The sequence below is a fragment of the Haemaphysalis longicornis genome, unplaced genomic scaffold (genome assembly GCF_048455015.1).
Source record: "Haemaphysalis longicornis isolate Haplotype H1 unplaced genomic scaffold, Haemaphysalis longicornis Haplotype H1 scaffold_6, whole genome shotgun sequence".
Classification (NCBI taxonomy): Eukaryota; Metazoa; Arthropoda; class Arachnida; order Ixodida; family Ixodidae; genus Haemaphysalis; species Haemaphysalis longicornis.
Genome location: NW_027526407.1, coordinates 21,058,472 through 21,202,650, shown reverse-complemented (window position 1 = coordinate 21,202,650; position 144,179 = coordinate 21,058,472). Strand labels below are relative to the sequence as shown.

General features: G+C 46.0%; 2 protein-coding genes across 2 annotated transcripts in view; both read right to left on the bottom strand.

The window, feature by feature from the left end:
- Nucleotides 1–22,301, bottom strand: part of LOC144142293 (venom metalloproteinase BumaMPs1-like) — a 49,453-nt gene extending 27,152 nt beyond the window's left edge. Inside the window, exons 1-4 of the mRNA XM_077673690.1 lie at nucleotides 22,196–22,301; nucleotides 18,549–18,727; nucleotides 9,009–9,101; nucleotides 5,815–5,953 (exon numbers count right to left, since the gene is read on the bottom strand). Coding sequence (XP_077529816.1) covers nucleotides 5,815–5,953; nucleotides 9,009–9,101; nucleotides 18,549–18,727; nucleotides 22,196–22,238 — 454 coding nt within the window. The 5' untranslated portion in view covers nucleotides 22,239–22,301. The remainder of the gene's footprint in view (nucleotides 1–5,814; nucleotides 5,954–9,008; nucleotides 9,102–18,548; nucleotides 18,728–22,195) is intronic.
- A 36,435-nt stretch (nucleotides 22,302–58,736) lies between these two features.
- On the bottom strand, nucleotides 58,737–126,022 carry LOC144141427 (metalloproteinase-like). Its single transcript, XM_077672989.1, has 13 exons — nucleotides 125,969–126,022; nucleotides 118,197–118,375; nucleotides 116,599–116,691; nucleotides 113,706–113,844; nucleotides 100,387–100,544; nucleotides 93,927–93,998; nucleotides 90,757–90,887; nucleotides 90,616–90,665; nucleotides 78,155–78,263; nucleotides 77,824–77,991; nucleotides 67,989–68,124; nucleotides 67,736–67,876; nucleotides 58,737–59,025 (listed from the first exon to the last, which is right to left on the bottom strand). The coding sequence occupies exons 1-13, from the start codon at nucleotides 126,012–126,014 to the stop codon at nucleotides 58,771–58,773; spliced, it is 1,677 nt and encodes a 558-aa protein (XP_077529115.1). The 5' UTR covers nucleotides 126,015–126,022; the 3' UTR covers nucleotides 58,737–58,770.
- Between the last annotated feature and the right edge of the window lie 18,157 nt (nucleotides 126,023–144,179).

The following is a 144,179-nucleotide window of genomic DNA, read 5'->3' as shown; positions in this document are numbered from 1 at the left end:
CGCCGGACGAACAAGCCTCGGTATTAACATGCTTCGCCCCTAAACATTGACCGTGGCTTAACTCAGCTACGCCTGGGTGTGCGTAACGAGAGGTACGGTTAATGTTGTTTAGCTTGGTTTTCTGTAGGGTTACAACGCTTCTCAAGGCATGCGGATCGTTCTTCCTTCGTCTCCTCGGCTCGCTGAATCCTCGTGGTTTCGTTCCGACGACGAAGCCTGGCTTCTTTCAGTCTCTCCGACTCACTTTCCATATCTGACGACCAATCGCACCGAACCGCGCCTTCTGTATACACGATGCTACGCCTGCTCCTCCTATGTTGCTGCAACGCGGTTTCACCGGCTCCTCCTTGGACGCATTGCCAGATGGCGAGGTGAACGGCACTGCCAGCTGCGGCCGTTGCTAGGCAACCGCTCAGTTCCTGGGGTGGCCACCGGCCCCAGCAGAACGGCGAAACTACGGCCATTGTAGCTCTCGCTACAACAACAACGCAGTGGGCCGAAGCTTGTAGGCCTAGCTGCACAGGGTGTGCACGGCCTTGTAGCTACGGCGACCGCAGACGCCTATGAAAGTAATGAGTCGGCGCCCGTTTGGTTGTTCTTCCGCCGTGACCTCTTGTTTTGTACAACCATAAACACCAAAACTAGCAGAATGCTTAAGCATTCCTTTAATAGTGGAACGCAAGAGCCAAGCCGGAGCAGACGTGGATACGCCATGAGCACTCTAGGAGAAGCCATCTCGGAAGAACACCTGGCACAGGTGGTGTGCACCGCATTCATCGCACACGTGTTTTCTACAGGAAGCTACTGCGTGATGGCATGCGTGTAGTACGCGGGCTGTGCTTGGAGGTTAACGCGCTTGATTTCCTCACTTTCGCGGCACGTTTCTATTTCATTTAGCGTATTGAAAGGGAAAAAATGTGCTGGACGACTCATATTGTAGGCCACGCGAGAAAAGTGGGATAACCCGTAGGGGCCTTCGATTATTATTCCCGGAACCAGCAGGAGTAGTACTAGGGTAATCCGAGGACTATCCGTGCCATAGGAATATATGTAAAAAGCGAAAGCCGGATTGCGGCTCGGACAGACTGTGGTGCGTTCAGGACTGCCTGTAGTCTTGCCAATCTAATGCAAATTACCTAGAAGATGACCTGAGCAGAGTAGTTTAAAAAAATCGCTACCGCGTCCAGTTACTATGAAGCAATCGAGACATCTAGGGTGTGATGACATAAAATGAAATGAGTTTTAAAGGTCCGGATGTCGTCCACTGTTATGTAGACACTTCGAAGGAAAGCGAGGGCTCGGTGTGCTTAGGAGTTCAACATAAGGACCAAGCTATCAGGGATTCCAGACAGCCTTGTGTGGGACCAGGCGGCCATCCACATAAAGGCTGAGCTGACTGCAGTGACCGAAGCAGCCAGCGCAGATTTCGCCACATCGTCTGCGTCCAGAGATTTCTTTTTGTTGGGGCACGGAACTTTTCCAGCCGCTGCACAGGATGAGCTGTCGCGGCACCTGTTGCTGCGAATTTACTACCCGAGTTGAAGAACATCGAGGGACTGAACTAACTTTTTCTCAAGTACTTCACGGCACTACCCTCAAGCGCTTCGTGGGGACGGCTATTCAACATTGGCAATGAAGAGTTGCACAAGAACAGGTTCGTCTGTCGGACGGCAACATCGCGATGCAGGTCTTGCTGAGTTCATACAAGGGACTCTACTACTATGTTGCGAGTATGTATTGTGGACATTTTTCCCCACTCATACTGTAATATAGAGTAAGCATTCATTAAACACCTATGCATTCTTCCTTTTGATGAGGTTTATTGTGGAATAAATTCAATTATGTTAGTGTATGTGAGCAACTTTCTATTAGCACATCTGAAGGGACTATCCTGATTCCGCATTTGAAGAACAAAGTGGAAGGTGGCAAACTTGTTGCACTTATAATAGACCACCACCAAAGGTGCATTAGGCTTGTCTGGAATATGTCCTGTGCTCCCTAAAAAAGTCGTCTAGGAACATTTTTTGCGGATTATTTATATGCACAGATAATATTTTCAGGCGGTGTTTATATCCGTGTAGTACACGTAGATCGATTTGAATTTTAAATGTCTCCCTTTATTTAGCCTTTGAATTATCTGACACATTATATTTTAGAAATCGTGAACGGGAATGTAACGAAGTAAACGTTCTGATGTTGCAATTGTAACTAGAACGCGATCCTTTCGTATTCAAAAAATCGTAACAGGAAGTCGTTTCAGAACTGGAAAAGAACGAGCAACAAGATTTCATTCCTGTTTTAGAGGAACGTGTACAACACTGGTTGTTGGATGTCGTGAGGGAGAGGTTCAGTGGATGTATGCTTAAGAATGGTGATACGAATATCTTTGTTAAAAGCAAGCCCCGTGTACGTTTGCTTGATTCGGCAACCCTGGCTCAGTGGACCTCCTTCGACCACCTACCCCCGGTACTGCCAGCCCAAAAATAACAATGCGCTCAGTTATTGTGGACCTGGAGACATACAGCATTTGCTTGGCGCTTGATGGATGAGTCGGTACATGCAGATCCTCTTAAGCCACGGTACTCGAGGGGGTAACTTAAGCGATTCTTTAGATGAGCGGGAATAAATTATTGGAACAATAGCCTTTTTTACATTCCGGTATTGTTTGGAGACGTCACGGAGCATAACGAAAACTTGTTTAACTGCTCTGGTAAGATCAGCGATGGTTTGTCCATCGGGGGATTGGCCTAGACAGTCACGCAAAGAATACGTATTAAAGGGTTGACGCCACGAGGAGTCCGTCGAGGGACGCCATTACATTTCTGTCAACAAAAGCTGGATGATGGTTCCGAACAATGAGGAGATCAGACCTTAGGAGAAACACTTAAGTCAAGCCTAGAAGGCTCATCAGTTTACAAAATTTGCGGCAGTTTCAAAGCTCTGCTTTATATATCAACGGACCAACGGCATACCGGGAGCGGTGAATGTGGGAAGGTTTTAAACAGGTCGAGGCAGGTGGTGATGAAAAGAAGGACGATGATGCAGCTTTTTGAGGTGCTTAATTGTCATCGACTAATTGCGTAGGGTTGATATTCCTACGCGAGAATCGCTTGTAGTTGGTTGGTGAAGTCGTAGATGTAGCTGGACACCTCTAGGCTGCATCCCTTTTTTTCAGTCGGAAGAAACAGGCTGAGCTTGAGAAATGGCCAAGAGCTCCTGTGTTGTCATGGTTGAGCATATTTCTGAACGAGTGGCAATATCAACAGGGAAAACCTCTTCTCAAGTCCCAAAAGTATGTCCAGAGTAAACAGAAGTTGCTGGAGCAGGTGCATTATGTCAGGACTAAGATGCTTCTGTTCCAACAATGCTTGGAGCCAGCGAAGTATGAAGTTTTCGAGGATTTTGATGGTAGAATGCATGAGAATCATTTCTCTTTGAATTTAACAAGCATATGTAAGTGGGTACACTGCCATCGCTACCGAAGAGAATTTGCGGATCCGTCAGGACGCTGTGATTGCCACTGTCTACGTCACTGACCAACCACAAATATTGTGTTTGTGAGAAGTACGGTTACTCGGTTCACGTTGCCATAACATTGGGAGTAGTGAATTGGTCGTGATCTGCGCACGGCAACTGACATAGTCATTGGCCTGGCGCGTTCATTTGGTTGGTGTGAATTGTGTGTTGGGTATGTTGACCTCGCAGTGAAAGAAAAAGTGGCATTGGACTTCATCTTCTGACGCGTGCTAATATCAATGACGAATCCTTCTCAAAAGTGTGTTGGGAATGACAAAAAATGATGTGAATAAGAAAGAGACGGGGCTGTTCCCTGCCGGCGGCGAGGCTTGCTACGCCAGATGAGGATGACTGCGGTGAGATTGTGTGAATATTGCACATTGTAGAGACAACCACGAAGGTGCAAATAAAAAAACGCTGGAAATTATAAACAACATAATGCTGCAAGCAGAGCTGGAGCACGAAAAAACTTGAAAAGGAAATCGCAAAGGTAAACGCTCACTGTAAACGGCACTAAAAGGGAAGAACACCAAAGCAAGACAGAAATAACATCAAGCGAAATAGGCAGGAATGTCGGGGAGCTAGGTGCGAAGGTAATGTCGGCCACGATTCGGCGCTTACAACAAACAACAACGAAGCGGAAGTGAAGGATGGCGAGAGAGACGGAGAACCCTTCTAAACCTAACCCTTTCTGACTGTTCGTAGTGTCCCTATTCTTTCATGAACAGTTGACACTCCCCCACCGCAGCAGGGGTAGTGGAATCTATCTTGAGCTTCTGACGCCTTGCTCATCGTAACTGGCCAATATGATGAATGGGCATGTGCTTAGACCACTGAAGAAGTAACATTTCTTTTCCAAGTCACCGCAGCCCAGACACTTCCTGTTGCACCTAGCGTCATCTAGTTGTCGGCATTGAACATTGCCGCAGCCTACTCGATAAGCTGCTTAAACCAGCCGGCTGTCCGGGTATGTGCTTAGAGGGTAACGTTGCGGCTTCTAACGCGGAAAGTTTCGGAGATAGTCAATAAATAGAAGAATGTATGCTAATATCATATTGTTTACGGAATAAAACGTCAAAATACGTTTGAATGAAAACATCTAATTCAGAAAACTGCCTAGCGCAAGCTAAAATATTGCCCTTCTTTGTGCAAACAACGGGTCCGCCTTCGCACATTGTTTCTTGTACAAATATTTGAGCACGTATAGTATTCAGTCTAGGCATGAGATATGAACTCTTAAACAGCCGAGACATACGCACGCGGAAGAAAGCACTTCTGGTGGGGATGGGCCAGTACTGCTTTCCCCGTTTATTTGTGAGTACTGAAAAAACGCCATAAAATCCTAATTAAAACTTTCTGCTTTTACACAAAACAAAGATATATTCTACAACTGCAGCACAATATCAGCCCATACGACCAAAATGCTCTTCATTGCGCGTAGTCCTGTCTTGTATTCTAAAATATGATGGTAAATTGAACGTCCATAACAAAACATCAGCCCTTCACCGTCGTAACCACCATGTTTGTTGCCTAGCTTTGTAGCCGATCTAGTGGCCAGGTGCCTAGAACTGATGGCTATATGCAGCTTTGCAGATGTAATAAAAAAGTGCATAAAAATACTTTCTCAAGGAGGCATCTGGAATAAACTTAATTGTTTTTAACCCCCTCTAGACAATTCCTAGCGAACGTGTTGATGAGGACACCAAGAGTTACGTACGCGATGCCGCGCATAAGCGAGGAGGACTTCAAAACAACGAACGAAAGCAACAAAAATTACTGGACTTTTCTTTAAAGCGATTGTTTGAGGAAACAGCTTTTAGTATGCGCCCATTTATCTTATTGCTTTTCGTTGGAGTAAAAATACTAGCAGTAGGTGAGCTTCGATCTTCTCTACTTAGGGCGTCATCTATTCTCATCGGCTTTTTATTCCTTTGAAGTAAGCCAACATTTACAAAACGAATTAGGCACCGTCGCTTAGCTTCGTAATAAAACCAAAAATGTAAATACCAGACGATCTGTCTCGAATAGGGATACCAACATGTAATTCTTGTTTACGTTCAACAGCTCATTCATCATGTATTAATGTTCTGGACATTTTTCACCCCCGTCAGCCCATATAAAATTAGAAGCCCTGTCATTGGGCAAAATGCACGCCATGGTGTATTTCTGCCTTTCTGATGGCTTGAATTACGCACTGATAAGCAACCACCACATCAGAACTAGTTGGGTCTGAAGAATGTACTAGCACTTTCTAAATCCTAATGTTCATGGTGAGGCAACGTTTAAAAGAGTTCTCACCTTTACTCTCTAAATTCACAGATTTGTCAAACATTTCTTCCTCCTCTATTTCGTGAATGATGTGGGGAACAACGCCGCCTTCACTCCTTTCAGAAGTGAGCATCGGTGCAATCCTGTGGCGAGGTCCAACCACGCCTCTCTACAACAAATCGTTCGTGAGAGTTAGTTCAAATAAGCCGAGCATAATTACACGAATAATAGCTTATTTTTAAACATTATTTTCGGGTACAACTAGCCTAAAAGTACGTAGCAGAAACCAGAGTTAAAACGAAATTTGCACTGTTGGTAGGTTGGCATGTTGAATATAACTCGCAGAACCCCTTCCGCCACCGTTGTTTTTAACGCCGCAAATAAATTTTTAAAACTGTTTTCGGCACGCCATATATTTCTCAACGATAGGCATCATAACTTTCTGGAAGGATGGTGCCGTGATAGGATTGGTGCATTGGTGGGTTAAAGCATTGGAGAACAGAAGCGGGCGCGGGATTGCTTTTAAGTATGCTACCTAAAAAGTATGCTTCAAGGCGCACAGGCTAATTATTGACTAATAATTTTTTGCTTTAGGATTTTGTATCTTTCTTACTGGCACGTGTGTGGCCAGTAGTCTATAGTTGCTTTTCAAGGTATACATTAAAATCTTCTCGCCTGTATGTTTGTGCAAGGTGATTTGGTGAAAAGCTAAAAGAGGAGCTAGAGCTCGCCCCTTGTCACAAAAAAGGTGGCTTTCTTCCAGGTCGGCCTTAAGCACACACACTACGCGTACGTTCCGGTGACACATACTCCCACATTCCGGATACAGCGTTATTTACTGGTGTTGTGTTGTGCATGATAGAGACTTGAAAATCATTATTAACATGAGACACGACATCAAGGGTCCTAGCATTTGTTTAGGAATCCATGGACCGGAAATACGTGGGGTTTCTTTGGTTTGCTTACTTTCTTTGGAGGGGAAAGCCTGCGATACATATTAAGAGATGTTGCGCAGCTACATTGTGACCACATCACTTTTTTTTTCTTCGTTCCTTTATTTTTTGGCTCGTATTGTTCCATTCAACTTCCTTGTTGCTATACGATGTATTTGCATCTTTCTTCGCTGTCGTTTTTTGCATTGTGCAATTTACGTCATCAAGTAGACTGGCACAAGCCACAGCTTCACTAGAATTCAGGGTCTCCACCCACGTGTGTGCACCGATTCTACTCACGTGCCATCACAAATTTGTGTCACGCGGCACGCACAATTCCACAATGTTAATAATGCCAATTCTTATTTTTTCGAATTTAGGGGATCAGAGGGGATCAGACCCCTTATAATCTCGGAGCTACCAATCCCTGGCAATCCCTCAAGTGAGCTATGTGCCACTAAAAAGCAAGAGAAACGACCATAACATGTGATCTAACGCTGGCAACGTGCGGCGATAGCCCATCGGTAGGACATTGTGCAGCTACTGTGAAGACTGCGGTTAAAATCGGGTTGAATCAGATACGCGTTTTAAGGCAAAAGCATTAGGTATCCTATCTGCACGAAGTCGTCCTCGTAGTTAGTGTTGTACGGTCAGAAAATAGCAACCACTGTAAAGAGCCTATAACAAACTTTTGTTATACGGCTGGATTGGAACCCGGATGTCAAGAGAGCCCGCCCCAAGCCTTACCACTGAGCTACTGTGAAGTAGAAGCTTCTATTTCTCTGTAACCGAGCGGCCACCGCAAGTTGCCAGCTGTTGAACATATGTGACGGTCGTTGTTCCTTTCATTGTTCCATACGCCTACTGAGGGCCAAAAATGGGGATATTTTATTGTGTATTTCACAATAGTGAGAAAATTGTGAATTGGAAAAGTACAAGTTTTAGGATGATGTGTGCCTCGCTGTGCAAGGAGAACAAGCACCTGACACTGGAAGGAGAACATACGAAAGGCTAAAAAGAAGCCAACATGCTTAGGAGAAAAAAAAGGAGGTCAAGTCAATTTGCACCAAACTACTAAACAGAAATCGCAGAAGGTGGCGCAAATACTGCGTAGAAATAAAGGCGTTCTCAAATAAGTACCGCATGGCTTTCGCTTTCAAAGCATTTAAACTGACTTCTGTGCACAGAATAATTCTAATTACTCTTTACAAAGAAACCCGTTATCTTCACAGAATAACAGCCACACGTTTCCGCAAATGGGGCACTCGAGGCTGTCCCTTCTATAATGACGAGGATCAGTGCCAAACACGTGCATCGGAAGTGGGTAGGCTGAGCGACGGTCTTTGGGAAATAAATTTGAACAGAGATTCGTTTCAATCTTTTCAATATTGTCCCTGTCATTATTGAATGAAAACGGGAACGCGCAAAATGAACAAATGAACCCGCAAAATGAACAAAGCAAGAATCTCGTTGATCGCCACTCCCCCCGTTTCTTTGGATACGGCGTTTTTTACGACATCATAGAAAGAGTAACCCTAACTAAACTTCTCCAAAAGTGGCATTCCGTGTTACGATTCTTTTGATCTTAGGCCGCGTCTTTTACCAACAGACACGTTTTCGGTAATGAGTTAAAGTGTCCTAATCCGACAAAACGGCAGTGTATCTGGAATCGACGGCGAGTTTTTCCAATTATTTCGGTGTCCCGTGGCATTGGTTGTTTTCTTTTTGAACCCCATATTTCGGAATACGCCATTTTATAAATTTTTGTACCAATGTTTTAGTAGGTTGTAAGCAACCATGTGTTGAGTTTTTTATCAAGTTGCCAAAACCTCTACTTTATTTTGATCTCAGCCAACCTGTACAAACTAGGGCATTCAAGGGGGTTATTCGCCGTATTTTGAATCTCGCTTTGTCATTGATAGGGTCTTTTTCTTCTTCGTGGGGCATATGTACCCCCAAAAAAACCCTACCCAGTCAAAGGTCTGTGCTGACTAGTCTATTTTAAGTTGTATTTTTGAGTTTTGGCTTCATCGCCTTCGGCGAATGTACTCCTACCATGTTCAATGAGTGGCTTTCTGTATCAACAAAGAGAGATGCCTACATAGCATACTAGCCTTTTTCATTAGAACACCTGCTCGGCTGAAAGTGTATGCTAATTTTCATACATTTGGACTTTTTATATATTGTATTGATATATTGTATCTAATTTTTATATGCGACATTTTCATATATTTCAGGAACAAGCTGACGAAGGCTTGAGTGAGGTCTACACCGACTACACAGAATACTTACCATTTCCAGACCGTGTTCGCTGCTGGTGACATGAACTGTTGCGATTTTTTCTTCATCCTCATAAAGATATTTTTCAATGTCCGCACCATCGTACTGTGAAGAAACAATATTTTACCGCTTTCATACGCACGCTAGTAAATAAACGGAAATACACGGAAAGCCTACAAAGTGCGGGAGGGAGGTGCACAGCAGCGTTATGTTCTGTCGAAATAAATTACTACCAACGCATGTCCTTTCGCAGCGCGGGATAGTTTAACTGACTATCAAGTATGCTACACAAATACTGCATTTATTTAAAACCAATGATTGCAATATCACACAGTCCGCAAAACAATACGACCATGTAAAGAATGCGAACTAAGCCAAACTGAGTCTTTGGCATTTTCTTTCAGGAACACCAGAACTATTATCAAGACCGGCTTCGTATTTTCAATTCAATTCAATCCAATTTTTTTATTTTTTCCGTGGTTCCTGATTTGGCATAAATAAAACATTAATGAGCAGAAACTGTAGAGATGTCTTGGCCTATTCTGCAATTAGTATAGAAAAGAAACTACTTCACTCTTGTACCCGAAAATTTCATTTCTAAGAAACCTTGAGTAGCGATCCATAAATGTGACAACTAAAAAAACGAGAATTCCAATTTAGGGGTTAACTACTCAAATAACCTACGATAATCGTGCGTGTGCTGAATTTGTAGTAATAAATCAAAAACCGTTTTGTGGTTTGTCACAACGCTTCTAAGTTAGCAATGTTTAGTTTGCCTTGGTCATCTTTTGTCCATTGGTTATATGAGAGATAAGAAAAAGACTACAGTGTTTTACGGAATGCTTCTAAGCTCTTTTAAACAGCAGTAAAACCAAATTTTTATGCCTATTGTGGACTCAGGCACACTTGGGCAAAGCGACCTTCAAGTGCAGACGAAAGAGTTATTTTTGTCATTGGAGGATATTTTTGATCTGCCATCTCTTGACGCCAACCCACAAATTCGTATTTTGCCGCAATACTCTTCTGCTAAGACTCCTTAAGAATCAAGTGTCCCAACAATTACGTTGTATTACTTCCTCACGAAAGCAGATAGCGAACACTCCATTTCACCTATACCCCACCCTCTTCTATTAAAATTCTGTATCACTGCCCCCTTTCTACCTGTATTGAGGGACGTTTAGGCACCTGATTTACTCGTTCTTGTGTCGCATTGCGCTACGCATCAACTACAGATAGTGTGCTCTGCGCAGCATTTATTGATGGTAAAATAATGGGGACTGGGAACACGAAGAATCGCTTGGTGTTAAAGCGAAGCTTTTCATTTGCACCCCCCCCCCCTCAAAGGGTTCTGTCGCTAGCGTTGGTGTCAACAAAAAACTCCCGCAAACAAATAAAAGAAGTTTCTGCCACCGCCACCAATGGAACCGGGGACGTATAGAGAAATGGAGCAAGAGCCCCTTGTCTTACCGATTGAGCTATAAGCCCATGCGGAGACGGGGGAGATAGACCATGCACTCACCGAGCACATCTGCGTGTTTACCCCTATGTGTTCTCGCTGAATGCAATGTGACAGCGCCACGCGACCTCTCAGGCCACGTGTAGCGGCCGTGTGGGCGCCTTGCGCATGTGCTAGGAGTTATAAATATTAAAAAGGTCACATCAATGCATGGCATCTCAGTCCTCCTTCGTCTCTGAAGCCGATCTCGTCGCCTCCGTTTGCGGCTTCAGAGAAGGAGGAGAAGTGAAATCATCTAACACCGGGTTTGAACTCCCTTTTACTTTATAAAAATACAGTTTCCCCTCATGTGCTTCCCCAATACATCCCAACCAACCACGGTTCATTAATCATACAATAATTGAACATTAGCAAAGACTATCTGTTTGAAATAATAAAGGGTGTGGTTCAGTGCTTTTTTCTGTGGTTTTACTCTTTATAGAGACACGTGTGTGAATTCAAGTGACGTCGCATGGTAATCCTTGTTTGTGCTATTTACAGCTTCGCTTTCCAACCACCTTTACATTGTGGATTGGCGCGCATTTTTTTTATAGGTAGCCTCCCGTAAGGAGCGATTTGTACTCTCTCCACATCCACTAATGAGAGTGTGTATATAGTTTCGTTCCGTGCGAACAGCGTATCCAGAGAGGTGGGCGATGCAGGATCATGACGCAACTTGCGCCTCGAAAGAGTTAACGCACCCTATCCTAAAAGAGTGACGCGGCTATTTGTTACCGGACCCAACCGGCGGCAAAGGACAGGCCAAGTTCTTCTAAAGATTGGCATCAGCATTCACTTTGATACTCTACCCCTCCTGAGCAGGCGACCGGGAAGTTGTTTTCAATTTCCGTCAAAGCCGGGAAGCAACTCGCTGCATGAGGCCAAGTCTCTTCACTCCGGGCCTCTCACAAGTTTCAAACAGCGGTGTGAAGTCGCGGTGACAAGGGTAATTAAAGCTTAATTCAGACAAACTTGTTTCACGCTGTAGTGTGTCCCAAATTTTTAAAAATTCTTTCGCTTGGTTGGGAAGCTTGTGGATCACGAGCGCATGCCATCAATAAAAAAAAATGGGCCGATTTTTCATCTGAAAGATATGCGTCAGCGGCATATGTCGCGGGCTTGAATTAAATTGTCCTTTTACAAGGACGTCCTGTAGCAGCAAGAAGCCCCCTCGACTTAAAAAATCGAAAGAATAGCGACCGAGCCCGAAAACGGTTTGCTACTCAACACTCAGGGTAGCCGGTGTGTGCGGTTTAATGTAGATGAGAACATTCGAAACGCGTCGGCTGTTGCTGCGCATTGTAAGCCCCTGCTCCACAGGCGGAGCGCCTCACTCACATGATTCTTAGGATAACGATTTACTAGTTTACTTGTGAGAAATTCTGCTGTAACCTTAAAGCATTACGCCCCGGGTGAATGACCCTCGGAAATAAAAGGTGAAGCAGCGCTAAAAATGAGGTAAACGGCACAGCTGTCACTGCGGTGTAATGTACTCGGTTTCGCTGTCTTGAAAAAAAAAGACGAATGAGATACACAATGAATAAAAGAAAAGCTCGGAGGACACTTAAGCACTTCAGTTATGCTGTGAATCGAACTCAATATTTTCCCTCTGAACGCCGCACAGTGCCCAATTCAACACTGCAGGTTACTCTGAATCACGAAACCCGGGATTTGAGGTTACAGCCGTGCTGGTGGACGAACGAAGTAGAAGTGGCTGGAGTGGAAAGCACGGCCCTGGCCGTTCGCAAAATTATCTGGCTTAAATCCAACCCAGCGACCTTCAATGTGAACCTTGGCATACCCGTGCGCTTTATTTTCCGTTTTATTCCGCGGCAGCGCTATAAAGACACAAGGCGGCCCGCAGAGGGTTGCCGCTACAGACAACTATGTAAAGCAACAACGCCGACTGTTTTGACTAAAGCTCACTTTAAAGCTTTTTCCACACGAACGGGCTAATAGAGGAAACAAAACTAAAAAATTCATCGCAAATAAGCAAAGAAAAATGCAGGTTCACTTCAAGGAACTTTCTGGGCCAAATGCGGTATTGATCCTAATACTCCAGGCTTTAAGCTCTTCATCTGTCGTTCCTTTGCGGAAAGCCCTTTATAAATGCTTTAATTGCCCTCCTTATTGGCAAGGTCTTTGAAACGCTCAGAGGCACGAAAGAAAATTTACGTGGGCGACTGTGTCACCATTATACCTTATCGATAGTTGGAAAACCCTTTGTGTGTTGTGGTAGTTGTCTTTGTTTTAATTAAGACCTGCCCAGCGGTGGCCGTATTTTAGTCACGGCAGAGATATATGCGTGGAGCGTCGTCTTCGCGCAATGAAGGTGGCGGGGGTGTTAGCTGGAAGAAATGATACTGCAGCGAGCAGCAGCTTTCTAGATCACCTTGTTGCAATTTGTGTTCTATTGCATCTTCTTCTGTGGCAAACTTCCTTGTGCGACCAGGTATCACATGTGACTCTAAGCGACATGCTTCAGAGTTCATCGCTGTAGAGACGGCGCAGATGCTGTTGTTGCAACTTTTATTAGAGCGAAGTTGTAGTGTTCTTACTTATGACGTATGTAACGCGACTACGAATGAAGTAAAAGAAAACAACGCTTCCTGTGGTGGGAATCGAGCTTGGGTTTATAGCGTTAGAAAGCAGGCGTGTATCCGTTTACTCAATATCGACATGGTCGAAGCGGTTTAAATTTTAGGGTGAGGATTATGGACGTGCAAAATCGCACAGAAAAATCCTGCACCCCACCGTGTCAAGACGACGAAGGTCAGTTCCGAGGAAGCTTCGCGTTCAACATTCGTTTCTGTCAGTCAGAGCTGTGCCCGATTGTTTTTTACCCGGGACGGCTATAGGCGATGGATACGAGGGTGGGTTGTATGGAGCGTTGCGCCCTTGGAGGGAAGAGTATGCTATCTCTCAGACTTGAAAAAAAGGCTGGATTAGCCAAAGAAGGTGACGTTGACGGTCGGACCTGCTGCCGGAAGATCTACTATATACAAATCGTGCAAGATAACTTCATATAAACGTATTTGCAATGAGGAAGGTGCGTTCGAGTCTTAAGTAACACGGTTGATAGGATAGTTGGACAAACAGAAACGTGTCGGGTAATGGGGTTGTGTTTTTATTACGAGCGTCTTTATCCTTTTCACATTGGTCGTTTTTTTTTTCTCTCAGTTAGTACTACTGAGATGTCAGGCCAATCGCCCTGTGAGCCACAAATATACGCAGTTAGGATAAATGCTTTTCGCTATTTATGTAATTAGCATACCCTTTACACGTGTAGTCCAACGTAACAGGCATTGCGTCCTCCTAGTATAATCCTAACGATCATTTGGTTTGCGTTTTTTTCGCTCTTCACTGCTACTGAGCTGTAAATACGTTGCCAATCGCCATGTTTAGCTATACATATCCGCTCGTATGGCAAAGTGGATTTGCTACATTCGTAATTAGCATGCTAAGAATAAGCCTGAGGCCCCTCGGAGAGCAAACATGGCCTCTAATTAACATCATCATGATTCTTTTCCATTTGCGTTGTTTCGTATGGTTTTTAGATTTCGTCTTCTCCTTCGATTTTAGGATGCTGCCGCGTATGCACAAAGTGCAATTGCTTATATGGTTAATTTTTTGTTTCCTTCTTCTTTGCTCCTGTACGCCTGATGTATTCGCTCTTAGTCTAAACATGCTCTACTACCACTGCCAGTAGTTTGCTGTAAGTGCTTGCGTAGCCCTCACTACCCATCTCTAACACAAGTTTTAATGGCAAAGGCCGCAGCGCCTTTATTGGGTTCCCGTTTGTTTGTTAGTGCCAATTCTCTATGATGCTGCATAGTATTTCCATGATAGTTTATAGCTAGGGGCGTTAGAACGTTGCACACACTGAACAGCGCTAAGACGGGATCTGAGTGAAGAATAACAATCACGGGCACTGCAGGAGATGCGTGTTGGAATGGCCTTGTGCACGAAGCGTGATTTTATCGCAGAATAAATAATCCTTTTTCCTTTGCGTTTATTCAGTTTGCGTTTAGGGGACGTATTTCCTACCGTTTCAAGATCATGCCGAAGCAGAACTCTGCATGTCCGCATTGTAGGCATATAGTTCTTCCACATTAGAATTTTGAACGTTCTGTAAGGAAGTCAGCATGCAATATATTGTATGCCTAAAAGTTGAGTTTGAATGGCACTAGTATAGCAGTGAAATTTAGCTTATGTTTAGCGCAGCTCAATATATTCACGTTAAGAAAAAGTTTATCTCGGCGAGTTGGAATAGATACTTCGTGGTAAAAGTGGGTATTACGTGAGCACCGATGGTAGAAGAGTTCTATTCTATTCCACATGCTGTTTTGTTGCAAATTTTCAGTGTATGGAATGTTTGACTCCACGAAGACGTTTTATTGATAGCGCAAGCCTGAAGATCCATATGGTGACATCGAACTATCTCATGTTGTCCGGTGTTTTCAGGTTTTGCTTTCTGTTTTGTCAATTCACCGCGAAATTACTGTCAAAGAATCCATCGTCCATTATAATGGCGGAGTTGCGTTTCGCAATGCTGCTGAGGTATCCCTCGGAGGCTTCTTGAAATTGCTTGCGCGATACGTGAGGTTGACACACGCAGCGGGGTGTGATAAAGCTTGCGTACAAAAGCGGAAACTCTGACTCGGCCGCACGTTGCCCATTTAATTTGCAGTATATTTTCCAAAGGAAAGTCGGAGGTTCTTTTGAAAACGAGCGGCATGGCGTGAATCTGATGTCGTTTAGATATGTTAATCACTACCTTATCTTGGTTCAAAGCATTTCACGCAGCAGTAAACTTATAGGTGTCACGGACAAGTTCAAGAAAGAAATGTTCGGGCATTGACTAGAGGTTTCAGGTACCAATGCGACGTTAACTAGAGACTTTGTGGATCTAAATCAAGTTTATATCGTCACGCCACGGCTTTATCACTAAGCGAAGTCCATAAAAAAATAGCTCAGCTATCAATCGGTTCAATGAAAGGTAGCAAAGAATGGTGTCGCCATATCCTGCGCAAGCTGCGCGTTAATAAAAACATCGGAAAATTTTAAAGAACGATGTGTCGCTGCTCCGATGTACCGGTCACAAAACGCTGCATTTTCAAATGAGTGTGTTCTTTTGACTTTCGAAAAAAGTCACTCAGACATAAAGAAGGCTGGAAGGACAGAAGAAACAAAATAGAAAAAAGCAGGATTTCCGGACACAAAGGCAGCGGCCATTCGTTACCGACATTCTACTTCACATTACCTGAAGAAAATGGCGTCAAGATATGGGGTGCGCACGATCTTTCAGGCCTAACACAAATTGGTGACCGTTTCGCCAGCTGTCCAAAGTATGGCAGAAAAGAATGCAGTAAATAAGAAAAACATGGCGGATAAAATAAAGAACAAATTTTAAATGCAAAATGGCGTTGTTTGCAGTTTATTTATCATGTACGGAATGAAATAAGTAGGTCAAACTTTTCCTTGCCTGAATGTTGTACTTCGTGAATATCGGAGCTCCCTAGAAGTGTCACAAAATGTTCGCATTGAGCTGGACATTGCCACGAGTGCACCTACCCCATCAGGACTGGCCGACACGCTAGCAGACACAGAAACGCTCAACAGAAGATTTAATACAATTAAACCTCGAATAACGAAGTTTGCAAAAAATGCAGCTTTTCGTTACATGCAAGTTTCGAGTTAAGGCTTGCGTGAATGAAGCAGTAACAAAACCAGTCTGCTAGACATCAGGGACGGTGAGTTCACCAATAAAGGTTTTATTTCAAAGTGAAAAACTTGGTGATTTGCGCCCGCTTTCCCGCGAGCTCAATCACTACACCGCACCCCAAACAGGCAAAGTCACGTACCACCTTATGCGCAAACGCAACTCACGTAAGCCTTTCTCCTTCTGAAAGTATTCAGTGCGTTAACACGTTTCGAAGACCAAAGCTATGCTGAAAAGTCGCCGTTCTGCGAATTTAAAGGAGCCATGAAGAGAAAATGCAAGTTGATTCTATTCGAAAGATTTCGTGTTTTATAGTGCCCCCAGCGCTTGTCCGGATACAAACGGTGCTTTATTCACTGAGAAATCAAACAATTTAGGTTAAAAGTTTGATTTTCCCGCTCAATCGTGCGTTTTCGTGGTCCCAAATGACATCACAGGAACCGACCGCTCTGCAGCCTAGAGTACCTTCATTCACGCATCCGCCGTACAGGGTAGAGACACGTATACGCTGGCGCCGCCATTTTCGGTTGCTCGCTCGCCGCCGAAGCAAGTCATTGTGTCAAAACCGCGCTAAAATTATCGCCGCAACGCGGTTTACTGAAGAAGTTTGAATCATATTGTCTGTTTCGCGTTGCTAGGTCTCGTCGGAAACGAAAAGAATAACGCGTTGAGCCCGTTGGCCCAATTGCGGCGGCACGGGACCGTTCAAAGGTTGTCTCCACCCTGTAGAGCGGTGTTTGTTTGTTCCCACGTTTCTTTACGTTCCGTAACCTAGATGGCGCCACCATACCGTGGCAAGCGTTTGGTTTGTTTTTGCCCGCATTTAAACCTGGCTTGTTTTTGTTCTGGGAGAAAATATTCGTTCCCTGAAACAGTGCTCGCTCGACAAATGGGGTCACGTAAGACATCGTTGCTTGCGTCAATCGGCCAGTGTCGTCTGAGACAACCCCAAGCCCCGTAGTGCTGTGCAGCTAAACCAAGCATGCTGTGCGCAGTACGAACAGCAGAACGCATCAGTACTTCTATGTCTACATGTGCTTTCGTAACTTCCACTGTTGGTCCCATCATTCTTATTGCTTTGTAAAGAATGTGCCCTAAATTCAAGCGCAAATCGCTCGTTCGTCTAGTTTGTAAGCTCTACCTAATTTGCGTCTGCTTCTGCCAGCCTCCGCCAATCGCAGAGCTTAGCTCATGTGACGTCATAGGTTCTGTTGCGGGAAATGAGCTGGTGGGTCGCATGACTATTCCCGTTTTTCCTAATTATGTAGCTTATTTGAGCGAAGTTTACGTTAAAAGTGGTGTCAGTATGATTCTAACGAGACAATCTTTTGAATGAACCAAACTTGTGTTTTCTCTTCATGGCTCCTTTAATGCCTTTTCCGCACTCAACATTGGTGAGTGGTTGCTAGCCAGGATACTTTACCGGGCCGCGACGTGCGTCTTTCTCGTCGACGGAGTTGGCATTTAAAATTTCGGATTTGTCTTTTCACAAGATAAAAATTTTCGTTTTCTGGCAGCAGAACCGAAACCACAAGGTAGCAGCGGTGACGCGCACCTACACACCGAGAAGCAGGCGTAGCACCGAACCTTGACCGCAGACGCACGTGGAAACGGACAGTAGTTTGCGGCGCGGGTGAAATGCTTTAAATTAGTACATTTCTCTAGCTGAATTAGTACCTTTCTCTAGCCGAGTCATCAGAAAAATGGTAAAAACAATGACTCACCAACGTAGGAAATTTATTACCCCAAGGTTAACCATCGCAACGCCTTCGGTATATACAGGTCGCAAAACAAATGGACTTCAATGGGGTTTTAGAAGTAGTATTCCTCAATTTAACGAAGTTAAATCCAGGAATAAGTTACATAGAAGCTCTTTACATATAGGTTTAACTGTAGAGCCACTCCTATTGAAAGAATAAGAAAGCTGGGGTAATTAGCCATCTTTAGTGCTGCTATTTGACACTGAGTTCGTTTTTTTATTGATGTTGACAATTTGTCTTGCATTCATTTTTTAGGTTATTACTTTGCGGTGTGATTACTTGTAAAAGTTTGATTGTGGTCGCAAAGCCAACCTAATCTGGTTGCAGATTTTGAAAGTGGCTTTATTGAAACGGCGGCGCCAATAGGCCATGTAAATTTATGATATTTTTCTGAATACCTTTTAGATGCGAGCAGTGCGTTGTCCTACGTGCTTGCCGTTCTTCGTATGTATAGTGTGTTTCCCACAATAACGTTTACGAACACGCTAATTTTTGGTCCTAACACGCAAAAAAATGGTATTTGAAACAATTTTTAGTAATAACACACCAACAAATAGGGTTTCTGGAATACGCACGAATCGAGTGACGGTGACACCATCTTCTTCCGTTAAGACTCGGAGTTTTGGAGCTGCCACAGAGGCTTTCCGAAGGTTCAGTGTCAAATCATCGTGGACACGCATGACCATTCTTCCTTCTGGAGACCGCTCCTCGAGTAACCTTGGGTAAACTAGCCTGGGTTCTGGTTTTTGGAATCCTGCGCACAAAATATAAGACCTTTTGTTTAGAAGAAAACTTCCAGGAAAATAATGCAGGCGGAAAAGAAGACAAAACAGCACCAGGACCAATCGGTCAGTCAAGACGGTCTCATCTTTGCTTCTGTTCTCATGTATTGTTTTGTAGAGTTCTTATTGTCCTCTGTCTACAATAGAAACTAGAGAGGCGCTAGTTTGACGTTCAACTCAAATTTAACTATTACGATTCTTCCCCCATGTTATCGCGGTACACATTCTACCTCCATTTGCGTTAAAGATATCCCGACGGTGGCTCAGCATATACCCATTCAAAGGCTAATAATCCGCCATTGCAGTACATCAGAAAATAAAATAAATGTGAGCCTTGGTATTTAGAAGCGTTTGAAAACCACAATATTGGCAAACCTTCCACTAGACAGGAAATGCTAGAAATTTGGCTTAGATTAGCAGAAAGTGCATGTTTTGTGGGAAGGTATAGAAGCTCGCTAATGACCTTGGGCCACCGGTAACACATTTAACTTGCCCAGTGCTGCGTAACATTTATAACTGAAGTTCTGCGCTACCTCAATCACACAAACAGACAGGTTTGATTAGGTCAGTACCGAACCCAGGAAAAATAAGAAGTATGGGCCCTAGTTTCCTTGTTAAAATGTTTCCTTCATTGGTACATTGTTCAAAACAGCTAAATGGGTGCGTCAACTCTGTCCGCACTGTGAAAAAAGCACAGAAAATATCCCAGCCGATTGATAGCATTCTTGTAAACCTATGCGTCGTCAATGTGTTCGACGGATTACTGAAGAGCCCATATAAAAGGCATGTTGTGCTTTGCTAGTGGCCGCTTCGCAATCCCTGTGGGGAGGGCAGCTTTATTGAGGAGGGCGAAACCGACCGGTGCAGCGATTGTCTGAACTGTAGATGAGAAAAAGTACACGTGTATCATCTGGAGTTATTGTGTGCAAGCGCAGACATCAATAGCATCATCATCATCATCACCACCACCACCAAAACTCTACACGGGTTTAATGCAGGGCGAAGGCCTCTTCCATTGGCCTCCAACCCACCTGTCTTGCACTGTGAGAGTCCATTCTTTGCCTCCGAATTTCCGTATTTCATCACTCCATTGCGTTGATGGCCTTCCCCGCCTTCTACACCTGCCTCTTGGAATCCACTGGTTTACCCTAGGGGCCCACGAGCGTCATTTATTTTAAGTACATGGGAAGCCCGAGTGAATTTCTTTTTATCACCTACACAAAGTTTGTCCCTGATTCAGGAAGCTCGTTGCCTGTCAGTAGGGGCTACTCCGCTCAATCTTCGTTCATTGCCCGGTCAGCCGGTATACGTTTTCTTTCCAGTGAATTAGCAAGGCGCCAAGTTGCAGCTACATATATCATTACCAACAGTATGGTTCTGCTGCATATACTTCTAATTGATACAGGTAGCGAACATTCTATTGTGTGGGAGTGATTGCGTTGTGCTCGCCAGCACATATCTTTTCTGCGCCTGATTTCTCTCTCGTGCTTGGGTTCAGATCAGATCGCCTATGCGAGTCAGCCATGTATGTTAGCACTTATTATAGCGTTTAGCCACATGTGCTAAAAAGGGCGCTTTCGGCATGTTAATTAATTATTACGTTAGATTTATTCCTGTTTATTTAAAGCCCACGGCAATGCTTTTTTATTTTAAACCCTCAAACAATTTTTGAAGGCGTTCTGCAGTCGCACCTAACAAGAATATGCGATCTGCAAACATAAAATGGTTGAAGTATTACCCGTTTATTATTAATCGTGTGTTTTCCAAGTCAAGCTTCTTAAATACCTCCTGCAGACATGCTGGGAGCAGTTTCAGCGACATGGTACACCCTGTCTTATTCCATTTCGGATCGGTAATTTGCCGCTTTGCTTGTGAACGATTATCGTCTCCGCCATCCCATATATAGGCTAAGCACCCCTTCCTAATGTATGTTGAGTACCCACTGTTGGGTAGCCTGTCCTAAACACAGCCTGCTCTATGAGTTGGGGGAAATTTAGGCTGTACCTTTTGTGGTTTAATATTACATTGGTAAACTTCTCGTATACAGCTGCTAGTAGGCTGTGTGGACTGTAGTTTTTAAGTTCTTTGGTATCTCCCTTCGTATTATTAGCTACCATGTTGGCGTTCTTCCAGGCTATGAGCACTTCTTGAGTCCTTTAGCGTTCTAAAAATAGTGCAGCGGGCTTTTGCAGTATACATATTACCCCTTTAGTTTAAATAATCCAGGCTTACGCCGTCGCCACCTTCAGCCTTTCTCATATTTATGCCTTGAAAGCCTTTTCTACTTCATCTTTAGTTTGAGTGAAGCCCCCATCAGTGGTGGTTTCACGTAAGTGCGCAGCTCGGGGAGTTTTGTTTGGGCACGAGCATGTTTAGTTTTTGGATGTGGGCGACGAGCGTATGTTTGTATATTATAATATATTTAAGTAGGGTTATCTTTAGCAAATACAGCATGTAGGCGTAAAGAGAATAGCTTCACAGTGTCCTTGAAATAATAGGAAAACTAGCATCATCATTGTAATGTTCTTGGAAGGTTACAGCACAACACTTGGAATGTCAGACGAGAATTATTACGTTAACCAGTTAACCTGGGCTGAAATGTCTGGCACGAGCCCGTAAGCTGACCTACCTTAAGGCGGAATAGGTACGTAGGCCCACCGAAGGGTTTTTTATAAATCACGTCGACAAAAAATTATTTTCCAACATGGCTTTGCAAACATTCATCAATTTTAGTAACCAGCCTGGGAGTGCAATGTTGTAATGGCTTGTGCTTTGTATAGGTATGACATTTATGGTGCGTTTGCGGATCGTTTTGAAGATTTCTTAGACGCAGTGTGAACTGTTTTTTTATTTTTGTTACTACACGCGGCGAAGCTCCACCTGCGCTTTGTTGGAGCCGTTGTGAAGGCGTCTGGAATAATTAAGAACTGATTATGCTAACTAACAGACGTCGATATCTCGACACTCTGGGGTCTCGCTTTCGCCTTGATCTTATTCAATGAATATCGTTAGACTATTCTTCATCGCAAGCTACAATTGCTCAATTATTTCACCTTATGTGAAAAAAACATACCAAAAAAGCAAGCTCACTTTGAACGCTCTCTATATATATTTACAATATGTATAATACAACAAAAGCCTGAGTAGGATGCTTCGATGCAAGTAGCTGGCACTGTGTATGAGTTCTGTGTCTATCACTTTTTGCAGAAAAAATTCCGGCAGGTAGGCACAACATGAGAAAAAACGAGGCAGTAAAACTGGCTACTATTGGTTACTCCGGAATGAATGCTCCCTTCCGCAACCTCCCCCCAAAACAAAGTCTACTTCTAAAAAAACTTTATCGCAGCCTCGGTGTACTGCAATTTCCCGGTGAACACCTAACCCTATGACAACCGTCTCTAGGGCTGATCAGTACTGACAAACAAAATCCTTTGACTTACCTTCGGCTGCTGCAAAAATAAACGCGATGATGATCGAGACCATGTTGAGTACTTCGCTGAACGGTTGTTCTACTAAAAATATTCCTTTAGTATTTATACAGGGCTGCTAAAGTTCATAGATTCTGCTTTACTCCTCTGAACAAAAGACACCCGGAGAAATCGTCTGTGGCTATTGTTAGTACACAAAAAGAGCATGACATCTGGACTTCCAACATATTTCCATACGCGTCACCTGAAGTCAGAAAGATGGCTGCTTCGAAGGTTCACCAGATTCGCTTGACGACAGCGACAGGCTGTTTTGTGCAGAAATGTAATTCGCCGAGAGTTATTCCTGGTTGTTTTCATGCTCGCATAGGTCTTTGGTGACGGTGGTAGGGGAATGAAGGTCCATCCCACTGTCTAAATATTTGGCACAGAGTCCATGCATTTTCTTCCTGAAATTTATCTCGGCATTATTTGTGGCGGAAATACGCAATAGAACAATATTACTGACTGCCTTGCAAACAATGTAACCACTCAGAGATATACAACTGCATCGGCAATACAGTGGGAGGCAAGTTATATTCATTAATGGCATACTCTTTAACCTCTACTACGTTTTGCAAAACTCAAATTGCCCCCACATGATGTGGATCTTTTGCAGGCTTCTCTGCGAGCATCAAGTTTGACATTCGTTTTTATAATCATTCATGACGGTTTCGTGTGCGAACATAGGCGCTATTATAAAGTCCACGCCCCCTTTAAAAGCGGTGGTTTGTCAACGCCAGTAGGAACCCTGAATGCTTCGTGACTAGCTTCACAATTCATCATCATAAACATGAACACCGCCAGCATATCTACGCCCGCGGCCGGGCAAAGGCCTCTCCTATTAATCTCCAATTTCTTGGTATTGTGCTAACTGCTACCAATTTAGTCCCGCAAACTTCTTTATCTCATCTGGCCATCTAACTTTCTGCCGCCATTTGCCACGCTTGTCTTCTCTAGGAATCCACTCTGTTACCTACTGAATCCACTCTGGCTTTGAAATTATGTGTCAATAAAGTGCACTACCCTGCCCCAGTTACCCGCCTTTTTTAGAATACAGATACACTCCTATCATGTTAGCCGCTCAAAATAAAATTGCAGTATTGGCGAGTGAAAGGTATTCGAAAATGATTTACTTTCTATTAATTTTACACTTTGCCAACTCCCAGTAACCGATATTGCAATGTTATAACATTGACCAATCATGCTCTAGAAGCACCTTTAGTGAGTGGCTTACACGAGAGAAATCATTATATTCCCCGTTCTTGTCAAATGCGTCGGTGGACTGACTCATAATACTGACAAAACGTAGCCACGTATCGGCTCACTTTGCTGCAGATGTCGTCGAAAGATGACAGTTTTCTGCCGCTCCTGACATGTAAATATATATCTTCTCTCCCCCGCGCATGCATCACGCTGTTCTCTCGCAATTCGTTCCTCCCGCGATAAGCATTGAGGAGATTTGCTAAAGTGAATTCACGTTTCGCGCACTCTTGTGGTCGAGCGGCATCTATTAGAATTTTTCGCTACTGTTGAACTTAGGACGCCGCCACTTAGCTCTTAGCCGCCACTTAGGACGCCGCCACTTAGCCGCCACTTAGCACCCGCCGTGAGCTCTCTGTCGTGTTTAGTCAAAACATTGTTTCAATGGGTATTTTTGATGTACTATCACAAACATCAAGCCGCTGTGTTTATTTAAATAACACAACAGTCCAAATACCAGTCATATAGTGATGTCTTGCCGCTAATAAGTGTATTGACTATTTTTCCTTGCCTTTTCATAGGTTGTTCACTGTGTACTTGTCTGTGTTCAAACGATTTGTTGCCTATTCTTTGCTCTATTTTTGCTGTCATAACCAATTACTTGTTATAACATATGCTTCAACCTTAGTCCGTATTTAATTTGAAATTTTATGCCTTTTGTTTGTATGTTTGTTTTTGTTTTTGACGTTCATTGTTTGTACCTTTGCTCTTGTAACCCCCCCCTATTTATTACCCTTTCACGAGGGCCTTTAAGGGTGCTATAAATAAATAAATAAATAAATACATAATATGTTTAATGTTTTCGTTTTCTGAAAAAAAGATCACAATTAAGCAGTGTCGTTAAGATTGAATATTTAGGAAACGTTTTGCATGTATAAACTTCTCATTGCAGTATTCCTTTACCCTCCGGCCCTAAACCTGAGTCGACAAGTTACAGATAGCAGATGTACTGAGATACAGGGTGGTATTTTCGGGTTAAATAACCCAAAAAAGAATATGGTCCTTAAAAATTACTCTACCGAAAATCCAGGCCCCTCCAGGCCTCCAAGCCCCTGTGCGCCTGCACCGCTTAACTTCCATCCGCAACAGCAGCTTGTGCGCTGATACGGCGTGGAGCACAGCCATGCTGCGCCACGTGCGCAGCAAGCGTGGATGACCCTGCAAATCTGTTTTTTTTGTAGCGAAAGCTACAATACGCCACCTCGGGCAGTCTTCATGGGGCGACCAGTTTTGACCTTGATAGCTAGCGGTCAAACCACACCCATTTCCGCAGCGCCGGGAACGGAGCAGCGGCCTGATGGCAGGGAAAGATAGGCGGAACGGGAGTCATAGGCGAGGAGGCCACCGCCGAAGCGACAAGGGCGCTCCACGAAGGAATGCCAGGAGGCCACGTGCGCCGCAGAGCCCCCCTCCGCATGCGCCGGGCACGGGGAAGTGTCCCCATAGAGGGGAGAGATAGGCGGCAGGGGAGCTATAGGTGAGGGAGAAATGGAACGTGCGAAGCTTTCGCTATCCACTAGGGTTAACCAAAGGTAAACCATAGTAATTTTTTTCTTTGGAGCGGACTTCCATTAAAGGGGCCCAGCAATTCAGACGTATCTTACATCGACTCGGTGTTTCTACGCTTTTAATGAACGAACTGCGTTGTTCAAGCAGTAATGATTGATACCAAATGAACCGGCAAGGTGCAAGGACCAACTGCACGACACCTGTTGACCTTTTAGACCACCGAAACAACATTTATCACCACAATAAGACTCTACCAGGAAGACGGGTGAGCTAAGCCTCGCCATGCTTACCGCTACCATGCCTCGAACGCACCACTCGGCAACGCACCAGGTCGGGGCTATTCGCCCCCTCGAACAATGGAAGGAGATGTAGGAGAGAACATCGACCTGGCAAACATGTCTTACCCGAGACGGGCTGTGGTTCGCAATAAACAACTGGCCCACAGCAAGCGGCCACCATGCAGAAGCTCAACCGGCGCAACGTCAAGGACGCCCTACCAAAGAAAGGCGAGGGTGCGCGAAAGGGCAAATCTCAGGCACTTCCTCTGGCAATTATACTGCCAAAAGCAAGGTCGCATCATTTTGCTCGTAATAAAGTTATACGAGGCTAAGCTCGTGCATTTGTAGACGACACTTCCTATTCTGCACTATGATTCCTCACCTGGTTTTATGGCTGCGTGTTTGTAAATAAGTGTTTGTTCAAGTTAACATAAGAAGATATACTTGTCAATGACAAAGCCATGACTTTCATTTATTTGCGTGTTTGAAGCTTATCTCAGCTACAGTTGTGGCCAAGACCCAGTGAAGGTGCCCCTTTTTGGGCATCCTTTAGCAAATGAGGATAGCAGGATAAAAAATTATCTCCGTCGTGCCCATTGCCGTAACAAAAAAGGAGTGACTCGTAGCCATTGCCGCTGCTGAAAGTGAAGAAACCTTAGCACTGGGATGGTTACAGCGTGAAGCACTACTTGCGCTTTTATTAAAGAGCATGCGGGAAATGACTTGTTATAATCTGAAGCTGGGGGAAGGTGTGTATACATAGGACACAGCCTCAAGTTTGCATGGAAGGACCTGAGAGACTTGCACATCCAAACCGACCAGTGAAATATTTGTTATTTTTTATTCGTTGGATAATTCAATGTGTGATGTGTAAATAGTACCATTGCCATGTTTTAGTTTGAAACAAATTATTATACTACTCTTACGCCTTTCCTTGCTTGAATACGAAGTTTGACAAAGCTGCAGCCAGCAGAAGCAGGGTGTGAGTCGCAACACGTATACAGTTTTTTTAAGCGAAGCGTGACATTAGGTGAACTTAAGTTCTTTTGGGCAATAACTGGTGTGCACATAGGTTATGAAAAAATATCAAAAATAAATTGAACATGAACGCGCTTCTTCGCTCTCTCTTAAAATCAGCTCTGTGGAAGCTCAACAGATAAATTGACCGAGTATAAAATCATCTCTAAGAAACACGGTCAAAAATTGGGCATAGTTTTGTGCGAACTAAATTATGTCGCATGTTCATGAATGTTGGGTGAAGTGTCAAAATGCTTGAGTAAAGCCTTGCGTTCCGGTATTATATACAACTAAAGTGGTCAGGCAAATGTAAAAAAATGCTGGTTTTGTCACAGCATTCAATTCTTCTGGAACATTCCCCCAAAACAAATTGGTTTAAAGCGCCACTGTTATCTGTGTGAAATTCCACCCTTTGATTTCACCGCCCTTCCCACCCTCATGTTTTTGCAGCTGGGCCTCACACAAAATATCGGGACCAGTAGAATGTACCTATCCGAGCAATCGAAAAGAAATTAATATGTTTTGAATCGACAACAAATTTGGCGCAGCCAATAGAGGGACTGGAAATTGTAAGCAGTGTTTACAAATACATTTTGCTGTCAACTAAGGCTGATTTATATGCACGGCTGCGGCAGAGACTGGAAGGCTGGTGGTGTCGTGCGGGCTCGCTTTGGTGCGGGTTCACTGGGCCCAAAGTGGTGGGCTTCGTGCGGCTGAGTGGCCGTCCACCGGCCTCACTACAGTGACCGTAGTGTGGCTGAATGGCGCTCAAGTCAAATGCCGGAAGCCTGGCCAATCTCCGGCGGCTTTTGTCAGACGCCTTCTGGTAGTGGAAGTTCGGCTGGAGTCCTACCACTGTTTCTCGGCTGACCACCGGTGGCCGTAGTCCAGGCGTACACTGGTGGTTGTCGAATGGAGGGAGTCTTACTGTAGGATTTTAGCCGTGTGAACATATTCCGGCAGAGTGGCCGACAGAGACTGCCTCTTGGATGGCCATGGGAGTACTGCCGTACTTGGCCAAATAGCAAAATTTCGGTACGGGCGTAAACATCTGCCGGAAGAAGGCCGGAAAGAAATTCGCTGGATAAAGTACTTCGGCTTCAGTTATGCCGAACAGTTCTGTGCTGCCTACGTATACTCCCTGTGCGCGCCCTTAAGCACAAGTCAAATGATAAATCCAATCATCAGGTCGATACAGCTAGAAGGAACGCTACGAAATCTCCAGCAAGGATAAACTTTCACGAACCACTGGGAGCATAGTCTTTACTTTAGCTTATGGTAATTAAGCTTAAAAGTGTTATACCTGAGTTATTTTTGTATGACAAAAGGAAAGCACTACGCCTTGAAGGGGTATAGTGGGTAGGTATGGAGGGGCTAGAACTTTGGTGTTCTTTTCAACTGAGCAGCGTGAAGCGTGTCTTGAGTAGCTTTGAAGAGGGTGTCCGCTTTGTCGTAGACCAGCACTTTAACATTCCCATTTGACCGGTCTTCCTACCGAGGTGTGGAATTTGTTGAACGTGTTGTTTCATGTGGTCGTAGCGGTGTTCTTGCTTTGCAGTTGTATTTTTTTGTCTAGTGATTTTGCTCTGTTTAAATTCCGCTTTCCAAACAACTTTCTGCAGTGTCCCACTTGTAAAATACCGACACAGACACGCTATCGCATACTGGCATTTTGCTTATTCGTACCCGCCACAAAGCGTCCCGCGCAAATTGTGCCATGTGCTGCTTCGCCTTAAGTCACTACAAATGCGGGTATGCGCCAGACTACCGTTTTCCCCGGCGGCGGAGTGTTATATTGCGGCCAGCAACAGTATGCGGTGGCCTGGCGTATAAGTGAATCTGACACAGCGCAGACGCTCATGTTGTCGCGTCGTATAATGGACACTAAATCGTCACGGGAGCGGAACCTGGAAACCATGGACGCTCTTGAAAATATGCTTGCGAAGCTGGAGAAGAAAACCGTGCTGATAGATTAATGATATACTTCAAAATTCTTTCGGCCACAACACCCGTCACGGGCCCGAAGTATCTGTGATTTCTCGATTTCATGGCGCCAAAACCTTGGCGTCACAGTCGCGAGAAATATTAGCATAATACTTTTGAAATAGAATGAAAATTTCAAATCAATTGTTTACTACACGACATTATAAATATGAAAACCATTCGACGATTACGGTTTCTGCGTATACTGTTTCTTGTATTTTGCAAATTTGCTGGCTTGTACGAAACTCCCTTAGTTATATTTGAGAATGGAACAAAATATGTGTATAGATCCCATCTGCAAATATTGACCTCATAATGTTTCCTGCCTGTGGTATTCCGATAATTTGATTGTGAGTTAAATTCCCCGGAGAGCTTGAATCTGGTTGCGTGCTGTGAATTAGAAGTGTCATGTCTTCACCTGCCAGTGCAATCAAGGAGATCCATACATTGAGCCTGGTGTCATTTGAAGTATTCAAAAATATTTGTATAGAGTCCTGTCACCAAACGGTTAGTACCCATAGGGGACAGGTTCTGAGTGATTGCAGAGAGAAATAGCAGTATAAAATAGAGGATGTGAGTGGAAACTGGGATGTAGAGCGCAAGACGTATAAAGAGGAACAGTTGGAAAATCATTGGGAAAACCACGACACTGGTAGCCGATTCCTAATGTCGACTGTGAAAACAGAGTTAAATTAAAGAGGGCTAGCGTGATTGGAGTGGTTAAATATGAGGCACATCCACCGGAGATTGGAAAGGAGAGGAAGACCCATTTGGCGATGGAGAAGGGAATGTACAAGAAAGAAGAAAAGAGGGTGGTGGCATGAAAGAGAACAAGAGAGAAAAAACGGGAAAAGTTTAGGTAGTATGCAAGGGAGCAGGTTGTTGAGAGCGAAAAGCAAGACCCAGCAGAGTGCGGGGTCTCCAAGAACGAATAGAGGGTGATGTGGACTGCTGGCAATGCATAAATGTAAATATTAATGGCGACAGTGGTGGAAGAGAGAAATGCTCATGAAGCAACGCTACCAGGAGAAGATATAGTAGGGGGAAAAGGGTTGGAGGAGGGCGAGCATATTAGAGAAAGGATGCAATAACAGGAAAAAAGATCATCGAGAAAGGGAAGGGGAAGGTAGAGTGAGGTGTGGTTTAAGAAGGGGTGCTCGGCCGTGTGGAATAGTTTGGAGCAAGAAGTGAGAGAGAGCAGTGCACCGTAAGAGATAGAGAAGGGGAAAGAGGGATGGGAAAAGAAGTGTTGCGGAACTTAGATAGGAGAGACAGAAGGACAGGAGAACGAGTGCAAGCAGCGTATTCAGATGGCTCAGCGGAGGGTGCCCCGGGAAATGAGAAGCAGTGAGAACGAGAATGATAGAGCTGAGCCAGGGTTGGTCAAGGGCGGGGGAAGAGAAGTACCGAGGGGAACTGAAGGACGGGAGGGATAGTGGAGAAAAAGATTCCGATGGTGTGAAAGGAGGAGGTGTGTCATGAATCAGGAGAAATCCCCGAGATAACGCCCCAAAGGAGGAGGAGGAGGAAGAGGAGAGGTCGAGGCAGGTGCGGGACGAAGAAAACCGGGTTCCGGAACAGCCAAGCCAAGGGTGTCGCGACCCGAGGAACCGACGTCGCCACACAAGCCTGGGTGGGAGCGGGCCGATGACACATCGGTTCCAGCCTCCCGACGCTCTGCCAACCCACACCTTGGCGGCTTCAGCGGCGACAGCCGCGTGTTCTCGGTCAGCGGCATTGTATCGTCTTCCTCCGCTACGACGGCCCCAACAACGGCGATGCTCCCGAAATGAGGCGCATTCCTCCGCCCGCACAACATCGAGACTACAAAGCCACTAACTCTTCGTGACATCTTCACAGCCACCCAACCTTTTCACTTCAGCGTCCGTCACTTGGTAGGCCTGTTTATAGACTCTGTGTGAGACGACCTCGGAGATATAGTAGGAGACTAGAAGACTATACAGTTGCTTTCAGGCGCATTTCTATTTTTATTAACTCTTCTTTTTTCGTGTGCGAACGCTTTCGTTTGCTAAGCTTTGCTTGTTTCGAGGTTCCCTTTCGGATAAATGTCGTTTGCCAAGGTCCCCTGGCTTTCCCATGTCCTTCTTCTATGCTGGTCAAGACGCGTGACGAAACAATTGGCGAGCCTGGCAGGATCCTGGCATATTAACTGCCAGGATTGGCCCAGTAACGCGTGTTGGCGGTTTAGAAGAAGGAATTGGGGAAAACTTTCACCGATAGTTTAAACGCTCGGTTTGAACAAAGGTCAGCCTTTTGAACTTATTGAAAGACAGAGGCGCAGAGCGGAGGAGGCATTTGAGGCAGAAAAAAGAATAGCAGTGCAACAAAAGCTAATACAGGTAGAATCGAAGCTGCGCCACGTGCAAGACAGTTACCAACAAGCAGAGAGAAATGAACTCGCCGCATGCGGGAGGAAAGGCTCGCGTATCGCAGACAGCGATGAGTGCACGAGAAAAAGAGAAGAAAACGAAAAGGCTGCTCAGCTAACCGCGAAGGTGAAAGCTCCGTTAGAAGCAGGAGATCGCGAATGTGTTGAGTCCTGAACGGCAGTAGTCCAGCCTCAAAAACATGAACACATTGAGTGTTTTGCGGCATCGTCCCAGCCTCTTAGATGTGAGCCTGATGAGAATACGCCAAGCGAGAAAAAGTGCTGCTCACACACTTCCGGGGGGTCTGGTTCTTGTCGCGGCTCCGAAAGATCAGTGTCCGAAACTGATCTGTACGTTGTATCGTGCACGTCTGTTAATAACGCAAAAAAATAAGGGCTTTTTTTGTGCCTTTCACACCTACCTGCGAGTACGGATGTTAGGCTAATTTCTGAAAAGGGCAGGAAAAACGCTAGGCTTATTACACAAGCCACCGATGCAGAGCCATTGAACAGTGTTTCCGACCAAATAGGTCCGCTCATAAAGGCAAAATGCTCCACTTCTAATCTAGAGATGGAACAGAAGGATATGGCAGTAATGCCTTGGACGAGCTGGTTGGCGCGGGTAAAAATGTTTTGTAAGCCCCAGAATACGCACAGAACAGCAGCGAGCAAGAACATGTATTCCCTAATGAGCGCTCGAAACAAAAAGAGGAAAAGTGCGTGAGGCGCAGACGAGGTATGGAGCGTGAGCGCGTTCGTTCAGAGAAAGACAGGCTAACTAGAAAGCTTGGCAAGCTATGGTACACAAACAGGCGGATATCTAGACGACTGACCCCCTATGCGAAATAGCAACATCAGGCTCAAAAATAACCATCGGGAGCAAGGTCAGCCACGTCAAGGGAAAGGAGTTGCGCCACAAGCGGAAAAAACTAGCCGAAATATTTCGCGTGATCCCAAAAAGTGGATGATAGGAGTATTTCGGCACCTTCAGATACCGTTGACAGAAAGGTCGTGTGCCAGCTCTGGAAAAGGTAGGAGGAAAGCTGTTTGGAGAAACCGAAGCGGTTGCTTAGAGGCGGATGTTAAATGGGCTCACTGGAAGAAGGTAAAAATAAAGTAATCGGCTTAAAGACCTGACGGCAAGCACGGACTGGATACGCCGATAAACAGGACTCATACACAAACACGACAATTTCCTTGTGTGTAAAGGTTAAGTAGGAATTGTAGTTGCACGCCGAAAAACCCGCCACGTATATGTATTCAGAGATGTGTAGTTGTGAATTGTTGTATAGTTAGAGTAATGTTTGATTTGGGGATCTGCTGTGAGCGGACAATGAGTAACATGGAGTTAGAGACGGTGATGGTCGTGCAATTGGGGAACATTGTGTGAACAGAACGAGTATGCTGTTCGGTCAGCAGGGAAGTGTACGGTGAGAAACTGAGAGTGAACAATGGGTGACGACTGTGGTGAACAATGAGTGGATGACAGTGAACAATGTGAGCTTGAACAACGTGATGGTAGAGGATAAGTGCGCGAAGAGTGAACAGCGGTTCTGGACCTAAAGTCAATCCTTGACTTCCTGAGGGAGGTTGGGAAGAAGGTTTTTGGGAAAAAACTTTTGAAGAGGGGGTACTGTCATGAATGAAGAGTGATCCCCGAGATAACGCCCCAAAGGAGAAGGAGGCAGAAGAGAAGAGAACGAGGCAGGTGCGGGGTGACGAGACCGGGTTCCGAAGCAGCCAAGCCAAGGTAGGCGCGACCCGAGGAACCGACGTCGCCACACAAGCCTGGGCGGTAGCGGGCCGACGACGCATCGGCTCCAGCCTCCCGACGCTCTGCACTCCCACGCTTTGGCGGCTCCAGCGGCGACGTCCGCGTGTTCTCGGTCAGCGGCATTGTATCGTCGTCCTCCGCTACGACGGCCCCAACAATGGCGATGCTCCCGAAATGAGGCGCTTTCCTCCGCCCGCACAACATCGAGACTACAAAGCCACTAACTCTTCGTGACATCTTCCCAGCCACCCGACCTTTTCACTTCAGCGTCCGTCACTGGGCAGGCCTGTTTATGGACTCTGTGTGAGACGACCTTGGAGATATAGTAGGAGACTATTCAGTTGCTTTCGGGACACATTTCTAGTTTTCCTATTACCTCTTATTTTTTCGTGTGCTAACGGGTTCGTTCGCTGTGATTTGCTTGTTTCGAGGTTCCCTTTGGGACAAGTGTCGTTTGCAAGCTCACCTGGCTTTTACATGTCCTTCTTCTATGCTGGTCAAGACGCGTGACGAGGTGGAAAGGGTGACCAACACGTTAACGTCTTCCATAGTTCTGTGCAGAAAGAAGCAGAAACGCGCGGATTACGTTTACTTCAGTTGCGGTGCACAGAGTAAAGTTTGTTACATCCTTTAGATGCGGTCAATACAGGACTGCTCGAGTCATAAAGCATATAAGTATTTTGCCCTAAAAGAATGTACAGTTGAAACTTATTTTACAAAATGCTATTTTACGAGTTTCTCGATTTAATGAACAAATTCACATCCCACCGCAGTTGTCCATAGGCCTAATGCTTTTACGAACTTGAAATAACCAAAAAAACTTCGCCGCCAAACCCGAGGTATCATAGAATTCCGGTAAACAATATGCAGAGAAGAAGAGTTTTTTTTTTTCAAATTTGTGGCGTTTAGAGTCTGTGGCAGTGTGCTGCCAACGCAGTGCAAGCACACTAGCAGGAAGATGCATCGCCCAGTTGCTGGGAAGGGCTTCGTCAGCGTGACGAGGTGGCCGCTGATCAAAACTTTGACGACTTCCTTAACGCCGACGGAGATGCGCACACTGGCACAACAGAAGTTCTCGACGGCGAGGAGATAGCGCAGCTTGTCTCCGGCGCACGCGAGGAGTCTGAAGATGCGACTGATCCGGATACTGTCGAGCTCCCGTGCCCACACCAAGCCAGGGGATGGACGACCTTCTGATGCGGTTTGCTGGGGCACACGAAGATGTCGAGGGCGGTTTGATTTCACTGTCCCGCTACGAGAAGTGTTTGCTCACGCTGCTCACAAAGGGCGCGCAGCCGAAAATCACAAGCTTTTTCTCGAGGCGATAAATTTGTTCTCTCGAACGAAATTCGTCGTTCTCTCGGTTTTACGAAGTTTTAAGATTTAACTAAATAATTTTCGGGTTCCGGTTACTTCGTTAAATCGAAGTTCAACTGTATTTTGTCAGAAGTCCGGTTGTAATCGTGAGTCCAAATTTGTGCGGATGCAATCTATATTTATCCTAAACATGCTATTATGCCCGCGGCCCTCACTTAGAGATTCTGTGGGGCGAGTGGGAGGCGAGTGCTGTTTTGCTATGAACACGTGCACTTGTAGTCCATTAAAAGCAGGCCTGCTGTAGGTCGATCCTTTTCGTAAGTCTGCTGAATGTCGTGTGTCAAGCAGGCGGCCTCAATAAAACTTTTCCCAGGCCCACCCATAGAAGGCACGCTGGTGCCGCAGGTTTCCTGTCTGTAAGCGCTTGAGGCAAAAGAGGAAAGGGAGCCTCCCGCCACTGACATTTACGGCCAATTTTTTGGGGAACGGTACAATTTCCGTGGCAACGGACCTGCAGTTCTTGGGCAAGCAAGCGTTGAACTTCAAGCCGACATAAGAGAAATACAGCTCTACTGCTGGAGCAGATTTGTCGCTCGTTGAACTTGGTTTATTTTTTGTTCCTATATTCCGCAGGACAAAGGATTTTCAATTTTTAAAGCATTTGTTCGGCATGGAACAAATAAAGTGATGTTGTGCTGCTGAATATATATTTTAGCGACGGTGTGATAATTTCCTTCCTCCAATATCCTCCCCAATTATTTGCCCCAGTTGCACAATTTACAACCCCTATTCGAAGATTTACATCTGGTGTGCTTAAGGTTCTTATGCAGAAGACCCCGAGAGCGTCAATTCTGACAGATTCTGAATTTTATTTTTTTGCCTCACAATAGAACTGCATACGTGTGGACATCAGAGTTGGCGGGTCAGCTTAGCTTGGTCATATAAATAATATTTCTCGGTAAAGTCGTTGCAGGAGCCCTTAAGGTTGCAACGGAAAAACCCGCACGCTTCAATGCTATGACATTCGCGCTGTAAATGTGAACAAACAGCTCTGCGAAATATACCCGTAGCGCACGTCTTTGTGCTGTAGGAGCGCAACCACGCCAGCGTTCAGGGAAATTGCTTTAAAACGCTATTTGGGAAGATTTCCTTCCCTTCTTGTCTGTACTTTGTTAACAATCCCTTACCTATGAATCGCAATCAAGAACGTGCGTCCAAGCGCAAGCTGCCGTGGGGCCCTTTTGCGGTCGGGAACGTCACAATTGAGAACGCTGGAGTTGTTACTTAAAAGTGGTTCGGTGAACGATCAGTACAGCTGCTTGTTACCATTAAAATAGAGCTGAAACATTTTAGTGGGGGTTGATTACAGCTTACTTTCCCACGAAAACCGCCTGTGCCGACACGTTTTCTATAATATTGTCACGTCAACAAAACAGTAGCTTGCGTAAAAGCCAGCTTTCTTGTTAATTCCCTGTAGCTATCATCTTGGTGCGGGTATGTCGATAACAATTATGCCTGAATTGCCCTCAAGAAGGACAGTATCGCTATCGAGATTTTCATTTCTTCTCATAATTAGTTAACTATTACTAAAGGTGTAACCTAAAGGTGTAACCGGCAAAAATGACTTTTTGCGCTTTCTGACCCCAGCATAGAGTCACAGAAGAGTGTCCGCCTCGTTCGATTCCGTGCCTACTCTGTTTACGGCCGAATTCTCAGGGAGAGGGGGGCATATACGAGGTGCGAAAAAAAAAATAATTAAAGCTATTCCACTCAATGTGAAAGCTGTCTGAGGTTCAGAGCAGTGGTTTGCCATATTGGGCTGCAGCGCCGTTATCCGCACAGTGCAAAGAGCCTGTGCAATTGAAATTTCCCGCCTTCGCAGTACTCGCGCGCCCCCTACGTGAAACTGCGCCAGCCACAGTTCTGTTCTTTTTGTGCTTGCTTTTCCTCCCGCACGTGCCGGTACTGCACCGCCACCTTTTTTCGCGTACTATAGTTAAACAATCCCAACGATCGTTCCAAGGTAAGTGAACGCGGGCGCTGCCGATTAATTACGTATATTTTGCTTAAAATGTACCTACAGTTTTCTTTGCAATAAAGAGCGCTGAGATGTAGGATAAGCGCCAGCAATTCACGAGTTTTGAACGCTTATGACTATAAAAATTAACCGCTTCTCTTTCGAAGCCTGTGGGTTACGCTACTACGACGGAACGCCGTGTGGCTTTACTTGGGTCCAGCGAGCGAGCTACGACGACAAATCGACCCCCTACAGTGCTCTGCGCCTAAAAAGTTACCCTGGTAGTACAGCACTCTCGTTGGGCGCCATAGGAGTGACGTAATGACATTTCTTCTAGCGCGCGTGCAGGCGTGCTGTCGTCGACATGCACGCGGCGTGTATTTTTTAAAGACGATAGTCTTTCTTGGGCTACTTAAACCCAGAAATTTTGGTCTGTCTGCATGTCTGTCTGTCTGTCTGTCCGTCTGTCTGTCTGTGACTCGATTCAGCCGCCCGGCCAAAGTAAAATTGATATTGCGCAATAGTCTTGTATACTCACCGCGACATGTAAACGTCTAAGCCCGGTTTATATGTTCATACTTGTCAACTTTGTTGAACAAGAACAACACATTACGCAAATATAAGAAAGGAAACTAGTACACAAGAGATATTTACAGTGTTCCTTCATTAAAAAATTCATAGATGCTTGGTTTTTTGGTAGCAAATGATATTCTACATCTACTGCAGAAAACTGCCGCCTCCTGGCGGCAAATGAAAAATCACGCCGCAACAGCAACGAAACGTTCCACTAGCTAGGTTCCACGTTCAGCTTGGAACGCACGTGGAGCACGGCCACGCGGCTCTATAAACCTTCTAGTCGGCCGCCTCCATTCAGGCGCGTCTCCGCCGTACTGCAACGCTGGTGTCGAGGAACCCGGCCTGTAGCAGTGGAACGCGGTAAATCCAAATCACCTTTCGCAAACCTTTAGTGTGTTTACCTTGGAATGAGCGCGACGGTACAGGAACAGCATCAGAGGTGAGCGGGAAAGCAAAGAAGGGCATTTCCTTGGCAAATGTCTACAAAGACTATCGTCTTTTAACGACATTTGCAACGAAAGGAGTAGATACGCGGCTTTTTTTTTTTTTTTTGCGGCGGGTTACTACGGCGAAGCGGCCTTTGTGTTGTGGCCGTTAGGGTGGTGTTTCAAAACTATGTGATTTCGCTGTTCGGTGTGGGGACGATTTCCCAGTTTTTGCCATGCTGTACGTGAGGACAGCGTCAGCGGTAATGGAAGAAGTGCGGAGGTAGCTGCAGCCACACAGCATGGGCACTTGATAGAGGTAAGTGAAGTATTAACCACGGCGAGAAATTTTCCTTCATGAAGAAACTTCCTACGTAATGTCTATTAAGAAGCCTCAAGTGTGGAGGATATGCTGTCTCGAATACTATGCGGACAGGCATCTCAAAAACGTCGAGCCGCGTTTATCTGTACGTAGCAGGTTTTCGACTTTGTATCTGAGTACGCCAATGCCGAAGCATGTACACTGGTGCGAGCCTCCGCCAGGGCCTAACCGATTCTAGAACGACGGAATTAATCGCGCTGGCCGCGGAATGGCCGAGGTGTCGGGAAAGTTTTGTTTTGCTTCGTCTAGCGCTTTTAATCGCACTAAAACAAAGAATCCGGAACAATTAAACCCGGAGCGTTTTTTTTAAGACACAACTATTAGTTTTCCAGCAGCAGCACTTATCACCGACGAACTGCTACCACAGATAGAAGTTGAGACGCGCGACTACACGCCGGAAGGACGACCTAGCACGTCAAAACCTAAGTCTGGAACCGCACTGACAGGTGGGAACGCACGGTTTGCGCTGTACGCCAAATAAAAACGTGAAGGGTAGTTAATTTTGCTACCTGGCGTGGTGTTACGCTACACAATCACAACCAGGAGTCACTGCTACGTTAGCCGTGGGATAGTGTTAGCCTCTCCGTTCACCTTTATTATCACCATCACAACGGATTTTATGTTTAGGCCATTCCAGACGTTTTCACTGCTGTTGCTCCTTACGGTGGGGCTGGTATTGACTAAATTAGTTCATTTTTTCAGTCAATTTTTTAGTAAAAGTGCGGAAACGATGTCTGATCAGCTCGCCGGCTTCGTTACAACAAGATAAATCGCTGCGGCGTTTGGTTACATAGAGGTCGCGAACACATTAGCTTGAATGGGGAATGGGGAATTGCATGGGGAATGGGCAATGGGGAATGGGCAATGGGGAATTGCAAAACTTTGTTACATCCGGGAATTCGTTACATAGAGGTTCGTTACATCCAGGTTCGAGTCTATGCGCTTTGATGAGTTTATTTGAAGCTGCCAGTGGGACAAAGTGTCAGCATCAAAAGAAACAGCTAGGTAAAGGAGGACAACGGCTACATTCTCGATCTGGTTCCATGTAATTTCAAGTTAAAAAATGCGATCTTCATATTTTATGTGGATCCGAACGAAAAATAACTGGAAAGAAGTAAAACGCTGGATCTTATCTGGAAGCGCCAACTTTTTTCTTTATGTTTGTGGTTTTTATTTTGAAATAAATAAAGAGGGGGAGGCACTGCCGGATCATCCAGTTATGGTTCCACATATGTTAAAGTTAAACTTTAGGGAGAGTGCGGTTGTGTATTTTTTGCTCGGGCCTTGTTCCACGTAACTCGTGCGCTGCAGTGAAGTGTACAATGTTTCGTGCATCAACTGCACCGATGAACCACATATTCTATTCGTACTTCTTGACCAAAGATGCATTTGCGCCTTTGAAATGCACGTGCACCCCGCATTTACCGTTTAATAAACTTTTCCTACATTCATGAAACGGCCTTGCACCAGTCCAAATTTATAAGGCGTGTAAATTGGAGTTTTAGTGATGTCCTTTGACAGAAAACGAAATCCCACTTCTATACCAACACCATACAAAGCAACAAAAAGCGCCGGCGAAGGATATATTAGGGAAACTTATCAATTTCAGGAACCCCTTCCCGGGATGTCTGCGGCAAACCGCTTTCCTGAACATCGTATTTTGCTCATTTGAGGCGTGCAGTACAAAATCACCAATGATGAACTCAAAAAGGACTAAACGTAGTTCGTTTCCCCCTGTGCATAGAGTTCCTCTATATAGCTCCCGCAGGGAGCTAAGAGTTGCGCGGTCCTTGTATATGCGCCGCCGCGATGACGTCGCTCGGGTTATCTATGCCGAGCAGGAAAGCGCCAGCTACGGCCGCGCTGCAGCTGCTGGCTTGGGTAGAGTTCCAGTATATCGCCTAGCGCAAGAGCTGCGCGTCCGATTGCAACATGCCGCGGGTTTCAGTTCGACAGGAAAGCCCGCTTTCAGTGCTGCGCACAAGACACCGTATTGAGTCAGTTATGCTCCAGTGAGCATTCTCGGTTGCAGAAGCGGCGGCCGCGCCGGCCGGTCAGCTGATAAGCAGATGACTATCGTGCGCGTTTTGCCCGCGCCGCTCCTCTCCACTCCTCCTCTCCGTTGCCGCTGGCGCGGCGGCCCGGCGGCAGCTCCTACATGCGAGACGGGTGGCTTTCCCGCACGACCTGCAACTCAAGATGGCGGATGCACGCGCAACTCTGCTCCCCTAGGGGAGATATACGCAGGAACTCTAGGCGTGGGTAGAGTTCCTCTATATGGCGTAGCTCAAGAGTTGCGCGTCTGACTGCCACAAGCCGCGGGATCCAGTTCCACAGAAAGCCCGCTTTCTGTGCTGCGCACAAGACTCCGTATTCAGTCAGTTCTGCTCAACTGTGCATCGATGGTTGTGGAAGCGGCGGCAGGGGCGGCAGCGGCGGCCGCTCATCTGATAAACGGCCGACTATCGTGCACCAGTTTTTGACCGGCCGCTCCTCGCCACTCCTCCTCGCCACTGCCGCTGGGCCGCTGGCGCGGCGCACCGGCGGCAGCTCCTACGTGCGAGACGTGTGGCTTTCCCGCACGACCTGGAACTCAAGATGGCGGATGGACGCGCAACTCTGCTCCCCAAGGGGAGCTATATACAGGAACTCTAGGCGTGGGCGGTACCGCGTTCCACCTACGAGCACCAGCAGCAACAGCGTGACCGACATCCCAGGAATCCAGCGTAGCTGGCGTAAGGCGCCGCCGACCGAAGCGCCTCCACCACGGTTTGGCCGGTGTCGGAAGCATTGAGGCGCGGAATCTACACGCGCTGACTGACTGGCTGAAAAACATTTATTTACAGAAGTTTGTACAGGGAGGGTGCGGAGCGGTCCTTAAGAGGCCGCCCCGTGCGACGAAAAGATTTCCCGCAGGTAGGGTGGCTAGCCACCCTACTGCAGCACTTTGGATAACAAAATGTGTGGCGGTCGCGAAAATCTTATCTCTCTGCGGGAGCTATATAGAGGAACTCCCCCTTTACCATTCGGGCGAAGCCATAAATCGCGGAGTGAAGAATTCGTGGGGCTTTTGGGAGCACTTCATTAAGAAATACTTTTTGAGGACACCGCGGTTTTTGTTCAACTCACTAGGGTGTAGAACGTGCACATTTTAAGTGCTTTATTGGAGTGCGGGGAAATAGGTACTTAGTCCACATTACTTACGCCGTGATGTGTTGTATTGCTTGTAATAACTGGCGACCCACGCATGCAGGGAACCGTGTCAGTGCGGCATCATGGGTTATGTTGTTGGGCTGCTCGGGATGGCGGTACTTGTCCGTGTTCAGAAAATAATTCGCGTTCGACGTTCGAAACACCCCCCCCCCCCCCCCCGAACGCAAAGTAATGCCCCGAGTCCAATGTGAGTGCGTTTAATAACATCTCTGTTGACACCACCGTTGAGAATTGGGATGAAATAGAGCGGACGACGCACGCCAGGGTTTCTCTATTCTTCGCCGTGCGGGCGCAGTGGCACAACCCGTGACATGTTCGTGGTGCAGTGGCCACGTCCGTGGCAGCTTCCAGTGTTGACCAGCAATGAAATTGACAGCTAAACTTTTCAATGAATATCACCTATACATAATGTTTACCGGCTGCGTCAGATTTTACACAGCACACAGCATGCTACGCAAGCAGTTATATGAATGGATGAACGACTTTATTTAGAAATAGGCCTGAGGCCCTGGGGGGTATTAGAAGATGAGGGAACGGGTGTCGAAATCCCTAGAAGTTCATTTGGGTTTTCGTCTCGGGCCTGCTATTAACTCCCAAAAGAAAAAACAAGAGCTTTTTTGCATGAAATGTTCGACTGGTTGCCATGCAGAGAGAGAACGAACCAAAACTTGGTCAACTTGATCTACCATGCCGCATCTGCCTTCCCTTCTTTGTATTAATACTGAAATTGCATTCTTACCTCAAATTACAAATTGCAGTATCGATAAAATAGGCAGCTTTATGTTGCTCTTATTTTGTGAATTGTCATAGTAATTCAAGTTCACCGATTCACCCGTCTTCTCCTGCTGCTGCCCCGGTTGCTGTTTTCCTGCAGCATTAGTGTTCACGACGAAAAACTGCTGGGATACGAGCAGGTGCATTATTACTCGCTAATTAGCTGTGTCCCACTTGCTTCACTATATGGAAGCGTTTTTATTAAAATGGGTATGAAAGAACGTCGCAGTATATTTTATTGGTTTTGGAAAGGCTTGTTGTCCAAAGAACGCTGTCAATGAAGCAGCGTGCTTTTGTGTTCACTGCAAAAAACAACGCAGAAAAGGTGTCATCAAAGCTGATGCACAGGTAGCGCACGCGTTCAGTGCTTGCGGCGAAGAGCCCCTTCAACCCAAAATATTGTGTTAAATTAGCTAATATAAGTGTTCCATTTTCAGCCTGAGCGCCATGTAGACGTCGTACGCTTAGAGGCACATTGCCATTTTCCATGTAGACGTCGTACGCTTAGAGGCACATTGCCATTTTCCGAAGAAAATAAAAGCGATCAAGGTTGTCTATTTTCTGAGCGCTTCCACGGACTGGTCAGTGGCCACAGGTTCCACCGCCGAAGCCACGGAGGAAGAAAAGGTTCGCCATAACCAGAACGAAACGACCACCACAGCGCATTCTGTGCGCATGCGTCGGCAGCCGCGCTGCGGAGCCATTTGCGCTGATGCGCGGTAAAGTGAGGCTGCAACGTGTACAACGACGGTGAGTGAAAAATGGGACTGAGTCAACACTTCAAACGACGGCAGCGCCGCTATCTCCCAGCGTTTACTCCGCTAGTTGACGCTATCGCACATTCAGCGCTACCAGTGGCGTTCTGCCGAGGTTTTCTTTATTGCTCGCGTGTTGCGCATGATGTTTACTAAACTAATCGTCGGCCAGACTGTTGGGAACCGTTACCGATTTGGTTATAGCGCGAAAATGCGGATTTTGTTATATCCTAGAGCGGTATTTTCTGTTCGGTGAAGTGTAGTTTTGCCAGGAGGCGCAGTAAATGTCAGTGCTGCTCATTAATGTTCTGGTAACAATTCTTGTTCAGTGACGCCATTCCTCACTGCTTCCGATAAACTTACCGCTCCGCTTCTTGTTGTGCGTGTGAGGAAACGTTTACGGCCGTAGCTTACTTAAGCTTGCATGTTCGTGGGTCGAAGTCGGCTTGACATTTCTGACTGCGTACGTTACCCAGTGATATTCAGAAAGTAGCTGGTGCGCGCATTTATCGAGTCTGCATGTCCAGTTACGGTGTGTGGTGTTGCTAAGTTGTATATTGACGGTTGCTGTACCTGTCGGCGGTACTGAATCTTCTCGTGTTAGTCGCTCGCTATCGTCTCGCGCGTACACTCTGAACAGCTTCCAGGCAAGTTTGCCAGAGCGTCCGTCCTTTAGACCTAGCGGTACTATTTAAACTGTCGTGTTAATTACAATTACGGTATTGTATTGCTTTGCTGAGTAACATCAAGTAACTGCGCAAGTCAAACCCGGAATCTTCCATCTTGCCCGTAGCACGCTAGAAAAGAAGAATGCACCGAAAACAGCGTGAGAGGTAGGTCACGCTATTTCACCTAATGTCACGGTGTGGCCTAATGTTGATGTGCGTTCAAGGCGTTAGCGGCCGCAATGCGTACGTTTACCTGTGATGTTAGTGAGGTTAAATGTTTCTTCCAACGCCTTTGATCAATTCATATGTTCTATTTTGCTCCCTGACGTGTAGAGAAATGGAAGGAACAGTGGTTGTCTTAGCAGTAGCGTAGTAACGAAACGTTGCTTTTGTAGAGGGGAAGAAAGGTGGAAATACGCAGGAAATGTGCTGCCGCTTCTATGCTGCCTATGCCAGTGGCAACCTGAGGCCTCAAAATAACTGCCCATAATTCTCACATGCTTATTATTGCAAGTTCTAAGATCACAAAGACCGTTAGAAATAATTCATTCCGGGAATTGTATGCCGTCAATGACAGTGGCGTGCCGATGTCCGGAATAATTTTCAAAACGCTTAGATGCAAAGTTGATGCCTGACAATGTTCACGAAACATTATTCGATTTCTGTTCTTTCTTAAGATTACAAAGTGTACTGCGAAACTAGATTGCTACATTCTGTATTCATTCTCTATGACCTGTCCAGAAACAGACTATGGATGACTGCGAAGACATTCGGCTCTCCACTGATAGCTTGTGAAAATATTTTTGTTCCTCCGCAAAATAGAAATGAAAACAAATTATTTTCTTTCCTTACATCAACCTCTGAAGTCATGGCCGTGGCGTTCACTGTGGCTGAAGACATATGCGGCATGCTGAGGGTTGTCGTGGCGAGTGTGGCGGATTATTTAAGCACTATGGAGCTCATGTGACACAAGAGTACATTTTAAGTGGTGCATATTGTGCAGATATTCAGCAGTTCGCATGGAGCAAGGACAGGTGAGCCTACAGTAAGCCTAAAGTTTTTATAAAGAAAACATTACGAGGACTTGTGATGTAAAAGGAATTCCAGTTGCGTACAACGAATCGGGCATTGCTCCGTGCATAAAGGAAAGTATAAACGTATTCTCTGATATTTTTACTGTGTATTTTCTAGGCAATCGGGCGAACATAGACAGAAAGCATCGGAACAAGGACTGCGTATAACCTTTTTAATCGTACTTGAACCCCATCTACGAATTGTATGTTAACAACAAGGCAACACATGAAACAGTTGTACGGGATGATCATTGCGTTCTACATGTACGCACTCCAATTTGTGTGACCTTCTTGGTGCATTTTCAGTACTAGCATTATAAATAATAGTCTGAAACATCTTTTCAGTGAGAGCTTGACCTGTGGTTCAACGTGACAGTAGGACCTTTTCGGAGCACGTTGGCAAAACGTTCCTGGAAGGCCACTTTGAAACGTCCCTGGCAGAAACGCCCGGATGTTAATTTTGTTTGGGTAAACTGCATTTGCTTATAGCGGGACTCAATTTATGCGAGTGTTCATTGCAATAAATTCTCACTGTAAGAAGTTATCGTGAACGGCAATATTGGCCATCGCGTTCGCATTCAGCCTATTTCGGATGCTCCAACAGGGGCTCAGGAACGCCACTATTTCCATTTAACTTTGGCAAATAGATAGTTTTTACACAATGAGAGTTGCTGCTGTGATATGACGGCACTGTGGACACGTCCAATGCAGTTGCTGCTGCAACAATACGGTGGCAATTGAACTTTCAAATTTCTCGCTTTTTAAACTCCCGTAGTATCAATAATACTCCAAAATACAAGTGTACTATGAGCAATGCCTGCGTTTGATTTCGATGGGTGGCTGAGTAAGGGTTCATTCCGGTTTGAAGGAAATTGTTTAGAACACGGAAAGCGGCGTCTGCAGTAAAATGTGCTATAGTTGTGATTTATAAGAAAAATTGCAGCAGCCACATTCAGCATCAGTTAGCTAAAATTTGGGCTCGTATTCTTAAACCACCATGCAGGTTGTACACATCAAAAGGGAAATATTTCAGGTGGAAGTACCCGCGTAAAACAAATTTTCTGCCACTGAGAGATATGTTTAATTTCCTAGGACTGGGTGTTAATTTTTTTTTGCTATAGCAGCATAAATTAGACACATTTTGATTGAATTTTACGAGTGTTGTTAATTTAAACATCGTGTATCTGTAAGTTATGTAAAGCTAGCCTTACCACAGAATTCTAGCGAGCACATTATAGAGTACAGAGAACATCACTTCGCCGTGAGAAGGTTTGTAAAATATAATTCTGAAGGCTGAATAGATTGTTTGAATAATAAATAAAATCTCTCAAGAACAAAAAAATCATAATTATATTCAGGCCACCGATGAAGCAAACTGGGACACTTTACAGAAAAAAAGCAATGCCGTTGATAGTCTGTGCTTATATTTTTTCGCGCATCTGCACCTTTAGCAGCTTTCTGAGAAAAGAAACCGAGATATCACTGATATTCAAATCATTTGCTGTCTTACAAAAGGCCCTAAGCAACTCACACATTTAAAGCCACCGTGTAACAAAATGTTCTTTCCTTAAAGACACATGAGGTGAGCAGCAAGTCTTTTGCAGGGGCAGTTATTCTGAGAGAAGAGAATGACAGCATAAATATTGTCTGCAACAAATACATCGTGAACTGGCCAACTCCATTGTCACGTCAGGATGTATTCATCCTCTTTGCCGCATATGTCATATTAATATTCTTACACTTCTGTGCCTTTGCAGAGTTCTTGGGACGTTTGCAGGGTTTTTTTTGAAAGCATGAGCCATTTGAAAGTGGCCTGGTGTCGTTTAAGTTGGAGTCTTCGTTGAAATCCTTCAAGGGGTCAGCTTTACGTGAGATTTTAAATCATTGGTAGAAGCTAGTTTTCCTTGAAAGGCATGAAAGGCGTGTCTGATGCAGAGGTTCAAGCTATTGGCACATCCATTTGAAATGTCAACTGAGCAGTGAAGTCGTGCCTTCCTTTAAGATTTTTCGTCATTGGCACAAAGCGCCGGCTGCCTTTGAATCGACACTTTTAATGTAGTTAATTGAGCCGTGTTGTAACGTCTTTATTATTCGAGTGCAGGTCATGAGAATATTTTTCATGGCAATGCTGCTGCTGTTGGAAGCAAACGTGACAGTACTGATTACGCAGATGAAGTCTGGCTTTATTGATCAATTTTAGTACGGTATCTGAGGTGACACCCTTGCCCAATAAAAATTCAAAATATGCGTATTTAGCTTGAACAGTTTTCTGGAAGAATTTTGCGTTTTTTGTTGTAGAAGCAGTGCTTTGGTCACAAGTAGCATGACAGCAAGATAAAAGCGTTTCCATCGCACACAACTGCAAACTTTACATCAGGTAAAACGTTGAGACCGGAAAAAATGCTTTCAAGTTTGCCTTTTATAACTGGTCACCTGTATGCATCAATGCTTCCTTGTTTATTCTTAAGGATGTCAGACTTGTTTTTGCTGGAATTGATGGCGTGTATATATTTAGGCTGCTTGTTAAATTATAAAATGTCTAACATGCCCCCAGCCATCTGGTTTGCACAATTTTATAAAATTCACAGTGGATTTTATGAGCTTTTTAAGATGAGTAATTTTAAACAACTACAAATTGTCCGGGCAAGTAGCGCGCGTTAAGTGAAAGTCCTTTTCAAGGTGGTTGTAAAGTCTGTTTTGGCTACAATTAGCCTAAAGCTACATTTGAGGTTGGTGTCAGGAAAATGTACTCTCTCTAATATTGATTGTGGTATACTGTCACATGCTTTTGGCGAGTTCTGGTGTGGAAATGTTTTACTGTTAATATTGGCTCAAGCTTCTTTTCCTAAACTTTTGAAGTACACTCTTAAAGGTTTTGTGACAATACGGCTGTGTACGGCTCGTTTTTGGATTTTCATGACAATTTAATTGCAAACTGTAATTTCCGGACAGTGATGTATAAACATAGTATGGCAAGCGCAATGGGTACTTTCGCCCAGGAGTTACCTTAGGTTATCTGATAAGGCAGCATATTTTATGCTCACTGTTGTTTATATTGTGTATGTCAGTGCCGCGGTAGATGCACAAATGTATTTGTGATGCTGTTGCCCGTAAAGCCGTTTGATTACCCGTGTCTTTTGGTAAAAGTGAATATATGAAAATGGCTTTAAAGCCTAGTGTTATCGTTATGGTATTTATTCTTTGTATGTTGGTCATTTTCTGTGCAATTTAAGACGGACAGGTATCCATGCATGAAATGTACGCATACCGCCACCCAATAAAGTTGTATGGTATATTGAACAACAATATATGAGCGCTAATAATTGGTTTCGTATGTATTTCAATGGAAGTATCTTGTTTTTGCACATGCAGCTAAAACCCAGAGCAGGATTGTGCGGTTGCAGCGAAAGACTCCGTGCGGCATTCTACGGGCCTCAGGCGAACTTTTATATAGAACTGGGCTCCGATAGGACTGATGAGAAGTGTCAGGGACGACACTTCTGTGCCGATTTCTGCTTTGCATCAGTAGGTATCACTGCAGGACATATGTCAAACTTGTGTTAAAATGGTTCTCGCAGTTTCCTACTGATTCAAATGTATCCGCCAACCGGACATATGACCTCGGCTTATACCGACAGGAAACAAGATGGTCATTTCAGATAAGTTCGAACAAAGCATGGCTGGTCGACCTCTTCATTTTGTTTAATATTCTTTACCTCATTCCTGCATGTATGTAATGTGCGGATTCACAAATACTTTCGGCAGAAAAAATTTTGGCCGGCTGAAAAAAAATTTGGAACCCACCCGCGTGGACCACGGCCGCTACCTGCCCATGCACCGCGGCCAAATTTAGCGACGTCTACCAAGAAATATACTAATCAGGCGGGAACGGTAATTTGTATGCTTAATCTACGCCTGGTGTCCATTACGCGCCCAAAATACGTTGGCTAGAAAAACATGTATTTTTTAAAATAAATTTCCAAATCTTGCTCAGAGCGCATTTTGTTGTGTACTTTGCGGGCTAGTATTATCGTAAGTAACGGATTTAGAGCGTTCACATTTGAGTGAGGGCTGCTCCTGGCAAGCATAAATAAGGACCGTAAATATTGTGTCTATGCACACTACGGTTAAAATGTAAATGGCGCACAAGTGTGAAGAAAAAACTAAAACTCTCCGAGTTCAGAGGCTTATTTAAAAAAAAACACTTCTTCGATTTTGCTGAAATTCTCCCCAGATGTTCACCTGTGCATGTACTTGAATGATTATTAAAAACATGTTGCATCATTTGGTTCCTGACGCGCCTACAGCGCGAGAAAAAAGCCTGGTCGGCCAGGTCTTCACAAGATCCTGAGGCATGAAACAGTGAGAGCAACTTCCAGTGAATGTGCAGACATTTGATAATTTTTTTTGTACCAAAGGCAAACGATTACTCATTGATAGTATTACAGAGAATTCAGAGGCGAAACAAATTTTTATGTGAATTTTGGAACGAAAATAAACAATCTGCACACCGCTAAACGTGTACTCTTCGAAGAAAAAACGGAGGAACTCCAGATTCACGCGCATTTAAAAAAAACGCGTCTTCGAGTTTTATGAAGCTTTCCAAGGATATTTTCCGCCTAATTTAATTGCGTGAGCCATTAAAAAAATTCGCATCATTTTGATCACTGAAAAGCAAAAGAGCCTTGTCAAGCATGCTCGTGACACGGAGCTGAGACATAAAACGACGATTGTGACTTTCTGCAGATTTCCCTTAGTTATTTTGTAGAACGGGCAGAATATCTTCTGAGATAAGGAGCATAGAATAGCCAAGTGACACTAACGAAGTCAACGTTTGACATGACAGAGTTCCATCGGTACCCCATTAATACCGTGCAGTTACTACCTGTTTATTTACACATTGCTTGCTTCATCAATGTTCACAGTTTCCTCAAAGGGGCACAAACAGTCCGCGCTGCGCATAGTTCCCATATATCTGCTTCTGATAACTTCCTTAAACGCCACACGTGCCAGGACTGTATGCCGGGAAAGGCACGCACTGTTCGCCATTCTTCCTTTTTTGTTTCGCGATAGCTAGAAACTACGTTCCCCTTGAGGTATATGAGGGGAACGCCCTTGATCTTCTCAGACAACACAGTTACCATGTCATTTGCCGTCTCAATCGCATTTCTTAGTGGTTCTCTCAGGTGGTAAAGTGTCGCCTGGTGTTTGACGATTCCCCCAACTTCGTCGCAGGCATTCTTTCCGTGCCATGTTGCGGAGAATATTCATTGCGTTTCAGGCACGTCGCTTTTTCGCAACTCATGAAGCTGGTACCTGTTTTTAAAGTGACTGGCAGCTCCGTCACTCACATAAGTCCCCTTGGAGTACAGTGGGAGATTGTCGTGTACCCACAGCCTGATTTTTTCTAAAACCCAAGCAGGCATGCGCAAATTCATGGCAGATGTCAGCGCTTGCAACCACAAAACTATGACAAAAGAGATTTAGTAACAAGCTAAATATATACAAAAAGAATAATCAAATCAGAATACCTAAAAGGAATAATAAAAAGTGATGCAATGAAGATTAAAATGCGACCGTAGTCATATAGCGGGGAGGCAGCGCAAGGCACTGTCCCAGTGTGACAGAACTAAAAACTCGTAACCGTTCGGACGCATGCAGCCCCTTTTCTTCCAGGCCTTCTTTCACTCTTTCTGTCAGCCAAGTCCCCGCCGTCGCATGCAGTTGAAAAAGACCAAAAACAACTCTCGACTCAAACAAAAAAATGAAGATCCCACATGTGTCGTCCCGGACCCCACCGGGCTCAAGGGCGTTTGCCCTCCTGTTTGGTCACTAATTCGGTAATTGAACCAGTGTGTCCGGAGAAGGACCGAAGAGGGGCGTGCTACCTGGAGACGTTACCCGCGCCGGGGTCGTGTGTGGCCGATGTCCGTTTTTAATACTTGCCATGTGTGCTGCCGACCGGACGGGCTTCCGTTGAACCTTTGATTTCAGGCGAACGAAAATTACGTCCAGGCCAGTTAAAAAACAAGACTGCGTGCACCTTGCCAAATAGCTGATAAATGAACGAAATATAGCGCATCACGGCAGCAGTGCGCACAAAAAAGAGCGTTGATAATGTAAGACAAAGAGTGACCGCGGTTGGGGAAATCTAGAGGAAGCTACAAAAATAGACCCGAAGACCTTCAAATTGCGCTTTTTATCACCATACATTGCAGCGGTTTCGCCACCGCACGACTGTATCCGCGCTGTGCTTAGAATGACGCACGATATTTCTAGGGCTCACACAAGTACGTTTAGAGGAAAATATCTGTGGAAAGCTTCATAAAACTCGAAGAAGCGTTTTTTTTAAATGCGCGTGAATCTGGAGTTCCTCCGTTTTTTCTTCGAAGAGTACACGTTTAGCGGTGCGCAGATTGTCTATTTTCGTTCCAAAATTCACATAAAAATTTCAGTTTTGCTTCTGAATTCTCTGTAATACTATCAATAAGTAATCGTTTGCCTTTGGTACAAAAAAAAATTATCAAATGTCTGCACATTCACTGGAAGTTGCTCTCACTGTTTCATGCCTCAGGATCTTGTGAAGACCTGGCCGACCACGCTTTTTTCTCGCGCTGTAGGCGCGTCAGGAACAAAATGATGCAACATGTTTTTGATAATCATTCAAGTACATGCACAGGTGAACATCTGGGGAGAATTTCAGCAAAATCGAAGAAGTGTTTTTTTTTTAATAAGCCTCTGAACTCGGAGTGTTTTAGTTTTTTCTTCACACTGGTGCGCCATTTACTTTTTAACCGTAGTGTGCATAGACACGATATTTACGGTCCTTATTTATGCTTGCCAGGAGCAGCCCTCACTCAAATGTGAACGCTCTAAATCCATTACTTACGATAATACTGGCCCGCAAAGTACACAACAAAATGCGCTCTGAGCAAGATTTGGAAATTTATTTTAAAAAATACATGTTTTTCTAGCCAACGATATTTTGGGCGCGTAATGTACACCAGGCGTAGATTAAGCATACAAATTACCGTTCCCGCCTGATTAGTATATTTTTTGCTAGACGTCGCTAAATTTGGCCGCGGCGCATGGGCAGGTAGCGGCCGGGGTCCACGCGGGTGGGTTCCAAATTTTTTTTCAGTCGGCCAAAATTTTTTGCGCCAGAAATATTTGTGAATCCGCACATTACATACATGCGGGAATGAGGTAAAAAAATTTCAAGCGAATTGAAGAGGTCGACTAGCCATGCTTTGTTCGATCTTATCTGAAATAACCCAAGAAACATTGGAAAAGTAGAGTCCAATAGACAGCTTCCCAACGTCTATAGGAACACCGTTTTATATAGGCATCTGGTCTGAAGGTACCTGGAACGGCGCACCGGCTAAACCTATAATTAATTTACGTGGATTAGTGTTCCAGCAGCTTAAACTACCGTTTTATTTGGAACAGGGATCTGTATACTTTTAGTTGGAACGCCGATCCACATACCTTAGTTGCAAGCGTATGTGGTACACTGTGACACTTACGTTTTCAGTATTTTCACGTTTTCAGGGTTCCAGATATATAACTGGAACTTTTTTTGCAAAAACGTTCCAGTTACGAAGTGGATGGTATGTGGATACAGATTAAGAGTGTACCTGGAACGGCGCACCGGATAAATCCGTAATCAATTTAGGTGTGTCAGTTTCCAGTAGCTAAAACTACCCTTTTATTTGGAGCAGTGAACAGTATACTTTTATTTGGAACGCCAATCTACATAATGCAGTTCCAAACGTATGTGATGCTCTGTTGCACTTACTTTTTCAGGGTATGTGGAACACGGTTCCAAATATATAAATGGAACTTTTTTGCAGAAAAGTTCGAGTTATTAGGTGGATCTTATGTGGATCCAGATTGAAAGTGCATTTCGGCGCCCTAGCAGCCGCGCGTATTGTAGAAATGCACGACGCGTCCATACTGGTGGATTATAATTTTGCTCGCAACAACGCCTTGATAGTGCCCGTGCACCGGCCAAAATTCTGCAGAAAGCAATGACTTCTCGATGTGCACGCCGCTACGCTGTTTCCAAGGCGGGAGCCTCTTTCGTCGGGTCCTGTTACGGCAGAAGGCGAGCAAACCGGCGTACCAACAACATTTTCATGCATGTATTCGTTTCTCGACCTTTCTTTAGCGCGTCGCCGTACTTGTGTGAAGTACATAAAATTGAACCTCGAAATAGTTCACCGCCCCTTCAACTGCTACGTGGCTGATTGTGGATGTAGCTGGTGACCAGATAGGTGTTAATGCTTCGCCGGTGGCTGATCGTCGCGTAGAAACGATGCTCGCTATGGGGTAATTTCCCCGTTTTTCTCGCTAGTTTGGTCTCACACGCCTCCGCAACGCTTAGCGGGTTTGATTGCGAAACGTAAAATTGCGCGCATCTTATTGCGCGAACCTTTAAAATTTTGTCCATTGGCTGGAAGTCTAAAGAAATTAAGGTTATTTGCATAGTGGAGGCTTCTGAATGATATATTCTGAAAAACTTCTAGTAGTGGTGGCAATGAGGAACTATGGGTATAAAATCTTTATTATGCTTGAGTAATTCGGCTATAGAAAACCTGCAACATGCTGCTGCGGCTGGTGCAAAGACACATCAAGGAGCCAAAGGTGTGGAAACGCTTCTTTAACGAGCACACATTCGACTTGGCCATCGGGCACATGAGAAGTAGAGAAGGCAATCAGCGTGCCAGATATTTCCAGTCACCTTAAGCATACAGAGATCATTATCTAGCACTTGAACATTGCGTTATGAGGCGGGTGGCAGCTTAGGTTACTCTTTTTGCTATTGGTGAAAACTTTGCGGCCGAATGTGCAGTGCAAGATATTTATATTGATGCCGTGTTCTTTGAAAGGTGTGGCCTCACTCTTTGGCGAAAACGATCAAAGGATTGTCTTCTAGGGGACACTTTGCTTTGCCACATTCATTGAACTTTTTGGGAACTAAATGTGAGCGGACGAACGGTCAATTTCCACCCCGTTGTGCGTTCCGCTGATCCCAATGAAGATCTACTGGGGGAGTCACAGACAAACAAAAACACCAGCAGCAGCGAAGATCCAACCACAAACTTCCACAAAAGTACACAATGAACCCAATACGCCACCGCTAAGCCGCACAACCAGACAGAAGGTTTGGTAGAAAATATGTATTGAAGTGCAAAACGTGCGGCACTTTGCACAGCACGATGATTCATTGCAACTGGTTTCCGGATTCAGGTCCCGGAAAGTGATTACGACCGGGATTTTCATTTCGCGCTTTGCGGTTTCTTTACCCTTCTGACTATTTCAAAGCCGGATTCTAAGTGAAGCCTCACAAACAAACCTTTTTTTCTTTTAGAGAAGAAGTACTTCATGGCTTACTTACGGCTGGAGGCTGGGTGACCGGATGACTTATTTGTTTCCGCCCAAATTAAAGGCAACTATGGATGTTCTTAGTGTTCGCTACATATGTTAAGTGCTGTCGGTATCGTATGTGAAAGCGGTCATCTGCATGAGTGTCAGAATAGGAAAACAGAATATACTTACCTGCATAGGCAAAACCAAATTCGGTGTTGGTTAGGCTGAACTACCTTGTTAGTGTCGTTAGACGACCGGGAGTGGGAAATACAGCCGGGTCTTCTATACAGTTCGGCATTGGCATAGCTTCGGTGCGCAAGGCAGTGATGTACCCGTTAGCTGTAGCCCGGTTAGCTGTAACACGGTTAGCTGTAACCCGCATTTTTAATTTGTAGGTGTTGTCATCAGCAACATATGTGTTTTTATTGTCTGTTAAACATATAACAATTTTTTACGATTACGGATCAATGTTTGCTATTTTATCTAATATTTGCGTCATTGATGACACGCTTCATCGCTCCTTGCAACTACCCGCCTTTTAATTTACCTATCCTCGTTTTTTATAATTAAGATAGATATTTTCTCCCATGGCACTATATAAAAGACACACTGATTGCTGTGACTTGTGCTTTAGGAATCGAAAGCTGTTCACAGATGTATGCGCCAAATGCAACCGGCGGCGCAAGTACCAGTGATTAATAGCGCAGTAAGAGACCAAATGCCGTGTTTCGGCTTGCGGTTGCTCTTTCTAGATCGGCGGGGTGAACATTTAATCCGAATTTTGTGCACACGGCACACACTCTGTCACAGTTACTCCATTTGAATATGAGCAGTTGCCGGCGAAAACTAACGGCCGTATTTAATCCCAATGATGCTCCCTTTTGCAGAAAAGTGCTTGTAGCACATTATTGGAGTGGTGCGGTTAGATAACCATTGCGGCCGCTGCCAAGTGCAGTCATATGTGCAGTGCGTTTACAGCGGAGTAGAGTATGGTTAAAACACTTAAAGGAGCGGGGACATTTTTGAAGCGAAATGTTTTCTCAGGGCTATAGCAATATTGTCTCGTGCTATATGGTTGTGTCATCCCTTCACGAAGAAAAAACCTTAGAATGGCATTTTTAAAAGTATTTTACCAACGCATGAGCAAGGGCTGATTTGTTGTGTTCTGCGATGTCCTTACACAGTGCGAAGAAAACAAAGTAATTGCGGTTCAGCTACAGGAATGTCCACTCCTGTGGCAGAAATAGGAAAAGTGGCTTTGCAAGCAGAGAGAACCCAATGAAAACAACACAGATTCAGTGAAAGCTGATTCTAAATACTTGCTACAGCACGGCCTCCTTGGCGCCTTGGCGCCTGCAACAGAAGTGAAGAAATACACCCTATTCCTACACATAAATCTTCGTATAGCAGAGAAGCCAAATCTGATATAACGAATCCGAATCCCACATGGCGAACGTTTGGGAAGATGAATTACTTGCGAACTGCGTCCGCTAGGACGCAGTCGTGTGTGCGCACTGACGCACAAGGGCATCATACCTCGAATCAAAAGCGCAGAACTGTCGCTGATAACGACGACAAGGAGGACGAAGACGAAGCATAGTGCAGCCATTCGCTCAGGTGGTATGGTGGGATGAGGCATCGCCCGTCCAATTGATCAGTTTTGAAGAAGACGAAGATCAGGTTTTCGGCTGCATTCCCTTGATAGAGCAAAACGTAGTTACTGTCGCCTTATGGACAAAGAACAGGCTGCAATGCAGGACTATTTTCAGCGTCAAAGTGCTGATACGCCCTATTGCTACCTAATATAAGTGGGCTGTTGTTATTGTTCACTTCTATTGGTTCAAACTTTCACTAATTCTAACAGAGATGGCGGCCCCTTGCGATTTAAAGTAACGAGCATTTGTTGTACGTAAGAGGCAAAAAGAAAGCGCTAAGACAACAATGCTTCTGGCGACAGCCAAGCGGAATGACTATAATGATTGAGAGAATTTTCCGTCGAGATAACGATTTCGTTTTAAGAATAAATCTCAAAGCTTTACGCCTCAGTTCATATTTTTTGCGCAGGCTGACCCGTGACCCATTACAGTTCTTTGCATTTCTCCACTTCAAACCATACAGAAGCACCGACAAGCATTGTGCAGACAGAAAAAGGGGCGGCTCAGCTAAATCCTAGAATGCAAATTCTTAGTGTGTCACTTGAACAGATGACTGCTTGCCTGCTCAGGATTGGTAGAATCAGGACTGGTAGATGTTTTTTAACATGCGATGAAGTCCCAGCTGGAAAGAAAGCGCTTGCGGAGGTTTTTGCCACTATTACCCTTAATTAGAGAGCGTTAACTACATAGTGTCTTATGTTGTGTTTTTTTATAAAATATTTCTTCGAAAATTCTCTCAAATATGTTGCAATGCTACCCCCCTCCTTAAATAAAAGATTTGAGTTCGCAGGAAGAAAATACTGGCAGTCACACATCTCTCTGCACACTTTTCATACCCAAGGAGGTAAACATCAATTCAAGGCACTCCTCTATAGCACACCTCTTAGCACAAATGTAGTTGCGCCATGCTGAACCCTCCAATTTTATTTGATTTATTAAGCAATCATAAGAATACTCCTCTCCATGGCAGAAAGCACGTACACAATGTATAAACATTATATTTGTTGTTTTCTGCATACATTTATAAGCTAAGGTCTGGCACCAACATTTACAGTGAAATGTCGCGCGTATTTTTTAAGTTTTCAAAGGCTCAGAAAATGATATATTCACACCGAACCCTCACTTGAGCTAGAGGCAGCTCACTCGGCTATTATTGAAAGTCACCTTTGAATTTCACTTCACTTGTATTTTAAATGTTTCAAATCTTGTCATACAGTCTTTCTGGAAAATTAATCAAGGGAAATCTTCTATTGATGTGAGTTGTGATCTGGTAAATTGTTTACCAGTAGTGAACAATTGTTTTATATAATTTAATAAAGATTACCTCTAAGATTAGTTCTTGTATAATTGTTTGAAATGTGTATACAAATAAACGATTTTATTCCCTAGCAGGCGATGTTTCTTGTATGCATACATGGCTTATCTTACAGAGTCATACCGATTATATCTAATGAAGTTACCCATACTCCCATTTCACTGTCTTCGTCTTTGGGAACTCATCTAACGGAACTCTCTTTCAAAAGGACTCAGGCGGCTCCCGTTACATGGGTTGCCAGTACAGTCGTCCGGAGCCTGCCGTCTCTGGTGCGAACGTTCTGACAGCGCTCAAAGGCAATGGCAACGGCCTTTGTGAACTGGTCAGAAGGTTCGTCAGGGAGGTGCTGTTGGCAATGCCTCATGGTGAGGTCTCACCTTGTAATGTGTCTCTTGCTGAGCTTGTTAGGGACGAAATAAGGCAGGCTGTGTGGGTGCCAAAGCCAGCTGACTATGGGGCACGGCCAGAGCTGCCCTGATCTTCGTACACGGAGACAATGCGGCAGTCCCGCTACTGTCCTCCACCTATTGTCGCCACTGTTGAACCGCAATCGACCGCCATAAATTGATGCTGCGTCCTGCCGTGCCACGTTCCGCCATTTTATACTCACAGGAGCCTCATACCCGAACGAGTGATCTCTGGCGTACCCCTGACAGCACACCCCTTTGCTTCCACTGCGGGGAGGCGGGTCATTTGTATCGAGCGGGTCATTGCCACCTGGCCGGTTTGCGTGGTTGTGCACCCAATGAGTCGCGTCCGCGAAATGGATAACGGCCGCCTAAGATTGCGAGAAACCTCGCAGAACGTCACATGTTCCTGCACCAACGTTCTGTGCCCCGTTCGCCGTCTCCAAGCCGACGCCGCTATTCAGTCCTCGCATCGCGCCCAACTCCACCAACCGCATATCCCGCAGCGCTGAAGGCCGGGAAAACTGAAGTCAGTGACCCTTGGAGATGAGGGTGCTGATGACGAATAGCTCGACAATCCTCCATTGCGACGACGACCAATGGAATGACCGGATACCAACGACGGGGCGGACAGAGACAACAAAAGCTACACCAGCCAACCAGCTTCCTTCGACCTACTTGTACGAATAGACGACCTAACGACGACTGCATTGACCGGCACGGGGGCAGATTATGCCGTTATCAGCGAGGTTGTAGCGAATACTTTAAGAAAGTTATTACCTTCTCGACTGGCCTCAGTCGAGAATGACTCAATAAAAGGAGTCAGTACGGATCCCATTTTTTCTTAGCGTGACGTGCAGTTAGCTATGGTATCTCGTATAAAACGCTAGTTGTCTACCTTTAAAAGTTCCTCCCAATAATTTCCGTTGCATTACCCGGTTTTCTACATTGAGTTTTTCTTTAAAACGCTTAGTGAGGCAAAATAATTGTTGGCCAAAATTGAATCAGCGGCGTTATCTGTTAGATGTATCCCTTGTACATAGGGACATTGTTATGGTACTGTTTTATATTTCAGAGCACCTATGAAATGGGCCAAACCCGGTACAAGATTTTCTCCAGCTTTCCCCCTCGTAATATCAGAAGCGACAATCCAAGCAGTCATTTCAAACAGCGCAAGACTTCACACAAACCCGGTCATCTCAACTGACGAGAGGTATGTGTCATCATCACCACACCCTCAAAAATATACTTTCTACGTAAGAGGCCCATTGTAATTATTTTTCTTTCTTTAACTGAAGAATTAAACCTCTGAACAGAAGCTGCATTGAGGATATTATGGTTTCTATTATGATCTCTATGTTCTAGCTATCTGTGTCTTCTTGCTGGTTGTTTGGACGTTTTGTGTGCTCTGGCACGTACGGGTGCTGGTTCGCGTGCGCGTGTTTTTTGCCTGTTTGTTTCAGCCGGATTTGTGTACCATGCCATTGTTCTTGGAACTGTGAAAGTCCGCACTACAGGATAAATAAATATAACTTACGAGACAAAAAGAGAGCTTTTCTGAGTAGAGTTTGTCATTTGAATCGAAATATTTATATATAATTTAATTCTTATACGGAGATTTTTCTGTGCCGCTCCTGAAAACGTCCTTGCAGCTGGCCTAATTCATAGAACTAGATGATCTTTGCTAATCTTAAGTCGATTAGTATCCATTCACCTTTTCACTTGATATCTCAGCGAACAAACGAATGAGCGAAATGACTAGCGAACGAACGACCGGACGAGCGAACGAACGAACGAACGAACGAGCGAACTGACGGGCGACCGAACAAACAAACGAAAGAGCAAAATTCCTCAGCCATGCACCCAAACCTCAAAAAGTTGCTCCTAGTTATTTCGTTCCCCCATTTTATTTTATCGCAAGTACCCCCAAACAAAGATATAGGTGGCGTATCACTTCCGGATTAATGTGTACTCGCTGTACGCTTCTGTTGACGCGTACCTGTACTGTTGAGATGCCGGGAAGTACTGACACTTCTTCACATAGGCAGGATACCGCTTGGGATTCAAGCCTTTCTTAAATACATGATCTCAACTTCTAGTGATGCTGTAGCTGAAATCCACACTTCAAGTCGGAGTTTTAATAGGGTTGCATCGTGTCAACAGCGCCCCTGTATATTTTATTCGGTAAGTCTCGTTTGGTGAAAGGAAGGCTGTGGCTATCCGCGACCTTCTGTTGGGCTCATAAACATTGACCTTGCGCTAAATTATTCGTACAAAGCGTAAGGAAGACACTCAATTATAATACTTATATAATGACAGCACGCTTGCAAAATGAATGTTTTAAACAAAGGATCCTTTTATTACGATTTCAACGCCTGTTGTTCGTCGCTCAGTGTACCTTGCTGCGCATTCTGTCGCGAAAATTGAACCGTCTCATTCCCGATGATCTATTCGTGGTAGCTGGTGTTGCAGTAGTTGAACTACAGTCACAGTGGCAGCTGGGCGTTGTGTAAGAATTAGGCTCCCTTGTTGAAACTCGTGGCGCCATGGTTGTCGTAGTAGTTGTAGTTCTATGCTGCGGTGATGTTCTCGTAGGCAATTTCTCTCTCGGCGTATATGAAACACAGTCTCCTCGGATGCATACCTGAAAGGAAAACGTATTTCACCATTAGCTTACGTAACATTCACCAGAGCTTAAGGAATGCAATGTTGCACATTTTTGCCTACGCTGACGTGCGGACATACAAAGACATGTTTCAATATAGCTACCTTTGTGTTCTCGCGGCACTGTAACAAACTTTTAAATACGTGGTTTTGAAGGTGTACCACTCTGTTTCTTCGGGCGACTTTTAAGAAGTTATTCTTTAGGTTTTGCTGGTTGCAGTGCCGCAAAAACTTTATTTACGATTTATCAAACGTAGTTATCATAAGCAACAGCTCTTAAATGAAAGATGCAGGGCTCATGGATAATTTAGGTAGACCTGTGCGTGACAAAAACAACAAACATACCAATTACTCGGCATTGTATTAGAGAGGATAGCACGGGCAGCATTCGGATTCGTGACCTACTAAAGGTAATATCTCAGGTACGTAAGGATTGAGTGTTGTGTGAGTTTTTATATTCTACTGAAGCAAAGAAATACTGATTGTCTTTATATGGCCGCACTTGGAGAAGAGGTGCCGGAAAATTTCTTGTCATGTATTGTTCAAGCTTACAAGTTATCCAAAGTGTTTTAAAATACAAAAGCTACAAAATTTTGCGATTTTGTTTGGCCAACTGGTTTGACTAATGCATATAAAGCAACATGTGAATAATGTAAATCTTCCCCTGCGGTACAAGTTCAAAAAGGTATCACTAAAGGCAATGGGCAGACAACGTGAGTAGTTCAAAAACTAGTGCGAAAGAAGGTTCTACCCCCGAGTAGTCACTGGCGCTGGCTGTTACAACGAAGCGCAGGAAAAAAATTACCTTAACATAAATACTCGAGAAAGTGGCTGGGAACACAGCCCCGCCAGTAGATTAGTGGTCACCGCACCATACGCGTATTCTGTAGGTCGTGGTTTCGGATCCCACCCGGCGGGCATGTTTTTCTCCACTTTATTTGAAAAATGTTTGCCTATTCCAACGATACAAAATGAGCTACCATATTCTGTCCTTTGCTTTTATTGGCTTGATGAGGATGATGTTTTGCTTTTTTGGTGCAAGGCCGACTAAGGGCAAAGAGCGCCAAAGGGTAGTTGTTAATTTGAGTGTTGTGAATACTAAAAACAACGTAAAACCAAACAAAAGTCAGTGAAGATTACTGGTCTAAAAAGCCAGGTTATCATGATGCATGATAAGAAATGAGATTGAAAAATCTGGCATCAGTGAGAATCTCAAAAACACGCTTGATTGAAATGAAAACTAGGGCTAGTCTCCTAAAAAGTATGATGGGTGTAACAAGATGTGTTGTCCGTATAGTTGTGGGAACTGTTGTGCCAAGTGCCTTGCATTGGATGAGCAAGTGGATTACGGTTAGGCAGTCTCCACACCTTCTCCACATGGGTCTAGGCGATTCACTGAGCAGGTGGGAGTGTGTTACATGAGTGCCCTATCCGTAACCTTTCTAAGGTCACTTCGGTGTGTCTGTTGTGTGAGCCAGCTGTGTATCGTCCCAAGTGTGGCTTTGTTACATGTACTTTTTTGTCTGTCTGTACACTCCAGTGTGTTTGCTATGTATTACGAAGGTGTTGTCTCATAAGTGGCTTGAGGTCAGTGTAGGCTACTGTTGTTACGTTTCGAGTGTTTCTGACTGCAGCTGCAGCGGCTATTTCGTCCACTATCTCGTTACCAGCTATCCCAGCGTGGAGTGGAACCCAGCTGATGGTCAAATGTAGATTTCAGGCACATTCTGACTTCAAAGATTTAAAAATGAGATTGACGACGCAATTTTTGGGAGACCTTTGGAATGATAATGTACGCACGATGCTTAGTGAGTGTGTGAAAATTGTGGACTTAGCGACAATATTTTCGAGAATGCGATTTTAAACAAGAAATATACCATATGCTTCTGCCGTAAAAATGCTGTTATTCACAATAACTGTTTTACAAGCACTGAAGTTGCGTCCGTGTGCAGCAAAACACACCACAATGAACGTTTTTGAAGCATCAATAAAAAATTCTGCCACCCTATATTTCGCATGAAGATACATAAAATGCTGCGAAATGACAGTTGTAGGCAGCGTGCTTTTTTTAAAACTGCGTAAAAGACAAGTTGCACAATATCGGGCGAAGACTCTATGGGGCTACAGAATAATGCCCAATGTTTTCAAGATGTCTAAAAATGAGATAGAAAGTTCGAAACCCTCCCCCCTTGCCCTGAGTGAGAAAAGCGCAGCAATAGATGGACGATTCATTATACATTTCATGGGATGGTGAAACACTGATGAAACTTTAAAGGCATACAGTAAATCGCCACACTTGCGCTTGTACCGTAAGCACCATTTGTCACACTCGACGCAGAGACTTCGCACAGGCCCAGTGCGGAAAGCACCAGACGCTGCCGAAGACCCCATTGCTGCACTGATTCGAGTAGTTTTAAAGCTCTTTTTTCCCCTGAACTATATACAACGCTCCCATAGCCCAACTGCGAGCCTAACAGGCAGGTAAACACCCGCAGCAGAGGTTGTTTGTCAGCACCATACGAGTGATGCGACATGACCTTGGGAATATTCATTGTTTTAGAAATTTTTCTTTAGTTGTTTATCGAAGTTTTTTATCGAAACTATACCTTGGAACTAGTGTTCTTTATTGACCGGAATCGAGACAACATTCAGCTTGATGTCTGGATATGGCCAGATCCTATGCCTTTTGAAGAACACAACACAAGTGCTCTTACTGGGTTGAGCTTTAAAGCTGAAACCTTTACACTTTTTAAGCTGAACCCGTTTAAGCTGAACGCTTTAGAAGCAGTGTGAGCTCTTACACAAAATATTCGTTCCGCCAGGTAGCTATAAAGAGTGTTAAACATATTGCCCGAAACACAGAATGCCTTTAGGTCGCTAAGTATCCCATGTCACCAAGCGGTGTCATAGGCTTTGTCAAGATCAAAAAAACGGTATCACAAATCCGTTTTTGGACAAACTCGTCCTTGACATACTACTCAAGAGCGACGAGTTTGTCCTTTGTGGATCGCCCCAGCCTGAAGCCTGCCTGGAAACACTCGAGTAGACGAATTTACTCTAAAAATTACACGATTCTTCTGTTAATCATCTTATCGAAAAGCATGCACAGGCTACTTGTGAGGGCGATGGATTGATAGCTGGCGGGAGAGAAAGGGTCCTTCCCCTTCTTCTGGAAAGCCACTACAATGGCCTCCCTCCAGGACTTTGGAATGCGCCCCAAAAGCCATATTTTGTTGTATAGGTGTAGGTGTTGTGTCATGGCGTATGTAAGTTTATTTGCGCCTGGAGCTGAAGGTTTACATGTGCTCTGGGCAGCCCTCAACACACAGACAGTATATTCAAAACTTAAGCAGATTTTGGCCTGTTATTGTCATGTAGGAACTTCTTTTCACAAGCCGTGTTATGTTTGAGGATAGCGTTTGTGTAGTGTGCAGAGCTGGAAACGTGTTGGAAGTGTTGTGCAAGTGTGTTAGCCTGAATTACGAGTGTGTTTCTTGTTTTGCTGATTAGAGCAGGCTATGTGTATCTTTTCTTTTAAGTTTACGTATTCTTCTCCATACCTTGCGAGTGTCTGTGTATGAGGTAATGGATGGGAGGAAAGCGCGCCAACTGTCCCTTTTCGCCTAACGACGCTCACACTTTCCAAAGGCCTTTGCCCATTTAAACGAGGTGAGCTTCTCCAGCGTGGGGTACCGGTGAAGGACACGCCACGTCTTGTTCTGGGCCTCTCACGCCTATTGATAACTGCAGTTTTTATTATTGACGATAAATTTTGCCTATTGCTACGAAAGGTGACAACTATAAATGGTGTTACTCTCCGCCCCGCTAATACGCATCCTGTGGAGCAGCGTGCCGCATGCACTGCTTGGCTTACAATTAGAGGTGTCATCTACAACATTGAGATCATTGTCCTGTCGTCCTGCTCTTATGATCTCATTCTCGGATGGGACTTGTTGTCACGCCATCACGCCATCATTCACTGCGCGAGCTGAAGTAGAGCTGTTTCTGGTACTTTAAATTCATTGTGAGAAAGCCGGACAAAGTTGCTGGCGGCTGATGACAGAGACTTTCCACCGGATTCATCTGCGCTTGTGCCGCTGTCGTGCAGCAGTGTTTCGGAAGCCACAGTAACATTCGCTCCTTCTGGTCTCTTTTTGCTTCGCAAATCCTTTCCACTGCCGTTCGCTGTTCTCAACATCAAATGGAGTTCCTGTCCTGTGCCTGTTTCAAGTCCGACCCCATGCTCCATCAAACTCTATCGCAATGAATGCCTTGGCTTACAGAGGAAGTGGACCCTCTCGTCGTTATTAACGTACCGAAGACATTTCGCCGTTTATCTCACCACTTTTAGCTTCAGTTGCTCTCGTGATACCCCACCTGATGCGATTACGTTGCCCGACGCTATTGACCACTCCCTTACTCAGACCCAACGTGACCAACTATTGATGGTTCTACGAAGCTTCAGTGCATCATTCGACTGTCATCACACTCCTTCTGGGTCACACGTCAACTGCTTCGCATCAGATTGACACTAGAACCTACCCACCATTGCAGCAGCGACCGTATCGTTTCTCCTCCAACGGTCGTCGTGTTATTGAGGAACATGCGCAGGCAATGCTAAAACGCGGCGTTATTCGATCATTATGAGTCCTCGTTCTCCTCCTGGGGTTTTTATCAGGAAATAAGATGGATCCGCTCGGTTGTGTGTGTATTAAAGATGTCTCATAAAAATAACTCGCTTGTACGTTTACCCGCAACCCCGAATTGATGACGCCCTTGACAGCTTGAAAGAGGCCGAGTACTTCTGATGACTGGAGTTGAGGTCCGTCTACTCGCAAGTGCCCAAGCCCGACGATATCGTTCTAAGACGGCATTTGTAACACCCAATGGCCTTAACGAGTTCAGTGTCATACCATTCGTACTCTGTAAAGCGCCCGCAACATTCAAACGAATGACTGACAACGGATTGCGCGGCCTGCAATGGAAAACATGCATTTGCTACTCAGACGACATTGTCGTGTTTTCAACAGATTTTACGCCACACCTCACATGCCTGTGACACGTATTGAAATGCCTTACATCCTCCGGTTTTCAGCTGAACCTTAAAAAATGCCGCTTCGCTTCTCGGAAACTTAGAATTATGGGCCATGTTGTTTCGACAGACGGCGCCCTCCCGGATCCAGCGCAACCTCGTGCCGTGGCGGAGTTCCCAAAGCCGACTACCATGAATGACCTGCGAAGCTTTATCGGCTTCTGCTAGTATTTCCGGCGCTTCGTACGTTGCTTTGCCTCCAGAATTGCTCTCCTCACGCAACTTCTCGGTGCAAATGGGGAAATTTCTTACTGATCCCCTGACTGCGAAAACGCTTTTCTGATGCTGCGCCGTGTCCTTACGTCGCCACCCACAATCAGGCATCTCAATCCGCGCGCACCAACCCAGGTCTACGACGATGCTAGCTGTGTGAGATTAGGTAGAATCATCGCGCAATGACAGGATAGCTGTGATTAATACGTAGTGAGTTATGCGAGTTCTCCATTGACGAAGGCGGAAGCGAACTAGTCTGTAACAAAGAAGGAATGTTAGGCTATCGCTTGGGCCACTAGCAAGCATCACTTCTACCTGTACGGATGCCCGTTCGACGTCCTGAAGGATCATCATGCTCTTTGTTGGTTGTCTTCGTTAAAGGATCCCTCCGGTCACCTCGGCCGCTGGGCTCTCCGCATTGAAGACTATGATATCGGTGTTGTGTACAGGTTAGTACTGAAGCATAATGATGCTGACCCTCTTTCTCGCTATTCGCTTCCTTCGGAAGTGGAGAGCTTGTCGACGGCAGACACTACCCTGGCGCCTCCCGCCATAGCGGACATGGCTGCTGAGCAGCGTAAGGAGCAGTCGATCACCAGGATTCTCGCAGATCTCTCATGCCTACCGGCAAACGCTGCTATAAGATCTCTGCGCCGACAAACTGCCCACTGCACCATTCGTCGCAAACTGCTCTACGCCGCAACTATACACACCGACGTTTCGAAATGGCTCCTTGGGACTCATCCCCACCTACGCAAAAAAAATTTCCTTTTCCTTTAACGATGACGCGCAGTGTTCTCACGCTGAAGTCCTGAAAACGTATGAGTGCCTCAGACTTCGTTACTACAGGCGGGGGATGTATACCTGTGCAAAAAAGTTTGTTAAATCTTGCCGAGACAGTCAACGGCACAACACTCCGCCGCAGCATACAAGCGCTAGTGCCCTGCACGGACCCGGGCAAGCCCGAAAGCCCGAGCCCAGCCAGCGAGCTGGGCCGGGCTCGGGCCGAGTACTACGAATTTTCTCTGGCCCGGGCTGGGCTCGGGCTTGAACGAAATTTTTTTTGAGCCGTGCCGGACCGAGCCGGCTCCGGCAGTCCCTGAGGCCCAACAACCCTGTGCCCCAAATTGTAAATTGCGGACAAAAAAAGTTATTTTCTTTATCTTTCAGGTTAAAAGAAAACAAACGAACAAACAAAAAAAGAGCAAATGCACTACGGCGCCGGTAAAAAGACGATAGCGTTTCGAAAGCCCTAACGTCATCAATAAAATAACGTCTGGGTACCATCAGCATAGTGGGAGATAGTGGGCCAGACAACAAGGGCACTCGAGCCACAGAGTACAGCATAATTGACCTTTCGCTCTTCTTTTCAAACTAAAAGACATAACAAACGTAACGCGGACATTGCACTGTGTGCAGAGTTTGAAGAACAAATTTTCGAAGTAAATCCCGGGGTTTTTTCTTTGTAAGAATATTTTTGAATCTAAATACAGGCACGACAGAGCAGAAGCGCAGATAAAATATAAAAGTTTGCGGGCTCGGGCCGGGCTCGGGTTCACATTTTAAAAATTTGTAGGGCTGGGTCCGGCCGGGGCCATTTCTCTATGCCGCCTTGTCGGGAAGGGTCTAGGAATGGGGGCCATTGCAGTGCTCTAACAAGCGCTCCACTTTAGCCGTTGCCATGTCCAAAGGGGCCCTTTGACCGAGTGGGCATTGATCTCTACGCCCCATTTTCCAGCACAGCTGCCGGTAACCGCTGCATCATCGTCGCCGTACATCATCTGACACTTTACTTCGAAATAGCTGCGCTACCGTCTGCCATTGCTCGAGAAGTAGCGTTCTCCCTTCTTCAACGGTTCCTTCTCTGTCACAGTGGTCGTCGCGAGCTACTCAGTGATCGAGGTCGCGTGTTTCTGTCTGACGTCGTGGAGACCCTCCTAGCTGAGGGTTACGTTGTCTACCTTAAAAGCACGTGATACCACCCCAGACCAATGGTATGACGGAGCGGTATAACCACACACTCGGGTACTTTGTAAGCAATACAATACTTTATAAAGAATCGCAATGTTCATTTCCTCGTCCCATCTTTGTTCATTTTGGGACGCATGTTTACAATACCGCTAAGCAGACAATCACAGAATTTTCTTCGTTCATTTTGCTCTATGGTCGTTACCCTTCATGCATTTGGACACTATGCTTCCATACTGACCCAAGTCTGTGAATATATGCGAGTTTCAGACGTCCCTCGACGCGCCGAGGCATGTCGCCAGCGGGCTCGTCGATTAACATCGGAAGACCAGCAGCGCCACCAGGCCCATCACGACGTTTCCGTCACAGCTCCAACTTTCCCGGAAGGATCAATTGTCTTGCTCTACGTAGCGTGCCCCACTGCCGGAACAGAAGCGCGAATGGGTGCGGAAACGACAGAAAGCCTCTGCCGCTGCCATTGCCTTCATACCTACAAGCTTGCCGAGTCGCTGCGAATTTCTCCCGTTTAAAGAGCAACTTCAACGTTAGCAAAGATTTCTTGTTGCACTTGAAGGGCTTTCAGAGCGACAATTTTGGCGGTGGCTATCACCTTTAAACACGGGCATATAACCAGTTGCCTGTATGTGCAGGCATGGGTTCATATTGGAGGGAGAAAGGGTGGTGCGCGGTCACACGCAGATATACGTTTCATGCCCTCACTGAATGGCACTTCCGCTGTGCTGGCGGGAGGTTTAAAGGTGTGCGCACATCGCCTTAATGCAAATTGTCCGTTGTCCTCACTGGTCCAGCGGATTCAGTAGGTGTGTTACGCAGACATTACCATACCTACGACGCGGGAGGGAAGCAAACAGCTCCATGTTTGTCCGCTAGAACAAAGCTCGAGTCTACCCAAGTTGCATAAGGATATGTGGTAGTTGGTCAATCTCAAATTACAAACGTGTTTAGTTTCATGCATCTCGTGGACTGCGTCCAGCTTCGCCCATCATCGTTCTTCAGAGTGGAAAGGCACTAAATTTTTTTGCATATCGCTTAATTAGACAACGCTCAAGCTCAAGGCATCCTGGAATGAGGACGCTTCTCTCAAGCATTTTCTGGAATAATTAAAGTTTATTCTCTCTCTCTCTTCATTAGACAATTAGCAATTTAAATTAACCAGCTTCGGAAAAAACAAAGTAGGCAACAATTCGAATTATTTTGTCGCTCAGCAGTTTGTAAAATGTTGAAATAAACAGTTTCTTTTCTTCTACCTATTAAAAATTAGTGTTTGTTAACTTACTGGGGATGCATTTTAAATACAAAAACACACCACTGGACGTGCCGGCTTGCGCGTCGTGATTGCGCCGGCTACCTCTCGTAACTAAAACTTCAGTGGCGAGTTCATGTCACATTTACACACCTTGTTTTCGTCGCATTGCATGTAGTCGAGTGCATCTGTATCCTTGTAGTAAGTATCATCATAATAGTACGTGTTACCATTGTAATTGTACGGAACATACTTCACGTACTGACATCTCACTTGACAAGTTTTTTTGTCCACCTATAAGAAGAAAAGAAACTCATTTTTGCTGAGGCATGCGTTTTATGCGCGCACAAGAACCAAGATTTCAAAGTACCGTGGTTATCAACACTGAATTAAAAGCAATGCTTACAAAACGAAGTGAGACATTCTGCTTCCCAGGAAAAATATTTTGACAGAATGTTTCAAAAGACACTGTCATTCCGGCGTAGACACCTTCCCAGGTTTGTGCCGTTCCGCTGACTGCCCAACAGACTTGTCCCTTAGATCTGGTGGTAAACAGAACAAACAACAAATGAGTTGAGCACCAGCTGAATGCATCCAGTCAGCAAAAAGAATTGGGTGAAGCCCAACGTTGCATTTCGAAACAAACCAAACGCGAAGCTTTCTTAATTATTGCACCGTAAAAACCTCTCAGCGAAGATAAAAATATAAGCGCATGTTAAGCCAGGTACGTCACTCGTAATTAAATGAAGAACCGTGTGCATCTGATAGACTCAAGCGTCCCTATAATCACAGTAAACAACAACATCCATATGCAAGGCCTTCTTGGTACCTTTCAACCCCTCGTCACACCTCTACTGCGTTAACTGAAGCCCAATTTTTTTAGTGGTTCCTGCTTAAAAGCAGCCCAAATTGAATAAAATTATACGCTAAAGGATATAAAAGAACAATTATTTAGGAAAACGTTCCACACTATAGCAATCGCGAGAGACGCATGTTAATATCTGAAGGGGAGGCTTGGGTCATGTCGCCTTACGATACGCCTGTACGATGTTATGCTTCAATGCAGTAGTTTGTATGGGGAATATTGTCACGGGAGGTTGTGTTCTTACGAAAGGCCTCAACGACACTGGGGAGATAAGGTGGTTGGTAACTGTTCCAGTGGTACGTGTCACAGAAACCAAGTGTGAAAACCAAGTCCCATGTACCCAAGGAGAACAAGGGGGCACCAGGTGGTGCTCGGGCGCACGCTGTTCCAGAGACCTGGAAGCCTCTTCTGACAATGCTGCTTTGTTGATATGCCTGTTATCCCATGTAGTCTGCGCAGTTTGTGCATAATTTCCTTGCTGGTACGTCACATCATGTGCTGTAGCTGCTTGTTCGCGTCTCCGCGCCTCTCGTCTGGGCCAATTGCTACACCACGGAGCTTCGGAGGGGGGTTTATTTGTCGCAGAACGATGCTGCGCACCAGAAAGACTGCATACACCACGCCAGTTTTCATCGTCTCCCTGACCCATGAACCCGGACCCTGCTCTGGAGATGACGACGTCGACGTAGCTGAATTATCAGATTGACTCAAGAAATCCGTGTCCCAAACAGTGCCAACACTGTACATGAGAAGCACAGCTTAGGTTAGGTTTAAAACCCACAAAGGTGACTTGACAGGGTGGGGCCCAAGGAAAGAGAAGCTGCAAAATTTGTTCACTAAATTCATTGGTAGTGAGCTAGCTGCCAAAACGACCTTCCTCATGCACCCAGTTTTGTGCCGAATCTTAGGTCACCTATATACAAGACGTTTGAGTATGCGCGCAAAAGTAGTTGTAATAATACCGGAGTCCATAACGTGGGTAACCTTTTCACGAACATTGCTGACGCTGCATTTCATTTGCTTATTAAGCAAAGACTGCATCACTATTAAATAAACTGGCTAAGAATTCTGCCTATTTGAGGAAGTGAAATTCCCTAACTTAGCCCAACCCGGCTGCCTCAAACAACTGATGTATCGTCGTGTGCGGACGTTAAAATCCCACCCTATCCACCGCCAACACCTCACCGAATGCCATACTCTGGTACCTCTACCACCGTTCTTCATCGAGAAATCGAGGGAATAGGTCCAACTACTATCAGTACTGAGATGGACGACCAGCGTCTGCCAACAATGTCCTCATCGAGACCACGGTGTTCGATGTGGTCGTCCTCCGGGGCCGGAACTTGGTTTGAGTAGTCGGATTTTCGGATGTTGACCGAGCCTTTGAAGCTCCATTTACTGTATTGGCGTGCCCAGTTGTTGCGACGTACACCCCATCACCCAAGCCACAGCCAGAGAGTGAAACAACTTACGCCTACCTCCCCTCGCGGGAACCCTGGTGTGATGCGATTCTGAGGGGGTTCAAACGCAAGCGGAGAAGAACCGTCGACCGAAAGGCCGCCGGAGAGCGGCACACCGGTTATATGCGCAGCGCGCCCGAAGGAGATGAGACCGCGGAGAGAGAGAGTGCCGCGGCTATGACGCAACACAATCCAACACAATCCACTTTAATCCAATCCAATCCAAATCTAATCCAATTCAATCCAATCTAATCCAAGTCAAGCCAAGCCAAGCCAAGCCACGCTAAGTCAATCCAATCGAATTCAATCCAATGCCCCTCGCGAGAGAGTGTTCGCTATCAGAGAGGAGAGGGGGAGAGTGGCTGCGGACAACAACGGACGCACGCGGACAACAACGGACGCACGTAGGAAGGACGGGGCCACCGACAAGAGATGCTTTGAGCGTCGCATCTAAAAATTCGATGACAGGCATGTCCGTTCTACTTGTTCTCGCGTTGTCCAAATAATCTTGTACTGTCGGGAGCTGTGCTTGAAGCACGCTAACTCCAGGAGTTTGAATAGTATCCAGTACGGTGAACGACCGTATCGATTCACGCCTGGTTCAAATCAGTAGCAAGTTCCCGGCACTACTTGAATCCCCTTTTTTACCCACTTTTTCAAGTGCCGATCGCTGCATCGTCGCCGACCTCCACTTCGGACCTGTTTCGCAAGCACCTCCCAGATTATTTAGCCAATGCGGATATCGGCAATTCTTTTGCATTTCCAATCAGTTCAAAAATATTGTGTTCACTATTACAAATAACCAAGAGTTGTTAGAAGTTAGTTGGATGTTCGTTAGCGTGTCCTTACAATCGCACATGCCCCCCCCCCCCCCCACTTTATTGAGTTTTTACCTCCAAGGCACCACCACAAGGTTCTGACATTTTCACTGTTCCATGTTGTAAGGGCGACTATCGCCTAAACATATTGGGACAGTGCACAGCTCGTGTTATTGCCCCACGTTGCCTGCCTTGAAGGCTCACAATACTAAACTCAAGTACTGACGACATTGTTCGCGGTGTTGACTTTCTCACTTACAATACCACTCTTTGTGGCTGTGCAACCAGTATGCTTCTTGGCTGGCCAGTCGCACCTGTTGTTGACACCAAGCCCCACAACCTTCTCAAAGCTAGCGATAGCGTTCAGTTAACCCCTGAGGCTGTGATGTACGTTCCTATGTCCCAGTGCCAACCTGTTCCAGATAATGACTGCATCATTCTGTCAGTGAGTGTCGGACTTCCCTGATATAATGCGGTCCTTCTACAGTTATGGCAATCACAAGGAACCAACTCAGCCTGGTGTTACGAGACTTCAGCTTCTGCGAACTTCTGCCGCACAAGGTATCTTTGGCGATGCCTTTTCACATCGACGGGTTCCAGCTCTCAACCATATCTAAGGACAGATTTTCAGGTGGTCACCAGGGTTCTTCAAAAACCCCTGGTGACATCACAAAGACGATATTGTCAAAGCTGTCTCCGTACCAAACTTGTGTCCTACACTCCGTGCTATTTTAGTGGAATATAACTTGATTTGGACTACAGTCAATTGGGCGAATAAAAAAAGGGGAAGCACGCTCTTCTCAGTTCCGCTGCGGTGTGGGTATCTTCGCTCCTCCTGGTCCCTTGTTGCACACATCGTGTTACTGAAAACCTGTACCCCGACATTCCGAGAGCTTCCTACCAATCCTCAGGAAGTGGGAGAACGACCATGGACCGATTGCAGCCTAAAAAACAATTTGGTGGATACTACACACGAAACTGGTCAACGAAGTGAAGGCGGTGCTTCAATTTCTAAAGCCTGACTTGGCGAGCCTGAAGAACTTGCTTGAACCTTTGACTGCGTCCGAAAGTGAACGGCGACCAAATAACACTGAGATTGAACCGTTTATTCCCTCTAAAATACTTGACACCAGGCTTCAGATTGTCTTATATTATAAAGCCAAAGCCGCATGCTCGTTATCGAGTTTAGCAACTGTGACAGAGAGTACGACAAACCAGCGTCGCACTTCAACTACGTTCAGTGGGGGGTTAGATTAGTATTCACAAGATTGCCTTCTGTTTGCGATTCGCTCAGGTGGACTCCCATTACAGAAGTTTCACATATTCACATAACGCCCTTTAAAGTAAAAGTAGACGGCTTCCTGTTTGGTAACAGCTCGAAGCGACCATTGGCAGAAATCCTTCAATACAACCGAGCACAAGTTGCACTACTTACGAAACTATTTATTACGAGAGGCAGAGTCCGTCATTGCTTACCTACTTACGACAACCGCATGCTACGAGACGCTATCGACATGCTTCGCCCAAGTTTCGGTGACACTTTCCGCTCAAAGCAAGAATATCTTTAGCATCTGAGATCCCTGCCAGCTCTTAAGCCACCTTCTGGTGTTTTCACACTGCCGAGACCTTCTGACACCCGGCAGAGACGCGTCCGCGCATAAAAATGTTTGAAGGAGCGTACTACATTATACATCTCAATGTTTACTAATGTTTTGCTGCGAAGCGTTCCACAGGAAATCGTGGGCGACTACCTTCGGCGTCGAGCGACGACCGAGCTACCTTCTGGTACAGCAGTAAACGCATACGGGACAGCAGGTGACAGATGGCTACAAGCGATGTTATCTTTTATTTAAGTGGACTTTCTCGGAAGAGAAAATGCCACACAATATTCAACGTGACAGAAATCAAATTTCCCACTAATGTAAGACAATACTTGATATAGGCACAACACGCGAAACGCTATCATCAAAAGATTAGGTGTATTAAACTGGCGCAATTTTCGAAAAACTTGGACATCTCGAACCTTCGGCACTTTATTGATGACAACATACCATTGCACATAAAAGATGAACTGCCCATTTCGGCTTAAATGAAGACGTGAAGAGCAGTGAGCACTAGTTTGCCTTCAAGATGTCACTTCACTGAAATGATGAGCGATGCCGCTCAGAGACGACTACTGCACTGTGGAGTCAGACATGTTAGTAGATTTACGGGAATGGTTCTGGATGCCAAAGTCTTACCAGCAAGCAAAAAGCCTCCTGCATTCGTGCAGCTCATTTAAAAGTCCCGCAAAGTCCGCCTCGCTCACCTGTTGCAGCCGATAGGCTTCGGAATTTCAACTGGTTTGTTATAGTCGGAGGTCACTTTAATACGCCTTTATGGTTTACAGAAAAAAATGGCAAAGTTTCTGCCCTCCTTATTACTTGCGCGGACTACAGAGCCATAAACTTAAAATTCATTTCAAGTATGACCATGCAGCCATTCCTCGGTCCTTTTCAGAGGTATACCGCTCAAAAAGCGTTCCAAGTGTGGAATATTCCGAAGGCAGTCTCACGTCCTGGCGTGCAAGCAAGGAGCTGCTTTCCGTGCACAAACCTTGCTCTTGTCCCTTAATGCAGAGCTTCGCTACTGAAACTGGAATCACGCAGAAGTTTTGAGTGCTGCACCTTGTTGGGATAAAGTTTGGAACAGACTGCTTGGTTCTCAAAAACTAGCTGCACGAGTTACTTTGGGCGAGTCGTTCGTAGCACGAGCACGCGAGTGCTCTCGTGTGCGAAATTGAAGCTGTCAACTCTTGTCCTCCCCCTTTCGTGGAAAGGTGAATCACGGAGACGAAGTCATTACACCTGCGCACTTCGTCATCGGCAGGCGTTCACATCATTTCGAACTGAATGCACAGAGGTTTTGTAGAAGAAAGCTGCAAAATGTACAAAAGACGGCACTACTGATACCAGTTACTACAGGTTTTCTCGTCACGATGAACAAAGGGCTATTTTCTTCAGCTGTTATTGCTGAATCACCTCAAATCAAGGAATGTCGACGGCGTCTCATCGAAGGAAAAGGTTTATGTAGAATTTGGACGACAGCAATCATAGCAGAAACGCGTTCATGTTGGGACGGCATAGTTAGTGCCGGCAAGGACCAAATACCGAATGGACAGTTCCGGCCTTCCCATTCAGTTCAGGAGCTTTACGCCATCAAGATCTCCAAGGACCCGGGAAAGCGTGTTATGGAAGTTGAGATAGATGAACCGTGAGTGACGTAGTATCACGCAATAAAGAAAGCGGAACCAGCGTCTTATAGCTCCCCTACGCCATGGGCGTCTTCGCCCTTTCTTACCCCTTCGTCAACACACTGCTCATATTTTGCGGCGACTACTTTACTTTATCTACGTACCATCATGCGCTACGCGGCTTTTTTCGTCTAAGATACCCCTCTGGGCAACCTCTTCATTGTGGGCTACGACTCCGGGAAAAGAACTACTCGATCGTCTAGTCTGGTTGAATTCACAGCGACGGCTACTCCTTTCTTCGTAGTTCTGTTGGCCTACCTGAGTCTAGTTGAAAGATGAAGACACTGCCTACTCACTCTGCCACACTTGTTGGACATTGGTTACCTTGAGTGCCTTGATCCGTCGAATCGGTGACCATCGAGCGTCTTGGATACAAGCCAACCATCTTTAGCAAAATGCATTCGTTTGCTCAATGGCGTTGTTTTCTGGAAAAATTTCCTCGATGATCGGCGGGACGCGGTTTTTGCAGGGACGCAGCATCTCCGTCCTGACGTTCCCTCGGGTACTCACGATACGCACACTGCCCGCCATATTGGCGAGGCTCGGATCTACGACCACGTTGTCGACGCTTTTGCTAGCAACAACACTAGAGTTTTGTGTGGCGGTATGTCATGACCTGTGATTTTTACCAACGATGGAAGGCATCTCGCTCGCTTCCCAGTGTGCGCCCTTATACCGAGCGATGCTCCAACTGAGCTATACTACCAGGTACCATTGCACATTTTTATCCTTTCCTGTTGCCCCACTCAGGAACAAGGTAACTTGCGGTTGTCATTGATTATGTGACCCTCTACTACAGAAGCCTGTGGGGTTCTGTGCCAATGATGTTGCGCCTGCATCAAGGGGCTCTCGTTCAGCTGATTAGATACCGTGGCGAGTACTTATGGCAAGTAGTCGAGGACACTCCTTGCTCTCGCCATCCAAAGCACAAACTTGCCCCACCAACTAATGGTCTTGCCCAGCGATTCAATAGAAAAAATATACCATATTCCCATTGGGGAACCATGAGTAGAATGGGAAGCAGCATGGGGGATCACACAATTTGCCATTTGTGGGTGCCGTTGGTTCGGGACGGTTGGTTTCATCGGAACTCATCCTACAGCACCGGAGCAGAACCGGCGCAGGTGGTGCCTCGGAGCAGACTGAACGCCGCGCAGCGCGCGCACCTGCTTTTATACAGCTAGGGAGAGGAGAATGGAGGAGATACGCGTGGGTGCTATTGGATCGGTGCTGTTGGTTCAATTCGCACATCATCCGACCGCACCGGAGCAGAACCAGCGCAGGCGGTGCATCGGAGCAGACTCAACGCCGCTCAGCGCGTGCTAATGCTTTTATACAGCTGAGAAGGGGAGAATGAAGAAGAGGCGCGCATGCACAGTGGTATGCATCTGGAGGAGAGGGGAGGAGAATGGAGGGCAGACGCGCATGCGCAGTGGAGTGCGGACGGCGCACGCGGGACATAGCCCCGACCATGAGATGCTTCGCATCTAAAATAACGTATAAACTTGCTCTACGTTTGCTAAACCGACCACCGCAACAGGACGCACGGCTTCCTCATGTTGCCTTCACGTAAAACTCATCCAGCGTTGACATAGGTGGGTACTAGCATTTGATTGTAATTTTTGGTTGTGAGCCAAGATTGCCATTTGAAACGGTGGTGCCTGACTCGAAGACACGAAGCACTGATCATTCGCACTATGGAACCTTGATCGCCGTGCCATCCCATTAATAGAAAAAGTTTAGCCTAGCCTGTCATTGACTCACCGTAATGTTGCTGTTGCACCCGGACATGACTACGCAGGCGCGTGCAGGCGCGGAGACGCGGGACTCAAGTGAGCGGAACTAAGCCAGCCTACCGCAACGAATACGCAATTTCCCGGTAGGTCCCAAGTACTACGTAAACAGTAAACTAACAGGGTAACACGCTAAGGAAAAGATCTGTAATATCACAGGAAGCCCAGAAGCGTAGGTACGACAGCCACCACTGCAGCGCGTACTTCATAACTGGCCCCTAATTCCTCTGGTGTTACCGTTTTTGCCGCCTTTTGCTAACAGAGAATTTATTTTCATGCACACGTACCGCTGCAGCATCATCTACATGGCTACTTTTTGGACATAAGAAATGTGTGCGCTCACAGTTCGTTATCCTCCCTGCCTAAACCATCCCAAATACACATCTCGTGCTTTAACCCCTACCAGTGCTGCGACACAGCTTGACCCTGCGCTTTCTTGGACGAAATTAATACGGAGCCTTCCACTATGGCGCGCCTCGTCGGCGGTGTATCGTAGGCGCAGTTAAACCTCCTAATTAATTAATCAAGTATAGCCATCCTGTCTTCTAGGGGTACATGTCGCCATCGTCCGTCAACGAATTCCGACGTAGCCAGTGAGAGGAGGTGGTGGAAGATCGCTTGTACACTAGCGCGCGCTATTCCCGGCCTAGAAGCTGCATGTGCTGCTGCCGCTTTGGTGTGTACACCGATGAATGTGCTTAATTGGTCGCTTTCTTAATAGATGCCTCGCGGCCACACTACAATGATTATTTATGCCACGAAATAGTAATGAAACGATAAATAATAAAAATAAACGCCCGTCTCTCAAGCTTCTCGGCAGCACAAACATATAATTTTTGACACTCTAGGATATCCTGAATATTAAAAAAACATCTAAAAACCACGCAAACCGCCGTTGACCATTTACTTCCTGGCGCCCGCGGCTAAAAAGGCACAGTGTTAGAATGGTCGAGAGCTTAAGAAACTTGCGTGGAGATGATTAATTCCTGGGGCCACCTGTAAATAATTAGTATATGAATAGCCTCTGGGAATTGTTAACTGCTTTCGAACTCATGCAGTAGTCACATTTTGCACATTGTGCGATATATTACATTTATATTTCAGCATATGATGTGTTTTTTCCCACGCAATATTCAGCCTGTTGTCAAAACGTTTCTTTAAAAAGAATTACTAAACTGTGACGTATTTCTGTGCATACCGACGAATGTGCAGCCCGTAATTTATCACGAAAAATGTTTGCACATTACTGCTTTTGTAACTTCAACACCACTGTGCTACGTTCTCTCATTTTGCCTTATAAGCATGTCGTCATGGCTTCCGATGAATGAGCTTTGTATTAGTTCGGATGCTACCTGGCACCTTGGGCGTGTATATTATTCTTGGTGTTGCCTTACCCAAAGCTAGACATTACAAAGTGTGCGGGTGTGCCGACTAGCCACCTTAATTTTATGTAACGCAATGATGACATAATTTTATTTCTTTTCTCGTGCTGCGTACGGGGACATCAAGCACGAAGCATCAATAACTGCCATTATGCCGCATAATTACAGCTGACATCAGCAAGAAAATCAGTACTGATAAAATACTTTCATATGCGCGACACACAGTTTTTTGAAGGATGTCACAGAAAAAAACGACTCAGAGGTGTTCTTGTTCTGACCTGCTCTATTGGCGTGTTGTTCTGTGGAGTGTCCAACTCTTTATGCCTAGATACATTGACACCTGCTCGGAATTGCATCGTTAAAGTGTAAAAAGTTTAAGTCGAGGAAGGACGACTATTACGCAACCTTACAGCCTTAACTCGTTGCACGCAAGGTACGAACGAATGCTGGGGTTTCCTTCATTCTCCCGCAGATCTACTGAAAATACCATTTCCTCTTGATGAAATGCAATTTTATGTAATTCGAGTGACGGAAAGTATTTCTTTGAAGAAAATTATTGCAGGCGTGTGGTACGTCAGTGTGAATGGTTGTCTTAAAACACACACTCAATCTGCTAGAATGTAACGCTTACCTCATAACAAACTGAATCTGTTCCAGGCTGCAAGTTGAAAAATAAAAGTGGGTACGGCCTTTGTTAAGGTAGCTCATAATGTTTCCGTTTTCCCAAGAGCAAGGCACCGCACTCGGATGACCGCGGATGTTTCTGTCGGGTTCCTGTCCATCGTGCGTGGCCCCAAGCCTTTAAAAACATGAAACCAAGGCAGGTAATACACCAGAAGAAATTACCTCTCTCAATGCAATCAAAAGCAGCTTCATACAAGTATGCCCTCCCACATTTGCTGTTTATTAGGTAAAGAGAAATATTGTATGCCGTTTAGTGGCCACTTCAAATAGATGCTTACGTGTGGGCCAGCTCATGCGTATAAGTGTGCAGTCCAGTAAAAAAACCAGGCTTATCTTCCCCGAGGGCTACGAAGGACGCAGAGCATACGCCACCAAGGTAGCCAATACCTAGAAGTAAATTATTTGTGTTTGATAGGGTTCTTGGAGAGGAAGCTTAAGAGGTCTGAGATGTATTACGTAGCTTTCAAATGCACTGAACATGTCACTCACACCACCTTTCCTACAATTTTCTTCTCAAACTTCTGGCGTAGTAAGCTAGGTGCCTTTGTCTGGCTAAGCTCACTGGTTCCATTAAAGACTATTCTCTCTCTCTCTCTCTCTCTCTCTCTGTCTTTCACCTTTGCTGCAATCAGCTTCTAACCACACCCCAAGGTGAAGGGCAATTCTTTTTTTGGTACATGCGTTACTCGCATCACGCAGCTATAGCCACTGTTATAACTAGTAAAAATAAGGAAGTATTTTTTAAGCCCTAAATATTATCGATTCTGCATTATTCAACGTAGCGCTGACTGCTCTCTAGCAGACTAACGAACATAAAATTATACCTATAAAGTGAAATGAATCACCAACTGACAGAGTGACTGAGTGACTGACTGACTGACTGACTGACTGACTGACTGACTGACTGACTGGTTTGCTGACTGACTTAGTGATTCATCAACGCCCAGTCGAAACAGCTGCACGTTGTAACTGAGACCTTCCAGGGTACATTTATCATACTGTGCAGTGGCTCACTACGGCGGGATTTTTGGTAATTATGCCCCAAAGAGAGCAAAAGAGGGAACTTGTCTTTTCCTCAGTTCGCATTTATCTTGTTCACTCGCTCAGATATCTAGTTGCATTTTGGTGGCATACGTATCCCATGAGATTCTTTAAGAATTAGTTTTCTGTTTTAGACCTTATTCACCAATGGCGTGAATCGGCGTTTCGGAGTGCATTGGTTTTTTTGGAAGACCCCCCAAGATATTTTTCCCGGCTTTTGTATATTGAATTGCTTTTTTCTGGTATATGTTACTCGTACAAATGCACAAAAACAATTGTACGTATTCCGTCTAGCGACACCGTTAAGAAGGCGAAAAGGAATTGTTTGAAACTGTACCCATGACGTACCTAAACAGCTTAAAATTTGATGTGAGCGTAAAGTCAAACTGCTCATTATACTAATTTCAAAATTAGGGAGCACATTTCTACTGTGGTTTAGAAGCTCGAAATGGCTGAATTTGTAAAAAAATAATAACCCTGAGAAAGTAGGGAGCGCTAAGATGTGTTTGACAAATTTTTTGGCAGGCTTTGGGGATATAGAACAATTTTTGTTCCTATACATAACCAACACGAATGTGTAGAACTGTTATACAAAATTTTTCTATCATGGCCATGTAATCAGGACAATCCGAATTTTGGGCACATTGTTTTTACAATTTTCTCAATAACGACTCAGCCTATTGATATATACAATTCGTTTTCGCTTACAAATGGTGCCCGTGAAACTATCCAATTACCATTTTCAGTATTTTATCCAAACAAGCACACAATGAGGCACGCGGGATTTCAAAAAAATTGGCCGCGTATCTGCTCCTTTCGTTGCAAATGTCTTCAAAAGACGATAGTCTTTATCGACTTTTGCCAAGAAAATGCCTCCCTTGGCTGTCCCGCTCACCTCTCATGTTGTTCGTCTTGCGTCATGCTCATCCCTTGGTAAAGCCGCCAAAGGTTTGTTTAAATTATTTTAAATTTCCCGCGTTCCATTGCTCCAAACCGGGTGTCTCGATGCCAACGCTGCCGTACGGCGAAGACGCGCGTGAATCAAGGCGCCCTACTTCAACGTTTATAGAACCGCGTTTCCCTACCCCACGTGCGTTGCAAGCAGAACGTAAAACCTATCTAGTGGAACTTTTCGTAACTGTTGCCGGTTGATTCCTTAAAATGCCGCAAGAAGCTATAGTGGCGCGGGTGACAGCAGGAGACGGCGAAGTGAATTTTTTTCCTGGAGTTGATGAAGTATTTAATTTCGCCAAAGTCAAGCATGTGGGATTTTTTATAAAGGAACACTGCAATTATCACTTCTGTATCAATTTGTTGTCTTATATTTGCGTAATGTCTTGTTCTTCTTCAACAATGTTGACAGGTATGAACAATACACCGGACTTAGACGGGTAGATTTAGTTGTGACTATATAAGACTATTGCGCAGGCATTGTTTTATTTTGGCCGGGTGGCTGAATCGAGTCACAGACAGACAGACGGACAGAAATACAGACAGACCAAAATTTCTGTGTTTAAGTAGCCCAAGAAATACTATTGTCTTTAAAAATACCCTTCGAGGAGTGAATCCAGTTGAATTTTTCCAGTACCGCCGCGCTCGCCATCTGTTGCGCATATCTTCAACCCCACGCTTCCCCCGTATGGTCCCTTTGTGTTTATTATAAAGTTCTGACTGATACGTATCCTTCACAGCTATCAGATAATACCACCAATGACCAACTACAGTAGTCGTTTGAGCGCACCACCTTGATACAATTTGTTTCAGAATAGTTTGAAAAAAGGCCAGTTACAGCTGTTTCTCTCAAGTACACTCCCCCGGAGGATCCCTCGTTTTTACAGCAAGTAATATCTCATATTAAGCGCAATTTCATAACGAAAACCTGGTTATTACAAGTAAGAGATAGCTCAACAATTGTTATACACATTCTTGCAATCAATATAGTGGGCGAAACGAGTATCGCGGGTGCTACGGCTTATAATTAAATAGAAAGCTTTTCTGGGTGTTTTAGTTTCGGTGGGAAAAAATAAAAATTTGGCGCGAAAAGACAGGAAAACAAAGACGCAGGCAGGAGAGCGCATTGCCTTTCTTCATGCATGCTTTTTCCACGTCTAACTTATGCTCTATATTTAAAGTTACTTTAACATCAAAAACAGCACACGTGCAGGATACGCAGACAAAGTGATGCTTAGGACTAATCAAATATTCTTTATGTGCATAAGAGAACGTACTAAAACTGGCGCTAGAGACTGTTCAAGTCTACATGCAAAGGATAGGGCTCATAATGGTGCTAAAAAACCGAGCTTGTCGCCATCGTCGGTGGCAAAAGAAGCCCATCTAAGGATTACAAGGCTGGTGTTCGCATTTAAAAAAATGCTTTATTCTCATACACGCTTAGTCTCTCAACAAGCATTTCATAGCATTTGCTTGTGCTATTACCTGCTTGTTTAGGAACTCTCCGCGTATGTGAATAAAACATTTTTCTGTTCTTCCGCGTAGTTTCCGTCACCAAACAAGTCAATGAAGTACTGCGCATGATAGCCAGCGACACGCTGAGAGGCAAAGCGAATAAGTCCCCATACGTTGTACATGCAGCTGTGCACTTCCATGACATATACAGAACTACATGCCTTCTGCTCATGCGCACCCTTCTAAGCGTTGTTGATCGTGTAAATAACGAAGCCCCGAAGGTGATTACCCGGCTTCCAAAATGTGCGCTGCTCCCGGCTCTCAAACGCAGATTCCCCTTCAACGAATATAGCTGATATCATATATACTACTGAACTCCCCAATACAGCCGGATTAAACTCGACCAAACCCGTTAAAGTCACCTTGAAAAAAAAAAACTGGTTAACTCATTTCTGTATTACCACTGCTCCCAGAAATACCTCCCACTTGGGAGCAAATGGCCATCGTAGACTTCGAGGCACTACCCACGAACCGGGACAAGAAAAAACGGAAGGACCAAGGCCTTGGCAAGGCGACACCAAAGACAGGTAAAACAACCAAACGATGGCCACAACCGTGTTCTTTCGAACTAAATCTTTGCAGACGCGGATATCGATCAGCAGTAGCGGCGGTCATTGTCCACCACGACATGGACAAGCCACGACGCAACAAGGCGAGGACACAAACTCCACCTAACCTGTGATATCTTCGATAGATCCTTTGCGTAAATTATGTCATCGTAGACTTTGTCGAGCAGGTCAAATTGGCTCAGAACGAATTAGAGGCAGACTGCTCCTACAAATAAAAAGTCTACACGGGCACCAAGCAGTCCTCCCGTGACTGCCAATATATTAGAAATATTATCATCGTTGCTAGACACATGGGTCCCCACGTTACCTATCCCCGTACTCTTGGATCCGCCCTTCATGTACCCGGGTCGTTGGGAACTCCGAAATACATGAAATGGTCGGGCACACCAACTAGCCCGCGGTTTTTATGTGTCAGCGCAGCCAACAGCACCAGTGCGATGTTCTAACCGGTTAGCCGAAGACGTAGATACATGCAATCAGCGGCTAGATCCAGCAATACCAGTAGCGTCCACTAAGCTGCACCCATGCAGCTATCTACATATCGCGAAATTTGTGTCCCTTCCCAGCTTAACTTTTTTGCCGCTCGCCATTTTGGGGACAGAAAAGGCGTAGAGCGCAGAAAAAGAATGTTTTCGCTTCCATCGCCGCACCCATGTTGGAGAGAGAGAGAGAGAGAGAGAGAGAAACACTTTATTCCAATCGGGCCCTGTTACGCGGGGCGGGTGGCCAGCGGCCGCACCTGCTCAGCGACCTTGGCTGCTCAGTCCGTCAGGGCTTGTTGCGTCGTCAGGTCAGAGCAGCCCAGCGCCGCCTCCCATAGCTCAGGTGTGGTGATTGGGGGTAGGGGGTCGTAGGGACAGGCCCACATGTGGTGCTGTACTGTGGCCTTCGCGCCGCGCGATGTGCAGTTGGGAGACGAGAATAGGGAGGGGTGTATCCGGTGAAGGAGAGGTCTGTTAGGTAGGGATTCTGTTAGTAGGAGTCTCCAGAGCCGTTTTTCCATGTAGCTGAGGGAAGGGTGGGCATCGGAAGCGAGAGAGGCGGTAATACGTGGTGATGTCGGGGTAGCCCAAGAGGCTGTCCCGAGCTGACCTGGCTTCGTGGGAAGCAATCGGGCTGGGGTATGCCCAGGAAGTGAGCGCTCGGGCCGTTGCATGAGCCGCCTCATTGCATCCAAGCTCAGTGTGGGCAGGAGTCCAGATCAGTTCTACTTGAGTGGTGGGTGGATTTTGCATAAGAAGTTTTAGTGCCTGTGGTGAGATAGCACCCGCAGAAAAATTTCGAATGGCCGTTTTCGAATCGGATAATATGAATTCAGGGGTTGGCCGGTGCGACAGGGCTACTGCGACTGCCACCTCTTTCGCCGTCGCAGGTTCCGAGGTACGAATTGTGAGTGAGTTGATTTGGGGGTGGTGGCGGCATTAATGATCGCCTGTACGAAAGAGTTCTTGTGCCGGTACTCGGCGGCATCTACGTACACCGTGGCGTGCCGTATGGGGTGGCGTTCTGTTAAGATTTTAGCTGGTTGCTCTCTCCGGCGCTGGTGAATATGAGGGAGCATATTGCGGGGGTAAGGGGCGTAGTTTGAGGCAGGAATGGGTGTTTATAGGTATGGGGAGTTTCGGATCACTAATAATAAGCGCCTTTAGCTGTAGGCGTTGGTGGAGGTGCTTGTCAGCGGTAGTTTTGGCTAGGCGGCTTAGTTGGCTCATTCGGTGCGCCTCTGTCAGCTCTTGGGCCGTGTTGTACACCCCTGTTCCTTCTAATGTGGCAGGGGAAGTTCCGGGTGGGAGTTGCAGAGCAGGTTTGTATATTGTGCGGATAAGGCAATTGATTTTGGCCAGTTCTGAATCAGAAGGGAGGAGGTACGGGAGAGCGTAGGTGATTCGGCTAACAACGAATGCTTTAACGAGGCGGAGCCTATCTGCTTCCTTAAGTCCATGGTTTTTGGAAGTGATGGGGTGAAGGAGTCCGATGGTTTGGGAAACATGTGAAGAAAGGCGCATGATGAACTCTGTGTTTGAACGTATATGGTTTATGACTAGTTTGATGATTTTGATTTGTGGGACGACTGGCACAGGCTTTGAGCCTATGGAGATTTGATGTTGGGAGTTGCGCGGTTTGCGCGCTTCGGATTGAGGAGAAGTAGTTCTGAATTAAATCGGGGAAGCATTGGAGGCCAGCTATAGTGGCTGCCTCAACCACGGCTGACGCTCCTGCTTGGAGAGTCTCCTCTACTTGTGCGTCACTACCTCCGCTTGTCCAAAGTGTGATGTCGTCTGCATAGAGGCTAAACTGTTGGTTGGACATGCAATCTAGAGCCTTTAAAATATTAAGGGCTTTATTGAAAAGGAGAGGGGATAGCAGAGCTCCTTGCGGAGTGCAAGCTGGGGTTAGCTGAAGCTCGCCTGATTCTAAGGTGCCTTATCGGAGGGTTGCGGTCCGTGAGGAGAGGAAAGCTTTAACGTAATTGTATGTTCGTAAGCCATGGGAGATAGAGGAAAGGTCATTGAGGATTGACTGATGTGAGACTTGGTCACGGCTTTCGTGAGGTCTAGTGCTAAAATCGCTGCTGTGTCAGGCTGTTGGGGGGAAGAAATGATGTCGTGGTAGAGTTGGAGATGTACATCATTTGTCGAGAGTCTGGCCCGGAAACCGAACAGGGTGGGAGGCAGGGCGTTGGTTTGGTTTATTTGTTTGGTGAATCTGGCATGTATGATATGTTCTAGATGGAGGAGGTGAGAGATATCGTCCAGAGGTGATCTAAGCTCAAAGATGTTCCCTGCTTGGGGATGAGTGAAATGTTCGCATGTGTCCATGACGCTGGAAGGGTGCCTTCTTTCCAGTGTTTGTTGTAGAAGTGTGTGAGTGTTGTAATGGAGTTGCCATCAATGTTGCGTAATATTTTGTTAGTTACTCCGTCTCTACCAGGAGCGGAACTGGTTTTGAGAGTGAGAAGAGTGGCTCGGACGTCTGCTTCAATTATATCCGCGTCGAGGAGTGTGTTGGGTGCTCCTTGATAGTCTGGTAGCGGGGTACGGTCGCCAGTAGGGATGTATTTTTCTTGAAGCGAAGGAGTTGTTGTGGGGTACCTGGGTAGGATTGGAGAAGCTGGGCCATGCGGTTGGTTAAGCAGTTTTGGAAAAATGGGGATCGATGAGGTGACAGAGGAGGGAACAGGTGCGCGTCATGGTAAGGGTACCTCTGAGCTTGTCACAGATTTCTCTCCATCGGGTTGCGGCGAGTTCTGCTGCCTACTTTTTCGTTTTGTGGCTTAGCTCTGCAATTTTCTTCCTGAGGCGCCTATTATGTTTATTTTTTCGCCATTTTCGCCATAGGCTGCTTAGTGCAGCCTACATATTTTTGAGACGAGAGTCCACGATTTCAGCGGGGACCTCAGGGCCCACCGGTTTGTCGTGGGTTTTTTGTCTCCTAGAAGTTCGTCTACCCATTATCCAGGGACTGCACTGTAGGGGATTCAGTCGGTTGTTCGTTTCGAGTGGTCCTGAAGGCATGCCAGTCTGTTATGTATTGTTGTTTGTGTTGGGGGACATAAGGGCTTTGCAGGGGGATGGTGAGCTGGATGATGCAATGGTCACTTCAAAGAGCGTGGTCTATGTTGTGCAAGTGTGTATTGGATATATGATGTGTAAGAGTGAGATCTGGTGTTGTGTCTCGTTGCACACTATTGCCAAGCCTGGTTGGTATGTCAGGAGGCGTTTCGTGTGTGAGCCTGTGCGAGTGAATGTGCTCCCAAAGTAGGCAGCCCTTTTTCGTCATGGTAGGATAACCCCACGCTGTATGTTGGGTGTTAAAGTCGCCTACTACTATGAGTGGGTGGTTTGTGCCTCTCTCTTGGCTAACGAAAAAATTTTGTTTAAAGTGTGTGTGTATTTTTTGGGGCCGCTGTATATGTTGAGCACGTGTAGTCGGGGGGGGCGAAGTTTTGGGGTAAATGACGACCATGTTGTGAGGAATAGGAATGCTGTCAAACTGTACTCGCTTGGCTTGGACGCTACACTGCACTAAGATTGCGATGTATGGGTTACGGGGGTCTTGGAAGGACTAGAAGCCACCTAGTTTGGCGTGGGGACCAGGTTCTTGTAGGGCTATTATTAAGGGAGGTCCGTCGGACGAGACAGTTAGCATCTGTTAGTTGGCGCGTTTCCACTGGAGGCCGCGGCATTTCCACTGCCATACCATGAATTCCTTATGGGATGGGGGCATCTGTCATGGGGGCATCTAATATTGGGGCTACCAGAACGTTGATGGTGGTGATTATTCGCTGGAGGTAGCTATGCATTTCTGCTCCTATTGCCTCTATAGTTCCCTGCATGGCCGCCTGATTGCTAAGCAATTGGATTGGTGGAGATTAGTGTACTTTGCTTGCTGTTCTTCCAGGGTATGTTCTAGCCTCCCGAGACGTTCCTCTAGCTGCTGAGGAGGCTGGTCCTGAAGTTCACCTTGTGAGACGGAGCAGGCTTTCCGTTTTTGTGTTACAGAAGTTGAGTTCTCCTGCTGGGAAATGGGAGCTGAGTGAGGTTGATTTTTTAGCAAAACGTTTCCCGCTTCAGAGCAGCGTTTCCCTGTCTGAGAGATGTGATTTCAGCGCGGATAGTCTGCAGTTCTCTAAGCACGTCTGGTATGGAGGTACCTAAAGGGGGGTTTTGCGAAGCGTGCGGGGGCTGGGAACTGGAATGGGCGCTTAGGCTGCTCACCTGCTAGGACTGTGAGCCAGGCGACGACTTGAGTAGTCGGCGCTGCGGATCAGAGGGAGTCTTGCTGCCTGTTGACTGGTGCATTGCAGACGTTCGGTCTTGGGTTGTAGTGGGGGGAAGGAATCAGGTAGTGCAGGGCAGCTTTGTGACGCAGCTTGTGCGTAGGAGATCGTCCATGGTTTGGGCTGGTAGTGGCGCGGGCAGTCCGGCGAACCTGTAAGGTGGCTTTCTTCACGCACTATGCGGCGTGGGTTGCAGGGGTGATGTTTATGAGCGTTGCAAGCGCCACAATGAGAACAGCGGGGTACAGTTTGTTTGGTAGGGCACACGTCCTGGCGATGACCCATTTTCAATAGCTGGTACAGGCTTCGGTTTTGCGCCGGAAGGTTCGGAAGCGATAGGTGGCGGCTGGTACCGAAACCAACAGGGGACGTTAGGTCCGTCGAAAAGTATTTGGCCCATGATGGAGCTTTTCAGTCGGCGGACATCGAGGATTTTCAAGTGGGGGTTATAAAAGATGATGCTGTGAGCGATTTGTTCAGGAGTGACCGTTTCTGGGATACTGAGAATGATGCCCAAGGAGGTATTGGCCGGGGCCGGGATTTGATACCCGACGTCATACCGATGTTCTCCAATAAGCAGGGAGAAGATTCTAGCATACTTCATTGCACGTGTCTCCAAAGAGTACTTATTACGATGAAGCTGGTTTTAGCTTGAATGCGTATTTGATCCTGACCATTGGGTTCAACATTTGCGTGCTGTTTAATCGTATCCGCCAGAACCGCAAGGGATAGCTTGACGAGGGCTAGTTCACCTCTTCGACGCAAAACAATCTTGACGTCGGTCGCAGGGAGGGGTTCATCTGGAGATATTCGACGCAAGGGCTTTTTACGGCCTTTGCGTAGAGAGCTTGTAGAGGTTCCTAGGAGACTTGCCTGTTGGGATTGTGTCTCGGTGCCACGGAGAGCTTGGTGCTTGTTTCGTATAGTTTTCCAACCCGGTTGAAGAACTTCGACAACTTCGCTTTCCATAGCGGCGGGGCGGACGTCGAGCAGCAGGGAGCACCTGGCCGCCTGGCGTGCAGGGGCCGAGTGCAGCCACGGCGCTAGGCCTGGTTAGGCCTATAAGTGGGAGCGGTGTGGTCCGGTCTTCAAAGGCTTGCAGTTTCGAGCTGGAGGGGTGGATGACCATAAAAAGTGTTACCCGGGGTTCCTGAGCGCTTCCAGTTTTCTGTGACGAGCTTCAAGGTCGATGGTCAAGGCGTACCGCACTTAAAGCAAGTAAAAGACGGAGCCGTTGTGAAGCGCGAACGCTTGGCGCGGCCCCCTGGCGGGCTTCCCCCAGGTTGGATGGCAGTGTGTTTCGGAGAGGGAAGTAGGCGAGAGTGTCGCCGCCACTGGAAGCCTACACCCGGCGGATTCTTGGGACGCGCTGCCCGAAATACTGTGAACGAGGTGCACCTTGGGATTTGCGGGGAGCATGGAGTGATAACTGGTGGTAGCCGGACGGACGGTCGGGAGACTTCGTCGGCCTTGAGGGCTGTGCTGGGGCGGCCGAGCGACGGCGGCGATGAATTCCGGGCCCCCGAAGACCGCTTCAAGGAAGTGAAAGTGCGCGGCCGAAGTTCGCCCAAATTGCGTGGCTAATGAGCGGTGCCTCACTGCATACGGCTGGGAGTTTCACGCGTCACCACGGCGATACCATCAGCCGGACCACAGCTAAGCTTTTCTCCCGTTCTCCACTATCTTTGGGACTCTTTCTAGTCGTCTTTTCTGCCGCACTTCTCAAAGTGGACTGCACGGGCTTCTATATCCGCTTCCTTCAGTGCACCATGCTGTACGTGTTCCTCGCGGGCCTTTGTTAGCAGTTGGGCAGAGCCTCCAACCCCGCCTGTTGTACAGTTTACTACGCCCTTCATCTACTGCTGCCTCCTTCTTGGGCTCGTAACGGTGAGTACCTTTTGTTTCGCTGTCTTCAATGCAGTCTCTGTCGGTCTTTTGGCAGCTCTTACCCCAATGGGGTGTTAACTGAGGGGTGTTGAACGCAGCTTGCGTGCGGTGACCCACGAGTGTAATTTGTCGTTTCTATTAGAGTAAAAGTACATGTTTGTGCCACGCACATGCCGTGTCTCGGCTCGTGCCTCGCGCCAATGGCTGACCAGGTGTGGACCTATCACCAGATGGCAAGCCCGAACTACATCATCTATTCGCAGGTATATAGTGGGGAGTTGTTTGTCGCTCCTGCCGTCCGAGGCATCACCTACTAAACCATCTCTCAATTTTGCGACCCTACGTACGTCTCCAATACACTTACGTGCATCTACTTCCCTGCAAGGCTGGCACCGTCTGTCAGTAATTTACTCTCCGACGCTTGCAGACTGTCATATTTGTCTCCCCATAGATTTTGCAGCGTTTCCGCAGCAAAGAAAACAGTAATTCTCTCGACCGGACAAGCACTCGGATGTGCAGCCCATGTGGCTCTCGGGCCTGCCGTGAAAAGTTGTTGTGGTTCTCCCTGTTGTACTGGGCTCCCATAGGCCTGGCTGTGGCCTCACTTCCGATTGGGATAAAGCCAAAGTCCCTCTAGAACTGTGCGACCCCTCACGCGGGTGCCACTGCAGCGACCGAGAACGAGAGTTTGCGGTTGTTTAACCAGGTAATTGGTGAGACAAAAGTTCCGGCCAGCGGTTTTCGACTTAGACGGATAGGACACACTGCCAGGACCATAGCACTGTCACGGCCGAAGGCAGTGACTAAACGGCAAAACTTTTACTGTTTTTCTAATTTTATTTGTATTTGTATATTTTTCACAGCAGCATTATATTGTCATAAAAGTTTTAAATAGACCCGTTAAACAAAAACAAGTTGTTCGCAGTGGCTGCAAATACGGAGGAGAGCGTATTGACACTCTCTTTTGTATCTTCGGCACGGGTTGAGCTCCTAGTTTGGTTGCAAGACAGGACACCCTAGATGCCGTATCGCGATGTAGAAATCTAAGAACGCCTCCAATAGAAATAGGTTCAATAACCTTGATCGGTACGTTTCTACTTGGAGAGTTGCAGTGCCTAAATTTTTGTCTTTCATTTTTCGGATTGATTTTGCCACCCATTTTCTTAACTCAGTTTCTCTGACAATTTGCCGAAACGTTAGGTAACCAGTGTGAGTCGGGAGTAAATGCATTTGCTGAGCCCATCGAGAAGGATTCGAACCGGCCAAATTTAACTCCTAGTCAATTTCTTGGTTACACTTAGTAATATAGCCTAGTTGCAAACCCGTTAACTTCGTTAACCCCTTAAAGTCAGGGGCTAATAAATACGGAAAACCAACCTCCTGCTGAGACATTACCATGAATCAACAGAGGTCTAAAGGGTTATCATTTAAGTGCAGCAGCGAGAGAGGGTGACGTACAGGTGAGCTTCAACGTTCTTTGAGTGCACAGTTTGAGCCCAGCATTTTTATAAATGGCCCATTTCTTTTTACGAAAATCAAGAAACTCAATCAAACTACGTGGTGCAATAAATGAACAATTTAGGGCCATACTTTTCTTCGAATGCAAACGTGTCAATAATCGAACGAACAAACGAAATGTACTCATTAGGATGCATTTCTACTTCTTCTCCCACCTGGCACGTTCCGGAGGCCAGGTTGAAGAAATGTATTTGAGGCGACGTTCCCTGCATGCAAACGAATATATTTTTTCTCATGCGCTCAAACTCTAACTATACCAAGCATCACCTAATGTTTCAGTAGTATCCGTCAACAAAGCACTGAGCGATTACCGCGGCAAAGGTATGCGGGAAATATTTTCTTCCGCAAAGTTTCCGACGGGTCTCTATTGAAATATTGAGCTTTATACAGGTTTGTTTTTATAATTTACACATTTTTCTTCCGAGCTTAGAATTTGTCAAGAGAAAGCGAAATTTTTGAAACGCCGAGACTCACTTACCTAAGCCCCTAGCTGTAACTTGGCCTTCATGCATTGTGAAGACGTCCCTCCTAGGAAATGATAGGTAAAAGTGTGGTTTTTTGCGTCCAAACAAAGGTGTAAGACGGATAGAGGTACTTTTACTATTGTGTAACCTCTTACCCGGTCATAAAATACACTACATCTGGTCTACCAAAGTCGTTCTTGTTCTTGCCAGCGTAGTCTCTAAAACCTTTTATAAATCCCTCATCAAAGATATAGTCCTCGTCAGACAGTTCGTCTAGTTTTTCATTCTGCAACATCGATACAAAAAAATACAAAAAGTTACGGTATTATGGGTTTCTTTTTGTCCGAAAGCATCAAGTCGTATTCAGGCATGCAAGACTCTTTCAAACATGCAAACATAATTTAGTGAAAATTTTAGGAAATGAAAAACACTTCGTCCCGTGGACGACTGAGCCGGTCAAACATTACATAAATATTAAGGCGAGAAAATTCTGTTCTACCCATTTGGGTGCATTGAATGATGCCGTCGTAGATGATTTATCTTCAAATAATATTGTGAAATAAGTTGTGTAAAGGTTTGTTCAGCAAAAGAATAGGAAACCAGTATACAAATCGGCCACCAGAACCGTTCTTTTGCAAAATAACTGCGAATGGATTGTTCCATTACTAGCCCGGCGAATAGTTGATGTATTATTACAACGATCTAAACACTTTCGCAATTATATTGTTTTTACAGTGCAGAAACATAAATACAGTAGAATACAAAGCCTGTGGCGGAAGTTTTAAGTCGCTTTCCAGGGGTTTTTCTAAATTTCCTGTATTCAAAAAGATCCGGCATTATGTTTTATAGGCGTGCAGTTTCGAAACTACTGGAGTATTTAGTCGAAATTCGACGAAAGCTCTTCTGGCTAGGAAATAACATTGCGGGTAACAAACTGACACTCGCCAAAAAAGGCAAAAGCAACAGGTAAAAATAGATGACCTTTCGGGGCCCCCAGTGGTCACTTGTTCACATATGAAACGAAGCGACGCTCGCCTGTATTTACACATGCGTGGAACATTGCAAAACGAATGCGTATGTTGTAGGCATGTGACCGCGTGTCTGATTAATAGCGTGCGGGGTTGTTTGGACGTGGAATGATTCTCGGAGTAGGCGCGTTGATAATATTTTCTCGGTGGCAATGATTCTTGCCGAGTCCCAAGCGATGACATGACCGGTGACGTGGTGCTGTTCTGCCAAGGCATTTAGCTGGGTACGGACGTAAGCAACGTCGTTTTAAATGCAGAGCATTTCTTAGCCTCGCCTCTTCCTGCGTCGGACGGCGTCCACAGCTCCGCATCCGCAGCAGGTGCGCCTCTCCGCCTTCCCTCCTCTCTCAACAGCAGCTGGCGCGCGCTTGCGTCGTAGTCAGCCCGTTCGCTCCGTCGCGGTCTCGGCGTCACAGGTGCGTGATAGCAGCGCGGTGGGGCGTGGAAGGGCGCGCACTGCTTGCGCATGCGCGCTCTCCCCCCCGTACTGCTCTCCCTCTACTGCGCGCGCTGCAAATATAAAGCGGCTAGCGGTCGCTCGTGCTTCAGTCACTGCGTTGCTCCTTCCTTCCTTGGTTGACGCTCGCTCCACCCTAACGCGACTTTACTCTCCTCTCTCTACCCCAAACCAACATCAACGCGACTACGACCCAACTACCCACCCTAACGCGACTTTACGCGACGTTAACGACCCCCAATGCTCTGCATTTACTCGTGTTCCCTTCGCGGGAAGGCGCGGGAATTTTTTTATTTGTGCTCCTTTAGTCGCCTCTTTCAGATTCAAGCGTATCTTTGGCGTGTACAAGTTGCGCATCACAAAGTTGCGCATCACAAAGTTGCGCATCACAAGTTGCGCAACAATCATGCATCACAAAGAGGATAACACTAGCCATCATTATCATCATCATCATCACCAGCAGGCGCCACTGCGGCATTTGACAGTTTGTAAGGCATGTGTGGCGTAATGGGGGCTGGTTTATCAACACCATGCAGAAAGAACACATAAACACGTGGTAGAAAAATCGCTTCCAAGCTTCTACCTGGAGTCGAAGACTACTGCACCAAAAAAAAGCGTCCGATGGCGCAGGGGTTTTCGTCACGCAGCGAACCGGGGTGACTACATCGAATGTATCTCGAAAAAAACACGAGGTAAGGGAACTACGCCTGCCAGTTATTAATTATGGAGAAGGTTCTGAGCACTAAACCCTGAAGCAAAAAGTAGTACAACGCATAACGACGAGAACCATGGTGGGAACAACAAGGAGTAACGCGGGAAACAACAACGCCTAGCGGCGATGCAAGCGAAGAAGCATATTTCAAAGCTTTAGTTTACGTCCATTTTAACTCGAGCGCCGATTCTGTCAACATTTGGAGCAATATTTCTATTACTACAGGTACAAATCTAGAAGATGTTTCGCCCCGACAATTATGGTAGCATCAAGGTGCTTAGGCAAGGACTAGTCAAAACTTTTTGCGGTAGCGGAATACAAGTGTATAATCGCCACCTTAGTCCATGAAAAGGAGTCAGAAGAGGGAGACTGGGGGAAGGGTAAGGGCACGTGCCACCAGAAATTGATGCCAGGAGGCCCTGGCTGCTTTGTGGTTCACAGCCAAGTCGTGTCTGCAGCTTCTACGGCGCCGCGAGCTTTTGTGTTTTCCTACCGATTCTAATGCCAGTGGTTTCACTGCGCGCTCCCCTTTGAAAAACCGACTTATCGCTGGATAAACTTTGTTTAACCCCTTTCAAGCACTGCAAAATGTTTTTTTCTGAAACCCGCCGCGTGGATTGGCGGCAATATACGTCGCCAACGCTGTTTATTGGGGATGTCTTATTAAATCCTTTCAAAGCAGTGACGTACAACATTTAGGATGTTGTGGTTTACATATCTGGAATAATTGTTTCAACCATAACCTTTCTGACCATAATGCTTTGCAGCAGATATTGTTTCTGTCGCTTTTCTCTCAGTGCTTTCATGTCACCGTGTATATACCGTGAAATAAGCAATGTACAATTAACGCCATCTGTCCTCTTTCTGCGTTGATCCTGCTAAACCTGATAATAACATAAAACACAAAACCGCAAATATTCATTTAACGAAACTGCACTTGCTTGGGGAATTATCCATGAGGCATTATTCGATTCCGGGAGTAACCAACAGCTGGCGATTTGCCGTAATTTTGGTGTATGCAATATAGGCCAGTAAACGTGAAACAAAAAAATTACAACTTTTCGAAAGACGATATGCAGAAAAATGGTATCTCTGTCATTTATTCACTACATTTTAGAATAAGCTTACCGTGAGCTTTGCGAAACCAGTAAGAATGAGCCTTATTTGTGGGTCCCGTGCTTCGCTGAACCTAAGATTTGCCTGCAAAAAAATGCCACGTTTATAAAATAAGAGTACATGACCATATAAGAATAGCATAAAAATATCAGAAGAATATAAGCACATCGGCTAAGCACGAGTTAAAGGATAACAGCTGGCCTGCCCAAGGTACAGAAACTGATATTAGGTGCGATGCACTGATAAAATTTTAAAACACTGGCTAGTACGGGTTATACAAAAAATGAAGCCGTTACACTCAACGTAAAAGCTGTCCAAAGTGCAGGGCAGTGATTCGCCATGCTGAGCTGTTGCTCCGTTATCTGCTCACTGCTACCACCCAATGCAATTCAAATTTCCCGCCTCCGCAGTGCTTGCGCGCCCCTGCCTGAAATACGGCCAGTGGGAGTTGCGTTATTTTTGTGTGCTTGTTTTTACTCCCTCACGTGCCGGCGTTGCACTGCCACTTTTTTCTCTTACTATCGTAAAAAACAACCAAGCGCCGTTCCCAAGTAAACGAAAGCGGGTGCTTCGGGTAGGTAGGTAGGTAGGAATAACTTTATTGATGCCGGCAACCGACGGTTTACCTCGTCGTGACCTTGGCCAAGTGTCGACCCGGGGTTATGCCCTACTCTGCAATACCCCAGTTCGGCCCGTTTGTGGCGGGTCGTGAGGCTTGTGCTTTTCGAGCGCACCCCGGGCCTGCTGGACGGCCCATAGTTGAGTAGTTACATACAATTTTGCCTCAAATGTACATGCACTTTTCTTTGCGCTAAACAAACGGAAGATGTATGACAAGCGCCAGTGGTTCACGAGTTTCGAACAGTTATGACAATTTAAACGAATTGGTTTTGGAAGCCTGTGCGGTACTTCCCACGACGTAACGCCGGGCTCTACTTGGGTCTGTTATCTCGCTGCGCCGCCTGATTCCGGCCGTCGCTTGACATGGAACGACGTTGCACCGAGTTACGACGACAAGGCGAGCCCATCGAATGTTCTGCGCCTAAAATGGTCCCAGCAATTTTCGATTACACAGCAAACCATCCGACAGAACGAAGCCGTCGGGAGATACGAAAAACGACACCCAAATCCACCTAGGCGGAAATCTGGTTAACAGCAGAATTGTGCTCTTCTTCTGTCTGTTTGAACGCAAACGAGCACTCACCCTAGAACAGCAGCGGTGTCGCCTAGCAAATTGTACAGTTCGCGAAAAGTAATCTACAGCTAAACGTCAGCGGAAGGAGGGGGGTCTTGCCGGGGTGGGAGAAGAACCCAAACCTGAAGGACCACGACGACCTCGATCGGTGGGTCTGGGACCTGGTTTCTGCTATACCACTGGCAGCAAGAACACTCTGCCCTCTCTTGTTGGGTCTGGGTACCTGTTCTTACCCGTGTGTGATGCACGACCTACAACAACAGAGTTACTGCAGGGTCGTCTTACAACAGCTCCGCTGATAGAAATTAGCTTTGTCTCGAATCGCACAATTAAAATACCGAACGCACTACTTCAAAACACCTTCAGTGAAATTCCTTGACCCATGATTGCAATCATTACGATCTAACGTCAACATGCTGTCACAGAGATTCTTAAAAGTAATACGCGCTGATTCAATACAAAAATTTGAAAGCATCCTGCAGCTAAGCCCGGAAGACTCGACACGCATAGCAGGAACGTTCCTAGAAATCAGATGGGTTAAATTACATAATTATGTATTTGTGTTGACAACTCATTAGTAATGTTTAAGAATCCTTTTTTGTCTGGGCTGTTTCGTTTATTCGCAAATGGAATTATGTACTCGTGTATTTAGATCTTGGAAGGACGGGTAGCAAAGCAATCACATTTATTCCCTAAAGTACTCCGTAAAGAGCATATACTGAACGGATTAAAAACCAGCGGTGAACAGACGACACCGTAAAAGAAAACGACGGAACAAGCTGGCACAAGTCACTGAACGAACAAGGCACTTGAGCGCCTAGAAATACTGACTAGAAAATCTAAACGCCTAGTTACTGACTTTGCCTCATCAAGGGACAAGGCTAGATTTGTTGTGGTGCCTTATGTGTACAAACGTTCGCACAATGTCAAGAGGGTGGCGAAAAACCACGGCATACGCTTGGTCTTTTTGGCCCCGCGAAAGTTGAAAGGTCTGTGCAGTCGCATCGACCAGCATACGCGAAAAAGGGATACGTGTGGCAGTAATGATGTTTCGAAATTTCTGCCTTGCTCAACACGTGTGATTCATCATAGCCCCTTGTACCGGTGTGGAATAGCTTACATCGGTCAACCAGGCCACAGTACTAATGATCGCCTCAGAGACCACAAGGCTTTTCTTTCCACGAGTGACAGTGCTCATCTACCGAAGAATTGTAGACAATGCTGGTGCACTCTTGCCTTTGGCGAGGTTAGTATATTAGGCCGGGGAAGTACTAATACCCAAAGGAAAATTGTGGAGGCTTTCTATATAATGAAAGGAGGAAACAGTTGCGTCAATGACACGTCATTGCTCCAGTCTAGCAGCGAGAATATATTTCGAAAGGCTGTGGTTGCTTGATAATATTTCGTTCGTGCGACGCATGATTATTCACACATGCGCAATACTGTTTCCGGGAGGTGTTTCTGGGAATTCAAGTCCGACAGTCCGGGAGATCGCGCTTCGAATCCTTCGAGCGCAAAATGTACGCCATTTTCTACTAAACTTAATTTGCTATTTTTTAATTTGGATGCCCTGGAGAGTTTGAGGACACAGCGGGAATACATTTATCCGTGTAATATTGGAACAGTGGGCCGTTTTGTTGCCGTTCTTTCTTATTTAGCATGCCTTCTGTTAGCAACTTATTCACCATGGTTGCAGGATTTCCGACCAGCGTATTTCCCAAATCGTTCTGCAGTACATCTAAACATTTTTTTAAAGTTTCCTAGGGATCGTAATGTTGACTGCACTTTAGGGGCACCTTATTTTGTAAACTTTTTAGTAAACCAATATCGGCAAGCTACTGGAGAGCAATGTTTATTTTGTTCCCAATAACTGAAGCACGGAAATCGGTTTCTCCAGCACGTGGCTGCCGGTTTCTGTACGAGTCAGAAGATGCTTTGGGAATGCGATGTAGCACAGCATGCGAGCCTCTCGGTAATGCGGCTATGGTAAACCTAATTTTCCCATATCTATCTGAGTTTGCAGTTTATCAATGAGTTAAAAGCGTCAATCTGAGCGAAGGTAACAGTCAGGGCTTTGAAAAACACAGGCTTCATATGAATTTTATAGACACATATATCATGACATTTTCACCTCTTTAAAAGTAGTTGTTTCGGGCATGTCATTAGCTTTCCTTTCAAAAAAAAAGGTTATACTGGTTGTCGTTTTATATCAGTTCAGAATGCAGAACTTTTCTGAGTGTTTCCATGAAAATGACGAAAATGATATTGGTCCTCCAATTATCTGTAACGAAACAAACTTTTACACCGCAAGGACAGTGGAGCTGCGAACAACGTAGGAGGTATTAGATTCAGACACCCGCAAGGGTAACTGGATTTGCAGGACAGCTTACACGAATAACTGGTATTCGTCGGTTTGCTAAAATGGGCTTCTATTCAAAGTAATAAACAAAAAAAAGCATGTTGCTGTTTGGGTACGTCGTTTTCATCTCGTATGTAAAAACTTCCATTTCTGCAGTGTTATAGGCCATTCCATGACACAAAAACCGGATGTCACTCTCGCGTAATAGCCACCACATTTCAAACTAGTCCACCGCCAAATATACGCACGAACTGATGAGTATTATCATCAAAAATACAAAGTTGCACCTGATAGCAACACAATGGAAATAAAATAAGGGAAAAAGCGATTTGGTACCTCATCCCTAATTAGGTAACTTTTACAGTCATATGAGACGCCGAAAAACTCGGAGAACGCGTGTCCAGCCCACGTTCTAGAATTGTAGGGATATACCACAACATAAGTAGAGCGCTCGCAATGAACCAAAAGGGCTTTGGAAATGTATTCACAGAAACATGTCCGTGTATGTACATGCACGCATGCACGCACACACAACTGCAACGACGTCCGATTGTAGGTAACTATACAACGCTGGAATAGTCTTTGAAAATAAAGGGAAAATCTAGCTACCCAAAGAGCCGCAGCTACCACATTCCTGCCACCCCGCGACTACATCCACCTGTGCGTTATTGATGACCTGTGAGAACATTTAACAGCCATCCTAGTGCGTGAAAGTGGCAGACCAACGAAGCTGAGGTGAAAGGATTGGAAACAAAGCTACGAGCTCCTCACGAGGATCGTTCTGCAACTAGCCCTTTCTGGACAGTTGAAATTGGGTAGGTGGTCTGGAATTTGGGTGACAATGCATTGGTTCGTGTTTGAGAATAGGAGCACGGCACCAATCAGCAGAGAGTGGAATTGAGAGAGGAGCACGGCACCAATCGCAATATAAGTTACAGTCGCTAAAACATAACTTACCTGTGACACTTAATAAATTCAAAGATACAGCCTTTACTTCTCAGAAAAAATTACGGGAGTACTTTATCAACGTGAGTATAAATAATTAATTTACAGAAATGAATCTATGTTGTGACAACGTATGCAAGATACAAATTCTTATTAGTGCGAAGAATGCGTACACGTAAATTTCTCGTGTTTTTTTGAATGGTTTCTTTTGTTATCGTGTATATGAATGTGACTGAAATTGTGTTATGATTCCGGTACGGTTTCATTTTGCAATGTATTTTTGCGTTTCATCTGTATACTGCATGTCCTGCGAAATTGTACACGCGATTTATTTCTGCAATTTCTATTTTTGCCTGTGGACCTTTATAATTTCTATACGAAAATTGTATCATTTGTACACGTTGTATTATTTATATCATTTGTACTACTTGCATTTACGTTTGTTTTTCTTAGTTTAAAGAGCTACTTTTTGTGGTTTTGTTGTTTGTTGTTTTTATTGTACATTGTTGTTGTTATGTACAACGGCTCCTGGGCCTAGTCAAGCTGCAACTCGCAGCTTATAGCCCAGGAGGCCGTCCAGCGGTTGTTCTGGAGAATAAATGAAATGAAATGAAATGAGTCTACACATCCGTCAAACCAGGATATTTTCGGATGTTCGCGACGTCTCCTAATCTAGAAAATACGCGGCCCTCAATAGTCACACGAAAAAGAAGTAAAATTCAAACCGGCGAACACCATTCTGCCTCACTTTTGGCGGGCCGCAGTAAAGTTCCTGCCTCATCGGAATTATTCTTCGAAAGAAGCCGCCTACAAGCAACCACGCCCGCAAACACAGGAGCAAATACACACACACACACACAAACCCATACCGTTATGTAACGCCTCATGCTTCCAAGACAAGTGGATAAATTTCGCTTTGCCACAGCGGATTTTGGGGAAAGCATAACGAAAATTTACGAAAGCTTAGCCATAACCAGACTCGCTTTAAAATTCCGCTTGTTTGCAGTACCAGACGCACACTTCGTCACACACCGCAACCTCGTACATTCAGAGACACTTGTAGCTCCGACGTGAGCGGCGACATACGCTGCTCCGGCGATGGGCATTGGCTTTGGATGTTGGCTCTTTCAATCTCAGTGACCTCTTTCACTCTCTGTTTTAGTGGAGAGTTTTCCGGCATCATATTTATTATCAACAGCTTATGTCCACTGCAAGACGAAAGCTTCTCCGATTTTCCGCATATATGCTATAAGAACCCGCATCCTAGCCGTAGGAACCTTTCTTGTAAAACGCGTTCCATGCTACGACGTAGCAATTTGCAACTGGATCGGCTGTATTTTAGATTTATCATTCATTATCACATGATAATTTAGGATGTAAAATCCGCTGTTTCGGGAGCCCACACTTGATTGATTGTAGGGTTTAACGCGCCGACGCAACGCAGGCGATGAGGCGCGCCGTAGTGCAGGGCTCCGGATTAATTTTGACCACCTGGGTATCTTTAACGTGAGCAGCCCACACTTCCAGCCGCAGCTTGTACGGCTGTGATGACCGCATGCAAAAAACCTTTGCTACTGGTGTTGGCGCCAATGAAGAGAGTATTATTACAAGTTTATGTTGGTTAGGCTTTATTAACTGTCGTCCAGTCTAAAAGAAGTTGGAGTAGCAGATCACGTTTTAAGTATGCGCGGCAGTGTAATATTTTACATGTCCAAACTCAGAAAGAGAGGCTCTGTTATAATCAGTCCCTCCTGTGTAACAAAAGACAAATGAAGTTATTTACGCGGTTTCCTAGTTGGCCTAATGAAATTCAGATTACAGTACGGTTCCTCAATTAAATATCAAGAACCTTCTTAAATGCAAGAAGTTACTCTCATAAGATTCCTATATGAAACATAGAGATTGTAATAATTCCCACCTTTTAACAGATCTTAAATTTGACAGCATTAGAGTTGCGTGTAGAAAATACTTACTCCATTGGTCACTACACATAGGTATGATAAGAGGTGCTCCATTTTCTGAAAATAGCTGTAATGGCGATGATCTGAAACCACGAACACTTCCACGTCCACAACTCTGGGCCAGCTGCGCGAACCTCCATATTGCCTTTCCGTGACAAGTTCTCTATCACCTACAAATAAACGAACACATTCGTTACACAGGTGAAGATACAGAAAGTATCCTGAGTCTGTTGAAACAACGAAATGAGCTTTTCTACCCTTCGTTATTCTTACGAGAATGAGGGCTCCACCATCGCAAAACTTACTCGCAATCGTAATCTGGCGTGAAACACACATCCATTCATTTTAGCCGCATTGGAATTGTAGTAATAGCAACCGTGTTATCCTTATTTTGCAGAGGTGGAGATAAAATATTTTCATACAATGTTCATTAGTAGGAAAATCAAGGTTCAAACAAAAGCTCAACACAAAAATCCGCTTACTCATACAGAATTGTTCCGCGGGAGAGTTTTTAGAAAACCAAGCGCAGCTAGAGAATTCTTCTGCTTACATTTAAAATTGCAGCCCCAGACATCGTCCACACGACCCATATGCTCGTTCTATTGCGGTCGGTCGTCACTCATTGCCCCTATTGGCTACGACGCGCTCACAACTCGTCACTTTTGTGAGTTTAGGGCCTTCATCAAACGGTTCAAAGCATATGAGTGCAATATAACGCATGCAAAAATGAAGCGCTCGTCTTAAGCACCCCTATCACCATGCGGTTGCCTTTTGCGCTCTATTTCTCCAACGAGGCCACCAGGCAGACATATGCCACGTTTCTAGTCGCATGCCCGACATCAAGGTATCCCTGTCTTTCTTCCAGACGCTCAACCCGTCTATAGACACAGTAATATGGGCTCTGTGAATGATCACAGAGAACGGCCACCAAATACCTCTCGCCGGGTTTGAGGCAACACAAACGGCACACAAGTGCAAATCGGGTTGTCTTCCAGTTCGCGCTACCGCTTCCTTCAAGTTCATTATACCCGGAGGCGTAAAGCGGTTTCCTAGTCAGCACAGCAAAGCGACGCATGGCGCCATATAAGAGCAACTTTGAAGCTATGTCCGCGTGCTTGTGTCCTTCAGTTTAACAGCGCCGAACCGCTTGCTCACAGAGTTTAGTAGTTCGCTCCTGCGTAGCAAACACCCTCACCCGGGTTCAAATCCCGTTACCGCTTTTTTTTTCATTTTCAAGGGTTTGTCATAACTAAATTTAACATTTGTTATCACGCATATAATTTATTTATGACATCTTTATGCATTATGGATGAGATTTCGGGTACTTCCGTCGCCTTTCGGTTCAGTTTCAGTTATTGCTTCTTGTACGTTTTTGTGGGTTTGCCCTTTTAGATCGGTTTCGGCTATTTCTTTTGAATATTTTACAACGCCGCGGTTTTTAAGTGTTGACGAGTGTGGACTGCTGGGCGAGTTGGTATTTCGATATTCTTGTATCACAGCGCACTACAAACAGGACACAGGGAAGGACGCAGACACAGCGCTGACTAACAACTGAAGGGTTTATAGGGAAAGTGAACATATATACGATGCAAACACAAAACCAATATCACGTGTGAACAAAGTATGCATTCTCATCTCATTGACGGTTGGCCAGAATTTTAGTTCTTTTTCTGATAGGGCTACAGAAGGCATGCTGATGCACTTGTCACTCTGCCGATGAATTTCGAAGGCCTCGATGATTTCTCGGGTGATCTTATGATTTCCTTTTCCTATCAGCCTGCACTTATCATACTGTGGTTTGCACCCGCACTGCTTACAGTGGGCGGCTAGGTGCCTCTCCGCGACAAGCTTTTCTACTTTGTTGTGATGCTCCCGAAGCCGGTCATTGACACATCCTCCCGTTTGGCCTATGTAGCTCCTCTTGCAGTCCAAGGGCAATGAGTATACTACTTCCTCCTTGCATGCCACAAACTGATTGTGGTGCCTCGTTCCACATTCCCGACGCTTCCTCTCCCTTGTGCTTACTTTTGAGCACAACCGAATACGTTTTTCCGGTCCCGAGAACACTACATTCACGCCTGCGCGCTTGCCCGTCTTTTTTAGGTTGTCCGCAACTATGTGGATGTACGGCACTACAACTACATTTTTTTCTTTTCTCTTCTTCTTGATTTGCAGCTTGAGTATCATCTGAAACCTGTCTGCGAGCTGCTTTGAGCATGGGCTTTGCAACCGTCAATAAAAGATGCGAGGGGTACCCTGCTGAGCGAAGGCGGGTACCCTGTTGTTGAAACGCCACTTCCGTGCGATGAGCACAAGTCTTCCGCAAAGCACTTTCGAAAGATGACTTAACAATGCCTCTCTTGACAAGTTTGAGTGCCCAGATGCAAAGGGGAGGATCGGTTTTATGGTTCGTGGCTCATAGCACCAGCAAGTATGTGACTCAGAAAAATGTAACCCGAGGTCAAGAAACCTTATCGAATCCCCTTCTGGCATCTCATACGTCACCTCAAGAGGTGCAAGGCTCTGTCTGAAAACATTAAGAACTTGATCAACACCGGAAAGAAACTTGTCTCCGTCACAATCCACAATCACCAAGTAGTCGTCAACATATCTGAATATTTTTACAACGCTAGACCCTTGCAAGCGCATGCTCAAAATCCTATCATGATACGCGAGAAAAATATTGCTTAAAAGTGGGGCACACGCTGAATCAATACAAACTCCATTCTTTTGGATAAACACATCGTCGTCCCAAGTTACGTAAGTTGATTTCAGATAAAAGCTGATTAGGTTGATAGGGTCAGATGCTGTTACTCCAGCTGAATTCTGGAATGCAATCGCACCATGTTGATCTATGGCTTCCTCAATACATGTAAGTAATTTATCGTGCGGCAGTGAGTAATAAAAATCCTTTATGTCCACAGAAAATGCCTTGTAGCGCTGGTCAGGGTTAAGGTTCAAATATTGAGAAACATGTTCACTGCTGTCAATCAGGAAGGGATCGTCAATACTCCTCGCCGTCTTCTCAATACTAAGAATGTACAGAAAAGTAGCGAGCGACTTCTGCCAGGCGCCATTTTCAGGCACAATCGCACGAAGTGGATAATCAACTTTGTGGGTTTTTGCAGAGAAAAACACATTTAAAGAGAGGTTCTTTCTGTTGTCCAATGACCGCGAGAGACTTTCTAGATTTTAGTTCCTGCATATTCAGGAACTAAATCAGGGCCTTTAGTTCAGGGCCTCTTTTTTTTCACAGTGCTCCCTTCACAGCTTCACAGTGCTCCCATCAAGTGAGTACAAGAGCAGAGCACGGGCAGCCCTTGATGCTGTATTCATCAAGCAGGACAACGTCAGCCTCACAAAAGTAAAAAAAGAGGCCCTGAAGATATGCAGGAACTTAAACCTAGAAAGTCTCTCGCGGTCATTGGACAAGACAAAGAACCTCTGTTTTAATGTGTTTTTCTCTGCAAAAACGCACAAAGTTGATTATCCATTTCGTGCGATTGTGTCCGAAAATGGCGCCTGGCAGAAGTCGCTCGCTACTTTTCTGCAGAAAAAACTGAATATTCTTAGTATTGACGATCCCTTCCTGATTGACAGCATTGAATATGTTATTCGATTTTTGAACCTTAACCTTGAGAAGCGCTACAACGAATTTTCTGTGGACATGAATGATTTATACTACTCACTGCCGCACGATAAATTACTTACATGTATTGAGGAAGCCATAGATCAACATGGTTGCAATTGCATTCCAGAATTCAGCTAGAGTAACAGCATCTGACCTCATCAAGCTAATCAGCTTTTATCTGAAATCAACTTACGTAACTTGGGACGACGATGTGTTTATCCAAAAGAACGGAGTTTGTATTGGTTCAGCGTGTGCCCCTGTTTTAAGCAATATTTTTCTCGCGTATCATGATAGGATTTTGAGCATGCGCTTGCAAGGGTCTAGCGTTGTAAAAATATTCAGATATGTTGACGACTACTTGGTGATTGTGGATTGTGACGGAGACAAGTTTCTTTCCGGTGTTGATCAAGTTCTTAATGTTTTCAGACAGAGCCTTGCACCTCTTGAGGTGACGTATGAGATGCCGGAAGAGGATTCGAGAAGGTTTCTTGACCTCAGGTTACATTTTTCTGAGTCACATACTTGCTGGTGCTATGAGCCACGAAGCATGAAACCGGTCCTCCCTTTTTCATCTGCGCACTCAAAGCTTGTCAAGAGAGGCATTGTTAAGTCATCTTTCGAAAGTGCTTTGCGGAAGACTTGTGCTCATCGCACGGAAGTGGCCTTTCAACAACAGGGCACCCGCCTTCGCTCAGCAGGGTACCCCTCGCATCTTTTATTGACGGTTGCAAAGCCCATGCTCAAAGCAGCTCGCAGAGAGGTTTCAGATGATACTGAAGCTGCAAATCAAGAAGACGAGAAAAGAAAAAAATGAAGTTGTAGTGCCGTACATCCACGCAGTTGCGCACAACCTAAAAAAGACGGGCAAGCGCGGAGGCGTTAATGTAGTGTTCTCGGCACCGGAAAAACTTATTCGGTTGTGCTCAAAAGTAAACACAAGGGAGAGGAAGCGTCGAGAATGTGGCACGAGGCACCACAATCAGTTTGTGGCATGCAAGGAGGAAGTAGTATACTCATTGCCCTTGGACTGCAAGAGGAGCTACATAGGACAAACGGGAAGATGTATCAACGACCGGCTTCGGGAGCATCACAACAAAGTAGAAAAGCTTGTCGCGGAGGGGCACCTAGCCGCCCACTGTAAGCAGTGCGGGTGCAAACCACAGTACGATAAGTGCGGGCTGATAGGAAAAGGAAATCATAAGATCACCCGAGAAATCATCGAGGCCTTCGAAATTCATCGGCAGAGTGACAAGTGAATCAGCATGCCTTCTGTAGCCCTATCAGAAAAAGAACTAAAATTCCTGGCCAACCGTCAATGAAATGAGAATGCATACTTTGTTCACACGTGATATTGGTTTTGTGTTTGCATCGTATATATGTTGACTTTCCCAATAAACCCTTCAGTTGTTAGTCAGCGCTGTGTCTGCGTCCTTCCCTGTGTCCTGTGTGTAGTGCGCTGTAATACAAGAATGTTTTAATTATTGTAAGTCCATTTTGCCTGTTATTTATTTCTATTCGGGTGATGTTGCATGCTTTAGGTATGTTTATGGTGTGATATAACCCCCATAGCAAGCTCAGATGATGTCTGGATGTACTGACTAGGAAACACATACACCCTACCCGTAGGCTTCATCGTTTTACATAGGACAGCCAGCCGAACGGCCAAACGAGATAGGTGAACATGGGCCGCGAACACAAAGAACTACACAAGCAAGACTCTCAAGCTGAGCTTGGTTGTGATAGCGATCTCCAGAGCTTTACAGAAGTACGATGCACTTATGCAGCGACAAACAATACTCGCACATAGGAGCTCGCGGAGTTTTGTTTCCTTCTAACGAAACACAGAAGCAATCGCTACACGCCACCTCCCTTGGCCAGCAATCGTCACAAGTGTTGCAAGCTGACCTAGTTGGACTGACATTCATTACTGGAACCAGCGTCAAAGAAACAAAGACAAAGGGAGGAACAGTCGCTTTCCTTGTGTTTGTCCCTTTGTCTTCGGTTTTCTCGCACTAGTTTCACCACATATATAAAGTAAACAAATAAATAACGTATTTATTAATATGTTATAATTTAATGTTATAATTTAATATTATGTTATAAAAATGTAAATGAATTAATTAATGAATGAACAATTAACCAAAGATAAATAAACAATAAAAATATAAACAAATGAACAGCGAGCGTCCACATAAAACATTTAGGTTCGGCATTGTATCAACTTCACTCCCGTAAACCCCGTCCGGGCAGGTATACCGAAGTAACAAAAGACACCCCACGCCATTTGTAAGTGTACACGCATTAGCGGAAATGCTCTTCAACCTATATTATCGAACCATTCTGCCACAAACAATTTCCCCTCCCCTGAACCAAGTCAGAAAAATGTCCCAGAATTGAAACCAAATGCCAAGAACAACTAAGCGATATCGAAGCTGTGCACCTCCGTAACGGCACTCCCCTCCCATAGCCTGAGCAACCTAAAACAAAACACCATAAAAAGGCGGGTTAACCTGAGCAGGTTATTGGGAACATCTGGAAACATTGTGGGACTTGCACGGGATGAAGTAATGAAAAATATCCTGTGTATTACAAAGCAAGATACCCTCCCGCACGTTGTCGCGGTTGCCGCTATGCACTCGTTCGCTTTCAACACTCGCTTTTCCCCGGTACAACTGCTAAAAGGACCACAATTAGGCATCCATATGTGCTAGGTGGATTTTCTAGGGCCTATCCTAGCTGTCTGAGTTAGAGCCCAAGGAAAGTTAACAAAACTTGGAAGTTTCGTTACTTATTGAAGTGAAGCCGTAAGCAGCACGTTGGCCGGAAGTTTTCGCGTCGTTCATCAGAAATTACAAAATTTATTATTATTATGTTTTTGTTTAATGGCGCAAGGGTATCTGTGACCAAAGAGCGCCAAGACTCAGTTAGATGGTCCTTCTATGTCATGTTAGTGCTTAAAATGTGTATGAAATGAGCTTGGGTATGGCACTGCCTAAAATATGTGTATAGGTGTAGAGGGCCCGTAGACTAAAACATAAAAATGCTTATAATCACGGATGAGAGGAACAATGATACATGACGGTGCCTGGAGCCTCAGAGCATGCTGCGGCGCCAGGCTCCCTGTGAGCAAAAAGCGGTCTTCAGAACCTCCCTGAATAAGGAGAGAGTCTGAAGTCTGAAGTCACGCCCTGTATGAAATGAGTTTCAAGAAATTGACATCTGCAAGATAAGTTAACAGACATTTGTAAGAGAACATTGGTTCGTCTCCAAAAAATAGTGAAGGGTGTAGTGAAGTATTGTTTGTAGAGTGAGTTTAGAGAAGTGTCATTTTATGGCATCATTCGTGGATCTACATTCCGTTAACACGTTGAGAACGGAGAGCCGTTACCCACACTTGTCACAAACGGCTGGAGGTGCGCCATCTAAACGATATGCGTGTGTGGCGTGTGTGTGGCCTATTCACAGTCTACAAATAGATACTTCTGTGAATCTTGTTTCTCAGTGAGATATTTACCCATGTAAGGTTTATCTGGGTGTAATTTGTTGTTGGATTCTTTGTTTTATTCCTGGTGCGGCAATCCACGAAGTCTCCGTCGTATAGCTGGTTTCATGTCCAGATATAGAACCAGAGGTTCATCCAGGTGAGTGCGAAGAGCAGCTGCCGCAGCATACCGGTCGGTGATATTGTGCTCCGGCACCCAGCACAATACTATACTCATATCTGAAGCATAAGCCGACATTATCTTCCTTATGAGCGGATTTAATACAGAGTTTTTACTTGGTTTTGCCCACTGTAATGCCATCACGACACTAGGCTAATCTGTAAAGATAACAGACTTGTATATTTGTTTCTGTGATGTAGTCTACCATAATTAAAATTCCGTATGCTTCTGCTGTAAAAATGCGGCAGCTTGCATGCAGTGTCTTTGTACTAGTGAAGTTGGGGCCATGTGCAGCGCATGAGGCAGCAGAAGCGGACTTCGAAGCATCTGTGTAAAAAGTAGTGTAAGGGTAGTGAGTGTTGTAGGTGCACAAAAGCTGCAAAATAGGTGATCTTGGTGCGTGTGTTTTGCCGATTTTTCTAAAAGACACATCACACGACACTTGACGCAGGTCCCAAGAGCAATGAGGTCGGTGGGAGCAGTCTTGTATAAGTCATGAAATGAGACCCCACGTTCCTGTGCCTGCATTTCCGTTCGAAAACCAAATGGCATGGTGGTAGATCAACGGTTAGAAATAAGATTGCTAGCCGACGTGTCAGCGATGATAGAATTACATGAATGATTAGTCAACGATGCTATATTGAGAGCATACGTTACTGCTGTATACGTCCTCTGGTGCTCTAAGCACCATTGGTCACACTCAACATATAGGATTTGGATAGGACTTGTCCGAAAGGCTCCGTACGCAAGTCAGAGCTCCAGGTGGAGGACTGGATCCAACATTTTTAAGGCTGTTTTAGTTGCGGATCAACATACGACACTGCCATAGTCCAGGCGCGACCTCACCAAGCTGTTGAAGAGATGCAGAAGGCATGTTTTATCTGCTTCATAGGACTGGTGGGACAACAGTTTCAGTATGGTTATTGCCCTGATGCAGTTATTCTTTAGTTGTTTAACGTGCAGAATAAACGTAAGCTTGTCGTCTGGCTAAACACAAAGGAATGTATGTTTCTTTTTTACCGGAATGGCCGCACCATTCAGAATAATGTCAGCGTCAGGCCTTATGCCACGCCGCCTTGAGAACAAAACACAGGTACTCTTTTCGGGGTTCACTTTAAAGCCATTCTCATCAACCCACTTGGCAAGCCTGTTCACATCCAGTTGGACCTGCCGCTCACTATGGATAAGTTACAGGATTTAAAACTGACATGTATCTCATCCGCATATGCGGAGTAGAAAATAGATGGCGACACTGCCTTTCAAAAAGAGTGCTCATCTTAATGATAAATAACGTACAGCTTTGTACCTCGCCCTGCGGAACTCCGTTTTCTTGTGTGTGTATTTCCGAAAGTGCTGCACCAACTCTTACTCGGAAGATACGCCCAGACAGGTAGTTTTCTAGTGTGTTTAGCATGTTTCTTGATTTTTCAATTCAAAGAAAATAGACATGCAGTTCTGCCTGTGAACGAATGCATCCTTGGCGCATGACTCCAAGGCCAGCAGCTGGTCAATCGTGCATCTGCCCCACCGAAATCATGCCTGGCAGCTATCGAATATTCTGTGATATTGTAAGGAGTACATAAGTTGTCTATTAACCATCTTTTCAAGCAACTTGATTAGGCAGCTGGTAAGGGCAATGGCACGACAACTAGATGGAGAAGAAGAATCGTTGCCTTCCTTCAAAATTAGTACGACTATTGACTCTCTCTACACCCATGAAAAGCGTCCAAGAGACCAAATTTTATTAAAGAGAAAAAGAAGAGCGTCAATTTTGTCCGCGTGGAGGTTTCACATAATCTCGTATGAGATTTGGCCTGAACTAGGTGCAGAATTTTTACGTGTGACCAGGGCAGCCTGAAGCTCGTGGAGCGAGACAAGGGAGTTGTTGGCTTGTTGGCGATGTCTTGTTGGCCCGTATGGGTTTGGCCTAAGCGGACCTTTTATACTGTATAAATGTGCTCGTGTAGCGTTTCAAACTTGTTAAGTGTTCGAAGTGTTTTGCAAGCGTGTTTGCCTGGTGCTCAAGCGTGTTACCTGTGGTTATTACAAGGGATGAATTGATTGCCTTGTGTCCTTTCAGTTTTCTTTTTGATTCCACACCTTGGCTGTGACAGTGTAAGAATTAATAGATGATATAAAAGGGCTCGAACTCTTGGTTTTTGCTTGTTTGCGGATGCGCTTTCCCATGGCTTTGGCGCCCTTAAAAGCAATGAGGTTCTGGGCAGTGGGATATTTACGAAGAACACCACAGGCCTTATTTTGTGTTTGTCGTGCATTCTTATTCAACCAAGGCCTCCTCAGAATAGAAGTACCGCAAGATGCCTGGGGAATGGTACTTTGGGCAGACTCAAGGATATGACATCTAAGAAAAATGCAAGATTCTTTCATGCCAAAGTGACTGTTGGTTGAGTGAGAGAGTTTTGATTTTTACTTAAACTTTGCCCAGTCCGCACCGGATTCTCTGAACTTTTTAAGTGAAACGGAACAGCAGCGGCCGGTTTCTAGACATCTGAGGGTAACTGGGAAGTCGTAACTTTCGTTAGGGTTAGTGTCGACCTCCCATTCAACGAACGGAAAAAGAATGGGCCCAATAGCCAGATCTATGTGCGAATATGTGTGGCATCCTTGACTGTTGTAGGTTGCCTTTTAGTTGAATAGGCAAACTCCGGATGATAAAAGAAACTTTTGCAGCAAGTGGCCCGAGTATCTATACGTTCAGACGCCCAGAGTTTACAATGAGCCTTAAGATCGCCTACTAACAAAAAATGTGGTTGAAGCTCGTCTATTAGAGACTCGAAATCTCGGCTTTATAGGTAGTAGTTAGGAAGAATGTATAGGCAGAAGACTGTTAATTGCCTATCAAAAATTATTTTCTGGACAGCCACTGCTTCGAGAGGGGTAATTAACTGAAGCAATTGACAGGGGACAGATTTTTGAATGACAATCGCTACATCACCAGAGGAGTGAATGCAGCTGTCTCTGTCTATTTTAATACTGTGTATTGAGTGAGAAAGCTAGTTTGTGTGGGTTTCATGTGTGTTTCTTGTAGGCACATGATATTCGGCTGATGTTTGTGGGGGGTTTCACACATGTCCTCGAGGTTTTTTATAAGGCCCTTACAGTTCCACTGCATTATACTTTGGGCTACCATAAAAGCCTAGGAGGATTACGGTGCTGTGCATGGGGTTTCCTGGCTTATGCTACCTACGTCACTGCGCCTGAATTAGGGCCCGTGACTCCATAAGCTGGGTTTTTTTTCTCGCGACCAAAACATCCGCGGTGCTCTTTTGATGACTGGGATGCAAGCCGAGAAAGCGTAATATCCATGTCGTCATCGGAGTTTTGAGGAATTGATGAGATGGAGGGCTTCCGGAGCCCACCCCACAGCATGTTTGATGAAATGGCAGGAGTTCCCGCCACCACCTTTTTTGACATCTTGGACATGGCTGTGGAAGAGGGGCCTCCCGCTTCGACATCTATCGGCACCAGTGTTTCGGTGCCGATGTGTGTGGAGTGGCGACCGAAATGCCAGTCCCAATGTTTTTTGTTCTTCTGCAACACCTGCAACTGCAGCAGGAGTTGCAACAGTGTTTTGGGCTACCACACCGAGTGTTTTGGGCTCCGAGTGTTTTGGGCTACCACAGGCAGCGCCTCGGGGGGCGGAGGCGGGACCAAGTCAGCTTGCTGACCTGAGTACCTGCGGAAACCAGACGAAGCCCTACCCCCGGCGGGCGGCGTCGGCGTAGCTCCCAGAAGGAAGCAGTGCATGCCGTTTACGCGCTTCAGGGAATGACAGATTTTGGGTCAGTTTGAGGTTGATGATCTCTTTTTCGTGTTGAAATTTCTGCCAAGAGCGTGAATATGCTGCGTGGAGCCCATCACAGTTGGTGCACTTGAATTGCGTTGTTTTGCAGTCGTCAGTAAGATGGTGGTGTGCGGCGCACTTAGCACACCTTTGTTTCCCTCGGCACCCATTGGTTCCTTGCCCATACCGTTGGCACTTAAAGCAACGGCGCAGGTTGGGTATGTACACTCTGGTCTTGCAGTGGTTAAGGTCAGCTTTGACAGACTCTGGCAAAGTGCAACGATCAGAGGTTAATATGATGTGCTTTGTCTTTATTTCCTTTCCGTCACATCTCTTAGTAATGCGTCGAAAAGCGGTTACTCTCTGCTGGCGGACACCCACCAAACAGGCTATTTCGTAGGGGCGTTTTGTACTTTCTGAATATATGCCCAGGGGCTCTCCGTAAGCTTCGAGCGAAGTCTCTTGTACACGACACCATTGGCTGTGGAAGTTCTCCGCGCCTGCTCATTCAGCCACTACCGACCACGTGTGTCTTAGCTAGAGAGAGTAACCTCCGAGGATGACAGTGGGGTAACAATGCGTAGTTGTTACCACCGCTTGTCGGGACACGGTCACATGGAGTGAGAATGGTGGTTCTAGGACCTATGCATACAATGGAGCAGCAACCGTATGATGTAGAGGAAAAGCTTGTTTGTGGTATTGTTTTCAGAAGAGCAGGTCTAGATGTTGCATGAAGTTATGGAATTCTCTTTCTCGCAAAATTTGTGGGATTGAGAAGCGGTTCTGCAATGGTGTTTTTAGGGAACGGGTGTGAGTATACACATAAGAGGTACAGAATATAGAGGTGTGAAAGCATGCTTACCAGTTAACAACTCCGCTTGTGAATTCTCATTTTGATTCCAACTGTTCCCCTTGTGTCGTCCCGCAGGTCAGGTCTAAGGCGAATGCGTGGATTCCCTCTTTGCAAGGAAGCGATCGTGGCTTGTGATTCGAGCAATATCTACGCGCGAACATTTTTTGTAATGGGGAACAATAATCTGTCTCGAATGTGTCTAAAGACAGTCAAATGCACAACTCCGACGAATAACTTTGGAGTGGGAGTTGGTTATCATCTTTCAAATTTCTATGTCCTTTTTGTGAGAGCAAATAGACACAAGAAGTGTTAACGGCGCGCCCTGCCTCTTCTACTATCGCAATGAAGTGCGCCCCTATGAAGCTGGAGAGGAGTTTCTTGGTGGTCTCATGCTGGTCGCTAGAGTCTAAGTAACGTTGTACATGTTTTGAGATTCCTGCCCAGAATTGGCCTAGGATATGTACGCGGGAATCTTGTTCCAGGAAGCGTTTTAGGTGTTGTGCAAAAAAATATGGTAACAAAATTCGAAGGACGTTTCATTGCTTAAACACCTCTATAAAAACTGGGGTTTTACTTGTGTAGTCGCCATATATAGTAAAAATAGCTGGCTGAAAAGTTATAGCATGGCCCCTCCCCTCCAATGTTGTCCATTTCCCGTTACCAGTCTTGTTAAAATTGTGCAGAAGCGATGCTAAGTACCCCAACTCTGCCCACAATTCTAAAACATCCTCCTGCCTGACTTCATTACCCCAATCACTCAAGCGTGTTAAAATTTTGTAGCTGTCAGCGCTCACTCTTTTCAGCCACAGACTCTATCGAACAGTGTTTTTGCAATTATCTCCTAAATATGCGGAATCAAGTTTATCACCGTGATTTTTACTACTCTTTTTACTTTGCACCTTTTGTACCGCACCCCATTGTAAGCGCTTGCAAAGAAACTATTCTCATTTTACAATCCACTAAACAGTTACCCTTGGTTTTGCAAGACACATTCCGGGGTATTTTTATTGCATAATTGCATTTTAACTGGGCATTTCGTTCGTATTTGAACTTGTATTTCCGTGGCCTAATTTAGCGTTTGTTTTCATATTCTGTATGACACATACGGGGCATTTGAGCCAGTCGCCCATTACCAAAATGTTTACTGGTGAACGACCATCAGTTGCGTATAGATTCCGTAAAAAGCTACAATACGCACGCTGTCATAGACTGCATGCTAGAAAAAAAATCGCATTGTATTTTCCGCCAATAAGTTGCTCATTGCAGATAGCCACCACAACGCTTTTGAAAAAAACTTTGCCCGGATCTGGTATAAAAGACTATTCGTTAAGATAAACTAGACGAACATTAGTAAAATTACCCTACAGGAGAACTTCTTACCTGGCTTGTCCAGATTAAGGTATTTATCCATCAATTCGTCTTCCTCAAGCTCATGGATCATGTGGGGAACGCTGGCCACTTCTGACCTTTCCAACGTGGGCATTGGAGCAATTCTATGGTGTGGCCCAACCAGACCTTTCTAAAAGAAATGACTCATCAAGACATTTGTATCGCGAAAGCCCATTACCTAAGTGCAGTGATGTTTATTCATTTCCCCCCTTTTCTTGAGGTTTCCAAGCATAAATAAACCCCACGGATGGACATTCCTATCACGCACTACCACTCTTCCACACAACTTTGTACTCAATTCCTTTGAACATTGTTCGAACCTTTCTACATAACCAGTAGCACGGTAACCTGTTGTTGGGGAAAATGTTGAAGGAGCAAATAAACAACACGTAATAACATAGATTCGCCAGTGTGCACAAAGGTAGTACTGGCGAACCTGTTTTCTCTATTAAATGTTCTAAGAACAAAATATTTCTTCTTGTTGTGCTCAATCAATAGTTTACCAAATGATGTCATGAAAGTATCGATATATCGATACTTTCATGACATCATTTTAGAAACACCTAATACCGATGATTCTATGTGACCCTTAACTGGCTCGATGTTCGAATGCTATGCCTCTAGGTTATGCGAGAGCCGGTTTTTACCAAATTTTACAAGATTATCGACTGTCTCTGAGTAAGGATACTGCTGGGTCTTTTTGCGAGTAACGTTAAGGGCACCGCGTCGCCAATTAACCCGGCGTCATGAGTGACGTTCACCGTGAGCGAAAATCTGGTCTGAGCAATAACCCGCAGCGCCACTTCACGCGCACCGAAGCCCCTAGGAGTGGGAGGCGCTTCCCCAACATTTCACATGAAAAAATTACCGAGAAATTATGCGCCGTTCAGAATGTTCCAATGCGAAGTGCTTACCCGATAAAGTTTTCGCGTTCCAGTCTCAAATACGTAACCAGAGTGTCCTTCAAGTATTTGTTGCTGCTTTCAGCAAGACACGTTTAAACGCGAATACACGCAGGATATCTATCTGGGATTCTCTGAAGAATTTCTGAAGGTTCTTGTCCTCGTTTACGATAGCGCTTAATTGAAAACAGTTCAACATCGCAAATTGGAGCCTCTGAGTAATAGTTACTGTCCACCACCCACCACATCATTTCCTCGTCAGGGAAATTAACCGCACGTTTTAAGAGTACGCAGTGTGCTTGAAGCATTCTCATACAAATTGGAAACGAAATTTCGGGACCTTTCAGCCATATTGAAAAGGGTAATATGCAACGGGCTCATAATCTTCCAAATGAACCAGTTATTACAGCGCTATCGTTTAGTGAACAAAACGTTTGGTCCATTCAGATGCACAAGCAGCAAACTTCTCACAGCGAATTTTTCTTTCCCAACCTTAACATGTTTCCGGCTTTCGCATGTATGGTACCTCCTCTACTATATGAATCAGTGATTCGTCTGTTGCTTGCTTTTTCTGAAATCTTGTGCAAACAAGGTCTATAAAACGCCTGCCCAGCGGCCCACTGCTAGAGGATGACCCCAGACATGATCCCCTTATCCTAGAGGAGTTTTAACGCTCCTCAAAATATCGTGAAAAAATTCAATATTAACGCCAAGTAGAACATTCAATGTTATTATGAGTGTAACTTTTTTCACAAGCCGTAGAGAGCTTGCATGTGCGGTCGGTGACCTCGTAATATTAGAACGTGGTTGCTGTCGATTCGAATGAGACGCTAATATTTTTTTTACATTGTCCATTAAGCAGACACAGATCTAAACAGGCATGCCGTTGATAGATTTCCAAGTCAATACGTAGACTTTTCATGCTTTGAGGAAAATGTGTATAATAACGCACAAATTCCAACGTTTCTACCAACCTGGTGCAGTCTTACAGGCGATAGCCTTTCTTACGATACATTAACGAAGAATGTTTACTCTGTTTACCAACCGGAATGTCCCGTACGTTACAGGGGTCTTTGCCCACTATGAGTCACTGACTCACGGACAAATTATGGTTTAATGTCACCTGCCACTTCTGGCCGCGCCTGGTGCCTTGAAAAGGAACGACTTGGTTTATTATAATTGTTTTTTTTCTTCGTTTGAGGAAGCCGCCGTAGCCCAACAAAAAGCGCACTTCGTCAGATATACACAGATATACGGTGCTTAGGTGTGAGCTTGCACGAAATGTGCTTGGCCAACACCGTTCGTCCTAAGATACCATCTAAACTGACAAAACCGTGAAGTGTTCTCTAGGCGCCTTTACTATACATCCGCTGACTCATCTGCGTCAATGTCTACATCCAATGCATGTCTCCGACAGGGCAACCGCAACCATGAATGAAAATGATCCCCTAGAACTCTTCTCGCTTCGGGTCCGCGGCGGAACCCTGTAGTGTGCATGCCTTGTCTACATTATACCATCCGTTTAAGATGAGCTCAAATGGTTTATTTTCGCTCGTGTAGTCAACGAAGTTGTTGTTGTTGTTGGTCCAAAAAAAAAGGCTCGTACCGTGTCTGAATATTTTAAATTGATTTTGCTCTTCTTTGTAGCGACAGTATAAAAAGAACCTGTTTGTCATAATCTCTGATTTCAGCCGATAAACAAATCTGGGTGGCGTCGACGGGGCGAAAAGGCTGAACAGAGAAATGATTGTCACCTTAGCAGATTATTTTCTCGATTTTCATCGTGCCCTCTCAAATTATCTAACTTCTCGAAGACAACGAGTTATGAAGACACCAAAACTCACATTCTGTCTTAGTAAACTGCGCGTTACGGGTAAATTATGAATGAGTTAGGGTACACTGCCTTTTATTGAGCTACCCTTGTAGTTTAGGACAAGATACAGTCGTCGAATAATATGACGCTAGTTTCTCAAAATACGCACCATTCGTACACCCTGTGCGGTCCTGGTCACATGCAGGGTAGCCATCTTTTCTTCATCCTCATAAAGATCTTTTTCAATGTCCTCACCTGTGTACTGTCAAGTTGAAAGGACAATTTCAAAACTTTGAATGGTGTTCACTAATAAATGCATACAAGCATTTCAGTCGGATAAGTTAAACACTGCACAAAAAGCAAAATTCTTGGTCGCTGTTCCACAATTGTGTTTTCAACATTTTAACTGATGATTCAGTCACAACACTCACTTGGAAGTCTGTCATAGTTATAAGAAGGATTTCTGCAGTGGTTATATTCTGCGGTTTCTTATAAAACTCGCCAGAATTTATATTGCTTGACGTTACACATTCCATAAAACCCGTCAACAAAGTCGACTTCCGCGAAATTTCCTACAACAATGTGCAGGAATATTTTTGTCTCCTCAGGGCTTTATCACGCTTTAATTACGAGCTTTCCTAAACCAGTTTCCACGCCGACTAAATACTTTCCCACACAATCACTTTTCCACTCTAACTTTGGGTCTTTTTCTTTTATTTATTTATTTATTAGTAATACCCTCAGGGCCAATGGCATTATAGAGGGGAGTGGTTACATTCATAAGTACAACGAAAAAAAAACAGCTAAAAAAATACATACCAAAAAACATCTTATACAAAATTAGGCAAAACAACAATAAAAAACGCAGCAAGCAAGCATAACTGCACACAACAAAGCATGAGTTACACAATGTTGACTATGGCATTTTTGAAAAGCGTGTGATTTACAATGGTTGCTCTAGGAGAGGGGAGGCAATTTCATTCTAATGACGTACGGGTAATAAACGACTGAGAAAAGGGGGTCGTTCGGCTTGATGCTATACCGACTTTGTGAGCATGATCAAGGCGAGAAGAAGCGTACAATGGAGGCAACATGAGTTGTTCAAGCAGATGTTGGTGTTGAAATATTTTGTGGAACAACTAAAGTCGGGAAATTTTACGTCGAACTGCTAGGGAGGGAAGGTTAAATGTAGATTTCATTGTTGTTACGATGGCGGTTCGGTTATAGTTAGACAGGATGAAACGTTCAGAATTGTTTTGTACCATTTCCAGTGAGTTTACGATATTGTTAAAAAAAGGATCCCAAATAGACTAGGCATATTTTAATTTCGGCCGAATAACTGCTTCGTACAACAGTAGTTTAAGGTAAGATGGTGCCTTAGCAAAATTATGCCTGAGGTAACCCAGCATGTGATTTGCATTGTCCATATTATGTTCAATGTGAACTTTCTACGTGAGGTTCCTTGTGATGTTAACACCGAGATATTTATAAGAACAAACAGAGTCTAGGGCAAAAATCTCCACAAATCCTTCTAATTAAGGTTTGTTGAAATAAGTGATTAACGGTGGGCAAATTAATATTGTAAGGATGCAAATGCAACTAGCTTTTGCACCAATATTATTTCTGATTTTGTTGTGGTTGGAGCAAACGAGGTAACCTAAATATAAAAAGCAGGACAAAATCTTCGCTAAACTGAAACTGTTCTATTGTAACAAAGCTTTCTTTTCTGCGTATGATTTTAAAATATACGCTATATTTTGTACGTACGAAACGAGTGACTCTGGCCCCATTTTCCTCGATTAGAACTCGTAGTTTTGGAGCAGCCACGGACGCTTTGCGGAGGTTCAGAGTCAAATCATCGTGCACATGCAGAACCATTCTTCCGTCTGAAGACCTCTCTTCGAGAAGCTTGGGGTAAACAAGCCTCGGCTTGGGCCTCCGATATCCTGCGTGAAGAACGTATTTTCACCTCCAGTTAAGAATGATATCGAACGCAAGGAAAATCTGGCGCAGAATGATGCACGTGGCAAAGCAACAAACATGTCGTATTCATTCCTTCTTTAATGACCCCACGGACGCTTTGTGTATTCCGCTAGATATGTAGACGAGGTATACCGAATCTTAGTCTTTCCGAATTACTTAAAGATAGAAAATATAGGCTGTTTGAATCAAGCTCTCTTAAATCATTGCCGTTAGAGTCTCCTCTTGCATGCATTTTTACAGAGGATTTTATGCCATAACGCTATTCATAAATACCCCGTAGCATAAAACAAAACATTACAACGAGATATGCCTGTATTTAAGGAGCGAAGGAGCTGATGTTCCCAAGCACAAAAATAGTCTCACTGCCACTGCGCCTAAAAAGAGAAAGATTATAACGAAATATTCAGAACTGCCCTGCTTTTAATTTAGTTAAAAATAACACGGACATTGTTTGCCGCTGGAAATTTCCATAAAATCATAGGCGTAAAATCAAAGAATGCTCGGGACACAAGCTGAGAATTTAAAAGTGGTAGTTGCTAATAGGAAATGAGCAAGACAAATACTGGTAATTATGATTTCATGCAAATTTTTTATTTCTGTTTGCTTTGCTGCCGAATGGCGAAAGTAATGCGGCAGGATAAAAAAAACCTCAATGATTTTGTACTACTTTAAAAACGGGTCTGTTTTAAGGGATATCGTCTCCCTAATATGACGCAGCTATATCTGCTCATGCCCTTAGTCGCACGCTTTGCAAGTTTCGTAGCACCGTGGCGCCGCTCAAATTGAACCCAAAAATGTTAGCAACACACCGTTCATAAAAACAGATGAGTGAGAGTGAAAGGAGAGAGGGGTTAGCGGAGCGATGAATATTAGCGGAAACAATTAGAAAAGTGAGGCATGCGGAATAGACAAAACAATTACTAGATGGTGAAACGCAAAGCAAAAAACGCAGGATAGGACAGTATGGCCGGAACTGGAAGAAGTGAAAATGGAGACAAGATAACGGAAGCGAAAGCCAGCGGGTGTTTGAAAAGGTTGGGATGCCGTAAGGTAAGAACGGTCAAACCTAACACAAGGAAGAAGTTGGGGTGACTAAAACGGATTAGAATTCTAGTGAAGGCGGAGAAAAACTAACCACATAGCACTGGACGGCTGCCGCGCTCTGCGAACACCTAGGTGTTGCCTGCCTCTAAGTGTAGGGTAAAATTAAAACTTCAGGACGACATAAAAGTTTAGTTTTTTTGGCGAAATGGCGCACCTTTTTACCCCGCCACTAAGGATGCGATACGAGCAATGGAAAAAGTGGGAAGTACGGCAAAAGTACGGCAAAATGTAGGAAGAGGAGTGATGCACACGACTGGAGCGGGATTGTCAGAGTTTGAAGTGGAATGGGACAAACAACCGGGGACGAAAGGAGAAGAAGGGTTGGGAGCAGGCGGAATTGGTAAGGGATAGCGCAGCAAAAGATGATGATGAAGATTATGAGCGGAAACGCAACGAAGCTACGCAGGCATCCGTAGAGGAGGACCTCGGATTAATTTCGACCACCTGCTGATTTTTGACGCGTGATGAAATGTCGAACACACGGGTGTTTTCGCTTTCCGCCTCCAAAGCGTAGCAACCGGCAAGATTTAGGAGATTATGAAAGTTCGATTTAAAATTTTTGTGGTCCTGCCAAGAGGATACCTTGGATAAATGCGTAAGTTATGCAGAATTCACGTCTAAATTGTAGGCGCGTGAAAGAAATTTATACTTTACGATGTATCCTCTCTGGGAAAGCGACACGAAGTGTGTTCTGCCAGTCAGTGTGGCTGACAGACACCGGCTGTTTTATAAACATGTCACCATAAATTGTCATAAATTGTGCGGGCGTGTTGAAACAAACAATCCTTTGTTGCGGAATTTTCTCTTGTCTACTTTCCCAATCACTGTTCCAATCTCCACTCAACTGCGACGTCAACGCAACCAACCGACATTCTTACATGCCAAGAAAGTGAGATTGGCCAGTGACGACGGAAACTATAAGGACAGAAAACTGCAGGGACAAAAGCTCATATCCGACTGACCATTTCTCATTGGCCGGCACGACAACCTACCCAACTGAAAGAGGCACTTTGCTGAGTTGAGCTTCACTTTGAAGCTCTTTTAAGACGTCAGAAGTTTTTAGGTTGTCTACAACTTGTTCCCGTCCGTTATTTTTGTCTAAAATTTCGATTTTTTATTGTTCAATCTTTTGTTCAGAAAGGAAAATTTGGAGACCTCGTTGGGCAGTTAGGAGGGGAGGGTTCATGAATGAAAGAGGTTCGTATGAGTTCGTGGTAGTCATGTGGCGGCATATGTTTTTCACAGGAGGGCTGTTCAGCACTGAATGGTACATTCGCTGGTGTAGGCCACGGCTGTATAACTCGCGCTAGGCCGCTGTTAGTGGCGAACTGAATGATAAATTTAATGGTGTGTGTATATAATATGAGGACATTGAGATGGGTTGAGGGATCTGGGTTTGGGGAAGTGAAATTCTGGTATCGAGAGAATTTGGGGCATATCCAGACCCGGTGGTGCAAGTCAGCCTTGACGTCTTGTTGACAGTATGGACATTTTGTGTTGATGAGGGGGGGGGGGTAGTACCATTTGCGAATTGTTTCAGGCTAAATGATGCATGAGTGTAGAAAACGGTAATAAATATTTCTCGGGTTCTTGTAAGAAAAGGTTGATTGGAAACGTAATCGCTTGGCGCAAGTTGCTTGAATCGGAGTTCCTTTTCGTGTTTGCACCGGTATACGCTGAAGGCGGATGGTATTCTGGTACTTTCGGCGGTGTCCAAGCATTCAGGAAGGTCTGAGGTATGGGCGACTGCGGTGTCAGTGGAGGAGAGAAAAGACCAAGCCTCCTGTGCAGCTTCGTGGGCTGTCGGATTCACGGGCATCGCCAAAACGCTGCCAGGAGCCCAGTATATGGGGACCTAAACCACATACAGATGTAGGGTCATTGATTGCCTGTTTTTAGACTTCTCCGACAACCGCATTACAGGGTACTGTTTACATGATGTAGTTGTCATATGGGGCTCCATTGTATTTTTATCGCTGTCTAATACGTCTGAATGCTATAACAAGGAGTACATAGACCACGGAAACGCACAGCTGCTTAACTAAGCTTACCTAGCCGTCATGCTTCAGTCAGCTGACCAACATTAAGAAAGATGACTCAGGTAACACATACGCTCACGCACTGGGGTCGAGTTACTGTTGCGACCAGCGCGGAAATCTATCGCTGCCATTCGAATTTTATCGTGAAGCTTTGGTGTCCGCACTGATACCGTGGTACGCCAATGCGCCCTGCAGGAAAGCCAACCTACCCTGACAAATTAATGATCACGGGTGTGGGAATCGTGGAGAACCGCGACCTGCGATCCCGAGCCAGCGCGCGCTTCGGGAGAGACGCTGGTGCGCTGAAACTGGTCCGGCGCTCCGCTGGTTCGTCGGCGTCCCCCGAGAGATGGCGCCACCGATGTGTGCGGGGATAGGCGCGCGGGCGCGGGCGGCGCGAGCGTGTGCGCGGGAGAGTCGAGGGACTCTCGTCGGAGACCCGGTCGGGACGAGATCGGCGGAACGCGGCGGTGATGGATACTTGTGTCTCAGGTGGGAGCTTTGTTTGTCGCGCGCCGTGAGTGCCTGCCTCCCGTTCGCGGTCACGACCCGGACGGCGTGATTCGTGAACGCCGTCGAGCCCTGTGCTCGCATGCTTTGGGATTCCCCAAATAAACGGCTGTGCTTCGGCACTACTGTCTACTGTGTTCTCGTATCGGCGAACCTCGCTGGGCTGCCGTAGCCATGGGAGCCCGCGTGGTTGACACGCCGGGAGCTAGCGTGGTGGCTTACGCCAGGACTGGCTAAGTCGCCCCGAGGAACCCCTCATATATCCCACATGGCGCCCAACGTGGGGCTCGTATTCGGACGAATTCGAGGTTGCTAGCTCTCCGAGAAATGCGTTGCTGCAGTCGTAGCCCGCTACCCTTTGTCCGGAAGACTTCGGACGAAACGCCTCGCGCCAGTCGGTTGCAGGCAGACAGTTATGATGCCCGATACAGCCGTGACGGCAAATGTGTAAACCTTCCTACACGCACCAGGCGGTGAGTCAGTAGGATACCTCCGAGCACCGCAGTCGCGGCCCGCTTGCGAGACGGGAGGTGCGTAGGCCTTGTTCCAACATGGCGGCGGGTCGCCTTCCTCGTAGCGCCGTCCCCGCGCAGCCGCGCCGGCGGCGCCGGTTGAAGTTTCCCGCAGTCGCGGCGGACACTACCGAGCGAGGGTGCGGTGTTTGGGAGTTCTCAAGCCGCACAATGAGCCCGCCGCTACTGCGCTTTGAGTCCGAGGCGGAGTGTTAGCCGATTTGACGCCTGACAAAGAGCGAGGGGGATCGCTGAAGAATCAGTCTCCTCTCGCTGCGGGGGGAAGCGGGAGCAATGGGACCGTTGTCTCCGCGCTTCCGGAGTGCGTGCGTCTCGATGCCGTGAAGACTCCGCTCGAGATTGCGTTTAGGCAGTAAGAGCTTCGCGCGGCTCGGCAGCGGGCTCGTTGGTCGCGAGAGATCGCCAGTCTTAGTAAGAGACGGACTCTCAGGCGACCTATACCGGTGATTTGCGCCCGTAAGCCGCTGGTATTGCGGTTGGCGCTGGCTCTACGGCAGCTTGTATTGCTGCGAGTGAGTTGCAGGAGCCCGCCTGCTTGATGCTGACGCTGCTTTGCCGACCAACGCACCAGGCCGAAATAGCTCGGACGGGCGTTTCGATGCCGACAACCCGTAATAGTCAGGCGAGCTGCCTCCAGGCGGGGGTGGCGGCTGGAGCACAGTTGCCGGACTCGCGATTCCGCGAGCAAGCGAACGTGCAAGGGGGAGTCCCCTCGGGCATCTTTGTTACCCTATTTGGCGAGATCGTCGATAAATAAGGTTTCCGGCCAGTCACAGGAGATTGCGGAGACCCGCTGCTCCCCACTTCAAGTTCGGGAATCGTTTAAACTGGACGGTGAGAGCGAGACCTGCATACGGATACAACCGGGAGCCACGCCAGTCACCACTGCCACGGACAGCGAGGATGGCCTGCTGAACCACCGGCGGGGCCGAGCGCGGCCCGCGAAGCTACCGCCAGTTGCTGCTCCGGCCTGCCGGGCGGCAGCCAACCGTTCGGGAGGACCTGCGGCCGAAGCGGCCACGGAACCCAGGAGGCGGCGGTATCTGGCGCCTACGCGAGCGGCGCGAGCCTTCGGGCAGCCGCAGTGGCGCGGCCGTTCCTGTTGCCGCCTCGAGCTGGGAGTGGGGGTCGCATCATGGCGCGACCCCGGCGTTCGTCGGCTGCGGCTGCGGGCTACCCCCGGGCCTGCCAACCTGCTGTGCTGCCCAACCGCGAGAGACTCGGAACCATTGCAATGTGTTTCCGGGTTTGTGAAGCGAGCATCGCGACGACGGCATCGTGTGGCGAACCTTGGTGTGGACTGGCATGGGAGTGGCGTTCGGTGGCTGTTCTGCTGACTTGAGGCGTCGTGACGAGTGTGGTGTAGCGTGGCGCCCCTCGAGCTCAAGTGGCGTCCAGTTTTAGGGGGGAGGAGTGTGGGAATCGTGGAGAACCGCGACCTGCGATCCCGAGCCAGCGCGCGCTTCGGGAGAGACGCTGGTGCGCTGAAACTGGTCCGGCGCTCCGCTGGTTCGTCGGCGTCCCCCGAGAGATGGCGCCACCGATGTGTGCGGGGATAGGCGCGCGGGCGCGGGCGGCGCGAGCGTGTGCGCGGGAGAGTCGAGGGACTCTCGTCGGAGACCCGGTCGGGACGAGATCGGCGGAACGCGGCGGTGATGGATACTTGTGTCTCAGGTGGGAGCTTTGTTTGTCGCGCGCCGTGAGTGCCTGCCTCCCGTTCGCGGTCACGACCCGGACGGCGTGATTCGTGAACGCCGTCGAGCCCTGTGCTCGCATGCTTTGGGATTCCCCAAATAAACGGCTGTGCTTCGGCACTACTGTCTACTGTGTTCTCGTATCGGCGAACCTCGCTGGGCTGCCGTAGCCATGGGAGCCCGCGTGGTTGACACGCCGGGAGCTAGCGTGGTGGCTTACGCCAGGACTGGCTAAGTCGCCCCGAGGAACCCCTCATATATCCCACACGGGTGAGGTGAAAGAAAAAAAGCACTTCCCGTGGCAGCAATGAAACCTGCATTCCTCGCGTTCTAAGGCCGGCGTCTATTCGATAGAATCATTTCGACGTGGTAGAAGGGACCGCCAAGCAGCAGGTATCCACTTGCGCCGCAAATCCTAAACCCAACCCTTGCAGCTACGGAGTGTACAACCGAGAGATACTGTAGGTGCTCTAAAAAATTGCTGCGTACCTCTAGAGTAGCACATACTCCCAGTGTTGGATTGGCAAACAAAAAAATCTATCCGAGAAAGCTTGTGGTTCAAGCATCGTCGTCGTTAGACAGAGGGGCACATGCTTTTTTTTTCTCGCACCTGCAAATCTATCCTTCCTAAGAGAATGCACGCTACCCATCTGCGGGATTTGGACGTACAAATCCTGCTACACTTTTTCACATTATTGATTGATTGTAGGGTTGAACGCGCCGCTGCAGTGCAGGCGATGAGGCGCACCGTAGTGGAGGGTTCCGGATTAATTTTGACCCCCGGGGGCTTTTTCACATTAGGCCTAAAGCGATTAATCATGAACTATAAAAAAGCACACAAGCCTTAAACAATCGCAAGTGATATTCAGGAAGATAGCAGAACTATTGCCGCGAACCATGCATTAGGTTTTTTATTTATGTTTTGCTTTTACCGCCGGGCTGCGCTGTCTGTGTGAGCTGTCTACCAATTAAGGGAAGGGCGTGTTCCATTCCTAATTTCTATGCCGCGCGTGTTATCACTTTCTCTTTTGTCAGGCAGAGCGTTTCGAACTAATGTCAACAGCAGAGCATAATCTTCTTTGGTCTACAGTGTTCTGGATGTAATTCGCCCGTTCGAGAAACACACGCGCCCGAAGATCAATGCCCGCGGAGCAGACACCGCGGCCTTCGATTCGCCGACAGTCGCCTGCGCACGTCACGTCACTCCCTTGGCTGCTGCTTCGCCGCCTCTGTATTCTTTGAGTTTGCAATACATTCAAATTAACACAGACCGGCGCAGTGGAGCGGTAAAATCAAAACACAAATAAACAAACCTAATGCATGGTTCGCGGCAATATGCGTTCATTTTAGCACTGCCCTTCTATTACCTCTGAAACAAAGCAGTGGAAGCATCACTGACATACCTGCATAAAAAACTCATACAATGGCTAACGCATGCTCATTCAATGGGAAAGAACACCTCATATATTTTCTTAGCGTGTACTGAGTTTCGGCCGCCAGAGCTCACCTCTGTATGTATTATTTTATCATAAACACTCGCTCTCACAAATTGCCGTTAACCACTTTAACATTGGGCTGTGTAGGTTGCGTAGTGGGGGTAACAGCCTCCTAGAGACAACATTCTTTGCTTCGAATAAGCTCTTCCATCCACAAAAAAAACATCCCCGTTGGCTTACCATCTGCGGTCGAAGCAAGGATAAAGACCACTACTATGAAGTGCATTATGAACACTTTGCTGAACACGACATGGAGAGCCAATCTGTCTAGTTTTTTATGTCGAGGAGGTAAAGTTCACGGACGTCACTTCTGTGCCTGGATAGAAGACATCGACAGCGGTCACACATGACTATTCTTTCTGCGCCACAAAAGTGTGACATTTTGACGTGAAGCAGCTCCCGAAGCTGTCAGTTTTTGTCAAAGACTGCTTCCAAGAAGTGCTGTTTACTGAACCGAGATACCGCGAAGTTCCGCCTTTGATTTAGGTAACCATATTTGCTTCATCGCATACGAGTAAACTAGAATAATTTGTTGTATTGTCGTTCACTTAATAGTGAGTGAGAATCTGGAATTTGGTCAGGGCGCTTGCTTCGAAAATGCTATGTTTGGTATTTGAGCGACAAAAAACGTTTAAGGAAATTTTTGGTTCAACTGAACGATCGCACTTTTCATCGCTGTTTTCTTTTGTCCGAGGCTGAAAAATTTTTCTTAGAATAAACCAGGATCAGTTCCCTCAGATATTGCTTCCCCGCAGTACTTGGTGAGGCAAATGATCAGGTCGCTAATCTCTGAGAGGGACGGCCTAAAAAGCTATTAAAGGCATTCCCAGCAACGGAGGCGCACCAGCCTGAGAGAAGCAGTGGAAACCATCGTTACGATTTCTCACGAAAGTGACTGACCACAGGGCCCGCCTTTCGTAGACTTTAAAAGTAATGTCGAAGGTTTTCCTATGGTTGTTGTTCATAAAACACGGAAGTTTAAAAGGAGTAATCAGTGTCGAGTACATGATGTTATTCTCCTGAAGACGCTTAAAACTATCTAAAACCTTACTGAAATCAAAATTGAACTGACGTCACCAGTAGTTGTACTAAACGAAACACGTACATACCATTTAAGAACAGCAGTTTATGAGCTCTTGGAACACAGGGGTTAAGATTTTGCGCCTTTATTTATTTTATATTTACACATGCATTGACTTTAAAGTTTGATTGATTGAACTGCCGAGACAAGATTCAACGATCACTTTGTATCATTCATAATTATCGACGTCAAATGTATTGCGGGAAAGTGAATCGGGCAGTGATTTCTGTTTTCGCAATTCACAGCTGCTACCTGCTCTTTCTTCAAGTGATGCATCTTGATTTAGTGTGGGAGATCCACCCACAGAGGCCAACTTGTTTCTACATTTCTGGCGCCAGTGCATAAGCAGCACTGAGCTGAAAACCTCCCTCGTAAAATGTCTGTGGGATAATTAAAGCAGTAATATGGCTTCAGGAGGGCTTCTAGATGTCTGTTTTACGAACAGCACATGAGGGTTACGTATTGTCCGAAAGAAAAAACTATAACGACAGAGTTGCAAACAGCTTGCAATATATATGCGGCACGGTATTTTTTATATACTGGCTTAGGTTTCAATGCCGAGATTTATCGCGTGTTTTAAAAAATACACATGGAATCACTCAAAACCGTTATAAGCGCGTCTTTTCGGCGCAGAGAGTAAACAAATGCAGCGCAAAGTTTAACTTTTGAGGCAGTAGTCAGTACATTCAGCTTGCTCTCATGCCAAAGGTTAAGGGTTGTACATTATTACGAATTTAGGGGCAAATTACAATATGCACGCTTTCGTCATATTTAGAGGTGCTAGTTTCAGTGCGTAGACATCTTAGCTACTGTGCTGAAAAGGCTAAAGAGAACCAGAGCTTTAACTTGGCCGGGAACATGGCTCCGTTATATACTTTCTGTACAGAATAGTTGATCAGTCAAGAAAATTTTTTATAGACTTATCCGTGGCGAGTTAAAGGTTTACGTGTTGTTGTAGAAGAAATAATGGGGAACCACTGTTCAATTTGGTAGCATGGTCACTATAGTGTGCGTAATCTGGGGGTAAGTTTCTTATGCGGTGGGGCAAATAGCGGTTACAGATTGGATAAAAAGTGACTATTGTTTCAAATTCACACACGTTTTCTGTTACTTTTGTTGAGTTGTTTCTTCCACGTAAATGCATAAAAGAGAGATGCCACCAAAAATACATTCCGCACTGTGAGCAGTCCACGCAATGTTCCTCCGCTGTGGATTTTATTTATTGATTTGTTTCGAATGGCGGGACCTTGTAGGGGACATTGAGAAAGTTTCCCGCCGGAGATCAGTGAAGAACTTACTTTAAGTACCTGAATGCGCGGGAATTACGACTTCACCCTTGGGTAAAAGCTAGCAATCGCTTTATACCATTACCGGCACGCTTAGGCATCCCTGGTCTGGTGTTGTGAATTTTGGACCATAAAATCTTAAGGTCATTAACGCACCGTCCCGCTTATGCACACTTGCTGTTGTTGAGTAAACTAGGAATCGTCTTATCACATCCTATAATATACGCCAAACCCGAAGGAGGACATTGAACCTAAGTCTATGCATACTGTCGCAGCCACACCATCATCATCCGCATCATAAATCACCAACACCCAAAATTGCACGGAACACTTCGCAATCTTGGGAATTTTGGGTCGTATCACCTGTTGCTAACGTGAGACAGGAAATAAGGAGCACGAGCCATACCGTGTTCAATATGAGACAATTTGAGCGGGTGATTTGCTATAGAAAGAACGTACTGTGCCTTTCGAAGAGCGAAATCTTCACATCTTTTCACAAGAACCACTTCATCATCACGACCATCATCTATCTATTCTTCGCATTCAACCTGTTTGTGCCTACTTCTATCCCAGCTTTTCTGAATCACTAGAGTGCCCCCTAAAGTTTTGTCTCTTCCTCACATCGAGCATGCTCTATTTCGTCCCCTACTTGTTTCTCGTCATTCTTGCACGCCTAAAGAGACAGTGACGTTTTATTAAGTGTTATGAGCTGCGCAATCCCGAGTATAATCCGTACAAGACCGAACTGTGAATAGTGGTTTTCTTGCGTGAGTAGAAAGCCCATGCGTAGCAGTCTGCGTTTGTGTTCCTGCAAACAGACTGGGGATTACACTTTGTCTTAGCCGTCCTATCGAATTATAAACTTAGCGAGTATCCCTTGCCAACTTTGGATTTCGAAGAGGACAACGAAGCTCTAAAGGATTAGAGACCCTTAACAGGGCTACGGATACCGATAGCGTTTGGTCGTGCGAAAGCATGGCGAATTATGTATTTGAAGTTGCCGGAGCACCAGACCTTTGATAACAATTTCTATTTTTGTGGTGTCGGGTTTCTATATCGGTTTTAGGGAGCATGCAAATACAAATAGTGCATATCATTCGTTCCTTATTAAACTTGTTCTGTGGATAGAATGTGTCTCAGATTTCCGGATATCCCAGATTTATTATAAACGAAGGAGGATAATTGTAGAAGCTGTTGTTACAACAAAAATTGCTGTAGATTTTTTAAGCATATCTGACTGACTCCAAAGAACTCGCACGCTTTCTTACCAGTGTCTGGCTAGCAGCTCTGCATATTAAAAAAAATATACCTGAAACTGTTGTAGACTATATCATGTTGACAGGCCAATGAGGCTTGGGTAACGCAAATTGCTTTTTTAAACCTTTTCTTCAACGTTACTTTTTTTAAAATCAAACTCGGTACTTGTTTGCAAGCGCTTGACTTATGGCTCTAAACCAATGAGTTCGTTGGACTAAACTTGCTCGTGCACGTCACCTTTGGTATTAAACGTCTTTTTCACGGCGTGAAAAACTGGCCAGTATTGAACGTCTTAGTTTAAAAATTTCTGAGCGTAAAAAACTCGGCGCTTTTATGTGCCGTGTTCCTTTGTTTATTTTTGTTTCCGGTTTGCTTATTCTTTTAGAGCACTCCAGTAGAAACAGCGAACCAGTAGCACTTTTTAAGAACTTAGAATGGTGTAATAAAATTTATAAAATAATAAACTACCAAATTTTTTAAGCCTGTGTCGCACGATGATCTGCACTCTCTTGTGAAAAGCGTTACCCAATCTAGTCTACGCCCCTTCAATGGTGCCATGGGTTGCAAAGTTCTTAAAAAAACGAATCTTGTAGAAAAGGTATATATATATATATATATATATATATATATATATATATATATATATATATATATATATAAAGACTACTATTTCGCACATGACCGCTTGCAAGCCTGCTTTGACGTATTTAACGACTAGTATGCAATCGTTAGTAACGCAGTTATTTCAAAGATCTCCCGGAGACATGACTGTCACTTTAAAACGTGTATCGCTATTATTCTAGAGGCTGTTAGCTGGAAATTTTAAGTCGGTTACGCCGACAGCCGAGTCAGCTGCTAACATTGAAATCAGGACGGACGCCGCACGGCGCAGGGCGAGTGCGGCCAGCTGGCCATCGCCCTTGCCGCATTCGTCATGGATGAACTGGCCGCCGCCCACATCGAGCCGGAGCGAAGCAGTCAGCGAGACGGCGAGACATCTAGTGTCGCCATGTTTGACAGACCGGGGGGGAGAGGGGGGGGAGATGTTACTGTAGGCTATTCGGTCCCTCCTCGCAGCTTCAGCGGCGTCATCATGGTCGACGATATGGCGATCACGGCCGAAGCAGTCGCCTCCAGCCTCGAAACGCCCTTGCCGGTGCAGTCAGCTGCTCGCAGGGCAACTTCAGTGTACCGGCGCTTTTTGGCGTCCATCCCCCTGCGGAGGTTGAGCTGCACAAGCTCCGACGGTCGGTGAGAGTTTGCCTACCGCGACCGCTGCTGTGTGCCAGGTGTGGCAGGCTGGACCATGCCACAGCGATCTGCCATCGCTAGAGGAGGTTCTGGTGATTCGGGGGTTCCCACCTGAAGGCGGCGTGCAAGACCGCAAAGCCTTATTGCACCAACTGGGGGGGCCTCACGTCATGCTTGGCGACTCCTGCCCGCGCCGGCAGGAGGAGCGCCATATGTTTGAGGAACTGGTGCGATCCCCGGCGCCTGCCTCTCGCATGGGCGTCCTTGCAGCCCTACGAGTGGCCACGCAGCCCCAACGGTCCCTTGTCGCACCCGCTACGCTGCGCCAGCAGCCAGGCAGCAGCAGTGATGCCGCCGGGACGCAGCAGCAGCAGCAGCAGCAGCAGACAGCCCAGCGACAGGCCAGCAGCCAGGAAGTCCATGCGCGGTCGAAGCGAGGTCGGAAGAGCTTGCGAAAGCAGCCGGCTTCGCGGGGACAGCCACACCCCGAGCCTCATCATGGCTAGGAGCCGCTGCACGCAGCCCCTGGTGCCTACAGTGCTGCATTGGAACGTCAAATCGCTGCGACCGCGTCGTCCGGAGATGAGTGAGTTTCTGCTGCAGAACGAGCCGCATGTCGTGGCTCTACAGGAGATCTACGTGCGAGTGGGAATGGACAGCTTGTGAATGATTCACCTGCCGGGCTACACCGGCTATCACAGCCCAACGGCGTGTGACAGTGCCCTGTGCTCGGCGGAGGTGTGTGGCGGCCCGTCTCACCCCCCCCCCCCCCCCAAGGAACCTCGCGGGACTCGCTGTTTGTGCGGAACGACATGCAGCACGCAGAGCTAGATACTAGTGTGGTGACGTCAGTGGTGCAGGACTGCGCGGCAGTAAGGTTGCGGCTCAGTGCGGGTGGTGCAGACATTACAGTGGGCAGTGTGTACGTGCGCCCCCCCCCCCAGCCCTCGGACGCCTGCCTCCTGGATAGGCGGGTGTCTGCGCGCAGCCCGCCATCTCCTCTGTGGCGATTTCAATGCACACCACACTGCCTGGGGAGATGGTCGGATGGACGCTCGTGGAGAGCATCTGTGGGACGCCATCCTGCACCTCAACCTGTCTATGCTGAACACTGGTGAGAGCAGCTTCCTGCGTAGAAATTTCGCAGCCACCGCCATTGATCTCACCCTAGGGTTAGCCGGGGTTGAGGCCACCTGGAGGAGAGAGCCCAGCATATGGGGCTCCGACCACTACCCTCTGCACATCGCACCACCCGACACGACACCCAAGCGAGCCGCACGGACCACGCCACCACTAAGACCGGTTTTAGCGCTGCCTAGCCGAGCAGGACCTCGGTGAAGGAATTGAACTGTTCCGGGGCCTGGTTTGCTGCGCCAGGCAAGCCACGCAGAGCTCCACAGTAGCCGAGGGGACCACCACGCCGGACTTGAAGCTGCTGCAGTTGCGGGCGGTGCGCAACAGTGCGGAGAGGAAGGCCCAGCGCTCGGCGGTGCGGGCGGACTGGACAGCGTACTGGAGAGTGGACGCGGCTTGCCACCGTCACCCCAACCGCCTGAGCCGGCAACGCTGGGCTGAGCTATGCGTCAGCCCGGAGGCCGGCTCACGCTGTTGCCGCCTCTGGGGCATTCATTTTCAACGCATACTGAAGCTTCAGACGAACCGCATCGTCCTGGCTTGCATGCAATACGCAAGCAGGCCAGCTTTGCGGGGTTGGCCGACCGGTTCGCTGTACACTTCCTGCCGCCACATGAGGCGAAACCAGGGCCCGCTGCTGCTCTTGCTGGGACGGGGGAGGTGCATCACCCCTCAACAAAGCCCCCATCATGGAGGCTGAGCTCCGCAGTGTCCTCCGCCGCTGCAAGCGTAAGTCGGTGCCAGGAGCGGATGGCCTTACCTACCAGATGATGCGCAATCTGGATAAGGTGTGGTTCGGCCTGCTCCTGGCCGCTTACAATGTCATATGGGACACGGGCCGGCTGCCACCTGAGTCGCTGCTACCCATCTTGGGGGCCCACCCCAAAACCAGTCAAGGGGCTTGTGCCAGTCACCGCGTACCGGCACGTGGCCCTCACATCCTGCAGCGGCAAGCTGCTCGAACGATGTCACTGCGGAGGATGGAGGCCATTGCAGCGGACGAAGAGGCCATCCCCGAGCAGCTGATTGGCTTCCGGAGGCACCGGGCAGCCAGCGACTCCATCGCCGACATCGTGCCATCCTAGAACACGCCAGGGCCTCCAAGCAGGTGGCGGCGCTGGGGCTGCTGGACGTGAAGGGCGCCTTCGACAACTTGCAGCGTCATGCCATTTCCCTGGCCATGGAGGAGGCTAGCATTTCGGGCAAGCTGCGGGGCTTCGTCGTGGAGTTCCTGACGGGATGCAAGGCGCAGGTGCAGGTTGGAGATGCCCTGTCGGACCCCCGGCCAGTGGACGTGGGCACCCCACAGGGCTCCGTCATCAGTCCCTTCCTCTTTAACCTGGTTATGGCAGCCCTGCCAGGCTGCCTGCCCAGAGGAGGGGGCCTCCGTGTGCACACTTCTGTGTACGCCGACGACAGCTCCCTGTGGGTGCGGGGGCACAAGGGTCACGGCCGAGCCATTGTACGGCAACTGCAGGCGGCCATGGATGCAGTCCGGGCCAATCTGGCCCGCGTCGGCCTACAACTGTCAGTGACAAAGACAGACGCCATGATGGTGCATCCAGACGCCGCCGCCCGTGGATAGACCCGGCACCTGACCATCGATGGCGAGGATCTCCGGTGGAGGACCAGGGTGTGTTACCTGGGGCTAAACCTGAACCACCGGCTGAACTTCCGGCAGGCAGCCAAAGAGCTCCGAGCCAGGGTGCAGCTGGCCATCACGGCAGTGCACAACATGGTGGCCTGGGACAGCGGTTGCTCACTGCGGACGGCTCTCCGACTGTACAGTGCCTTCGCTGCGGTCTCCTCATATATACGCTGCCGCTGGTGAGCTTGCGGAAACCAACCTAACGGCAGCTGGAAAGTGACTGAAAATTCGCCGGTAAGCTGGGGTCCAACATGGAATAGTGGCTTTTTGAAATGATGGCTTTCGGCGAGCATGACAAGGTGTTTGAGTGCTTTGCTCCAGAAATTTTTACCACCGACTATTAGGGTGTAGACGAGCATTATGTAAGAATACTAGATAATATTTACAATGGGTCAACAGTTACCATCATCATCCACAAGGAGAGCAGTAAAATAGGCATAAGGAAGGTTGTCTGACAAAGAGACACAATCCGCCAACGTTATTCACCGCATACTTAAAAGACGTTTTCAGAAAATATGATTGGAGACATGTGGGAGTTGGGATTAATGTGGAATACCTCAATAACCTCAGATTTGATGATGACGTTGCCTTGCTAACTCGGGGGATGAATTCCAAACCATGCTTACCACACAAGAAAAGCAGAGTACAATCTTGTACCTCAAATTATTATGCAGAAATTTAATGACAAATAACCTCGGGAGAGCATAGCGGTTGAAGATAGGTGGCGAGGCAGTGTAAGTGGTAAGCCAATATATCTACTTAGGCCAAGTTGCCACCCCGGATCCCAACCATGAGACAGAGGTAATAAAAAGGATAAGAATGGGGTAGAGTGCATTCAGCAGGCATTCTAGGATAATGAATGGTATCCTATCATTGTCCCTGAAGAAGAAAGTGTATGAGAGCTGGATCTTACCGGTACTCACCTACGGAGCTGAAATTTTGATGCTCACTAACAGGGTTCAACTTAAATTGAGCACGACTCAGCGAGCAATGGATCGAAAAATGATAGGTTTAACATTAGGGCACAAGAAGAGAGCCGAATGGGTCAGGGAACACACGCGTGTTAAGGACATATTAGTAGAAATTAAAAAGAAGAAATGGACGTGGGTGGGGAATTTAATGCGAAGGCGAGATGATTACGGTCATTAAGATCGTCATGTCTTTATATTGTCATCAAGAGTAACAGAGCGGATCCCTAGAGAAGGCAAGCATGGCGGGGGGTGGCGGAAAGTTAGATAGGGAGATAAGATCAAGAAGTTTGCGGGGATAAATTGGTAGCACTTAGCACACGCTGGGATAATTGAAGCTTAAAGGGAGAGGTGTTTGCGCTGCAGTGGTTGAAGGTAGGCTAATGATGTAGATGACCACAAAACGCGACGCACTGGGGACAAGATCAGTCGGAATTAAACACTGCTGACAGGGCAGCTAGACTCGCCCACGAGTTGGTCGCAAGTCGAGATGCGCAGGTGCCGATAGACGGCAAAACAAATTACAGACGGAGGCCATATAGGTCAGGCCGAAAGGCGGACCTTCCCATGAAAAGGACTAAACTGACGGAGTAGTAGTCTCGGATAAAGATACTCACCAAGAAAACAAGAATTGCGCCGACGCAGTGGCGCAGTGCCGAAAAATGCTTTTGAAGTGCGCAAACAGTATACGTGTTATAAAGATAGTGAGACAGGACAATTAGCGGCAAGTTGCTATAAGGGCAACATTGGCTTACACGTAGTAGACCACAGTGAGAGCACGCGGCAACTTCCTGGGCCATGAGTACGCGAGCTCGTAGTCAACCGCAAACTATGCCCAGTACTTCGCGACTCCGCAGTGACGCTTGACATGGTCCAGCCTTCGTACGCCGAAGACGATCAGCTGAGGCGAGAGAGTGTTCGGGTAAAGCAGGTTGCAGCAGCCCGGTTCGTGCACCGGTCGACTGCTAGAGTTAGAATCAGAGGTCTATTTCGGGAACTAGTCACCCAGGCGGCGGTATCTTCACAGCTTCTTGCAGATACCTTTTTTCGAATAGGTCCAATCAGTTGTTCAAAAGGAACTTCTGTTTCGAACCACTGCCGAACAAACAAGCCCCTGAGCGCGTTGCGAAAGGCGCTACCACGAGGAATGTCGCCACCACGGTGATGAAGGAGGCGACTACAAGAGATTACAACGACGCATTAGCTTAGGCTCCCTAGAGGCAACGCGACTCCAATGGGCACGATATTGTGTCGGCCTTGGTTTCGGCCATTTTCATGAGGTTTGTGGATTTGATGAAGGTATTGGAAATGGCTTCCTTCCCAAACGGTTTCAGTTCACTAAAGGAAAGATGGGCAGTTAGCTGTGACGATGTTGCTACAGAGCAAGCGGAGTCATCCTTACTTCAAGCTGAGGCTCCCGACGGCGGAACACCATCGGCTCAGCTTGTAGGGATTCCTACTTCCAAGTGGCTGGGTCAAAGATGGAAAGAAAGCAGCAGGGACCTTGGAGAGAAAACTCGTGTTCGCTCGTCGAGATTGTTGGTTAACAGGCAATGGACGGCAGAAGAGGAAACAGACGTACGGACAGACGGACAGGCCGACAGACAGACTGAAATTATCCCGTCTATGCAGTCCAGGAAAAACGATCGCATTTAAAACTTGCGGACACACTTGCCGCAGAGGTCCATCGTGGGACCGCCGATAGGCTGCTCCGTTCGCCCGCATCGCGCCGGACTTCTGCGGATTACGCGGCCCCCGAGAACGAATGCGCGCGCCTTGCTCGAGCATTGGATATTTTGGGATTTTTGGGCGTGGGCTCGACCTTTTGTCGCAGAAGGTGAGTGATCAATGTCATCTCAAGCGGTCGCAGCAGCCTTCAGAACACATGCGCAACTCAGCTGCGATTCAAAGGCCTATAGCTCAAGTCACAGCCCTCAACGCGAAAAGTGGCCTCTAGATACGTGGCTTTCTCGATTAGTTTGTTTTTCCTTTTCCCCGCTTCGATTTATTTAATTTTTGTGCTCGACATTTCCATTGACGCGAAATGTCACCCTTTCAAATTTGTGCGCGTGGCTAAAGTGCCGCTGGGCTAAAATACAACCATGATTAGTTAATGGCGTATTTTAAACGCAGTGCTGTTTACACTTTTATTTCCATCGTATAACGTTACCAAACAAAACACCAAGAAAAAAGAGTGAGCGCACGTGAGCGTGCTTGTTGCTAGGAGCTCCCGACGTATGCAAGTCTCGCGTGTGAGCTTGCATTACGTGATGAGCTCGCAAAAAATTCCTAGAAAAAAAAATACCGACCGCACGCGAGCGTGTGCCTCGTGAGGAGCGCTCAGCGTCGGCCCGTTCGACATTCGAAAACGCTCTGCTCAGCATTGGCGATGTGATCGCTCGCGTTCTCTTCGATTCGTCAGATCACGTACTTTCGCGACTGTAGTCCCTAAGGTATGTTTCATAGACTACCTTTTAATTTGCAGGAGTTTGAGGCCTGCCATTAAACATCATACATTTAAAGACGTATGCTGCTAACAAGAAATTTTGATGCGACAGGGGTTCAGTGAAAATGGTAAAGCCTTTGCCGCCATCCCTCACTATTTGTTGTATTGAAGAGCGTGCTACTAGAAAGACCATGAAATATAAAGTGCATGCTCAATGAGCGGTATTTATTCAGAGATTCGAAATTTGCTGCGCTTTAACTGAAATTTATTTCCTGTTTACAGGAATTCTCTTTACGTTTTAGTATTTATATGCTATTTCTTCTTCAACTCATGCAGGTAAGATGCCATCTGCAAATGAGGCAGGTCAGTGGCCGAGGCAGCCAGTAAGATCATCATCATGGTCATCATCCTTATTTATACCCTTAAATACCCTTACGGGGAATATCATGAGAGGAGAGGTAAGCACAGAATTCAGCAGGTGCTTTATTGTCGATGGTAAAAAATCGGACTTAGGCTCTGCACAAAACGGTGTCCACTAAAATGAATAAGTATATAGGACAGTTTCGTTACTCATTCACGTGAGAGAAATGTGAAAGGGGTCATGAAGAGAAAATGCGTTTGGCACTGCTTAAACTTCTTTCAAATGCTCGTTTCAAAGCTCATCTCAAGCGACCGTGAAATATCATAGGTCGGCAGTGCAACTATAGCAATGCCGCAATGTTAAGAGCATTCGAGAGGTAAACGCCCTTTGTGTATATCATTTCTAAAACTGTAAAGCCAATATTTTAAAAAATAGTGCATCCTTTAGTACTTGCCAACAATGTTATCCATCTACGCGAGCAGCGGCGCGATCACTGCAATTGCTTCATTTGTCCGGCGACCATTGTAGGATAACTCGGAACTACGGGCTGTTTGTATTCAGTTTCCCTGCTCAAGTCCATGTTATTTTGCGGATTCTCTTCGGCATTGCACCTTTCATATCAAACTGCACAAAGCCGTTTAAGCTAACAAAATGTGGCCAAGCGTAAGATTTCAACTTCCGACCTCTGGCGAGCCTGCATTAAACTCCGACAATTTACGCACTCGACGATGTGTGTAAAGAGCGAGCGCGTACCAAAAATGCAGCATAAAAGCTGCTTATTCTTCGTAGCACTGCATTCCGGCTCGTTTTCATAAATTCATATTTTTTTTTGTTTTAACCAGCGGCTTATGGTTGAACGCGTCTGCCGTAAGACATAAGAGAGCATATCGACATGACGAAATCACGTTTACAGCATTGTTTATTGTAGTTAATCAGTCAAACTGCATGATCTCGGCACTTGCCTAAGGGCTGTATCACTGCGTCTGGCTAGTTATTTATAAGTTTGAACCGTAACAGATGGCTTGAGTTGAAATTCCGACTAGCCGAAGTTCTTTCCATCAACGTGTTCAGGTAGCAAATTACCAATATAAGCTTTCGGTTATTGATCTTGTCACCTCAGAAAATTAACGTCCCGTGACTCACTATAGATGTTATGTGAGGCACACATCGGCAAGTTTGAGCGGAAATACTGGCTAGGAGAGCAACAGTTTTAACTCGTTAGATACAGCGCAAACAGTTTATAAATACTGAATATACTGTAAGCATGGTCACTTGTGTGTGCGCACTCGCTGGCGTTGTTGCCTGAGGGTTTAGCCATGTAGATTAGACGTGTGACAGATCAGACGTCGCCCACTCAATTGCAGGTAAATTACAACATGGCGCCAATGTTGTAGCTCCATCTGGCCCTTAGCGAGCCCGAGACAAGGGCGAGCTATGATTGGCTGCTTAACTTCTTAACCTGACGCCATTGCACGCTTTAAGGAGGAAAGCTACTTTTAAACCATAACTGCATTTTGTGCCATTTTTGCCAACATCCTGCAACGCACGGCTACACATAGTTGGCTTATCAAGGGTCCGTAGTTCCAAATACCCGAAAATACAATTTTTTTAACGTTCCTTCAGGACCACTTGAAACACTGAAGCAGCATTTCAGCCGAAAAACGCGCATGTTGTCCCGTTTTAAGATAAATATTCAACGCTCCAACTCCAAGTGCCCCCTTGATGATCGCCGCACCAGCTTTCGGTAGCATTGTTTTCAGACCCATGTCTGTTGCGGCAAGGTATTTTGCAAACAGAGGTCACTAAGCCCTTAGTTGGCCAGTGATAGCAGCAAGTGGTCTCTTAAGAGCGCTCATTTAGTATATCCGCTTCTAAATTACAAGGCCGTGCTCTTGATACAATAACAACGTTCGAAACACAAATATCCGACATGCATTGGCTGCTACTACACATGCGAATGTTATAAAATAAATATTTCTTGGAGAGTGCAGACTTCCCAAATGATTCCATAAAACTCTTTTTTTGTGTAACCTTTCGCAATGACACATAGATGTGCTTTCAGATCTGTAACTAATCTCGTTTTGTTTCTAGCACACTAATGTTTCTAAAATCTTCTGCGCCGTTTTTTCTTCGCTACTTCATATGTGCCAAAGCGTCAACCGCGTCTAGCGGCTGACACGACAATAGTTAAGCTCCCATCATTAACGTGACCTTCATTCTGTGTGGAAAATGCTACACTGCAGTTAGCCAAACCAGTCCTTAAAAATCATACTTTCTGTTGCATCAGCTATCCTGGTATTATACGAGGCATTGTAGGCCGCTGTAGGCAGAATACGCCTCGTCAAAATCGCCGGTCACCTTGTGCCTTCCAACAAAACAGCTCAAATAAGCATCTTTGTCGTTTTCATTGATTTGATTTTATAACAATAAAATCCTTATGTTTTGAGAAGCCCCAGAAAGATAGCAACACAGTAGGAATATCATTAAAAAATCGAACCCAGCGTATTGCCTGCGCTTCCCGTAGAAGAGTCACCGGCATCCCGAACGGCAAACTGTGATGCTGTTTTAGTTACCCCGTGGTTTGCGTGTTTAAGTGGCCAAAGTCTGCAATGCTGCACTGGATACTTTGGATACTGCAGGGAACAGAACACGCATACTGTGTTGGTAACCTTTTTACTCGAAATACACAGTCATGGGTCCTCCCAGGCTAGTAAAGGTTCTTCCGAGACTCACCTGACACCCAAAATTCTGTATATATTCACGTTCCAGGGCGCCAAGTTCCTCCATGCATACCGACCTCATTGTTAACCATTGTACGCATTACAATCGGCAGTAATCACCCCGGTGTTCCTGACGATTATTCTGGTACTTATAGCATGCTACAAAAATAGTTGTGTTCTTACCGAGGCTGCCACGCCCTAAAGTACATTCATTTTTGTTAAACACATCTTGCTATTTTTTGCTTAATTCTTGTAATAACAGACATAGCATGTGTTGAGGTATTATGGCAGTATTAAAGGGGCACTGAAACAAAAATTTTGCATCTTGTTTTTTTTTTTTTTTTTGTTGCGATAAGTAGCTAGTGACCTACTTATAACCTGTAGAAACCTCATTTGCTTCAGCGTGCGACGGTTGTTTAATTAGAGGCATTTTCAATACGGCCAGCCGCAGTTTCGGTTTCAGCGAGTGCCGCGAAACGATGAATTTTGTGGATTTTGTGTGAACAAAGCTGACCACGTGACCGTCGGAGGGATATCACAGAGCAGAGCCGCCGTAGCACTGTCGAATCCGCATCGACGGCAGTTTCTGCGAATGCCCCCACGTACTGATCTCGTGAGGCGCTTAATTAAAAAGCGACCGTGGATGTGACGCAGGCGCTGCGAGTGCAAATGCTACCGCGGCTCAAGAACGACGCGCGACGCTCGAGACGGTGGGTGGCAAGACGCGCGCTGGCAGCAGCCGGCCAGTCTGCCTACAGGTCCGCCTACAGATGTGTTCGGCTTAGCACTGCGGCGGATATTCGAGTGCCGCTCTCGTAAGCGGTGCAGATGACAATTTTTAATGCACCCGCCATCGCAACATTAACTCCTTTCTCATGTAAGCCACCATGGTCGGGACTTGGGGACAATTTCGTGCAGCGGTACCAAGCTATCACTCGAGCTACCTGCGCCGGCCTGGGCCACTTCGCGGCCATGGCCGCCGCCTGCACAGCGACCGTGCGGCTAGCTCAGTGGGCTTTTCGTGCCTCCGGCACGTTTTCGCATCCGATGGTAATAAACACTAATAGAAACAGAGTGCCTGGAATCGCTGTAGAACTTTGGTCGCAGCCAGCTGCCCGATTAGCTGACGAAATCACGGCGCCTCCGCCGCCAACGATCGGGTCGTTGGTTCTCGAGAGCAGAAGCTCCGCCCTCCGGCCCTCCGATTGGAACGGCGAGCTGGGCGAGCCGGAGAAAAACGCCGGCAGTGCGGAAGCGGCAAACACAAACTCGTGACGTGTTTGGATGTTGTTTATTTACACGATATCATCGGGATGTCGATTGCAAGGGGTCCTCTGCTGGCTGCTCGGTTGCGTTTCGCACACTTTAAAATTGCTTTTTAAATATGTTCTAGGGTATCACTATGAGTATCACTATCAATACGACGAGTATCACTATCAATACTAGCCTGAATCAAGTTAATCAAGAGAGCCTGAAGCATATCATTATCAATACTCGTTGTGCCCAAGAAATGCCCTACTGATTTTCCATGCGAAATTGTCGGTTAATCCACTTTGCAAAAGTACCTGCATAATTTTGCGCATGATTTTATGTTACGCTGGTCGTATGATCCTTCAGAATGACGTAATGCACCGTGCAAAAATGGTGTTTACGGTGACTGATGCAACGTAACACATCAAAATACAATGGATACTTTGGTAAATCACAGAAAAGTTAACACTCGACCTTCCCGCACCTCAAATCTGCAGGAACCTTTCTTGGCTCTGCCTTCTACACAAATCATATTAAAATTAGTATTCACTAAGCACTAGAGTACTTTGCCCTCTTGCCCATCAATCGTGTTGTCAGCAATCCTGATACCAACAATGCTTTCAACAAATGATTTTGTCCTTCAGGCATTGAACATACAATAAACTGCCTGAATAAGAAAGTTAGCGAGTACAAACCCCTAACTTTCAAGCAGTTAATCACAGATACTTTATTTTGCCCTTACGGTAATGAGGGGCAGTTTCTTTAATAACGTTTCGCCTCTCCTTGTTTTCCCCTAGAACCTGATTCCCATTATACCTTCTGCTATCTAGTGTCCGCTGTTGTTGGAATTTGTGCTTACATACCTTCCCCTCAAGTAACAGCTCCCAAGGTTGCCTTACGATGCCTTATTTGACGATGACAACAAGGTTGATTTACTACGACATAGATTTCCGAACCACATATTTTTGCCTAGAGTCATGAAGTTGTCCACATTTTTCACTAGTAATGTCTTTTATAGAACTTCGGACGGGAAGAATGCAGTTAAGCGGATAAAATACAAGCACTAAGACAACTTCCTTTACCTTGATTTTTGCAGTACATGCAAAAAACGTTAATTGTTGCTACAGCATGACGGATCTATTTGCGAAAACCAGTAAAGCCAAATGCCATGGCATACTGTTTTGAACATCCTTATTGCAGCTACCTCGATAGATTAAAAACACAAATAGTTCAATAATAAATCCTTCTCTGCTACTTCCAGGCTCCGCCAAATCATTACACTGATCCTGTATTTCTTGTCTTACGTTTTACAAACAATAAAATTGGCAGCATCTCCACTCCGTGGATGATGGCGAGGGGGCGGAGCACGGAGACATGAAATGACAACCAAGTTTCGCCCCGAGTTACACGCGATTTGCGCCCCGAACTTCATTCTATTTGAGGCATAAGTTGCATCTTTATTAATTCCTAAATCGCTTGATGGTGGTGTGAGCACGGATCGACGCTGAGGGACATTGGGAGGTCCTCATGTACTCCGCTCCGTTACAGGCGAGGGTTGAAGCCATTTGACTTTCGGGCACTAACTCGCGGTCCTAGCCCAGTGGGTGAGGCGACTGACACGAACTCTGTCTGGTCTACCAGACACAGGCTCGAATCCTGCCGGTGTCTGTGTGTGTATTTTTTGTGATTGTAAATGCTATGCGCATGGACGAAGACGGACATTGTGAGGTCCTAAAGTACTCCGCACCTAAAACCTTTCAGCGTGAACACTTTTAAGGAAGCAGCGTATCGGTCGATGCAAATGCTTCTGCGGGCCAGCCTCTTTATGTCATCTCTTCCCGCGGCTGCAGCCGCCTAGGTATGCGGGATGGTCGTGTTGCACGGCCACAACATCTGGCTTCCCAAAGCGCGCCACACGGTCGAGGTGTAGCGTACCCATCAAAAAGGAAACAGGTGCAAGACAGAGCGAATTATGCTAATATTGACGAATAAGGCCGAAGACTCTACGACAACTAAGTCTTGGTCACCACAGCACCCGTCTGTGCACGTAGATCCCGGCTTTCTGTGGCTTGAACCTCACGCGACGCCTGTGGCCATTGGTGTCAGGGTTTGTGAAAACCCCTTGTAGGCACCACATATTGTTTAAATCCTGGGAGGCAGCCTTGCCCTGCCTATCGAAGTAGCATTACGTCCAAACCAAAGAAAATGGTTCTGGTGCTGATATTAATCTCCCATCAAAAATCACAAAAGTATAAATAACGGATGGAAATGTGCACCCAATAGTAAAAATACAGTTCCCATGATTCCGTGTAAAACTTTTCCTTGGCTTCATGGGAAATGGAGCCAAAGTTACTTTAGGGTACGCACCGAACTTCTGTCAGCACCAACGCGTTGGAAATATAGTATTCCTTGCAAACATCGGCAGCATTGACTCTGCTATTACGCACGGAGTACCGCCAAAACATATCCAAAAGAGCAGAGTTTATGATCGAGCACCCATGGACGAAAGAAAAAAGTGACGTTCAACACGACCGTATCGAAAGCGCTCTTTTAAGCTTTTCTTGGCGCGTACAGTTTCTATGTAGAAAACGTAGAATAAGCCAATACTGGACTTCTTATGTAGCAAGAAGTTATGAGTCGCTTGGTAAATGCGAAGTTTCAATCAAATAAAGTTATGTTTACTTGTTGGCATTTTAGTGTACACATGCTGACGTCTTTGCAAAAAAAAACAAGCTTTCATATTAACTACGTCATGTCTATAACACACATTACCGGACGTGAAACAGCAGGCCGAACAGTGATGGTGGAGAGCTGAGAAAAAGCCTTTATGAAGGCTGTATTAAAGGCCAAACCGTGAGTGTCTCCCAATTCCTACAAACGGTCACGTGTGAGGATTTGCAATTGAGGAAAGTATCGTTTTATTGAGCTTATAGGAGTACCGCGTTTGAAAAAGCAAAAATCGAGAAATGTTGGATATAAACAAAAAGA

Coding starts and splice junctions, on each gene's coding strand:
- LOC144141427 (XM_077672989.1), bottom strand. CDS start 126,014: ATGCACTTCATAGTAGTGGTCTTTATCCTTGCTTCGACCGCAGATG. Junction 93,999..100,386: donor TATGTGTAGTGACCAATGGA/GTAAGTATTTTC, acceptor ATTTTTTTGCAG/GCAAATCTTAGGTTCAGCGA. Junction 90,888..93,926: donor CTGGTTTCGCAAAGCTCACG/GTAAGCTTATTC, acceptor TCGATGTTGCAG/AATGAAAAACTAGACGAACT.